The 144,179-nt window shown below is 36.0% G+C and overlaps 2 protein-coding genes across 3 annotated transcripts; both read right to left on the bottom strand.

Annotated features, from left to right (window-relative positions):
• Positions 1–2,961: 2,961 nt before the first annotated feature.
• On the bottom strand, positions 2,962–6,474 carry LOC127126483 (peptidyl-prolyl cis-trans isomerase FKBP65). Its single transcript, XM_051055415.1, has 12 exons — positions 6,281–6,474; positions 6,073–6,159; positions 5,732–5,992; positions 5,518–5,592; positions 5,307–5,387; positions 5,017–5,208; positions 4,857–4,943; positions 4,645–4,766; positions 4,425–4,547; positions 4,136–4,282; positions 3,600–3,727; positions 2,962–3,350 (listed from the first exon to the last, which is right to left on the bottom strand). The coding sequence occupies exons 1-12, from the start codon at positions 6,378–6,380 to the stop codon at positions 3,251–3,253; spliced, it is 1,503 nt and encodes a 500-aa protein (XP_050911372.1). The 5' UTR covers positions 6,381–6,474; the 3' UTR covers positions 2,962–3,250.
• A 35,857-nt stretch (positions 6,475–42,331) lies between these two features.
• On the bottom strand, positions 42,332–113,382 carry LOC127126482 (WAT1-related protein At5g07050). 2 transcript variants are annotated; one of them, XM_051055414.1, is made up of 7 exons: positions 112,991–113,382; positions 112,843–112,905; positions 112,638–112,754; positions 112,114–112,525; positions 111,870–112,021; positions 111,638–111,789; positions 42,332–42,689 (listed from the first exon to the last, which is right to left on the bottom strand). In XM_051055414.1, the coding sequence occupies exons 1-7, from the start codon at positions 113,191–113,193 to the stop codon at positions 42,604–42,606; spliced, it is 1,185 nt and encodes a 394-aa protein (XP_050911371.1). In that variant the 5' UTR covers positions 113,194–113,382; the 3' UTR covers positions 42,332–42,603. The 2 variants fall into 2 exon arrangements, with proteins under 2 accessions (XP_050911371.1, XP_050911370.1); XM_051055413.1 differs by lacking the exons at positions 111,638–111,789; positions 111,870–112,021; positions 112,114–112,525; ... (1 more) ...; positions 112,843–112,905; positions 112,991–113,382 and adding exons at positions 42,927–43,078; positions 43,171–43,582; positions 43,695–43,811; positions 43,900–43,962; positions 44,048–44,379 and having other exon boundaries at positions 42,332–42,841.
• Between the last annotated feature and the right edge of the window lie 30,797 nt (positions 113,383–144,179).

Here is a 144,179-nt window from a genome sequence, read left to right as displayed (position 1 = left end):
ATAAATAAATAAATAAATAAAGCTTCAGAGAGATATGAGAGATTTATAGGATTGGATTTCATCCACCATACGAACATGTAATTTACCAACCAATTATGCATAATATAAACATTCATCAATATCATCACGTATCACTCACAACAGGATTCATGTCTAAACTTCCGTCGAGGGTTCTACCGTTTTTAATCGGCGATCTCTCAATCTATAAAAAAATACAGAGCATTACAATTTGATACTCATGCGAATGTTAATCTAAATCTATGTCTAGAGTTTAGCGTCTAACAGATGATTATCCTAGATCTAGATTTGAAGAGTATTTCTTAATAACGGTTCAAATCAATAGATAAACAAGTAAACAAGGATAACATCGATATAAATTCGTGAATAAATTACACATAAAGCCATGGTTACTAAAAATACATACTATAAAAGTGAATTTACATACAATCCCAACAAGAAAGAGATTACAAGGAGAAGAATAAAGATGAACAAACATCCACCACGATTTCCCAATTATAGAGGCAAATCCAATCCAGATCTTCAAGAATCACCCTAACTTGCTGCTTTCTAAGTATCTGTCTCTTATTAACTAAAAAATGGTGTTGATGGAATTGGGATTAAAATTTCCCAAAATCATAACCTAAAAATATGACCTGGACCTATTTAGACAAAATTGAGAATTTCCTGTCTCGCCCGGCGAACTCGTTCTCGCCCGACGAAAGTCACTTAATTGCCCATATGGCACTCAGAAGGCATCAAACCATCATTGGAAAATATCTACATTCGTCCGACGACCAAGGTCTTTCCTGGCGAACCCAAGTTCTCCAAACCTCACCCGGTGACCATGACACAGTTTTGCCTTTGCCCAAAGTCTGGAAGGTCTCGCTTCTTATTCGCCATAACTCACTGGCCGAGCTCGCTTCTTGCTCGCTACTGCTCTCCCGACGAACATGCTTTACTTTCAACAGATTTCTTTGCTCCTAACTTCTTGGTTTTATGTCTTTATTATTTGGTTTCCTACACACTTAGCGCACACATCAAGGATACAAAATCAGGGAAATTAGTCATTGAAATCACAAATTAGAGCTGAAAAATGTCAAGTTTTTATGTAGAAATATAGTCAAAATTTGCACGTATCATTCTTGTTATTCTTCTTCTTCTTCTTCTCCTCCTCCTCCTCCTCCTCCTCCTCCTCCTCCTCCTCTTATTATTATTATTATTATTATTATTATTATTATTATTGTTGTTGTTGTTGTTATTTTTGTTGTTCTTGTTGTAGTTCTTATTGTTCTTGTTGCTCTTTTTTTTTTGTTCTTGTTGTTCTTTTTTTTTTTGTTCTACTGCTGCATTTTATTTTATTAAAATGCATACAACAACGGTTGTTTATAGTAACATTTGTGATAGGTTGAGACATATAACAACAATTGTTTAAAGTAACTGTTGTGGTAGATAGCGTGCTATTTGACTTATAATTACGGTTGCACGATCATGGTGGAAAGCATCATACATACAATCACACCTTACCTCACAACAGTTGGTCCAACATGGTGGTATCCCTTTTCCAACCGTTATGATAGATGTTTTTAGTAGTAGTGAAGTAAATATGCATGTTCCCAATTACAACTACCACTAGTCAGTGCCTCAATGAAGCAGAAAATAAATTTGGGCAGGTCTCAAAGATTTATACATCAACATTACTCGCTTCATAACTGATTGCAAGTATTTGGGGAAAATCGTTTTGGGCTTGCCAAAGACCCATCGACACCAACAAAATTCATAGGCTCAAAGTCAGCTAAAAAATGTTCCACTCACTAAAATGAACATGTCGACCTTCACTTCGTCACACATTATAGGAGCACGACTTCCTCCCTCATCTCCATCATTAATCACATCCAACAATAATATGTATCTTCATGCTGAATCAACTAGAAACAATTTTAAGTCATTCAAATAATAAGACAAAATTACAATTTCTTCGTAGGCGCAGACGTAGACACTCTCGAATTGTGTAAACAAATATCGTGGCCATTATTTGCGATTTGTATTTTTATTTTCTCTTTTGTTATTAGTCGTTGTTCTATCAATTGGTATCATATGACGATTAACCTTGGTACAAAGTTCAATGTGGCAAGGTTTGATAGAAAAAGTAACTTTGGATTATGACAAATGAAGATTAAGAATTTGTTGGTTCAACAAAGTTTATAGAAGTTGTTGCATGAAGCAAAACTCATAGACTTGAGGAACAAAGATTGATCAGAATCGTAGGAGAAGGTTGCAAGATTGATACGTCTATGTGTATTAGATGAGGTTGTGTATCATATTATTGACCTAACGTCTTCGAAGGAGGTTTCAGATACATTAAAGTGTTTGTATAATTCTAAGACATTGATGAACAAATTATTCGCAGAGTAGCGACAATACAATATGAAGATGCGAGAAAGAACCGATTTGCAACATGTCAATGTATTCAACACCATAATCATCAATTTGGTGATGCTTGGGATTAAGGTCGATCATGGAGACAAGACAATTATATTGTTGTGCTCGTTATAAGTTCTTACGACGACTTAGTGACCAGTCTTATCTTACCTTTAGGAAAGACAATATCAACCTCGATGTAATTACTGCTACGCTCTCGTTTCATTCTCAAAGGAGACAACATGTAGGTGAATGAACTCAATGTGAAGGGGGAAAAATCGAGGTCTAAACTGATGACTCATGCAATGAAAGAGATATACTTTGTGTTTCATCGAGCAAATACACATAAGAGTAGATTCTTGACTTTGGGTGTTCTTATGCCGTATAGAACTAGTTTTGATTTTTATTTAGGTGATTATAAAGGATATGCTATCATTGGAATGAGACATATTAAAACTGCTATGGATGATAGGCAGATTATAAAGCATATGCTATCATTGGAATGAGACACATTAAAATTGCTATGGATGATGGCAAAGTGTGAATGTTGAATGATTTCAGATATATTCCGCAATTGAGGAAGAATTTGATTTCCTTATATATTTCAACAGACAAATGGTTTGTCTTACTTGTTGTTCTAGCACTATCTAATTGTTACAAGTTGTATGAAAAACCAACTCCAGGAGTATCAGATTTTGAGGTTTATTTTATGTCTATGCAGAAGTAACATCAGGGCAATACCCCAAAAATTAAAATAGATAGATGATAAATACAAACTACAAATACATTTATACTTCAAAAGGAAAAGTGGAACAAAAATTCACTTTCTGAACTAATTCATCTTTGAAACCATTGTGCTAAAGATGTCAGCTTCATATTTATTGTATTCCCTTTGCTTCAGTTTGAGCTCTTTGTACTCAAGTTTAATATCTCTGTTAACATGCCATGCAACAAATAATTATCCACAATTGAACATAGAAATTAAACTATGTAGCACGATACATCATGCTAAAGATTTGTCTGATGTCCAACACGTATCAGTGTCAGTAACCGACAGGTATAGTAGATTTCTTAAATTTTACGAATATTTGTGTTCTTGTTAATATTATTGTTAATGATTCATACAAAATAAATTCTGTTGATGAAAACTTGTTAGCTAATGAATGTGAAATTAGTTGTACCTATTATTTGGATCAATAATCAGTGCTCTTTTAATGTCAGCTTCAGCTTTCTCCAAGTCTGATGTTTTAAGGTAGGCTTGGCTTCTTCTGTAAAGAGCCTTAACATTCAAGGTATCTTGTTCTAGCACCTGTATCAAAACAGGATCAACTTAAGATTTCAACTTTTTGCCAATCATTGTTAAGCTAACACTGCTTTTTAGGACTATCTTTCAGGTCATGCAAGACAGACTACTATATGGAGCTTAAAACTTGTCCCGGTTTAAATGTGACTAAATAGAACTTCATAAAAAGTTTGTCACAGTTAAACTATAGTTAAAAAAAGTCTCTATTTGTTTTGTGTTAAACTACAACTAATCTATTTGAGATGTCTCTGCTGCTTCTACGCATAACCTTGAGTGACAGTTAATATGAAAAGAAAAGAGTAACACATAGAATGAAAGATTTTTCCAATAAAAATCTTTGGAAACAAGAAACAGATCAAGAATTTTTACCATTAAAAATGAAAGAATTAAATGCATTAGGATCAAAGAATATACCTTTGTGCATAGCTTGGCAGCTTCTGTGAACTCCTCCAATTTAAGTTTACAAGCAGCATTGTTCAAATTACATGACAACCTCAATGTGTTAGCGTGACGCTTCTCGTCGTCGCTGAATGTGTGATCAAATTCAATGTATTTTACAGCCTAAAACACCAATTCAATTAAGCATTTCATTCTGTTATAGACCTAATTAAATTGGATTGAGATAAATTTTCACATGATTTATCCATGTGCATTATATGCTATAATGTATCTAACGTTTTAAATTGCGATCGCAGTAGCAAACCTTTTCGTATTTCTCGGAAGCGCGCCTGAAATTTTGAGCCTTAAACAGAAGATTTCCATCATGCTTCTTCTGCTCACAAGCTTCTAGTTTCTCTTGAGTATCCATTTTCCAAAATGGCTTCTCCTATAAAAAGTTGTGAAAATCGATTAAAAATAAAAATAAAATAAAAACATTTGAATTGATGGAACTATTAGTATTATTACACATAGAAGAAACTAACCTTAATGAAATCAATCAATTCAACTTCATAATAAAGGGTATTTTCAGCATTGACAGTAACCAAAGCTTGTTCTGCTTTTTTCATTGTCATAATTGCTTTTTCTAGACCCTCATGCATTTGTTCTGAAAATAATTAGAACAAATTAGCACAAATATTAATAATCTAGAAAAAATATACATGACCCTTGTTATTGTATAATATCAATACTACACCTTCTTGAATTGTGAACTCAAAAGGTTCTTCCTTTGATCCTTTCCTATCAATAATTGTACCATCTTCTCCTTTGCATATATATGTAACTGTTGAAAATGAAAAGTTCTAATTATGAAACTATACTATGACTATGATTATTTCCATTTAGATATATGTTACCTTTCACACGAGATCCTTCGTTAGGACGATCAAATCCATCGCCGAGTTTATTAATTTTTTTTAGTATTTTCTTATCTCCTGTGATATCAGTAACAATTTTCCACGATACCAGCTCGAGTTTAATGCTAATTACATTAGAATCTGGTAAACCATTAAGCTCGATTATTCTATTTGAATTTTGAGTCAGGCCATCTGCAAAATTATGGCATGATATTAGTCATATTATTAAATTAGTTTTGATAATCAAGATTATACAGAAACAAAAAGTGATTGATTTCTGATAAACTTACACAAGAATTTCATACTAAGCTCCGCTACCTCGCCTTTTCTCATTGTTTTTACTGCTATGCTCATGGCTGGACATAGATATCCTAATGGATAGTTGGTGATTCACACGGTTAGTGCGAACAATCTAAGCCGTTAGATAAATATCAGACGACTCACATTGTGACTTCATATCAAATATATTTCCAAAAATAAGAAATTTATGCAAGAACTTACTGTCGCTTGCAATAAAATCAACGCCTTTATCAGACTTAATAAGCATCCCATTTTCAAGCTTTGCTTCATATTTCACTGTTGAATTAGTAATATAAGTACAAAATCAGACTTAAGCATTTCATAACTACTTTTAAAATAACACATGTAATGTTAAGCCAACTCAGGTGTAGCTGTGCAGGGACATCAAATACAGATGAAACCATTATTAAGTTACCTAGGACTTCATCAAGCTCTTTTGGAGTAGCCCATCCTTCTCCTTCCAATATCGTCTTTTTCATGAGTCCTCCATCGCCCGTCAAGTCTCTGATGGTACTCCAACACAACATTTCAATCTCAAAAACGAGAGTTGCATTCGGAGGAATCAATGGTGGAGAACCGATTTCTCCGTACGCTAAGGCAGGTGGTATTTTGAAGATAGCTCTCTCCCCTTTTTTCATAGTAGCAACTCCTTCATCCCAACCTTTGATTACTTCACCTGCAACCAAATTCAATAACATTGTCTTAATTCAACTTTTTCTAGCCGTATGCGCGAGCGATAAACGAGAGGTGGTTTACCTTGGCCTAATTTGAAATGAAAAGAAGAGCCTTTATCATAACTGGATTCAAGAGATGGTCCATTTTCTATTTGTCCTCTGAAATGAACTGAAAAGTGAAAACAAATGGTGTTTTATAACTCATTGAATGGTAAGTGAAGTTGAAAAATTTAGCATGACCCTTTTTGTGTAATGGCACAAACATTATGAATGAAGAAAAAGTTTGTAACCTTGAACTTGATCTCCTGAGAATGGAGTTTGCCAAGAGACACCTTTTGTGAGAATCTGTTTGGTGAGACCTTCATTTCCAATTTGGTGAGAGAGTGTCATTTTGGAATGAAAAGAGGTTGAAGTTTGTAAGAAAGGATAAGCCGTTATTGGTTTCCCTCCTTTTGAGCCTTTCAGTTGAGATCAAATGAAACATATTTCCTTACCACACAATCAAGGTTTTAAATAAAGCGACTGCGACAAAACAATGTTAACTGTTATTTACAGTTTTTATGTTAAAAAATAAATTTTGGTTAACTTATACTGCAACAACTGTAATTAATTTTACAACATCTATACCGACCGTGATATTTTTTTAAACCTTACCCACACCAACATTATAATTTTAATAATAATAATAATAATAATAATAATAATAATAATAATAATAATAATAATAATAATAATAATAATAATAATAAGAGATTAATTACTCTACATTGTCATTGTAAAATAATTTACACTATCGATTCATCTTCATCATCCGTTTGTATTACTTTATAGATTTTTAAAATAAAAGTCAAACTTTTTTCAATATCCAAGAGTTATGATTAATTGACGGTGTAAAATCCTTTTACACTGTCAGAGTATTTTAATTAAATCCTAATAATAATAATAATAATTGTTATATTTAATTTTTAGATTTGGAAATGAAAATTTATTATTATTAATCTAAAAATATATACTAATGATTAATGTATAATGTGTTTTAAAGAAAAATATTAATTATCTTTTTGAGATTAATTACTATATACGGTCAGTATAAAAAACTTTACACCGTCGATTCATCACCATCATCCGTTTGTATTATTTTATAGATTTTTAAAATAAAAGTTAAACTATTTTAAATATCCGATGTATATGATACACTGACAGGTGTAAAATTCTTTTATATATATCGTTTATTTTAATTAAACTCTATCTTTTTCTCGACTTGGGTACTTATTGAAGGGATAAATACATCTGAGTTAAAATTTAAACTAAAGAAAAGAGTGCGCGGTTATGATTTAGTAAATGGAGTGCGGCTAAAAGATAGAGTAATACTCTATTTCGTTATTTGTCCCTAATGGGTTGATGTAGCCCATTTTAATAGCCTAATCAGAAAATCCAATCTTAAAAGCCCAAGAACAAGCATCTCTTGAATCCTAATATGTAACCAAAGTGTGTTCTTTTTTTTAAGACTTTTTTTTTTGTATAAACTACTAAATTGAATTTGTTTTTGTTTGTTTGAGGTAATTTTGTGTAATGTTGAAGTTTAAAGGTTAATTCAAATTTTTTAATATAAATTTTAATGTTTGGATCATAAATTTATTATTCTCAAATAAATTTTTTTTTTGTTACATTTAAATAATTTTAACCATCATCTAAAAATAAAGAATTTAAAATTTATTATTTTACTTTGCAAAATAAGAATCTTAAATTAATCTTTCTATTTTTTTTAAATAATGCAAATTACACTACCTACTTATTTTTTAAATTTTTTATTAATTAGTCCTTATGTTATAGTAATTTAACAAATGGGTCCCTATTACTTTTTAAAAATTGCAAATTAGTCCTTATAAAGTTTCAAATATTTTCAAATTGATCCATAAGCTTTTATAAATTTCTCTATTTGGTCTCTCTATTTTTTTTAATTTCATTAATTTATATTTTCTTCTGTTAGGAAAAATTACTTTTAAGATTTATTGAATACTTAATATATTTGGTTAACCAAATACATTAATTTTTAAATAAATTTAAAATATTTTTTTTAATAATAATTGAAAGAAGTATTTAAAAACACAATCATTTATTATTTTAAATTAAAAAATATTTTAAAATAATATTGAAAAAAAAAGTAACTCTGACCCTGCTTTTTTATTATAAAAACCACAATTTTATTTGTGATAGTCAGATTTTGACAAATTGAATAATGAAAGATGTTACAAACACTAAATATAAATTTCTATTATAGAATGTTTGGGAGTTTGGAAGAAAGGGAAGGAAGAATTTTGAAGAGGGGATTTTTAGAAGTAAATTGAGAAACTTTTACTATTTTTTAGTCAGTTATTACACAATATTTTAATTGGATACTACGCAATATTAGAGTAATCCAATCCTTTAATTGGATATTACGCATTCGCAACTCCTTTAATTTATTTTTCCTTTATTCGGATTTAAAGGGAGAACTTTGTTGGGAGGGAGTATGAAGAAAAAATAGATAAATCTTTAACTTTTTTGAAATTATGTAATATTCCATTTAGCAAATTTATATAATTTATTGATTTCTTTATTTTTTAAATTTAATTTAATTTTTTATTTATTAGTTTGGTTTAACCCTCAATTAAAATTTTATAGGTTTTTTTATAACAGATTTTTATCTTATACAAAAGTGTGATAGTCTCTTTCACTTTCTTTTTGAAATTGACCGATGTTGAATATCATATATATATATATATATATATTCAAGGTACAATTCAAATGTATTATTGTGAATTGGGCTTTAGGGTTGGTCCAAAATGTTTTAAGGTTTAAGGAGAAATTTGATTTTAGTTATTTTAAAAATAATTTTTAAAATTAAGTCAATTTTTTAAAATAATTATTTTTAATAATTTTAATATTAATGTTAGTTTTATTGCATAAACAACTATAATTTTTTTTATATTTTTAAATTATAGAATTTGATTAGTTCTTTTAAACTAAAATCAGAATTATACATTTTTTGAAAAGGTCAATATTGTGAAAAATTAATCAAATAACTCAAAATAATAAAGAAGAAAAATTATTCAGAGTTCAAACACTCTAAAAAAAACTTGATGTGAGGTACGCAAATATTGAAACCAAAATAACTTGTTTAAAGTAACACAATAATTTGGCAAAAGTGAAAGTAAAACCACAAAAAGATAGAAGAAGATAAAAGAAAAGAACACAAAAATTTGTTTATCCTGATCGATCAAACGGTCTACTCTAGAGATAAAAGACACACTACTATAAATAACACTTTTTTATGACGAACCTTACACTTCGAACATTAAAAAACCGAGGATATAAGTCCTTGGAGCGCCATGTTTTATTTATTTTTTAAAAAGTAAACAATATGTTCCCTCGATTTTTGAAGAAAACCGAGGTAATATAACTATAAGGGAGTTCGTTTCGAATCACAGTTACTTCAAATTCGCTCTTTTTCTTTGTTAACTTTTTTTTTATTTGTATTTACCCCCGGTTACATGGTCCAACTGAGAGGTAGTATATTTTGCATCAACAATTTCAAATTACTATTTTCAAAAGTCCATTTTAATTTTTTATTTTATATATTCAAATCTCTCGGTTTTCATCAAAAATCGTCGCGATATATATTTTAAATGAGTTCCTAGAATATGACACTATTGTGTTTTTTATATTTTAGATTTTTAATTAATACTTTCACGTCGGATTTTATATAAAACCGACGTGTCACATATTTTGCATAAAATACTTCAGACTGCTATCAAAGATCAAACGTCATTTCGTCACTCTCATTTCGCAAAAAAAAAAAACCTAGACGATTGTCATCGGCACTCTCATTAAAACTCTTCCAACATATATTCTTCAAAACTCGAATATCATCTCTATTCCAACCAAAGCTCGTTTGAGGTACGTCTGTTCATTTTATTTTTCACTGAAACGTTAGTTAGAATGTTTCTACGTGTTGTTTGATTCACTAAAATAGTTTCTCTTGATCATTATTTTACTTTTTTTACAGAAACATTAGTTAGTATGTTTCTAGGTGTTGTTTGATTCATTGAAATAGTTTCTCTTGATCATTTTTAAGATTTATTTAGAGAGTCATGATCGATTTGATAAGCACCTCCCATATAACATCTGCTGCAACCTTTGTTAATACAAAACGTAAAAAGAAAAATTAGAGGTACCACGATGTATAACCCACAAAAGTGGTGTTCGCTACCCGGTTACAGTTGATATAAGAACCAACATGGTTTATGGTAAACATGTTGAGGATTTTATGGGTTACATTGCATTACAAGGTAGAAGTAAAGTGAGTATTTTGATAGATAGTTGACACGAAGTTGACGAGGACTTAAAAGACATCATCTGGGATGATGTTAAGGTATTTTATGATTTGTTTACAAGTATATATGATCATTTATTTTTTGTTTAATACTAATAACATCTCTATTGTGTAAATATAAGATGTGCTTATTGTTAGTCCAGAGGATAGTATTGTGAAAAAGAAAAATTGCTTATGTATTGTGGTGAGAGTTAGAGGGCCTTTAAGACACAGCTTACCTATGATTATATTACTTATCCAAAAGGTGAAAATGACCCTGAATATAAGCCTACATACTTGATGTTTTCACTTATTGATCAAGATGTTTGTGATAAATTTGTAAAGTTCGCACCACTCATGAGTTTTCGAAAAAGACCCAAAAAGGAAAGGAAAACCGAGCTAGAAATATATATCCACAAGATTGTCTCATGAAATATATATCCACTATCATGTTACAAGAAATGGAAGAGGGCACGTCAAACAAAAGACAACGGGTTCACATCAGATGCTACACACGAAGTGACTCAAAAGATTGTAAGTAGATACTTTTTTCAATAATATTTATTTTGGTTAAATCAATTTTGTAAAGATGAAATTTCATATGTGTTATAGGATGGTCTGGTTGAACAAACCAAAGCCGACCTCTTTGCTTCACAAGATCGTCGTGACATGTTTGTAGAAGTGATTGGAACTAAGGAGCATCATGAGCGTGTTTGTGGTCTTGGAAGAGGAGTTGGATTCAAGTTATATTTTGGACCATCTAAATAATCTAGAGAAGAAACCCGTAAGAGAGTGATTGAAGAGATTGTTGTTGTTAAGTTGGTGGAGGAAAGAGAGAAGTGGATGGAGGATCGGAGGATGTCGGAGGAGGAAAGGGAGAGGTGAAGAGAGGAGCGGGAGAGGATCTTGGAGGGGGAGAGGGAAAGTTTGTTACAGAAGATGCATGATAATGTCCAGAAGAAGCAAGATGAACGAGAGAGGAAGGCCGGGGAGGAGCGAAAAAGGATGGTCGAGGAGGATCTTGAGAAGATGCCTGAGAAGTGTACCCACAATGTGCTTGAGGTATAAGTTGTATGTTGTTGTTATTATTGTTTGTGTATTTTAATTTTGTATTATATTTATGTTGTTTTTATGCTGTAGAAATTGAATTCGTTGGGTCTACTCAACCACACAAATTTAAATAAGTTGGAAATTCAAGAGAATGTAGTTGAGAAAGTTACGGGTGGTACAAGCACGAAAGAAAGTTTTTCTGCCAACTAGTGCAGTATTAAAACCACACCACAAAAACTAGATAACATTGAAAGACTATCAATGATATTAGAAATTATTACAGACCCATGCATGAGTATTACATTAAGTCATTATTCAAGTCAGTTATTCGTACTTTCTAAGGATTCTATTTATGAATTTTTGAAGGGAGATAAATACATAGATAATTCCTTATTATAATTTTGGTGCTCGTAAGTATAGTTTTTATGTTGATTTCTATTTATATTCATACGTTCTTGTACTTTTAACATAAAAATTTGACTTTTGCAGGTTCATGCATGAGTTATAAGTATTGTTTCTTAGATCCATCGCTGCTTGGTCTTACTCGTTGTTTGATAGGAAACAATATCTTTGTTTACTTACAAGAAAAGTTGAAAGAGAACAAAGAATGTTATTTGGCTCCGTTTTACTGCAAGTAAGTATATATTAATTTGTGTTTTTATTTATAAATCAATTATATATATATATATTATTAATTATTATGAATGTTTATGCACTGATCATTGACAACTAATTACTATATGTCCGAGGAAAAATGATATAGTTGTGTTTTTCTCGTTGCACTATGTGCTGCCTGAAGTTGTGGTTAACGCTTTGAATGCATTAGTGGTATTATTCTTAATACTCAAATTTTAACTGTAGATTTGAATAGTTTTTATTCATGTGTAGAGCAATTGAGGAACATAATGCAATCAAACAAAACCTACTTGGTAAAAACCCAATTTTTTTATAGCCAAAAGTAAGTATATTATTTGTGATTTTTTACTTATATTATTTGTGTGTATTAGTGATATAAATATATGAAAATTATTTGTAGTGACGAAAACAACAACTATTCTTATGGATACTATGTTATGAGTTATATGTTCCATATTGTCTCCGCATGCATTACAAATGGATGGATGAAGCATCATGTATTAGCTTAATAAATGTATTAGCCCGCCTACATTGCAGGGGGTGTCGTATATTCTTAAGTTAATGTTGATGTTGATAGCTTATCATAATTTAAATTTTGTTATAATTATAGGAGTTCAACGACAGAACACCATACTCAAAAGAAGATATAGATGACATCCGATCATGTTGGACCGATGCCTTCTTATCTTGTTCTGAATCTCAATAATAATAGTTTTCTTGGTTGTTATAATCTTAATTTGTATATGTATAGATGTTTTGTCATTTTTATGTGCAAATATGTAAATGCGTGTATTCTTGATGAGAACAATGTAAATATGTGCATTTGATTTTGAAAATAATGATAATTTATTATTCTGTGTTTACAAGATTTAAAATGATATGATATATTTCAATTCGGCCACATATTTTGTAGTTTGTGTAAAAAATGATACACAATGGAAATAAGATTCAAAACAAAATAAATTTGATATTTTGTGTTTACAAAATTTATAATGATATGATACATATTAGTGAAAATGAGATTTAAAACAAATTATACATGACAATAAATAAGATTTAACCACTCGATTATTACTTAAAACCGAGATAAAGGTATACCCTATTAACTCATTTTTTAAATAAAATCGAGAGGAATATAACGCGTGCAACAAATTTGAAAAACAAAAATATAATGTTGCTAGGAATCGAACCAATGATCATTTACTTTCTAACCTCTATTTTAAAAAAATCGAGGGAAAAATGGTAAATTATCATGTCACTCTTCGTTACCTCGCATGTATAATCGAGGTAAAAGTCATTTTGCTACCGAGATAAGATGTATTATTTGTAGTAGTGACAAAAACACAATAATTTGATTCACTATACGTCTAAAAGTTATCACAACAAATTACAAATGAGCTACAAGAAAAAAACTTTGAGTTTCAACGAACAAAACTTTATTTCTATCCAAGTATTTCTCAATATCTCCAACTCTCAATTTATGAATACACAAATTCAATGTATTTGAAAGTGTTTATCAATCCTCTTAGATATCTCAAAATATTTTCCAAAAATCCATGTCTCTCTAAATTTACTGAGAATATTTAACATGTATCTTTGTCTTCCGCCATAAAATTTAAAAAATTATTAAGACAAAAATGATATAGATACATATTTATACTTGTTGAAATCCAATAGAAATATAACAAAACATAAAACACAATTCATTAATTATTATTCAACGAATAGAACCATAACAAAACATAAAACACAATTCATTAATTATTAGAATAAAAATACTATAAATAGTGTGAATCCCATCTCGCGTCAATCTTTTCTTCCTCTTTGTTTTGCATCCAAGCCGAAAAAAGTTTAATTTCCAATAAACTTTCCACTATATATCTTTCTTTTTCTCTACTTTCTCTATAACCAAACAATACTCGAATGACTAGAATCAATGTTCACACCTCTTTTTTTGGATGAATTCCGAGACTCATACAAAAACATATTATAAAATATTTGTTTATAAAGTGCTTCTAATTAATGGATACGTTTAGGAGTCAATAGTTTGTGAAATTGAAGGACCGTGTCATGCACTATGTGATGGAAATATGGATTTCAAACATGTCCCCCAACTTAGCCAACCAAATCTAGTTGTAAGCATCTAATTATTTGATAGATGATTGCTGAGATCAGCTTAAGCAGGTGTGTAGCTTCTAAATGATTGTTAAAAAAGGATTAATTAAAAGAGAATTTGGCATATGACGTATTCAATATTTAATCTTTTTTTTTTAATTATTATTGAATATATTCGAATTTGGTTATAATTTTCTTACAATTTTATACCAAATAAGCAGTACCTAAAATATTTAAATCATTCAGTGTACTAATTTATGTTTAAAAATACAAATGATTCATCATTATTTTAAATTGAAAAATATCTTAGCAAAAACATTAGAAAACATATCAACTGACTCCATTTTTCTATTATAGAGACTAAAGTGGATATACAATCATGTTGCAGTAGATAGTGGAGCAGGTGTCTAATGATAATTAGTCAAAATATGCCTCTCAAGCATATTCAAGTTTTTAGTTTTTTTTATATGATTTGTATATTTACTTTAGAAAAAAGAAGATTTGGATTAGTCTTTAAGCATATAAATCCAAGTTGTACGTAAATTTATAGCCACATATTATTTTATTATGGATATAGAATGTTTTGGGCCAACTATAATAGCTATTGATTGACCATTGGATTAGAAGTTCCGATCTATTATTGTTTATCGTAACTGCCAATTCATTAATCATTTCTGATTTTATAATAGAATAGTGACATCGTATGTTGAAGTCAATTTTTGATTCCCGCATTTTCCACAATCACACATTCTTTCTTCGATATATCAATTCAAAATCTTTCAAGTTTATTGAATCAGAGTTCTTGACATCGAACGTTAGATCCATCACGTTCGACCTCATCAAACAACATATCAACCTCGATTCCCTGAATTTCTAGATTCTTGACTTTCAAACTTCTTAGTAATGGTTGGATAAAAAGCTACTCGTTCCATAGCCGCTGCCTATCAAGCGACAATCAATCAATCACCTTCACCTCTTATGCAAGGTGTCGCAAATCAAGAATTAGATACTCATCTACATCCAAGTCTCCGCTGGATCTAATCTAATACATCTGATCAAACCTCTGCTTCCACCGCCAACTTCACAACCAGATGCCTTACTTGGTTTCCAACTATTACGAGCCAACCACGAGATACAAGACGCAAATGAATTGTTGAACAACATGTACAACATCGTTTGGTGGCAGAATTCAGAGGCAATAGAGGAGAGGTTTCTTTGTCTCAAACAAAGCATGTACAACGTGCCTCTACGAGGAAACACCACACAAGAGGCCACTCAAATAGAAACCAAGTTGTATTCCTGAGTCGACTGCATCGAGGAGGGACAAAGCTCAAAAATCAAACAATCACCAGAAGACCAAAAAGTAACAGAGTCCTTCTCAGAGCCTCGAGGGAGATCAAGACAACCACATTTCTCCATAAGATCAGGTAGAGAAGCAGCCACCAAAGTGTAAGAACAAAAATTGTTCTACAACAGATTCCATGATTTTGATGATAACAAAGGATGAAACCAAAAATGGCACCCTAACGAAAAGTTTCTAAGTGTGCAGGGTTCTATAGAAAGAAGAAATAAATCTGATGATGTCATCAGATGCAAAACAAGATCAGATGCAAAATCTCAAGTATCAGAAGCATCTAAAGAGGAATCTCATTCAAGAAGCTCTGACTCTGGACAAAACTACAAAGTATCAGAAGCATCTGAACATGAAGTAAAGTCTAGAAGCTCTGACTCTGAACTAATGCCCTCTGTAAACTCTGGAAGTTATCAGCGCCATCTGAACTTTCAAGAAATAACATCAGAAGCAAGATTCTCCAGATACACGAAGACTCTAATCAGAATTGTTAATCATGATGAAGTAACGTTTAAGCCAAGTTAAAGTTCTGCAAATGGATTTCCTCAATTAGAAAGAGACGTTAATCTCCACTTCCAAGAGAGAAGATACTAATTGTGGTAAGTAGTCACTTCTAAGAGAAAAAGTCTACTGCAGAAGCTATTAATGGAATGGCGTAACTACATCTCAATATCCAACAGATTCAACGCTACTTCAACTCTACTTCAACTCCTATAAATAGAGAAGAAATCTCATTCAGTAAAAGCAAGAAATCAACTAGCCAAAACTATACTGAAATTATATCACGCTCAAGAAAAACATCTTTGTTCTTCAAAGAATTTTCACTAAGCTTTTGCTTATCAAGTGAAAAATTTGTTCTTAAGTTTGTAATATTTGCTTTCTTAGAAGCACTCTAGATTACACATCTTGTATCTAATTTTTATTTGATTTCCTCAAGTGACTCTTTGCAGTCTGTAGACTTGAGAGGACTAAGAGATTTTCTTCTCTCTTAGGGGTTGTTTGTAATCTTTCAAGATTAGTGGATTAAGTCCTTGTTGAAGGCGAAATCACCTTGGCCGGGTGGACTGGAGTAGCTTTGTGTTATAAGCGAACCAGTATAAAATCATTGTGTGATTTCATTTTGCAAAAAGCGCTTATTTTTTCAAACAATTCAAACCCCCCCCCTTTCTTGTTTTTCTCACCTTCAATTGGTATCAGAGCTCCGGCTCTGTTATTGATTTTCTAATCAAACACTTAACCGTGTAGAGAGATCCAGTACGAGAAAAACAATGGCCCACTCAAATGAGAAAGATTCTTACAATGCCAAGCCTCCTGTTTTTGATGGAGAAAAGTTTGATTACTGGAAAGATAGAATCGAAAGTTTCTTTCTGGGTTATGATGCTGACCTCTGGGACATTGTCACAGATGGATACAAACCTCCAATCTTAAATGGAGTTGAAGTTCCCAGAAGCAAAATGTCAGAAGATCAGAAACGTGTTTTCAAGAATCACCACAAGGCCAGAACAATACTTCTAAATGCTATATCATACAACGAATACGAAAAGATCACCAACAGAGAGACGGCTAAAGATATACTTGACTCTCTGAGGATGACCCATGAAGGAAACTCCCAAGTCAAGGAGACGAAGGCTCTGGCGCTGATCCAGAAATATGAAGCCTTCAAGATGGAAGACGACGAAGCTATAGAAGCTATGTTTTCCAGATTCCAAACTCTTATTGCAGGTCTTAAAGTGCTAGACAAGGGATACACGACTGCAGATCATGTTAAGAAGATTGTCAGAAGTCTGCCAAAGAAATGGAGACCAATGGTTACTGCTCTGAAGTTATCAAAGGATCTGAACAACATCAGCCTTGAAGAACTTGTTAGTTCTCTCAGAAGCCATGAGATAGAACTGGAGGAGGATGAGCCTCAGAAAAGGAACAAGTCAGTGGCGCTGAAGTCCAGACCTGAAAGACGGAAGTCAGACAGAACCAAGGCTCTTCAAGCAGAAACGGCAGACACTGATGACTCTGAACCTGAAGACTCTGATGATGAAGAAGAGCTGTCCCTACTAACCAGAAGAGTTAAGCAACTCTGGAGAAAGAGGAACAACAACAACTTCAGAAGATCAAGACCCAGAGGGGATCGATCAGAGTCAACTTCAAAAGGTAAACCTAACAAAGATATTACCTGTTTTGAATGTAAAGAAACAGGTCATTACAGAAATGAATGCCCCAAGCTGAAGAAAGACAACTCTAAGAAAGAAAGCTTCAAGAAAAATACCTTCAGAACAAAGAAGGGATTAATGGCCACCTGGGACGATAGTGAATCCGAATCATCAGAATCTGACTCTGATGAACAGGCCAACGTAGCTCTTATGGCTACCACATCCAGCAGCTCAGATGAAGAATCTGAAGAGGTATTTTCTGAACTTTCTAGATCTGACTTAGAATCATGTTTATCAGAAACTCTTACCTCTCTTCAGAAATTAAAACAAAAAGTTAAAAACATCAAAGGCCTTCTTAAAGCAAAATCTGAAGAGTGTAGTAAACTTGAGACAACAATTCTAGCAAGAGATGATACAATCATATCTTTAACGTTAGAAAGAGATGAAGCTAAAACGAAAAGCTTAGAATTAGAAGAAATGTTGTCTCAAGCACCACAAACTTCAAATGAAATTATTTATAAATATGAAGAAGCCTTTCAGAAGTTTCTGAAGAGTGGAATAGATAGGAGTATTATGGCATCCATGATTTATGGAGTAAGTCAGAATAATAAAAGGGGAATTGGGTATGATTCTGATTCTGATAAAACTTCTACCAGTAACCAGCTTAAATCTCCTTTTTCATATCATTACACACACACACAAGAACAAAAATTTAAGAATGCTAGAAGACCCAAAGTTGTGAGAAACTCTGGGAAAACTAATCTAAAAGGACCCAAGAGATTCTGGGTACCGAAAGATAAGATTATCTATGTTGCAGATATCCTATGCAGCAAAGTTCAAACACCAGTCATGGTACCTGGACTCTGGATGCTCGCGACATATGACGGGAAGAAAGTCTATGTTCCAAAGCCTGGAACTTAAAGACGCTGGATTTGTAGGCTTCGGAGGAGATCAGAAAGGAAGGATCAGAGGCTCCGGAACTATTGGTAACGGTACTCTTCCCTCTATATCTGATGTTCTTTATGTAGAAGGATTAATGCATAACTTGTTATCCATAAGTCAATTAAGTGATAATGGTTATGATGTAATCTTTAATCAAAAAACGTGTAAAGCCATTAGTCAGAACGATGGCTCTGTCCTTTTCACAGGCAAGAGGAAAAACAACATTTATAAAATAAATCTTTCTGATTTAAAAGATCAAAATGTTAAATGTTTAATGTCAGTTCACGAGGAGCAATGGGTATGGCATAGACGCTTAGGCCACATTAGCATGAGAAAACTTTCTCAGCTAACTAAACTTGAGTTAGTCAGAGGCTTACCTAAACTGAAGTTTTCTTCAGATGCTCTGTGTGAAGCTTGTCAAAAAGGAAAGTTTTCAAAAACATCTTTTAAAAAGAAAAATGTTGTTTCTACCTCTAAGCCTCTGGAGCTTCTTCACATTGACTTATTTGGTCCTGTGAAAACAGCATCAGTCAATGGAAAGAAGTATGGACTAGTAATCGTTGATGATTACAGCCGCTGGACATGGGTAAAATTCCTAAAGCACAAGAGTGAGTCTCACTCTGTATTCACCAGTTTCTGTTCTAAAGTGCAAAAAGAATTTGACTCTAAAATTGTTAGAGTCAGAAGTGATCATGGTGGAGAATTTGAAAATAAAGATTTTGAAGAATTATTTGATTCTAATGGAATATCCCATGATTTCTCCTGCCCTAGAACTCCACAACAAAATGGAGTTGTAGAGAGGAAGAATAGGACACTCCAAGAAATGGCCAGAACCATGATCAATGAAACAAATGTTGCAAAGCACTTTTGGGCAGAAGCTGTAAATACAGCGTGTTACATTCAGAATAGAATCTCAATTAGACCTATTCTGGATAAGACTCCCTATGAACTGTGTAAGGGAAGAAAACCCAACATTTCCTATTTTCATCCTTTTGGATGCATTTGTTTTATATTAAATACTAAAGAACATCTGAACAAGTTTGATTCCAAAGCACAGAAAGGTATTATGTTAGGATACTCAGAATGCTCTAAAGGCTATAGAGTATACAACACAGAAACCAAAATTGTGGAGGAATCAATTCATGTTAGATTTGATGATAAGCTTGACCCTGAAAAGTCAAAGCTAGTTGAAAAGTTTGCAGATTTGGAAATCACTCTCGTAGAATCTGAGAAAACTCCAGAAGCAACTGTCACTCCAGACTCTGAAGAAATTAAATCTCCAGAAATTCCAAGGAAAGTCAAGAGTCGTAGCAACGTATCTGAAGATTTGATTTTGGGAAACAAAGATGAACCTGTTAGAACCAGATCTACCTTCAGAACTTCTGAAGATATTCCTCTGGGACTAGTGTCTCTGATTGAGCCTACGTCCTGTGATGAAGCTCTTCAAGATAATGATTGGGTGGCAGCTATGCAAGAAGAGTTAGATCAATTCTCCAAGAATGATGTATGGGATCTCGTTCCTAAACCCAGAGGCACTCATGTCATTGGAACCAGATGGGTTTTCAGAAACAAACTGAACGAGAAAGGAGAAGTTGTCAGAAACAAAGCACGACTGGTAGCTCAAGGTTATAGTCAACAAGAAGGTATTGATTATAATGAAACTTTTGCTCCAGTCGCGAGGTTAGAATCTATTCGTCTTCTTGTATCTTTTGCTATTAATCATTCTATCAAATTATACCAAATGGATGTCAAGAGTGCATTTCTAAATGGTTATATTTCAGAAGAAGTGTATGTCAACCAACCTCCAAGCTTTGAAAATTCAAACTTTCCAGAACATGTTTTCAAACTTAAGAAATCTTTATATGGACTTAAACAAGCTCCCAGAGCTTGGTATGAACGTCTGAGCAATTTTCTTCTGGAACAAAATTTTATCAGAGGAAAAGTTGATTCTACACTCTTCTGTAAAAACCTTAATAATGATCTCATGATATGCCAAATTTATGTTGATGATATTATTTTTGGTTCTGCTAATATCTCTGTTTGCCAAGAATTTTCTAAGCTAATGCAGGCAGAATTTGAAATGAGTTTAATGCAAGAACTAAAGTTCTTTCTGGGAATTCAAATCAATCAAACTCCAGAAGTCACGTACATTCATCAAAGCAAGTACATTAAAGACGTTCTGAAGAAGTTTGACATGACTGAATGCAAGTCTGCAAAGACTCCCATGCATCCAACTTGCATTCTGGAGAAGGAAGAGGTAAGCAACAAGGTTTGTCAGAAGCTCTATCGAGGTATGATAGGCTCTCTTCTCTATCTGACTGCTACTCGTCCTGATATTCTCTTTAGTGTCTGTCTTTGTGCCAGATTCCAATCAGATCCTAGAGAATCTCATTTAACAGCTGTTAAGAGAATTCTTAAGTATCTGAAAGGAACTCCTAACCTGGGCCTGATGTATGAGAAAACATCAGAGTATAGGCTTTCTGGTTATTGTGATGCAGATTATGCAGGAGATAGAATAGAACGAAAAAGTACTTCTGGAAATTGCCAGCTTCTGGGAAACAATTTGATCTCCTGGGCTAGCAAAAGACAGTCAACTATCGCTCTATCAACTGCAGAAGCAGAATATATCTCAGCATCACTGTGCACAACTCAGATGCTCTGGATGAAGCATCAGCTAGAAGATCTTCAGATATTTGAGAGTAACATTCCTATCTTTTGTGATAATACTGCTGCTATTTGTTTAAGTAAGAATCCCATTCTACATTCCAGAGCCAAACACATAGAAATAAAACATCATTTTATTAGAGACTATGTTCAGAAAGGGATAGTAACACTGAAGTTCATTGATACAGAACATCAATGGGCAGATATCTTTACTAAGCCTCTAGCTGAAGATAGATTTCTTTTTATCTTAGAAAATCTGAACATTAAAAATTGCCCTGAGTAAAATTTGGCTCTGAACATGTAAAATGAGACTCTGATAAAAACAAATACACTTCTGCCTCTGACTCTGATACTTCTACCAAGTTAAGAAGATATCTGAGTTAGAAATCTTCAGAAATCCTTTAGTATTCCTGAAGATCAGATACATCAACACGTGGGGAACATGCGTCTAACCCTAGAACTTCTAGACAGCTGTCAAAAGAAATCAAAGGTCAGAACGCTTGAAATCTCCTCGAGCAGTGTGCTTACTGTTGGGATTAGACATTCATTAATGAGCTGTAATCATTTTTCCCCCAAACGTGCTATTTTGGTTTTTGTGCTAACGCTGGTATGTGTGTCGTTTTGCATGTGTTTTTACCCTTAGTATATAAACACTTTCTCTCACTTTTCACACTTATCACTCTCACTCACTCTTAAACCCTAAACCCTCTCTCGAAGTTTTCTCTGCAACTCCTTCAGTTCTTCATCTTCTTCATCAATTTTCTTCATGAATCCTCAAGAGCAAGAAGTTTTTAACTTCTCCCAACAAATGGAAGCCAGTTCTAATCCCCAAACCTCAAACACTCAAACACCCACGGTTATAAGCGTCACCACAACCCCAGTTTATAAAGAACCTCACATTCTTGACCGTGAACAACACATTCATCTTTCAACTCCCTTTGAAGGTTTGGATGTACTGTGTGAATCGCTGGTAGATTTTGAGAACTTGAGAAGAAACGGTGTTGATCTTACTGAAGATCTTCGCAAGCAAGGTTGGGAAAACTACTTCGACAGGCTTTATGGTCCAATCTACCCTCTTCTGGTGAAGGAGTTCTGGAGATGTGCAGATGCTGATGACCAGTTCATTGTTTCTTTTGTTCTGGGTGTGAAGATTGTCATCACTGAAGCATCAATTGCTTCCTTGCTAAACATGGAGAAAGCTGGAGGTAAAAGGATTTACAATATTCCTCCAAGGTCAAAACGCATCACTGAAGTCATCAACCCTACAATCTTCAAACCTAATGTTGAAGGAAACCCCTCTAAGAACAAGGAGCTTCATCAGAACCTCCGAGTTTGGCTGAAGATTATTCTGGGAACAATCCATCATCGTCCAGCCTCCAACTCTTCAGATTATATCAATGCTGATCAGAAATGCATCTTATATTGCATTCAGAAGGGTATCAAGATCAACCTCCCTACTCTCCTGTTCAGGTATCTGAGGGATTCAGTCAGAGAAACGAGGAATAATATGAAGCCCAGATCCTACATTCCTCTGGGGAGATTGCTCTCTGATGTCTTCATTGAGCATGGCTTAGTAGATGATCTGGAGAAGACCAGATGTATGGATGATCTGGCAATTGACGTGGGAAAGCCTCTGAATGCCAGAAACCTGAAGAGTATGGGAATCATCAAAGACATTAGAGTCAAGCCCACTATGGATGTGACCTGGGAATCTCTAAAAGATCAGAGGAAGATGCCTCATGGCCTTGCCAGGTTCTTCAAGAATGAACCCAAGAATGCCATTGCTATCTACCTTCAGGATCGTCTGGATGAAGGTGTTGATATTTCTGATTTCCGCCTTGAAGACTGTCTGGACTCTGTAGAAGATCTTGTCAGATACAAGAGAGGTGTCTCTGAGAAACAGATAGCTGCTGAGGCAAGGAGAGCAAAGAAAGCCAGACTTGGAGAAACTTCTGGCAGCAAAGCTTCAGCACCTCTGAATGTCTCCTCTGGTATGTCTATTCCTCTTACTACTTCTGTTCCTATGATGGCCTCTTCTCATCCTCTCACAACACCCCCCTTATACACTACCTCTGAAATACCACCCTCAATCACCAGAACCTCCCAACCAACACCAGTTCTAAACATAGCCAGAACCTTCATTCCTCCCTCTCAACCTATACAAACTCACAAACAAACTTCTTCTTCCTCATCCTCTGAATATGAATCACCTCCTTACCTTTCCCCTTCTTCTGACCAAGAGTTTTCTGAACAAGAGTCCTCTGACCAAGAACACTCTGACCCAAACTCCCCAACAATAGCTGAAATTTATGCTAAAAATTTCGCTCCACAACCCTCAAGACAATCTGAAGTAACCTCACCCCTCCAAACTTCACTTCCACCACAACAAACAACAACCTTACCCTCTGAAACTCAACCATCTGATCCCTTCACCTCTAATATCACTCCACCATTTATTCCCGCTGTACCTGGACCAGACTCTGACCCTTTAGACCTAAATCCACTATATGCTTCATCCCCTAGTCTTCAACCAGACGCAGATTCTGAACTTCAAGCAGAATCTGAACCTCAACAAACTGAACCTCAACCTCTAAATCTCAGCCCTCAAAACTCTCCACCTCATTCACCTGAACCTGAACCTGAACTTACCATACCTACCCTTGAGGAGGCCATTTTACAGGTTGCAGAAGCTTCAGTCCAGAAGATCAAGTCTCTGGCTAAAAACTCTGAAGTTAGTGATGATCCTAAATCTGTTAGGACACACTGGAACAGAGTCATTAGTTGGATGACCTCTGAGTCTTATAGGCTGAAGGGTATCTCTGAACAAGTCAGAAATGGCTACATCAGAGATGCTGAGGAACGGCTCCAAGAGAGATTGGCCAGAGAAGCTGAGGCCAAAAGATTAGAGGAGGAAAGATTGGCTAGGGAAGCTGAAGAAGAAGCTAAGAGGTTAGAAGAAGAAAGAATTGCTAAAGAAGCAGAACTTCTAAGGATTAAGGAAGCTGAAGCCAAGGCTAAGGCAGATGCAGAAGCCCAAGCTGCTGCTGAAGCTGAAGCTCAGCAGGCTCTGATTCAGGGGGAGTCTTCCTCTGCGATCCCTCTGATTCTTAACACTCTGAAAGAGATAAAGCAAGATCAGCAAGAGATCAAGAAAGATCAGAATGAGCTTCGTGCCAGGATGGACAAGCAAGATGCCTTGAATGAAAACATCCAGAACATGTTTGCCATGTTGCTTCAGAGACTTCCTCAACCGCCGAACCCTTAGGCACTTAGGATTTATTTTGTTTGCTTGCCTAGTGTTTTTGCTTCTGTCTTCTTTTTAGCTCTGATATTCGTCCTTGAATCTGATGTTTTTGACTGTTTTTTGTCTTTGTGCTTTTTAATGAAGTGTTTTTCTCTTTATTATTCTTTTTATTTTTATGCCTTTTTGATTATGCCAAAAAGGGGGAGAAATTATTAAATAGCTCTGATGAAAATTATGTCTAAAACCTTAAGCATTCTGCAACAATTATAGAAATAGTTCTGATAAAAATAGCTCTGATTAATTAATAGCTCTGATTAAATAACTCTAACATTAAGTTTAAGAATTTGCAGAAAGTTTCAGAAATCTCATTACTTGAAAAGCTCTGGTAAGAACTTCTGAACTCCCTAGTACTAACTCAGGGGGAGCTTTTGTCTATCTGATCTAATATTTTTCATGTTTCATCTGATAATTTTATTTGTTTTGTCATCATCAAAAAGGGGGAGATTGTAAGAACAAAAATTGTTCTACAACAGATTCCATGATTTTGATGATAACAAAGGATGAAACCAAAAATGGCACCCTAACGAAAAGTTTCTAAGTGTGCAGGGTTCTATAGAAAGAAGAAATAAATCTGATGATGTCATCAGATGCAAAACAAGATCAGATGCAAAATCTCAAGTATCAGAAGCATCTAAAGAGGAATCTCATTCAAGAAGCTCTGACTCTGGACAAAACTACAAAGTATCAGAAGCATCTGAACATGAAGTAAAGTCTAGAAGCTCTGACTCTGAACTAATGCCCTCTGTAAACTCTGGAAGTTATCAGCGTCATCTGAACTTTCAAGAAATAACATCAGAAGCAAGATTCTCCAGATACACGAAGACTCTAATCAGAATTGTTAATCATGATGAAGTAACGTTTAAGCCAAGTTAAAGTTCTGCAAATGGATTTCCTCAATTAGAAAGAGACGTTAATCTCCACTTCCAAGAGAGAAGATACTAATTGTGGTAAGTAGTCACTTCTAAGAGAAAAAGTCTACTGCAGAAGCTATTAATGGAATGGCGTAACTACATCTCAATATCCAACAGATTCAACGCTACTTCAACTCTACTTCAACTCCTATAAATAGAGAAGAAATCTCATTCAGTAAAAGCAAGAAATCAACTAGCCAAAACTATACTGAAATTATATCACGCTCAAGAAAAACATCTTTGTTCTTCAAAGAATTTTCACTAAGCTTTTGCTTATCAAGTGAAAAATTTGTTCTTAAGTTTGTAATATTTGCTTTCTTAGAAGCACTCTAGATTACACATCTTGTATCTAATTTTTATTTGATTTCCTCAAGTGACTCTTTGCAGTCTGTAGACTTGAGAGGACTAAGAGATTTTCTTCTCTCTTAGGGGTTGTTTGTAATCTTTCAAGATTAGTGGATTAAGTCCTTGTTGAAGGCGAAATCACCTTGGCCGGGTGGACTGGAGTAGCTTTGTGTTATAAGCGAACCAGTATAAAATCATTGTGTGATTTCATTTTGCAAAAAGCGCTTATTTTTTCAAACAATTCAAACCCCCCCTTTCTTGTTTTTCTCACCTTCACAAAGAATCTGCAGAAGCATTCCCTATGCACCCGTATTTTAGATAGCAAAATTCTAAAATCATTGGAAAAACCTCATAAGCTTGGTGAATACAATAGGAAGGGAGATCCGAACTAGCACATGCAACTCGTCAATGAACAATTGAATTACTTCCACGTTGATGAGGCCTTCAAGTGTAAAATGTTTGCGCTAACTTTGATTGGACATGGCATACTCTAGTTTAATACTCTTCCAGACGGGAGCATCGAATCCTATATATACTTCTACGAGAGCTTCACTGCCCACTTCATTTTCCGAAAAAGACAGACAGTGACAAAAAATGCCTTAAGCGGGATCACTCAAGTATGGAAGGAAAGCATACGATCTTACCTTGACCGATTCACATATGTGGTCATGGAAGTAGATGGAGCTGTAAAATGTCTAAAGTGATGGATATCCGAGAAAGACCTACTACGGGATAGCCTATTTAGATAGAAGCTAGGTAGAAGGGAAGCACATACCATGTAAGAACTGTTAATCATGGCTTAATATTTCATCAACCTCAAGAAAAATACGAACACCCGGTTCGACAACCTGGTCGCTGTCGACACCAATTCAAGCAGCTCGACAGGGAAGGAGTCTCATTGCAGAAAGATGAGTCTGATGGGGGAATGCATGGCCAATATGATAAGTACACTTTGTTGAATGTGTCATTGAAAAAGATTTATCAAGAGTGTGCCAACATAGATTTCCTAGAAGGGCTCAAATTTGTAGGAGTTCGATGGTACAACGACCCTCCATGGGGGTAGGTTGAGTTAATGGTATCTGTAGGAGAAGGGAATGACGGTAGGTCTGTCAACTTGCAGTTCCTTGTAGCCCCTTGCAGAAATGTTTACAATTTCATTATGGGAAGGCCATCCACATCTGCCTTGGATACTGTACCCTCACTGGTCTATCTCAAGATCAAATACCATAATATTCAAGGAGAGTCGGTCATAATCAATGCCGATCTCGAAGGAGAAAAGAGAATATATCAAGAACTCTAGTGAGACCTAGGAGAAGACAACTCAATGGAAATCAACGTGGCGTCCCTAATCAGCCAGCTCAGAAGCATGAACTTCCAGCCTCCCCAAAATGGATGATCTAACAAGAAATGAAATAGAAAGAATAAGTAGTGGCCAATCCACCTGGTTATATTTTTAGATTCATGTTTGACGTTAGTTATGTATAATCAACTTTCTTGGATGTAAGATTAACTCTCAATTGTAAATCCTAAACCCATCTTTGGGCATTTGATCCGGTCGAACCTGCTCCCTCATAATACACATCGGATGGTAAAAATGATCCACTTGCTGCAAGGCATTCTCAAAAGACTCAGAAACGACCATAAGGCTACAAGCAGAACAACCGATTAAATGTTAAGCCAAAGAGGCATTTTCGAGACGTAGAACTGTTGGTGTAAGCCCTAGAGGCCAATACTTTTGGTACTTGTATCGAATTATTTATTAATAATAAAAGGCTTTTTCTTTATTATGTTTGTTTAATAAAGTCCCTAGGATAGCTGATCTGTTTAATGTATCAGGTGTGACTTGATCATGAGATCACAGTAAACATAAGGACACTATTCTTAAAGTATCCGTAGTCGAGCTTTATTGTGAAGTGGGATAACATTAAAGCATTAAGATTATTATGTATATAGACTGATGATTACATCTCATGGATCATGGATAAGGAGTTATCAAGTCTTAAACATAGGTATGAATATTAAGAGTAATATTTATACTGGATTGACCCGCTATGAGAATACTATATAGAATGTTATGCAAAGTGTCATAAGTTATTCTCATGGTGATAATGGTCTATACCACCCTTCGACCTGAAACCACTATGGACCCTAGATGTATAGTCGAGTGCTTTATTGCTGATCAAACATTGTCCGTAACTGGATAACCATAAAGACAGTTGATGGGTACTCCACGAAGCATGCTGAGGGACATGAGTGACCTAGATGGAATTTGCCCATCCTGCATAACAGGATAAATGTCTATGAGCCCAATATTGAACTGGACAAGGATGACACGGTCTATGCCTTGTGTTCAATATAGACATAAGGGCAAAAGGGTAATTGTGCACATTAGTATTATCACAGAAGGATTTGTCAGATCACATGACATTTTCGTGTCTTGGGTAGCAGTGATGTGTTGCTAGATACCACTCACTGTTTATTATGTTAAATATGTGATTTAATATAATGGCCAATGCCGCGAAAACCTACAGGGTCACACACAAAGGACGGATTGATGAGAGATAGAGTAACTAAGGAACACCGTAAGGTACAGTGCACTTAAGTGAATTGTAGAACATCGTAAGGTACAATGTATTTAAGTAGAATACGAAATATGGTAAGGTACCACGCGCTTAAGTGAATTTGGCATATTATAAGATATGGGCCACATACACTTAAGTGGGCTTTTTAGCTTGAAGCCCACACAAGTGGTTCTATAAATAGAACCCTTGTGTAGAAGCATTTGGTAGTTACAACTTCGTTTCTCTCTCTCTCACTCAAAGCCTTCATTCATAGCAGCTAGAACTGAGATTGAAGGAATCCGTTCGTCTGGACTGAGTAGAGGCGTTGTCATCGTTCAACGTTCGTGATCGCTCCATAGATCTGCATCAAAGGTTACAATCGCCACAAGAGGTAACGATTCTATCACTGATCATGCCCATTCGTAAGGATCATTAAAGGAGAAATTTTAAATTCCGCTGCGTTTTGGATCGCCGTTCTCCTTCAGTGGTATCAGAGCCACTTACGAAACCATGCATCTGATAGCTGTTTATTTTCTATATTTTTTGTATTAATACACTTAAAAGACAGAATGAATCAAAGAATAAAATGAAGGTGAGAAAAACAAGAAAGGGGGGGTTTGAATTGTTTGGAAAATAAGCGCTTTTTCAAAATGAAAATCACACAAGGATTTTTATACTGGTTCGCTTATAACACAAAGCTACTCCAGTCCACCCGGCCAAGGTGATTTCGCCTTCAACAAGGACTTAATCCACTAATCTTGAAAGATTGATTACAAACAACGTCTAAGAGAAGGATCTCTTAGTCCTCTCAAGTATACAGACTACACAGAGTCACTTGAGGAAATACAACAAAGATAAAAGCTTATGTAATCTAGAGTGCTTCTAAGATAAGCAAATATTACAACAGTAAGAACAAAGTGTTTAACGTTTCAAGCAAGAGCTTTATGAAATGTTGAGAGAGATGAAGATTGTTTTTGTATGCTTGCTTTATCTAACCTCTCAAAGTTGATGTTTTAGTAAAATCTTGTGATATTGTACTTATATAGCTCAATGTTGATTTGCAGTCCTTTATATAGAAGAGAAGGATCCGTTGAAAAATCATAGCAGGTAATGACTCTTGAATAATAATTAGTCCCATAACGTATGTTGCTTGTTGCCAAAGCAACTTTCTCTTCTTGAATGACTACTTTCCAAAAGTAGTTCCTTATCATTTGAAATTGGAGTTAACGTCTCTTTCTGTTTTAGGAAATCCATTTCCATAACTTTACTTGTAGTTAACGTTACTCTTCCTTATTTAGCAATTCCATAATCAGAGTCTTCGTGTTTCTGGAGATCTTGGAATCTTGCTATCTAACTTCAGATGTTGATCTCTTTTGAGTTCTGATGGTTACTTCAGATAGCGCTGAGAACTCTGGAGTTTGACATACGTTGTTCAGAGTCAGAACTTCTAGAGCGTACTTCTTGTTCAGATGCTTCTGATACTTTGCTGTTTTGCTCAGAGTTAGACTTTCTTGAACGTGTTTCTACTTCAGATGCTTCTGGTCTTCTGATAATTTGTATCTGATATGATTCTGTATCTGATGAATTCTTCCTTCTTTCCTTAGAACCCTGCACACTTAGAAACTTTTCGTTAGGGTGCCATTTTTGGTTTCATCCTTTGTTATCATCAAAATCATGGAATCTGTTGTAGAACAATTTTTGTTCTTACAATCTCCCCCTTTTTGATGATGACAAAACAAACTTAATTAGCAGATGAAACATAAACAATATCAGATCAGATAGACAAGAGCTCCCCCTGAGATAGGCTAGGGAGTTCAGAAGTTCTTACCAGAGCTTCCAAGCAATGAGGTTCTTGATACCTTTTGCAATTTCTTAAGTCTAGAGTTAGATAAATTTATTTTTAAGAAAAATATGTTGCAGAGTGCTTAAGGTATTTAGACAGTATTTTCATCAGAGCTATTAATGACTTCTCCCCCTTTTTGTCAGAATCAAAAAGACATAGCAAAAAAAAGATAATAATTCAAGAAAAACATTGTATTCAGATAAAAAGCAACAGAGGCAAAAGGAACAAGTAAACATCAGAAACAAAGAAAGCAAAGCAACAAAATCCTAAGTGCCTAAGGGTTGGGAGGCGGAGGCATTCTCTGAAGCAATAGAGCCAGCATGTTCTGAATGTTGTCGTTGACAGAGTCTTGTTTATCCATTCTGGCACGAAGTTCCTTCTGATCTTTCTTCAGTTCTTCCAGCGTCTGGATAACCATAGGAACAACAGATGAGGACTCCCCCTGAGTCAGAGCTTGCTATGCTTCAGCAGCGGCCTTTGCTTCAGCTTCAGCAGCAGCTTGTGCCTCAGCTTTGGCAGCAGCAGCAGCATCAGCCAGAGCTTTAGCTTCAGCTTCCTTTACCCTTAGAATTTCAGCTTCCCTTGCTTTTTCTTCCTCCAGCCTTCTAGCTTCTTCTTCAGCTTCTCTTGCTAGTCTCTCTTCCTCAAGTCTTCTGGCTTCAGCTTCTCTTGCAAGTCTTTCCTGGAGTCTTGCCTCAGCATCTCTGATAAAGTCGTTTCTGACTTGTTCAGAGATGTGCTTCAGTTTAAAAGCCTCAGAGGTCATCCAGCCAATGACTCTGTTCCAGTGTGTCCTTACAGAGTCAGGATCATCACTAACTTCAGAGTTAATGGTCAGAGACTTGACCTTTTGTACTGAAGCCCCTGCGAACAGCATTATGGCTTCCTCAAGGGTAGGTATAGAAAGGTCAGGTTCAGAGGTATGAGGTGAAGAGTTTGGAGGGCTGAGGTTTAATGTTAGAGGTTCAGGTTCAACTTCAGGTTCAGGTTCAGATCTTTGGGGTGAAGCGTAAAGAGGGTTTAAGTCTAATGTTAGAGGTTCAGTTTCAGCTTCAGGTTCAGGTTCAGCGGAGGTGTTTGGAGGGGTGATATCAGAGGTGTGGAGGTCAGAGGGTTGAGTTTCAGAAGGTTGGTTTTCAGAAGTAATGTTGGTTGTTTGTTCTGGGGGAGGTGAAGTTGCTTCAGATTGTGTTGGTTGTTGTGAAGCAAGGTTTTGAGCCTGAATTTGGGCTAAGGTTGGGGAGTCAGGGTCAGAGTATTCTTGGTCAGAGGAGATTTCAAGGTATGGGGGTGATTCTGGGGCTGAAGATGAAGAGGAACTGGTTTGGTTCAATTCTTCAGCTTCAGATAAAGGTAGTGTTGTATGGGCAAGATTAAATTTTGGTGGAGGTAGTGAGGTTCTGGTTGTAGAAGGTGGGGTTTCAGAGGTTATGTATATGGGTGGTGTTGGGAGAGGATTAGAAGAAGCCATAATTTGTTCAGAGGGAATAGAGGGAGCAGACGTACCAGTAGTTTCTTGCAGAGGCGCTGGAGATCTGGTTCCAAAAGTTTCTCCTATTCTTGCTCTCTTTGCCTTTGAAGACTTATGCTTAGAGGGACCTCTTTTGAATCTGACAAAGTCTTCTTTTGACTCTAGACACTCATCCAGTCTGAAGTCAGAGATGTCGACTCCTTCATCCTTCAGACGCTGCATGTAGTGGAGGATTGCATCTACAGGTTCATTCTTGAAGAACCTTGCAAGACCATGGGGTAGCTTCCTCTGATCTTTCAAGGCATCCCAGGAGGTATCCATAGTGGGTCTGACTTGAATCTTCTTCAGAATTCCCATACTCTTGAGATTTCTGGCGTTTAGAGGCTTTCCAGTATCTATCGCCAGATCCTCCATCAGCCTGTTCTTCTCCAGATGATCTACCAACCCATTCTCAATGAAGACATCAGATATAAGCCTACCCAGAGGGATGTAGGATCTGGGTTTCATGTTGTTTCTTGTCTCCCTTACAGAGTCTCTGAGATATCTGAAGAGAAGTGCAGGAAGGCAGAGCTTTACACCCTTGTGAATGCAGTAAAGAATGCACTTCTGATCTGCATTGATGTAGTCAGAGGAGTTGGATGCTGGGCGATGATGAATGGTTCCCAGAATGATCTTGAGCCATACTTTGAGGTTCTGATGAAGCTCTTTGTTCTTTGAAGGATTTCCTTCAGCGTTGAGTTTGAAGATGGTTAGATTGATTACTTCAGCAATGCGCTTTGACCTAGGGTTGATGTTGTAGATCCTTTTTCCTCCAGTTTTCTCCATGTTTAGTAAAGAAGCAATTGACTTTTCAGTAATCACTATCTTTACCCCCAATACGAAGGAGACGATGAAGTGGTCATCAACATCAGCAAATCTCTAGAATTCTTTGATGAGATTTGGGTAAACAGGGCCATAAAGCCTTTGGAAGTAGTTTTCCCAACCTTGTATACGGAGTTCTTCAGTAAGATCTACTCCATTTCTCCTCATGTTGTCGAAGTCCACAAGTGTTTCACATAACACATCCAGTCCCTCAAAGGGAGTTGCTAGGTTAATGTGAGGTTGACGATCAAGAATATGGGGTTCCTTGTACACTAGAGTAATGGAAACGCCTGTAATAGTTGGAGTTGGAATGCTTGAACTTTGGGCAGTGGTGTTGGATTCCATTTGCTGAGAAAAGTTGAAAACTTGTTGTTGTTGAGCATCCATAGTTGATGAAGAAGAAGGTGAAGATGAAGTGTTTGCAAAAATGCTTCAGAGAGGGTTTGGGAGTGAGTGAGAGTGATAGTGTGTGAAATGTGAGAAAAAGTGTTTAAATACCCTAAACGAAAACACATGCAAAACTACACACTATTCAGCGTTAGCACAAAGCACAAGTTAGCACGCTTGGGGGAAAAATGATTAAGGCTCATTAATGAATGTCTAATCCCAACAGTATGCACACTGCTCGAGGAGATCTCAAACGTTTCTCTTCTGGACAGCTGTCTAGAAGTTCTAGGGTTAGACGCTAAGTGCTCCACGTGTTGATGTATCTGATCTTCAGGAATACCAAAGGATTGGTTCCTGGAGATTTCTAACTCAGATATCTTCTTAACTGGTAGAAGTATCAGAGTCAGAGGCAGAGACACATTTGTTTATGTCAGAGTCTCATTATACATCTTCAGAGCCACACTTCATTCAGGGAAATTTCGAATGTTCAGATTTTCTAAGATAAAAAGAAATCTATCTTCAGCTAGAGGCTTAGTAAAGATATCTGCCCATTGATGATCTGTATCAATGAACTTCAATGTTACTATCCCTTTCTGAACATAGTCTCTAATAAAATGATGTTTTATTTCAATGTGTTTAGCTCTGGAATGTAGAATGGGATTCTTACTTAGACAAATGGCAGCAGTATTATCACAGAAGATAGGAATGTTACTCTCAAAGATTTGCAGATCTTCTAACTGGTGCTTCATCCAGAGCATCTGAGTTGTGCACAGTGATGCTGAGATATATTCTGCTTCTGCAGTTGATAGAGCGATAGTTGACTGTCTTTTGCTAGCCCAGGATATCAGATTGTTTCCCAGAAGCTGGCAATTTCCAGATGTGCTTTTTCGTTCTAGTCTATCTCCTGCATAATCTGCATCACAGTAACCCGAAAGTCTATACTCTGATGTTTTCTTATACATCAGGCCCAGGTTAGGAGTTCCTTTCAGATACTTAAGAATTCTCTTAACTGCTGTTAAATGAGATTCTCTAGGATCTGATTGGAATCTGGCACAGAGACAGACACTAAAGAGAATATCAGGACGAGTAGCAGTCAGATAGAGAAAAGAGCCTATCATACCTCGATAGAGCTTCTGACAAACCTTTGTGCTTACTTCTTCCTTTTCAAGAATGCATGTTGGATGCATTGGAGTTTTTGCAGAGTTGCAGTCAGCCATGTCAAATTTCTTCAGAACATCTTTAATATATTTGCTTTGATGAACATATGTAACTTCTGAAGTTTGGTTAATTTGAATTCCCAGAAAGAACTTTAGTTCTTGCATTAAGCTCATTTCAAATTCTGCCTGCATTAACTTAGAGAACTCTTGACAAACAGAGGCGTTAACTGAACCAAAAATAATATCATCAACGTATATCTGGCATATCATGAGATCATTGTTAAGGTTCTTACAGAAGAGTGTGGAGTCAACTTTCCCTCTGATAAAATTGTGTTCCAGAAGAAAATTGCTTAAACGTTCATACCAAGCTCTGGGAGCTTGTTTAAGTCCATATAAAGATTTTTTAAGTTTAAAAACATGTTCTGAAAAATTTGGATTTTCAAAACCTGGAGGTTGGTTGACATACACTTCTTCTGATATATAACCATTAAGGAATGCACTCTTGACATCCATTTGATATAATTTAATAGAATGGTTAATAGCAAAAGATACAAGAAGACGAATAGATTCTAACCTTGCGACTGGAGCAAAAGTTTCATTATAATCAATACCTTCTTGTTGACTATAACCTTGAGCTACCAGTCGAGCTTTGTTTCTGACGACTTCTCCTTTCTCATTCAGCTTGTTTCTGAATACCCATCTGGTTCCAATAACATGAGTGCCTCTGGGCTTTGGAACAAGATCCCAGACATCATTCTTTGTGAATTGATCTAATTCTTCTTGCATGGCTGAAACCCAGTCGTTATCTTGAAGTGCTTCATCACAGGACGTAGGCTCAATCAGAGACACTAGTCCCAGAGGAGTATCTTCAGAGGTCCTGAAGGTAGATCTGGTTCTAACAGGTTCGTCCTTGTTTCCCAGAATCAAATCTTCAGATACGTTGATACGACTTTTAACTTTCTTTGGGATTTCTGGGGATTTAATTTCTTCAGAGTTCTGAGTGACAGTTGCTTCTGGAGCTTTATCAGAACTTGCAAGGGTGATTTCTAGATCTGCAAAATCTTCAACTAGCTTTGACTTTTCAGGGTCAAGCTTATCATCAAATCTGACATGAATTGATTCTTCCACAATTTTGGTTTCTGTGTTGTATACTCTGTAGCCTTTAGAGCGTTCTGAGTATCCTAACATAATACCTTTCTGTGCTTTGGAATCGAACTTGTTCAGATGTTCTTTAGTGTTTAAGATAAAGCAAGAACATCCAAAAGGATGAAAATATGAAATGTTTGGTTTTCTTCCTTTACACAGTTCATAGGGAGTCTTTTCCAGAATAGGTCTTATAAAGATTCTATTCTGAATGTAACATGCTGTATTTACAGCTTCTGCCCAAAAGTGCTTTGCCACATTAGATTCATTGATCATGGTTGTGGCCATCTCTTGGAGTGTCCTATTCTTCCTCTCTACAACTCCATTTTGTTGTGGAGTTCTAGGGCAGGAGAAATCATGGGATATTCCATTAGAGTCAAATAATTCCTCAAAATCTTTGTTTTCAAATTCTCCACCATGATCACTTCTGACTCTAATAATTTTAGAGTCAAATTCTTGTTGCACTTTGGAGCAGAAACTAGTGAATACAGAGTGAGACTCACTCTTGTGCTTTAGGAATTTCACCCATGTCCAGCGACTGTAATCATCAACAATGACTAGTCCATACTTCTTTCCATTGACTGATGCTGTTTTCACAAGACCAAATAAGTCAATGTGGAGAAGTTTCAGAGGCTTAGAGGTAGAAACAACATTTTTCTTTTTAAAGGATGTTTTTGAAAATTTTCCTTTTTGACATGCTTCACACAGAGCATCTGAAGAAAACTTCAGTTTAGGTAAGCCTCTGACTAACTCGAGTTTATTTAGCTGAGAAAGTTTCCTCATGCTAACGTGGCCCAAGCGTCTATGCCATACCCATTGCTCTTCGTGAACAGTCATCAGACATTTAACATTTTGTTCTTTTAAATCAGAAAAATTAATTTTATAAATGTTGTTTTTCCTCTTGCCTGTGAAAAGGACAGAGCCATTGTTCTGATTAATGGCTTTACATGTTTTTTGATTAAAGATTACATCATAACCGTTATCACTTAATTGACTTATGGATAACAAGTTATGCATTAATCCTTCTACGTAAAGAACATCAGATATAGAGGGACGAATACCATTACCAATAGTTCCGGAGCCTCTGATCCTTCCTTTCTGATCTCCTCCAAAGCCTACAAATCCAGCGTCTTTAAGTTCCAGACTTTGGAACATAGACTTTCTTCCCGTCATGTGTCGCGAGCATCCAGAGTCCAGGTACCATGACTGGTGTCTGAACTTTGCTGCATAGGATATCTGCAACATAGACAATCTTATCCTTCGGTACCCAGAATCTCTTGGGTCCTTTTTAATTAGTCTTCCCAGAGTTTCTTATAACTTTGGGTTTTCTAGCATTTTCAAATTTTTGTTCTTGTGTGTGTGTATAGTGATATGAAAATGGAGATTTAAGTTGGTCACTAGAAGAAGTTTTAACTTCCTTAGGATCATACCCAATTCCCTTTTTATTGTTCTGACTGACTCCATAAATCATGGATGCCATAATACTCCTACCTATTCCATTTTTCAGAAATTCTTGAAAGGCTTCTTCGTATTCAAAAATTATTTTATTTGAAGTTTGTGATGCTTGAGACAACGCTTCTTCTAACTCTAAGCTTTTTCTTTTTGCTCCATCTCTTTCTAATGTTAAAGATCTGATTGTATCTTCTCGTGCTAGAATTGTCATCTCAAGCTTGCCACATTCTTCAAATTTTGCTTTAAAACAGCCTTTTATGTTTTTAAGCTTTTGTTTTAATTTCTGATATGAGCTAAGAGTTTCTGACAAGCATGATTCTAGATCAGATCGAGAGAGTTCAGAAAATACCTCTTCAGATTCTTCATCTGAGCTGCTCCTGGATGTGGTAGCCATAAGTGCCACGTTGGCCTTTTCATCAGAGTTAGATTCTGATGACTCAGATTCACTATCATCCCAGGTAGCCATTAATCCTTTCTTTGTCCTGAAGGTATTTTTCTTGAAACTTTCTTTTCTAGAATTGTCTTTCTTTAGCTTGGGGCATTCATTCCTGTAGTGACCTGTTTCTTTACATTCATAGCAAGTAATAACTTTGTTAGTTTTACCTTTTGAGGTTGATTCTGATCGATCCCCTCTGGGTCTTGGTCTTCTGAAGTTGTTGTTCCTCTTTTTCTAGAGTTGTTTAACTCTTCTGGTTAGGAGGGACAATTCTTCTTCATCATCAGAATCTTCTAGTTCAGAGTCATCAGTATCTTCAGTTTCTGCCTGGAGAGCTTTGGTTCTGTCAGGTTTGCGTCTTTCATATCTGGACTTTAATGCTATGGACTTGTTCCTTTTCTGAGGCTCATCTTCCTCTAGTTCTATCTCATGACTTCTGAGGGAGCTAACAAGTTCTTCAAGACTGATATTGTTCAGATCCTTTGACAGCTTCAGAGCAGTAACCATGGGTCTCCATTTCTTTGGCAGACTTCTGACTATCTTTTTGACGTGGTCTGCAGTTGTGTATCCTTTGTCTAGAACTTTGAGACCTGCAATCAGAGTTTGGAATCTAGAGAACATTGCCTCTATGGATTCATCATCTTCCATTTTGAAAGCTTCATATTTCTGGATAAGCGCCAGAGCCTTTGTCTCTTTGACCTGAGAGTTTCCTTCATGAGTCATCCTTAGAGAGTCAAGTATGTCTTTGGCTGTTTCTCTGTTGGTGATCTTTTCATACTCGTTATAAGATATAGCATTGAGGAGTATGGTTCTGTCCTTGTGATGATTCTTGAAAACTCGCTTCTGATCATCTGACATCTTACTTCTGGGAACTTCAGCTCCATCCTCCGTGACAGGAGGTTTGTATCCATCTGTGACAATGTCCCAGAGATCAGCATCATAGCCTAGAAAGAAACTTTCGATTCTATCTTTCCAGTAATCGAATTTCTCTCCATCAAAGACAAGAGGCTTAGCATTGTAACTATCCTTTTCATTTGTGTGGGCCATAGTTTTTCTCATTCTGGATCTCTCTACACTGTTAAGTGTTTGATTAGAAAATCAATAACAGAGCCGGAGCTCGATACCAATTGAAGGTGAGAAAAACAAGAACGGGGGGGTTTGAATTGTTTGGAAAATAAGCGCTTTTTCAAAATGAAAATCACACAAGGATTTTTATACTGGTTCGCTTATAACACAAAGCTACTCCAGTCCACCCGGCCAAGGTGATTTCGCCTTCAACAAGGACTTAATCCACTAATCTTGAAAGATTGATTACAAACAACGTCTAAGAGAAGGATCTCTTAGTCCTCTCAAGTATACAGACTACACAGAGTCACTTGAGGAAATACAACAAAGATAAAAGCTTATGTAATCTAGAGTGCTTCTAAGATAAGCAAATATTACAACAGTAAGAACAAAGTGTTTAACGTTTCAAGCAAGAGCTTTATGAAATGTTGAGAGAGATGAAGATTGTTTTTGTATGCTTGCTTTCTCTAACCTCTCAAAGTTGATGTTTTAGTAAAATCTTGTGATATTGTACTTATATAGCTCAATGTTGATTTGCAGTCCTTTATATAGAAGAGAAGGATCCGTTGAAAAATCATAGCAGGTAATGACTCTTGAATAATAATTAGTCCCATAACGTATGTTGCTTGTTGCCAAAGCAACTTTCTCTTCTTGAATGACTACTTTCCAAAAGTAGTTCCTTATCATTTGAAATTGGAGTTAACGTCTCTTTCTGTTTTAGGAAATCCATTTCCATAACTTTACTTGTAGTTAACGTTACTCTTCCTTATTTAGCAATTCCATAATCAGAGTCTTCGTGTTTCTGGAGATCTTGGAATCTTGCTATCTAACTTCAGATGTTGATCTCTTTTGAGTTCTGATGGTTACTTCAGATAGCGCTGAGAACTCTGGAGTTTGACATACGTTGTTCAGAGTCAGAACTTCTAGAGCGTACTTCTTGTTCAGATGCTTCTGATACTTTGCTGTTTTGCTCAGAGTTAGACTTTCTTGAACGTGTTTCTACTTCAGATGCTTCTGGTCTTCTGATAATTTGTATCTGATATGATTCTGTATCTGATGAATTCTTCCTTCTTTCCTTAGAACCCTGCACACTTAGAAACTTTTCGTTAGGGTGCCATTTTTGGTTTCATCCTTTGTTATCATCAAAATCATGGAATCTGTTGTAGAACAATTTTTGTTCTTACATAAAAGAGTAATTAAATTGAGATCGATCAAGTTATATATATGATATAAGTAATCCTGATGCAAATTACGGTATATATGATATACTGTTTCTGTTTCGTTCATTCAAACACTTAGTGGTTGTTTTCCTTTGAGCGATCAATGGTCGTTTGCTTCTTGATCCGACATTAGTATGGTGAAGCAATGACGTATTGATCAATCATACTGAATCAACAATCGAATACAAGGGTAATTATCAAATGAGGGGTAATTATACACATAAGTATTATCACATAAGGATTTGTCAGATCATATGACATTTTTGTGTCTTGGATAGCAGTGATGTGTTGCTAGATACCGCTCACTATTTATTATGTTAAATACGTGATTTAATATAATTGCCAATGCCGCGAAAACCTACAGGGTCACACACAAAGGACGGATTGATGAGAGATAGAGTAACTAAGGAACACCCTAAGGTACGGTGTACTTAAGTGAATTGTAGAACATCGTAAGGTACAATGTACTTAAGTAGAATACGAAATATGGTAAGGTACCATGGGCTTAAGTGATTTTGGGCATATTATAAGATATGGGCCACATACACTTAAGTGGGCTTTTTAGCTTGAAGCCCACACAAGTGGTTCTATAAATAGAACCCTTGTGCAGAAGCATTAATTGCGGTTGCATTTTCGTTCTCTCTCTCTCTCTCTCTCTCTCTCTCTCTCTCTCTCTCTCTCTCTCTCACTCAAAGCCTTCATTCGTAGCAGCTAGCACTGAGATTGAAGGAATCCGTTCATGTGGACTGAGTAGAGGCGTTGTCATCGTTCAACGTTCGTGATCGCTTCGTAGATCTGCATTAAAGGTTTCAATCGTCACAAGAGGTAACCTTTCTATCACTGATCATGCCCATTCGTAAGGATCACTAAAGGAGAAAATTTTAATTTCCGTTGCATTTTGGATCGCCGTTCTCCTTCAAGAACATCCATATCTCTTTGAACCTCCAAAAGAGATGGATGAGCAGACGTCAAAGTAGCCTGGATATAAGCCAGAGACTTGTCCTTCATCTCTACACCCCTCATTGATAAAGTAACCTGGTTGGATAGGGAACCAAGAAGATTTAGGGGGAGAAGAGCATCACCTACCCCGATAAGAGAAGCGGAAGCTATATGTATTTCTTGCTAGTATGTGTCCATCCGAAGCATCAGGCTACAAACACTTTCGTCCAACCTTCGTTTCTCTTTACGATGTCAGTCAAACTAGAGAGCGTCCTAGTGACCAGCACCTCCAATGGCCAAAGCAGCAAATGTGCGTCGAGTGTAACACGCCAGATTCTCCAATTCTTCCTCCAAGGAAAGCCCATAAATATTGACTAAGTATGAGCAGTTCTCATTTGAAGGTAGAAACTGTCGTTCCTTAGAAAGGTGTGGATCCGACCCTATCAACGGAACAAAGGTCAGAAGACCCGAAACATGTAACAATTATCGGGATGCGTTCAAAGCAACAATATTCCTATAATATTTTATGGGTGGAGAAGCACCAACCTGTTGTGAAGTAGTTGAAGGTCACGCTTCAGTTTGCACGACCAGATTCCCCATCTTAAAATATGGAGAGCTTCCTCATCCTTCATTGAATCTACATGCAGTCATTACTAAAATAATTTCATAATAAGTAAGTCAAAGGAAAAGAAGCCAAAAGAGCATTCAAGACTTACCAAAAATAATCTTCCTAACTTTTTCTGGTACAGACATCCATCAGTAGACGGGTGTCAATAAGGCATTTCAAGTGTTTCTTGAAGTCAGATATCTCATTATTTTCTCATCATTTATTGATTTTTGATAGTATTACCACATTACTTCATTTGATTCACCACTTAAATCAATTTAGAAAAGTAACTATTTATCTTTTGAGCATCTTCTCTTTGCATCAACTAGTGTTTCCTCCTTAAAGATGGAAACTTCACTTGCTTCACTTTTTCTCCACCATCATAGTACTTCTCTAGGATATCTCAGACCTCCTTTGATTTTGAGACCTTTGAAATATTTTCAAAATGATAAACATTCATATTTTTTTAAATATAGAACAAAGCCTTGTGATCTTTCTTGTTCAAATTTTTGAATGTGACCCTTTGTGCAATTGTGGATTCTACTCCCAATTCTTCATAGCCATCTTGCAAAAATCTTCAACACATCTTGAGTTCCAACAATGGTTCATTAAGACTTCCAATGATTTCTATATATAATCAAGATGTTAGAAGAAAAGCCACCATTTGTATTCATATCAGCAGCAAGGGCCCTTGAAAAATTCACAATTTGACTAAGTATTTTCCAATTCAATGATCCCCTCACAATTCTCTCGTGTTTCCCTTCGACACTAACTAATTAATGTTGCAACAATTGTTATATATTTTATTTTTATTCTCAAAACATAATTTACAACATTTTATATAGATTGTTGGTTAAACAACCAATCAACCTAACTAACTATAGTTAATTTAAGCTACTAACTTCCTTAGTTACAAACTAATTAACTGAATAATATACTCACACAGATATAGTATATTTGGAAAATTAACTATTTCACTAATATATCCACACAAATGTTTAGTATAAGATTTGATTGAACTATAGACCCGCACAAATGTATTGTATAAATGAAAATTCAATGTTCAAATTAAAAATTATAAAACAACTGCTACATAATTGACACATGTTTGTGCACTGTATGTAAAGGATTTGTATTTTATAAGAGTTTTAAGAATAAGAATATGTGGTAAACACTTTGTGGCAAATGCAAATCTGCATCTTTGAGTGGTTAAAAATTCTCATATAGTAGCATCACTTGGATTGGATTTTGTGATGTAATTATATACTATACTACATATATAGTATTTGTATCACGTTGGATGCTTATATTATGAAATAGGAGAGAATATGTTTTTGAAAATAAGGTCGACATACTCAAATGATTATCCAACATTACAAATTGTACAAGAGTTTGGCAATATATTTTCCTTTTGAACAAAGTATGCAAAATTTAATTAATCTACATTATCAACAACCGGGCCCACACTAATTAATGGTCCTAATCAACCACCAAAAATGCTTTACCAAAGTTTTCCAAAGAAAGGTAGTGGTGATGATGAAGAAGATAAAGAAGGTACACAAAACAAAACCCTTCCCAATTTCTCAACTCTACGTGACCCTTTTTTTCATTGCACTTTTTTTTGTTATTCCTAAAATATCTACACTACACGTTTAAAGTTTTGGAGCACTAATAATTGTGACCCTTAAAACTTTAGTAGGTTCATCCTTTTGCATCTCAATGTCATTTATTTCAACACCTTCTTCAATCACTGTTTTCAATCCTCCATTTTCTACACAACACTTTGTTCCTTCTGTGATTGTAGTCTCTGCTTCAATCTCTTTGTTTTCTTTGTTTTTTCCCCATAGAACCGAGTAAAGTCCTATTACGATCAAAGTTGCTCCAACAACACTGCAAATAAAACATTAAATAAAATCAATCAATAACGAAACCAAATTACTTACCAAAAAAAGAAAATAAAAAAAACTATACTTACCCTCCAAGATATAATTTTTCTGCCAGGATGAAAGTGCCCATGATAGCTACAATGATCATCATCAAAGGACTGAAAGCAGTGACAAAAACTGGCCCTTTCTTTTGCATCACAATCCCTTGAACATAATATGTAAGACCTGATGATATTATACCCTGTTTGTTCATCAATGTTTACATCCATTAGTTAATTGTATCCACAATAAACATAACAAAAGATCTATCTAGATATTAGGGGAGACACTTACAGCATATGCCGCGGCTAACAAATTCATGTCCCAACCAATGTTCCAAACATTTGGTTTACTCTCCATAACAAATGTAACAGCAATTGATTGAAGTGTGCCCAAGAAACATACTATGGCGGTCAGTGAAAGCTGTGCCGCATATTTCCTTAATGTAACTGCCTGAAGGATGAAGAAAGAAGACCAAGAAAAGGTGGCAATTATGAGGAGAATTGAACCTTTAATCCAATCCTTTTCACCAGAATCAGTATTGTTTTCAGCTACATAATTTCTTGGATGATGCATGTATTGAGATCCCAATATATTAATAACTTGTCCTTTGTATAATGTCATTAACATGGCCCCGGCAACTGTGATTACAGTTCCAATCACTTTTACTTGGCATCTTAATTTTCTCATGTCCAATTTCTCCATCCTAGTTTATCAAAAGTAGAGAAAATAACACATTTAATACCAAAAACATAAAGGAAGATATATCATATAGGAAGAGAATATATCATTAGCTTATTGTTTATGTAAAAATATACCTGAAAATAACAGCCATTACAAATGTCATAGCAGGAAGAATATTGCTAATAGCACATGAGTATGTTGGAGATGTGAATTTCAACCCAGCATAGTATAGATTCTGATCAATCACAGGTCTAAACAAAATAAAAATAACTAAGTTTAGAACATTTTTGGATTTTTTGAAGTCGCAATTCAGATGAACCGAGCGAGAAAAGTACTAACCCGAGGAGTCCCAAGACGAACATTTGCATGAACATAAGAAATGAAATCCTTGGCCTTATCTTCCTGCCAATGTCAAGAAAGAAGAAATGATCAGAAAGTGGTTTTCTCAAACAAAAAATCAGTCAGAATGAATGATGGATATATATACCTCTCAAGAACTATAGCAAATGGAGCAATAGCTGCGGTAGCAAAAGCGTGTCTATAAACAACAAGAACATAGTGACTCATTCCACGGTTGAGTGATACCTTTGTTATTATATTCATACCAGCAAAACCAAATTGCAGACAAATCATAGCTATGTAAGGCTTGCACCTTTGAAATAAACTTGAACAACATTTATCTCCTTCCATTTTTTGAAGAGAAGAACACTTGAATTTGATTGTGTTGTGTTTCCTATCTGTTAAACGTAATGCCTTCTATTGTATTTATAGGCCTCCACTTCACATATAAAGATGTTGTATGAGAATTGTCCTCAAAACTCCAATTAGAGCAACTTTTTTGATAATTTTTGAAGCGTGTGAGAATTGATCTCATCATCAACCTCACACGTGACCTTCTTTTAGTAATATGATTAATGATTAATAATACGCAAGGCATTGGATATTCTTATTTGTTTTGCGTGTGTATGCATGAACAATGTGGATTCCACATGGCAATAGATGCATTGTTCTATTGTGGAAATTCTTTTAGGTGAATGACCTTCACTTTTTTTTTAGAGTTTATATATATATATATATATATATATATATATATATATATATATATATATATATATATATATATATATATATATATATATATATATATATATATATATATATATATATATATATATATATATATATATATCAATCAGTGAGTATTTAATTTATGACATCTATTGTTAGATGAGAAACTTCTCATGATGAAGATGAACGAATTTATGAAAAAAAAGTATGAGAGATGAATCAAGCTTTGCTTGTAATAAATATAGCTCTTAATATTTGAATGAAGCCTACAACTTCTATATTTATACATTGCATGTAAGTATTAGGAGTTAGATATTCATGTAAAACTAATATAACTAACTTTCTAACCACCACATATCATAACTAACTAATAATTCTCTAATACTTCCTCTCAACCTCATGATGGCTTAAGTAAGATTTTTTGAGTGTCTCTAAAATGAATAAAAAGAATTAGTTGATAATGGTTTTGAAAGGATGTTTGCAATATGAGCTTGAGCTGGAACATGTTGGATATGAAGTTTGTTAGTAGCAACTCTTTCTCTAACAAAATGGATATCGAACTCAATGTGTTTGGTTCTAGCATGCAATATCGGGTTTGTGAAAGCATGATAACACTAAGGTTATCAAAAGAAGAGTTGGTAGAAGATGACGGACATAAAGCTCTTGCAGGACTGACTCAATCCACAAGATTTTAGAGGTTGTGTGAGCCAATGCGCGATATTCTGCCTCCGTGCTAGAACGAGCCACTAACAATTGCTTCATGGAAATCCAACCTATAAGATTAGGCCCAAGAAACACACATGAGCCTGAAATTGAGCGCCTGTCATCGAGACCACTTGCCTAGTCTGAGTCGTTATATGCTCTTAGTGAGAGTTCGTGCAAGTATGATGTTAGTGCTAGAAGTAGGTCATGTGAGCTTGTGCCGATGAGGTATCTTAACATGCATTTTACCACACTCCAATGAGAGTCAAGAGGGCCAACCATGTATTGACATGCTTTATTTACACAAAAAGCTATGTCAGGTTAAGTTAAGGTGACATATTGTAATACTTCAACTGTGGATTTGTAAAGGAAGTGATCAATAAGCTTGTCATCTTTATGTTTACTTAGTTTACAAGGTTGAACATAGGAGTGCTCACACATTTGGCTCTAGTCATGTTAACCTTAGCAAGCAAATCCCTGATGTATTTCGATTGAGTAAGAAGAATAGCTTCACTACGCTGATGATGAACCTCAATTCCAAGGAAATATTTAAGAATGCCTAACTTCTTAAGTGAAAATGTCGTGTGGATCCTATCAATGAGTTTATAAAGTATAGATGACGATGATCCTTTGAGCAAGATATCATCTACATACATTAATGCATACATAATGACATTGTGATGATGGTAGAAAAAAGAGAGTGATCACATTGACTTGAGATGAAACCAAACCGCAATAAAGCTTGATGTATCATTTTATACCATGAACGAGGCATTTATTTAAACCCATATATAAATTTATTCAATTGGAAAAATAAGGTGAAGTTGGAACCCCGGTTGTTATTGCATGTAATCCTCCTCTTGGAGATCACCATTCAGAAAGGCGCTGTTGATATCTACTTATAGTACTTCCAACTTACAAGTGATTTCGAGTGTGAGTATGATTATGATAGTGGTAGGTTTCACAACTAGAGAGAATGTCTCATGGAAATTGAATATATGTTGTTGATGAAAGACCTTAGCCATAAGTTGTGCTTTATACTTGTTGATACTCCCATATGCATTATCTTTAACTTTGTAAACCCGCTTACATTCTATTGGCTTCCTATTTGGTGGTAGAATTGTCAAGACCCAAGTACCATTATTTATAAGTGACTCATATTCAGTTTTCATTGCTTGAAAATACTTCTTTTGAGTTAAGGCTTGCTTTGTTGTGGTAGGTTCTGAATGAATTACGAAGGCCTTTGGTCTGGATTTCCCCGTCTGAGATCTAGTGAGCATGGGATTATCATTAACTAGAAGTGGGGCCTCATTAATTTAAGTGTGGAAAGATGGTAAGAGTGACTCAGAAATGTTGGTGCCAAAATAGGTTTGATAATTATGTGATGTTGTGGCAGGGTTGTTGTCTAATAAGTGCAACAAACACAATTGATGACTAAGATGTGACAGGTGGAGTGGAGGGACTAGGTGTAAATTGAAAAGTTCCTGACACATGAGAAGAGATACTGATTGAGTGTCTCTAGAAGTTGTTTGTTGGTTTTGTGCAGCAGATAATGTATAATGGTATATAAATAAGGTAGTTATGTCTGCATCATTATGATGTGTTTGGATAGTTTGAGGCACCTAACTAGGTGTGGCTTGACCTAAGTGAGAAGTGGAGTTAGACTTGGGTAGAAACAACATTAAGTATGAAGCTATGGGTGATTGAACTTGTTGAAAGTCTGAAGACCCATTATAAGACCCCAATTTTGACCCTAAGATCCCTCATGCTATTCTCATCATATGCATTTGAAGGAGAATGGCGATCCAAAATGCAGCGGAATTTAAAAAAATTCTCCTTTAGTGATCCTTACGAATGGGCATGATCAGTGATAGAATCGTTACCTCTTATGGCGATTGAAACCTTTGATGCAGATCTACGGAGCGATCACGAAGGTTGAACAGTGACAACGCCTCTACTCAGTCCACACGAACGGATTCCTTCAATCTCAGTGCTAGCTGCTACGAATGAAGGTTTTAAGTGAGAGAGAGAGAGAGAGAGAAACGAAATTACAACTTCACAAATGCTTCTGCACAAGGGTTCTAATTATAGAACCACTTGTGTGGGCTGCAAGCTAAAAAGTCCACTTAAGTGTATGTGGCCCATATCTTATAATATGCCAAAATCACTTAAGCGCGTGGTACCTTACCATATTTCGTATTCTAGTTAAGTACACCATACCTTACGATGTTCTACAATTCACTTAAGTGCATCGTACCTTATGGTGTTCCTTAGTTACTTTATCTCTCATCAATCCGTCCTTTTGTGTGTGACCCTGTAGGTTTTCGCGGCATTGACAATTATATTAAATCACGTATTTAACATAATAAATAGTGAGCGGTATCTAACAACACATCACTGCTACCCAAGACACAAAAATGTCACGTGATCTGACAAATCCTTTTGTGATAATACTTAGGTGTACAATTACCCTTTTGTCCCTATGTCTATATTGAACACAAGGCATAGACCGTGTCATCCTTGTCCACTTCAATATTGGCCCCGTAGACATTTATCCTGTTACGCAGGATAGGCGAATTCCATCTAGGTCACTCATGTCCCTCAGCATGCTTCGTGGAGTATCCATCAACTGTCTTTATGGTCATCTAGTTACGGACAACGTTTGATCAGCAATAATGCACTCGACTATACATCTAGGGTCCATAGTGGTTTCACGTCAAAGGATGGTATACACCATTATCACCATGATAATAACTTATGACACTTAGCATAACATTCTATATAGTATTCTCATAGCGGGTCAATCCAGTATAAATATTACTCTCAATATTCATACTTATGTTTAAGACTTGATAACTCCTTATCCATGATCCATGAGATGTGATCATCAGTCCATATACATAATAGTCTTAATGTTTTAATGTTATCCCACTTCACAATAAAGCTCGACTACGGATACTTTAAGAATAATGTCCTTATGTTTAATGTGATCTCATGATTAAGTCACACTTGATACATTAAACGGACTAACTATTCTAGAGACTTTATTAAACAAACATAATAAAGAAAAATCCTTTTATTATTAATAAATAATTCGATACAAGTACCAAAAGTATTGGCCTCTAGGGCTTACACCAACAACATTAGCATTGGGATCACACCTAGCATCCTCCTTACCCCTCATTCATTGGGTTTGCATTGTGAGAGATCACAAAGCACATTTGATTGTATCATACTTCATTTGTCTTTCTTTTACTAACCCAAATACCAAAGATATGTCATTGTATAGTTTAACTCTTTTGTAGGTAGTACATATGCTCACCTATGCTCTATCAAGCTCACATCTAGGATTTAAGACCCTCATTGAAAGGAGCTCAATCAAGAAGTGGTTTAATATGGATATAAGTATCATATATGAATCCCCATGATCTTCACATGTTATTTTGATCAAGAAATCATCAAGAGTTTGGAGTTGGTTTGCCTTGGAAATCCTAATTCATCTGGGTATCTTGTGTAACTTCTTCAACAATCTTCTTCACCAATTGATCAAATATTTAAAGGGATACTTCAAATTTCATCATATTATGCATATATGATCCCCAATGAGTTCCAAAATACAAGAGAATAGAAAGCTAGCAAGTTGGTTCATGGTGGTTGACCAAAGGAATTCAACTGATCAAAACTGGGGTTCCCTAGACCCTATCTCCTACAATGTTTGTCATATGAAAATGATTCTAAGAGAAAGGTTACTCTAAATGACATTCCAAACAACTTTCATGTTGAAGTATAGATCTAGTTTTTCTTGGAAATTCATTTTTTATGGTGAAAGATTATAGGTCATTTTGTCTAAACCCTAATTTGGAAGTCAACTTCCCAAGACCATAACTTGCTCAATTTTTATGAGATGAAAGCTATTCAAGTTGCAAAGTCAAATTCAAGATGTCTAATTAAACTTTGATGTTTGGAGGAAGAGCAAATTCAACTTTTAAATGCATGTGATATGAGGAAACATTATAGGTCATTTTGGGCCAATACCATTGAACAAGTGATTTTCCTCAACTTCTAAAATGCATAACTCCTTCATGCTAAATCCAAATGAGGTCAAATTTGTGACCACATTTAAGGACTTTGAGAGAGATACAACTTTTATGAAGGAACTTTTCTCATTTGAAGCCCATAGAAAAAGTTACTCAAGGTGGAAGAAATGAACATATGGCTTGGTACTTAGAATTGTTTTTGATATGTTTGATTTTCCAAATTTCCATCTCAAAATTCATCATGATCCAAGCTTCAAATGGAAAAGTGTCCAACATAAAATTTGTTCCTCTTGATCTAACCTTTCCAAAAACTCCAAATTCATCCCATTTGGACAAAGTATGAGTGACTTGCGTATGGCTTAAAGTTGGATGACCATTTGGAATATTTGAACTTCCACTTTCCACACACGAATGCATGGCTTGTTAACATGACTTCAGCATTGCATGCACATGATTTTAGACCTGAATGCATCATTACATGGGCCTATCACACGCCCATGCATCCATGCAAGGCATTTTTCTATTTTTGAAAGTTTGAATGAAGTGTGCAAATATCAAAGGCTTTGGCTATAAATAGAAGTGTATATGCTCATAATTAAGGACCCTTGCGTGCCAGCTTTGAAGCTACAACCCTAAATCTCCATACTCAAAGGATAACCTTGAGGATTTTCATTGAAAATCGAGTTTGAATCTTCCACTATTTTGAGATTCAAAACTCCAAGAGTCCTGCTTCTTTCTTGATCCATTAACACTCCATCAAGCATCCAGAGCAAGGCCAAGCACAATTGAGAGCAAGATCGTGTCCATCTGAACCTGCAGTGAAGGTGAATTTCTGAATTTTTCATCTCTTCGATTCTCACTCAATTCTCCATTATTCTTGATTATATTTTGTTGTCTTAAGTCTTACCAATGTAGGCAACAAGATTGAGTTGCTTTGAGGTCAAATCGAAGCAACTCAGATCATGATCCTCAAAATTCAACTCTCTGTATCTTTCAATATACTTGGAGTTAGGTGAAATTGAGGCCAGATTCGAGCTCCTGAGCATTTTTACTTTAAATTCATGTCCTCCTTTTTCATTTTGATGATGGTTGAGGCTGGACCAGTCCGGTGAGGTCCACCGGAGAAGAAGACCGGAGCTCTGGCTCCGGCGATGCATTGGCGTGTCTCCAGACCACATGATCCTTCTATTTTGTTTTAATCTTGAGCGTCCAAATTGATTACCACGCATGTGGCACATTGACTAGGGAGCATCATGAAACGCACGCTCTGATCCACTTGATCTGCCACCTTAGTTAATGAGGGAAATCAAGTAGTCCACGTATTTTTGCATTTTCTGATTTTTATTTTAATTGACTTATTTTTATTAATTCATATTAATTTTAATATTGATCCAAAAAATATGGGACTTTCACCAAAAATTCTCAAATATTTTTCTCTTTCATTTTATGAATTAAATTTTTTTTTGGATCAATATTAATATTTTTTATGATTTAATTGTTTTTGTGCATATTTTTAATTGTTTAAAAATACTTTTAAGTTTCTAAAAATAATGAAATTTTTTCTCCAAGGTCCTTTGACCTTGTTTAACCTATGATAAATCTCTTTGCTATTTATTTAGTGTTTTAAAGGGGTTTTAGGATTTTGACCAACCATAATTTAATTTAATGTATTTTTAATTTATTTTTATTTGTTTAATTGTAAATAAATTGTGTTGAGCTACTTTTATTGACTTGTTAAGTTTGACTCTTATTGCTGGGCCTTGGTTAAGGTTGATTTGACTTTGTTGGATTAAAATTATTTAATTTAGGGGATTGATGAAATATATATTTCATCTCCCAAAATGAATGAATAATTTTAATTTGATAAAAGTCATCGTTTGACCAATTTGTGTTGATCTCATTCTCCCTCCCTCTTCATCTTAATCTCATTCTATCCCTATCCCTTTCATTGACCTATGATATCTCTATATCCTAAGGCTAGTCGATTGCAAAATCAACATAAGTATAGATGAGATTAGGTCCACCCTTTTGCCATTTTCTTTTAAGTGTGATATGTTTTAAGAGTATGATTCATAATACCATATCTCTAACATGTATTAACACTAAAATTTCTATTGCCCAGCCTCAAATAGTTGTGACTTCTACATAAGTCCAGTTACGATTGCTTAACATAATGCTAAATTTTGACCCAAAAAGCACAACATTCTAGTAAGTGAGATTGTAAGTCTCCCTCCTTTCATGGTATTATGTGGAAACTTGGCCTTTTTTCCTTCCTTTGGAAAATATCTTGGTTCAAGGATCCATGCTTGTGAATAGAGGGTTGAGTCTTCTCCAAAGAATGACTTAAACAATTGAAAAGCAAAAACAATACTAACTTCTAATCAACTAACATTTGACTATTTTTTAATTTCAAACCATTTACCTTTTTCACTTTAAATTCAAGTCTTTATTCATTTGCCATTATTCATACCATTTAACTTGTTTACTTTAATGTCATTTTCACTTTGCTCACTTGAGCCATATCTTGTGATTATATTGTGATTGTATATACTTGTTTGTGTATTTTGTTTGTGTTTGTGGTCTTTTGACCTTAATGTACATAATAACAACAAAAACTCTAAAAAAAGATTTGTGTGGACTGTTGGATTTGATCTGAGACATTGGACTTAGAATTAGGCAACATTCCCTATGCAAAAGGACTTAGCCAATGCTAACTTTTCTGAAGCCAGTCATTAGGAATTGAACTTTCATCTTATGCAAGTATTGAGACCCCTTTTGAGTTCATATACTACATGGTATTGATGAAGTTGTTACTTTAAACTTGTGTCTAATGCCTATCTCTGAGTCATTCAAGGAGTATGTCATCTGGTACATGCGAGATTATAAAGAGATCATGGAGTTGCTATGCTTGGATGTGGCTATCTTTATTTGATGCATTGCTCTTCACCTTGCTATTGTGTGTATTGATATTTCTTGATTCTAAAGTCTAAGGGAAATTGGGTTGCTATATGACATTCTTGTCTATTGGATTGTATCCCACTGGTAAGATCTTTTCAACTCTTAACTTTTAATTTTTGCTTAGGATTAGTCTCTTCATCTCCTCCCACTTCTTTAATTTCAAATCTCTCCCTCCTTTGAAAAATCTTCTTTGCTTGTGTTTTCTAAACTTAGACTTTATTGCAAATTAGAAACTTTGACCTTATGCCATTGTATTTTCAAACTCTTTTCTTAATCCAATTTGTAAATAAACTTAACTATACTTGACTTAAAATTTTAGAAGACAAAAATAACTAACACTCATTCAAACCTTTTTAGGCCTTTTGTGCCTTTGTTAAACTTAAACTTTTGTTAAAAGCAACCCATTCACTTTGAAATTGTTACCATGAACTACGAGGTTTTGATCCCTCATTTTATGTTGGTACGTAGGCACAAGTCCGAAGGTCTTGTCAAACACAAAAATATAATTAATGAATTCTTTTCTCATCCCCACATTCTATTTATTACAAACATCATTTTATACCAAAACACATGTACACACAAAAAAGGGCTCACTAGGAGTACCTAGGACACTTTGGGTGCTAACACCTTCCCTTTGTGTAACCAACCCCCTTACCTGTAATCTCTAGCATTTTATTAGTTTTAATTTGAAAACTTCTTATCTTTGCGTTTTGTTCGTACTTTTCCCTTTTTCCTTGGAAACAATAAAAGCGCGGTGGCGACTCTGGTTTAATTGACGTTAAGTTTATCCATAGCTTAATGGTCATGAATTTACCGCTACACCCATCTTCCTTGAGGTAACTTGTTTTGCAAGGATGCTCCGTTTCATTGAAAATTACATCTTTTGAGATGAAAATCCTGCCCTCCAAGTTGATACATTTATGAAATTTGTGTGTTGGAGAGACACCCATATATATGCAGTGGTCACTTCTGAACTAAAGTGTGTTCTTGTTGTAAGGCATAAGTAAAGGATACCAGACACAACCAAAGTTTTGATTGTATCATACTTAGGTTGATTGTTAAAGAGAACATGAAAATGTGGGTTGTAGTCATGTAAATTATTAGTAGGTAACATGTTAATCAACTAAACTACAATGGTGAAGTTGTGATCCCAAGAACTTATTAGCATGGATCTATGTGCCAACATGGCAAGCCCTATCTCCATAATTTATCTATGTTTTCTCTCCACCACTCTATTATGATGTAAGGTGTATGGACATGCCAATCTATGGAACATGCCTTGTTCATTAAGTAACTTTATGAATGGTTTAAATTCAGCTCTAAAGTCTGATTGCATTGCCTTGATCTTGCCATTAGATTGAGTAGACACATAACTTTGAAATAACTTTAATGCACTTCATGCACCACTTTTGGGCCAACTCCTCAGGGAGTTCACAATCCTCGTTGGCATGGTAGATTGGATTATCAAAGTCATAATGGACCATAGCAGTATCGTTATCAATGGAATCTGAAGTGGATCTGCTGAATTTTGATGCATGGTTTATTTTAGAATGACAGAGAAGACGAGTGTATGAAAAGAACATTGCCATTTTTTAAAAAGAAAAATGAAAGACAAGGAACATAATTGAATGCAAAAATGTACTTTTTATTAATGATAAACTTTGATCGAAAATAATATGGGTGCCCTACAAGCTTCCATTATGCCTTAGGCATGGCATAGGGATTTGAAACAAAACAAGAAAATTACTTTTCAATTAAAGCGACTCCAGAGATGTCCATGGAAGTCAAATTATTAAGTTCATTGCTTGGAGCTTTCTCGCACACAAGACATGCCATATCAATTTCGTTGTCTTTATCGTCCAGTAAGGGAATCTGGCCTTCTTGAAGGTGTATATCACTAGTAAAAGTTTTTGGCAGTAGGAGAACTCGTCCTTTGACTGCTTCTAGAGTCATCCTTTTATGTGCCATCTAAGATGACTGATACCCTGTTCCTGATCGATTTGTCTTTGCAGGTAGCTCAAGTACTCTTCCCCACCCTTCACGGTGACTGGCTTCTACTACCATTTTTGCTTCTTTCTAGGAGGTCATGGAAAGTTTAAGCTTTTTTTTCTCTTTGGAGAGAGACGTCATTATAACATCTGATATCTCGAAGGCTTGGAAAGGAGTTTCATGAATTTCCCCTTCTACTTCGACATATCTGAATAATGATAAATGACTCATTGTTATGTCTTCTTCACCGTCTATGATGATCAGCTTGCCATTGACTATGAATGATGATCATGTGTCAACCAATATCTGGAAAGGACGGTGTCCACACACTCGATATAAATATGAAATGCCTTATTGTGATCCCTCCCCTCAAGTGTTAATTTATTGTCATTAAACCCCGAGAAATTTCCCACTGTGATGTTAGCTACTACTCCCTCAAATTGATTCACAGTTATTTCTTGAGGAACATGGGTTGCACCTAAGAATTTCATTAGTGTGTCCCGATGTGCCTTTGAACATAAGAGTAAGGAGAAGATGGATATCTTCAAAGGTGTTTGGTTGAGTTGGTCAACCACTTTATAATCGCCTTTCTTTATAATTCAGAAAAGTTCTACAACCTCTTTTGAAGAAGATGTATTATGAGTGGGGTTTTCCCCTGGTTGGCGTTGACAACCTATTTCCCTTTTTCTTTGGTCAAGGCTTCATTATAATTCTCCTTTTGAGGTTGTGCATATGCGAATACCTGGCCACTTTGTGTCATGCCTCATATTCCGACGACGTTGGTAACAACTGGTTCTTTGACCATAAGGGGTTATCCTCCTGATTTCCCCCCTGTATGTAGACTATGGAATCATAATTCTAAGGAACGATCTTTGTGCTTTCATAGGGGAAAGGAGATGGCACACTGATTACCAAGGGGGTTACTGAGTTTGCCTGTACTGGTTTATGGGCTTGGTAATATGGAATCTCTAAGGTAGCGACATCTTCATCAATTGAAACTTGTTCTACTTGGATGGATCCTTGATCCATCAGTCGTTGAATACTAAGTCTCAACTTATCACATGCTTCCGGATTTAAAAGACATTGTTTACAATCGACTTGACACCCTGGGATCACATCATGTTTCAGCAGCTGCTCATTGACTACTGCCATTGAAGTCTTCACCTTTTCTACCTTGGTCACTTTTTTTCGTCTTGCGGATTCTCCCACGACACTTACAAAAGGACCCGCATGTGTAGACATGTGATTCTTGTTCACATTTTGGCCATTGGGTGTGAAAGTGATAACTTTGGAGTCAATCAGCTATTGTACTTTGTACTTGAGGGCTTTGCAATTCTCGACTGCATGTTTGGGTGCCCCGAAATGGAATTAACATCTAGAATTCCCATAATAGAATAGATGAAGAGGTGTTGGAGGAGGCCTCAGATCCCTTAACTGTATTAATGAGCCTTGGAGAAAATGAGGGAGTAATTGACCGTAAGGCATGGGAATTGGGTCAAACTTTTTCTCTGACCTCCTTTGTCTCTATTGGCTCTGCTGATAGTAGTTTTGCTATTGTGGGACATACAGTTGCTGGTACTGCACTGGTTGTTGTCCAACAGAAATTGCACAGGCTTGTTACGAATACTGATTTGGCATTACTGTTGCTACATGGTAGTAAGGCACTTGGTAAGCCTCAGCCTTCCCCTTGGCTACTGTAGCATTGTTAGTTTCCCCTTCCTTCTTCTTTGGAAAGTCGGAATAGGGTTTCTTTGCTCCAATGGAAATAGTGGCAACACCTTGAATTTGCCATTCTTGAGACAGTTCTCAATTCGTTCTTCTGAGACAACCAGATCTGAAAATTCAGAGGAGGCACTTTCAACCATTCTATCCAGATAGGGACCCTGGAGGTACCCATAAACATGTCAACAAGTTCCCTCTCTAGTAGGGGAGGTTGAACTTTGGCAGCTAGTTCCCTTCACCTATATGTGTACTCTTTAAAATACTCATCAGTCTTTTGAGTCAAACTTTGGAGCTAGGTCCTGTTGGGAGCCATGTCATATTGTATTGGTGGTGCTTGAGGAAAGCTTCTGCCAATTCTCTCTAGGTTCAGATATAGGTACACTCGAGTTGGATATACCATTCAAGGGATGCCCCATTGAGGCTATCCTAAAAGAAATGCATCAACAACTTTTTATTGTCTGAATAAACATCCATTTTTATACAGTAGGATCTGATGTGACTCCTTGGACATCTAATTCCCTTGTACTTCTCAAAGTCAGGGATTTTGACGAATGGTACTAGGAACATATCAGCAACATCTAGACTGAAGGCGTTTGAACCCTTCATAGCTTTCATTATTTCCTCTAGGACGCATAAGTTTTTTTCAGCTTCAACAATTGGGAGCCCAAAGGCGTCGAGTTCTGGATCAACTTTTAGGATGAAGTAGGCATCATGATGATCGTCTACTTCAAGCTAATTGACAAGAACCTCGAGTGTGGTCCTGATATTCTGATTCAGGAGGTCTCCTTCAGGAGGTGCATTGGTACCAATTTCATTGATGGTTGTACAAGAGGATTAATAGCAGCGGGCCTCAGGGCGACTTGTCTCAAGACTTTTTGACCTCTAGTTATACCCTGGATAGTCTCCATGAGAGGAACCATTTGAGTCCTCATGGTGATCATGTCCTCCCTTACCACAACTAAATTTTGCTTGAGTCGATCCATTAGCAGTCCCTGGTTATTGCGAGTATCTTAGCAATGTCGGGAAGTCAGCTTTGCAATCGATGATTTTGAGCAAAAGGCCAGATGGTAATGAGCTTTTTTTAATCATGGAATGCATGATGATGCATGAATGTATACAAAAACGTTTTTTCACCTTTCCAGGGAATCCTGAGATTTTATCTATTGTTATGAGTCATCGTAAAACATGAAAATAAAGACATAAGATAATACCAAACGTTGTGCACAAGCAGAAATACTCATTTTATTCGATTGAAGAAGTAATTACAATCATTTGGTTACAATCGATTTACCACTCGGGCTCGCTTAAGTTTGACTCTAAAATCGGTTATCATGACCTTACAAGAGGCAACAAAATTGTAAACTTCCTTAGGGGTGTTTTGGGGAATCATTATAGAAAATGTCATCTTCAATTTCTCAGGAATATCTTTAATTACTCGGTCTGCAAATTCTGCTAGATTGAGATGTTTCTTTCTCCATTCCTGAGCATTTCAAAGAAGATTTTGAATTAGCGTCTGATTTCTACCCTGGATAAGGTCTTGAATGAACATTTTCCCCCTTTAAATAATGTGAATGGTTTAAACTAAAAGCAAAAAGTGTAACGTAAATTGCTATCAGTCATTTGATTGATCTATGCAGCGGACAGTGCCCCTAAAAATGAAATTACCTACTTCAGGAAGAATAGAAGACTATATATACTTCATGTTTGCTATTTTTGCTCTGTCATTTGACCTTTCGTCTTGTGTCTTATGAGTGGTAGATAACATATGTAAGTCATGATTATGAGTTATTTCTAGTAACTTATATGTGGCATGGAGTGTAGCAACATGTCTTTCCACTGTACTGGTTATTGGTTGGAGAAGATCAATTGGAGAATTTTTTTCACAATAACCAACGTTGTCAATTTTATTACCACAATAGCCATCTTTTTCAATAGTATACCAAAATATCCATGTTTCAAAATCAAACAATTTTGAAGCAAAAAGGAGGCGTCAAAGATACTGACACATGCATTCAAATTTACACCTATGCGCAACACACACGGGCGCATAAACCACCAATGTGCAACTCCTATTGGCGCCAATATTGTAGAACAAAGAGGAGGCGTCAATAGGTCTGACGCATGCATCTTTTTTGTACACGTAGGCATCAGACCTATCGGCGCATCCTCTTTATTCTACAAAAATGATACCAATAGAAGTGACACATTATTGGTGTATACCCTAGTGTCTGTGGCGCATATGTGTAAATTTAAAAGTATGAATCAGTACATGTGGCGCCTCCTCTTTACTGCGATTTTTTTTAAAAAAAAATATAAATATTTTGTTGTATTCTTGAAAGAAATACTTACTATGAGAAAGAATAAAAAAAATAACTTGATGAAGTAAATCTATCATAAAATTTAAGAGCTCAGTTCTAATTGTTTACAATACTTTTATATATATATATATATATATATATATATATATATATATATATATATATATATATATATATATATATATATATATATATATATATATATATATATATATATATATATATATATATATATATATATATATATATATATATAATTTGCCTAAAAAAGATAGTTGAATATTTAAAATTCCTTACATGATATGATGCTGCATAATGATTCTTGAAAAGATAATAAATAAATAGATGAATGAACGTGTATACAAATCACCTATTTTAATTAATCTTTAAAGATACCAATACTAGCAATGCGGATTAGGAGGAATTCTCATAATTCATTCCACTGAATATTCGTTAAAAATTTTAATATGTAATAATAATTCAGAAGTTTATACTTCAATTCGAGCTATCTGCCTACCACCTTTTAGGATAAGAGAAAAGCGGAATAATTTCTTCTTATTTACTTTATCCTTTAAAAAATCTTTTGAAATGCTAATTTAATAATCAATAACTACCACAAGGTAACTCTTATATGAGATACCATAGTAATTGTTGTCGGACAATCGAATTAAATAAGCACTCGGGCTACTCAGCCTAAAAAATACAAGAATAAATTTAAATAAAAATACAATAAAGAGCTTTGCTCCATTCTAAAGAATTTGAACATCCTACAAACTTTAAGTCAATGATATGTCATGCTCACGCCAAGAATATTGTTCCTGATGGTTCAAATGCTCCAACATGTTGCACATGTTGCAGATCAAATGATAAAGATATTTTTTTTAGAACACCCTCCCACTTAAAAGGTTATATAACCAATTCAAATGGATCAATCCTATTGAGATACAAGTGTGAGTTGTGTTGAGAAACAAATGTGAGTTCTAAGTCTCACATTGTTTAGAAAAGTGAAGGTTAATCATTTTATAAGTGAGAGAATCCATACATCTATCACCTTAAGGTTTTTGATGAATATGTGGTGTCTACCTCACTTGTTTGAGTGAATCTTTGATCTTTAGGTGAATGTTTGATCCAATGTGTATGTTTTCCCCTCATGGTGACCTATAAGTGGTATTAGAGTCCAACTTGAGTAAGGGACCGACTCCTTGTGTCGAAAGTCTTCCTGACATGGTGGTCAGGCGACGTGTCACGTTGAAGTGCCTGTGACGAGATAAAGATGTCTTTCAACAGCGGTACAAGCATGTGGATGAAAGAGCTTCCATTTGAGGGGTAGCATAGTGGATGAACTCACACTTAAGGGAAAGATTATTGAGAAACAAATGTGGATTGTGTTAAGAAACAAGTGTGAGTTCTAAGTCCCACATTGCTTAGAAAAGTGAAGGTTAAGTACTTTATAAGTGAGAGAATCCATACACTTATCACCTTAAGATTTTGGGTGAATATGTGGTGTCTCTCTCACTTGCTTGGATGAATATTTGAGCTTTGGATGAGCGTTTGACCAAATGTGAAAGTTTTTCCCTCATGATGACCCATCAAATCCTCTAACTGGTAATTGACATCTTTATCAATCCACCACAAAATGTTATCTTAAATGTTGGTAGACACCGGGTACAATGCTAATTGTATTTTACTTTCGCATTTTGTTATAAAAGTGTTATTACAAAAACACACACGAGATTATCAACAAGTTTTTTTTTAAAGAATGTTCATATTTAAATATAAAAAATTATATATCTTTTGAATTGTTTACAACACTATATGGAAAGCGCTACAAACTTATAGAAAACAAATATTTTGCACTGCTGATATTGAGAATGTAATTTCTTGTGTCGAAGTATGTTGTTCGACAAAAGACAGGAGTTGTCGAAACATATAGTTGTCGAAATGTCGACAGAATTTTAGACTTAGCTTTATTTGTGTGTTTTGAGCTGAGTTAGTTAGGTTAGTTGGAGATTGTTTGATGTGCAAGCAATCTCAACCTATAAATAGGGAGGTACCCTATTATTGTAATGTACACAAAAAGTAATGAAACTGCATAAAAAAGTTGAATAAACTTCAGTTTGAAGGCATATAGTTTCTCAACATAATGATTCTTCTTCTTCTGTTTTTCTCTTAAACCCTAATTTCTCTTTTCTTCCTCAATTCATCTTTTCTTTTTCTTCTTCAATAATCATTATGCAGTGGAATCATCTTGCAACCAAGGTGTGGTTGAGTCACTCAAGTCAATAGTGAAGAACAAGAGGAGTAATCAATCAGAAAAATGTATTCTTGTTCATCAAGATTGATTTAGAATTCTTCATAGGTTTGGTGTAATTCCAACATTTGATATCTAGAGCGTTGGTTGTGCGATTCTTGGGAAGCATAGCGCAATGAATCATCTGAATGGAAATTTTCTGGCGAGTCTCCCAATTCTGAAGAATCAGAATTACGAGAATTGGTGCAAGCAGATAAAGATTGTTTTCTGCTATCAAGATCATTGGGATCTTGTGAAGGAGGGAGTGGCGCCGCTTCCAGGAAACGCGGCGGATGAAGAAATGGCTGCACACAAAGAAATGAAGAAGAAAGATTATAAATGTAGCATCTCAAATTTGCACCCCCCACTCATGCATACATTTCAGTTTTTAGGTCATTGACATTACATTAATATTGCATATTGCATTGCATACTGGCAACTAGAAAGGGCATCAAGAGGATTCATCAGTGCAAGAGACCAAGCATTTTATTGAGATGAAGGCCACATGAGTATTCTAGAGAGCTTACCATGAACCAAGGATCATTTTGAAGCAACTTGACCAAGTGTTAGAGGCTCAAGGTCATCAGTACATGTCCAGGTCATCAGAGACCCCATAAAAGTCAACTGCAAGTCCACTGAGGGCTAGGAGGTGGAGAAATAGTTTGAGACACTTCATTCATGTCCAAAAGAGGTTTATTCAACATGTCAAACTCATACCTTGAAGATTTTGAAGCCAGATCAAAAGTTTCCAAAAATGGAAAGTGACCTGTAATTTCAAGTTTCCAAAAATGGCAAGTTTTTGGACCAACTTCAACTTGACTTTCCAACATCGAAGAAGCTTCAAATTAAATTTTGTCCAACATGAAAGTTGAAGATCTTTCTCTCCCATTTCCAAAAAGTCCAAGATCATGAATTTATGATAAATGATTAAGGAGTTATGATCAAATCATTGCAAAGTGTGCATGAAACTTCAACAAGCCATATCTTTTGAACCAAAACTCCAAATTGAGTGCCTCTTTTTGCAACATGCTCCTTATGGCCAATACTTTCCAAACCATTCATTACCTTGCATGGAAGAAGCTTACACCATCATGTGCTCACATATATGCATTTTGGAAGGAATTTGGATATTTTGAATTGTGTGAATCATGTAAGCCTAATTCCAATCCCATGCTGATTATTTTGTGATTTTAAGTGGATTTGGGCTTCAGCATGGCACTGTTCACGTGCCCCTTGGCCATGCTAGGTGTATTTAGCATTTTTGCAATTCACCTCTATTTTAAATAATCTCAATTAACCAATGCTTAGAATTAATTTCAGTGTGATTAACAGGAGGTATATAAGGTTAATTGCAACTGTTCGGCTCAGAACAGAGGATTCTAGATCTAGAATTTGAGTTTTCTCAAAAAATTTCTCTCACAAAAAACTTCAAAGTTCTTCAGATAAACACCAATTTTCTTGATAGATTTGTGATCCTGGTGCAGTTTAGAGCAAAAATCAACCGTTGCTTTGTCCAATTCGTGCCAGAATCATATACATACCAAGCTTGAAGATGAACATGGAACATGGAGTTTGAGCTGGATTCAAGTGGATTTAAGCATCCATACATACACAAAGCTTCATATCAGAGTTGATAGAGTGGATCTGGACGTGACTGAAGACCTGAATACACTGTTTCCTCACATTGTTCTTCAAGAAGGTGAAATTTCGAATCTCACTATTCTCTATTTTATGGCCATAGTCTTGTAGATCCTTCCATGTTGGTTAATCTGAGCTAAATTTCATGTAATTTGGTGAGGTATTGAGAGAGTTATGCTGATTTAAAGTTTGAATGTCAAATATATTTCCCTTCGATTCTATGGATTTAGGAGGAATTAGACCAAATTGATGATGGATTCATGTTCCTTGTGGAAGTAGCTTTCGATCCATATATTTTTTATGAGATTCTGCAAAAAAATTGTTTGAACGTCACTGTTTACCCACCGTCTCAACGAAGGAGACGGTGGTTTCCTCCTTGAACCACCACGGGACCCTGTAGCGCCGCCCTCTGGTTTTTAATGCTAGGGTTTGTCCAGTTGGATGCCACGCATGAGCTCGTTAGCTAAACGACTGGCCAGGATCTGTTTGACCGTGTCCACGCAGCCTTGGACTTCCTGACCAGGCGCCAGCTCATTTAATGAGGGCGACGCCGTTTTGACCTTACCAGGGATCGATTCCCACCTGCAGCATTCTCTCCATTTCCATTTTTTATTTATTTATTCCATTTCCAATTAATTCAACATTATTTCAATTATTTTCTTCCAAATTCAAAAATTCATAACTAATTGAAAATTAATCCAATTCACCTCCAACTTTTTGCTACTTGATCCTTGTGATGTCTAGTTTTTTTTTGTGTGATTTCCTGATTTTTACCATGTCTGGATTTTTGAATGTGATGGATTGATTGAACATGATGCAAAATATGATATGTTAGGCCATTTGATTTGTGAAATGCACATACTTACTCCAAATGCCATGAAATTTTACTTGATGATTCACAACATGATGCATGAATTGTGAGATTTTATTTGGCATTTTTTGCAATTTCCTTCTCTGTTTGGGACACATGGACTTAAGGTGTGACAATGTGTGTCACACATTTGGATATTGATCTTATTCATTTTTATTGCCTTATCAAATGAGCTCCTCTGTTTCCAATTTTTTGCATGATGAATGTGTGTAATATGTTGAGCTTGCACAAAAAGTTTCATGATTATTGGGTGTGTTTCTGATTTAATGTGCATTTTCTCTTCTTGATGACCAATTGTATGCACCTTTTGCTTGCCTTGCCATGTCTTGCTCATAAATTGATTTTGCTTAATGCTTTTGACTTGGTCCTTTTTAGGACATGTTCATGATAGATTAAATGTGATTCATGTTGAGTTTTAGTTTCTGTTTTGACTTGTTGCCCCACCTTTGACCCTAGCCTTTGAGCTAGTGGTTTGTACTCACTGTTTTGGACTTTGTATTTCAGGTTTCAGGCGATTAGCCACATTGGTTGATATGATCTCATCACTTGAGATACAAGTTATTTTGGTTGACTAACCTTGCTGTTTTGTAGGTCTTGTGGATGATGAATTAATTTAGTTTGCTTGCATCTTATGCCTTGCATTGATGTTGTCTGATGATTGGTTGTCTCACTGTTGGACTTTCTGATTGTTTTGTCTGAATACTATACTGATTGTTTGATTGTTTACACAGGTACATTAGTTGCTCTAAGTTCATCACTTGAACTTTGCTTTACTTGTGGTTGGCATACCACCTAGGTAATGACCTCTATTCTCCATGTAGTCTGGAAGACCTGCTTTGGCAGGCACCTGTCTGAAGCCCTCCTTAAGAGGCAATGTTTGTGCTTGTTTATCTTTGTGCCTTGCATTTCAAGTCCTCCTAAGTGAAGAGGAAATTGGCAGATAGAAGGGATGTGCAATCCATCCCCTGCTATTCAGTTGATTCATTCATCTTGCTCGCACTACGTGCTGATGCATTTTGAATAAACACCCAAGATCATTGTCCATAGTCAGTCATGTGGAGTAGGGTCCCTCATTCTGGACTCCCACACTTTCATTGATTTGAAGCTCACCCAGGCCCGGGTTAAGAGCTATGAGGACCAACCCTCATTTCCCATTTCATCTGCTTCACCCTAACTCTCAATGTTAGGGTTAAGAGCTAACAACACCCTTTTCCAGTTGGCTTGTTTGTCGAGGTTGATTTGACCCCTTGACTAAAGCTCAGCCTTGTATGAGCCACTTGTTTGCATATAGTGTGTGTGCTTGCTCTCTTGTGCTTGTGTTTGCTTGATTGATGTTTAGGCTAGCTTGCTTCCTGTGCGAGTTAGGATTAGAGACCTCAACATAGGGATCGTATGCATGACAACTTCTAGGCTCGAGTCGTAGTCTCCCTAGTAGCTTGTTATCTCCCTAGTCTCTAGTTAGGATAGAAGTTTTTCCCTGTTAAGGGGAACTACGTCGCCCTGATCCTCATACCAGATGAGGTACATAGGAAGGAGATGAGCAGATCTCTCCGGGCGCCCTTTTTCTTTTTCAACCCTCTTGTTTGCTTGTTGGAGTCTGACGTAAGTCCAGCGATTGGCAGTCGGTTTCCTGTGTGTGTGTTTGTTTGTTCGGAGTCTGACGTAAGCCCGACAATTGGCAGTCGGTTTCCTGTTTGTGTTTTGTTTGGTGTGCGTTGGCCGAGCTACGAGTTCTCTGATTCTTCCTCTGGTTAGAGAAGATGCGTATGCATAGGATGCAATATCCTAGCGAGCACGTTTCCCATATCCCCGAACTACGTCGACTCTGATGTTTGTGTCTGACAAACTACGTAGGCCCAGGATGCGACATCCTGCCGAGTCCCCTCCTTCCGTCTTTCATCTGTGTTTCAGTCCAGTGTGTGTGCAGTTTTGAGCAGTTGTTTAGCAACCTTTCTTTTATTCTTTCTGAGCGTGGATCCCGTCGAGTACGACGGATGCGTAGGGGTGCTAATACCTTCCCTTCGCATAACCGACTCCCGATCCTATCAATCTCTGGTCGTAAGACCATTTCCTTTCCAGGTTTACTTCGAGCGTTTCCTTTCCCTCTTTTGGGATAAATAACGCACGGTGGCGGCTCTGTGTCTTTTTCCCGCCGGTTTTTCGCGTAATGCGACAATAAAGACCTCTTTATGATTCATCAATGTGTTAATCCATATACTTTTGAAAAGGTCAGTTACGTAGAATCAGCAAAAGAATCATTAAAAATTATGGAGAAATCGTTTGGAAGAGATGAGAAAGAGAAAGAGGTGAGATTACAAACTCACAAAAGAACGTATGAATTACTCAAGATGGGAGAAAGTGAAAGCATAACTGACTTTTCACTAAGGTTACGAAACTGATTTATCATTGGATCTTAGAGGAGTCGCTCTGATATGTATCACTTGGGATGGTATGTTCATTATATATTTGTGTTATGCTTTTCTTATGTTGGAGTTTTTGTTGTTAAGACTTATATGTCGAACTAGATGATCTCCGCTGCTTATTTTCATATGACTATTTTGTGTTGATGTTTTTATGTTATGGCGAAGCAACGTGACAATCTAATTCTAGAATTTTATTTGAATTATCTTATTAAATGTTGATTTGGGGATTATGGTGTTACATCTATGGCCAGTCAAAATAAAATTAAAGCCTCACTCAGAATCCTTGAGACACAAGTCGGCCAATTAGCAAAACAGTTGGCTGACAAACAAAAATACGTATTCAATGCCAATACATAGACAAATCCAAAGGAACGTTATAATTTTGTTATTGATGATAAAATAATTTTTCTTAAAGTCAGGGAGGAAGAAATATTAATTCCATAGGAAGAAAAGTCACGGGATAAAAGTTGCGAGATTATTTTGTTGGAACAAATTTGGTTTGTCCCATATCCCTTGGATTTTGATAATAGCAAAGTGTTTAAAGAACAATAGGATATAATAATGTTTTTTCAAGTGTGTAGGACCATAGACTAAAATACATATTAAATCCAAGTATTGGTTCTGACTCTGAACACTCAAAGAGAAGCGTGAAGATTATATTCAGATATATCTGAAAGCTAAAGAACTGTCTCTGAAGAAGTCATCTCCTAAAGAGGTTAGCATTCAAACATCAGAGTCTAAAGGAATCAGCCTATTAAAAATAGACTTTGGAGAAGTCTACTTCTGGTGATCAGAACCTGAGCTAGTCAAAGCGCAAGGATCAAGATTATATTGATAGGTCATTGTTCATTTCTAAACACACTTTATCACAAGATGACCCAAGCTCTAGTTTCTTCATAGAGTCTGTTGGGATACAACTGCTAATTCTTTTTGTAGCAAAGGCTTTTCAAACTAGGTTTGACCTAACCTTACGGTTTGGTGAAACAACCCAACATCTACCAACGTCTTTTTTGAAGCTTCTCAAAGGACTCTACTATTTCATCTTCAATGACTCTTTTCTTGACTATTTAAGGAGCTAAAAGACTTAAACATAAACACAACAATATAAGACGAGAAACATGCATACACTCTAAACATGATAATAAACAATGATTGGCAACTAAAGAGAAGTTATTCTGTCAAATTTTTAGCACAAGCTAAACTTAGGATTTATTATCCTTGTATATCTTAGAAATTCCTAAGTCTTAAATGAGTTTTATTACGTTGTTTTATTTATACACCTCTGATTGTAAATCAAATGTATTCACCCAACAATCATTTATCTGCTAGGTAGATTGTTAGAAGTCTCTTACTAAGTGTTTGAGCAAGGAAGTCTTGAGCTTGTGTGCTTGAGTAAGGAAGTCTCATACTTGTGTGTGTGTGTGTGTGAGCAAGGAAGTATTAAGCTTGTTTGCTTGAGCAAAGAAGTCTCATACTTGTGTGTGAGCAAATAGTTCTTGAGCTAGTGTGCTTGAGTAAGTAAGTCTCATGCTTGTGTGTGTGAGCAAGGAAGTCTTGAGCTTGTGTGCCTGAGCAAGGAAGTCTCATACTTGTGTGCGTGATCAAGGAAGTCTTTCACTTGTGTGTTTGGGAAAAGGAAGTCTCTTGCTTATGTGCTTGAGAAAATTGTAATCTTGTGTGATTATAGTGAAAATCTCTTGTAAGTACAAGGGGATTGGATTACTCTCGATTTGTTAGAGGAACCAGGATACCTCTGTGTGTTGTTCTTCTTTCTTGTAATTTATATATTTTGCCCATCTCCAACTAACTCATATTCTATAACCTTGTATTTAGAATCTGACTTAAGACTTTTTAAAAGAAAGAAAAAGCTAACACAATTCAACCCCCCTTCTTGGATTTTTCTCACCTTCATTTGGCATCAGAGCACAGTCTGAGCTAACACTTAACAGTGGTGTTGAAAAGATCATGAGAAAACATATTGAATCCTATCTAGTGTTTTTGATACTGGAAGTGGTACTCCTAATCTATATGTTGCTATTAATCATGATTATATCAATTCATAAAAGAACAATTATACAAATAGACATATAACTTTCATTGGAGACTTTACTGGTGAATGGTGGAAAAGCAAGATGTATACTCATAACATAGGCCTTGATGATGAGTTGTGAGATATTCTAGAAGATGGCACTGATATTCAAGTCATTGGAGTTGGAATGGTATCTGATAGAAATGCTCTCACACCAGCTCAAAAAAAGGTCTATAGAAAACATCATAGAGTTAGAGGCATCTTGGTTGATGCTCTACCTCATTCCTAGTACATCAAAATCATTGACACGTTATTATTGATGACTATAACATATGGACTTGGGCTAAATTCCTAATAACAAAGTATGAATCATGTGATGTGTTCAACATCTTCTTCATACAAGTAAAAATTGAAAAAGAATCCAAAATTTTAAAGGTAATAAGTGTTCATGGTAGTGACTTTGAAAATGAGCCATTTGAACTATTTTATGAAAAAACATAGAATTCTACATGAGTTCTCTTCTTTTAGAACTCCATAGGAAAATGGATTTGTATAGGGAAATAACAGATCTTTACAAGAAATGGCCATAACCATGATCCATGAGAACAACTTGCCTAAGTACTTGTGGGAAGAAGCTGTAAACAAAACATGTTATGTTCAGAATAGAATATATATTAGACCTATCCTAAACAAGACATCATATGAGTTATTCAAGTGAAGAAATCCAAGCATTTCTTATTTCCATCAGTTTGGATGCTAAAGCTCATAAGGGTATCTTTTTGGGATACTCAAAATGCTCTAAAGAATACAAAGTGTATAACTCTGAAACCAATATGGTTGAAGAGTAAATACACATTAAGTTTGATGATAAAGAGCCTGACAGTAAAATGTTAGAGTTAGTTCAAAGAATCTCAGAAATTTGTGTATCCAAAGATGCATCAGGAGCTAGAGGTCACGAATTTGGAAGTTCAGAAGTAATTAATCCATCTGAAGTCGAATGCTTAGAAATTACCAGAACTTCATAAGCTAATGATTTAGAAATTAATCCTACCTCAGAAGCTCATCATGACAATAAAGAATCTGAAGAAGCACAAGATGACCCTTCAGGTGCATCATAATTCAAGAAGACCTTTAAGTACAAGTCTTATCATTCAGAAGAGTTAATTCATGTAAACAAAGATATCCCTAGAAAGACAAGTTTTGCCTTCAGAAAAGAGCATTCAATGCTAGGAATACTCTCCATGACTGAACATACTTATATTGATGGAGCACTTTCTGGTGATGGTTGGATTATGACTATGCAAGAAGAGTTAAACCAGTTTCAAAGGAATGATGTATAGAATCTGCTACCCAAATAGAATAACATTATTGGAACAAAATGGGTATTCGTAAACAAGTTCAATGATAAATGAGAAGTGGTAAGAAATAAGGCTAGACTAGTAGCTCAAGGCTGCAGTCTGCAAGAAGGTATATATTTCTCAAAAACCTTTGCACCAGTTACAAGGTTAGAGGCAATCAAATTACTTCTCTCTTATGCTATAAATCATGACATTATTTTATACCAAATGGATGTTAAAAGTGAATTATTAAATGTTGTAATTTATGAATAATTGTATGTCAAACAACCACTTGAGTTTGAGGACTCAGTCCATCCAAATTATGTTTTCAAATTAAAGAAATCACTTTATGGACTCAAACAAGCTCCTAGAGCTTGGTATATGAGGCTGAATAATTTTCTGTTAGAAAATGGATTTTTCATAAAGGGAAAGTAGACATTATACTCTTTAGAAAGACCATTAAGAATGATATCTTAATTGTACAAGTGTATATTGATGCTATCATTTTTGGTTCAAATAATGCTTTTCTTTACCAAGAAATTTCTAAGACAATGCAGGTTGAATTCGAAATGAGTATGATGGGAGAGCTAAAGTTCTTCCTTGGAATTTAAATCAATCAATGCAAAGAGGGATTCTATATTCATCATACTAAATATACAAATGAGATTTTGAAGAAGTTCAAGCTTGTTGATTGCAAAATCATGTGCACTCTTATGCATCCAACCTATAACATGAGCAAAGAGGAAAGAATCACCAAGGTCTAGAGGTATGATTGACTCTCTTCTTTATTTAACATCTTCCAGAACATATATTTTATTTAATGTTTATCTATGTGCACAATTTCAATCAGATCCTAGAGAGACTCACTTAACAGCTATTAAAATGATCTGTAAATATCTGAAGGGAACAACAAATCTATGACTGCTTTATAAGAAATCCATAGATTATAAGCTAATTGGATTTTATGATGTTGACTATGTTGGGGATAAAATTGAAAGAAAATCCACAAGTGGAAGCTGTCAATTCATAGGTGAAAACCTAATACCCCTGGCTAGTAAAATACAAGAAACAATTGCTTTGTCTATAGCAGAAGCATAATACATCTCAGATGCAAGTTGTTGCACACAACTACTCTGGATGAAATATCAGTTGTAAGACTATCAGATAAGTGGGAGTAGTATTCCAATCTTTTGTGATAATACTGTTGCTATCTGTTTGACAAAGAATCCTATTCAACATTCTAGAACCAAGCTCATATAAATAAAACATCATTTTATAAGATACTATGTTCAGAAGGGTGTGATAGATATACAGTTCATTGATACATGACATCAATAGGATGATATATTTACCAATCCTCTTATCATTGAAATATTTGATTTTATCAAAAAGAATCTGAACATGCATTTTGTTAAGGATTAATGCTTGCTTCTAAAATGGAGAATCATAGTCTGATGATGATCAGAAGCTACTGTTGTCAGAAGCTATGAATGAGCTTCTGATGAACAATAGTATCTGAGTAACTCCGCCTCTGATACTCAGAATTTGATTTGATGTCTCTGATAGCATATAAGTGGGTATTTTGATGTTTGACATTTGTTCACTTATGTGTCAAGTATCTGGAAGGTATTCTGACACTTGGTTTATCCGTTGCTGGACAATAACTTATGGTTAATGATATACATGTTATGAGTATTGTGTATCTATCCCAATTTTCATTAACTTGTTTTTTTTTTATCTAAGTGTATCTTTTCCTTCAACTCTATTTATGGCTCTCCAAAATCTGACTCTGAACCAGTCAGTTCACTATGTGACATAATCCACTGGTTTAGAAGATTCTAAGTCAGAATTCTTCTAAGAAATTTATGTCTTATGATCCTTAAGTTATATTAATATATCTAACCAATCATGTTTAGTTAAGCTGATAAATATGAATTAGTTCATAAATATTCTCATGTTAACAAAATCGATTGTGTTATCTTTGGGAATCAAATGTTTCTGGATAAAATTAAATCCTATTTTGTTTTCCCTTTTTACTTATGAATATTTTGCAATGGTTGGGAAGACTTCCTTAAAGTTATTCTTCTTTGGGTTAAGTGATATGGATGCAAGAGATTAAAAGTGTTAAAAGCAAGAATAAAATGAAAAGGCATATTATTATTTAAAAAAAGGGGTACAAAGACTAAATTCCTCTTATAGATAAAAATAATCTACATTGCCTAATATTTTCCAAATTCCTCTGGAAAATAAATATGAAGATTGAGTAAGTTTGACCAATCAAAGTCAAACTCATCAGCATATGAACCATAGTCAGAAGGTGGATTCAGGCTTCTCTGAAGCCTCATCTTCTTCTTTGCCATAAATGATTTGCTCACCTTCAATGTTTTTGCTGATGCATATGTCTTTGTTCTTGAACTTTCAGCCTTTTTAGACTGAAACTTAAGCTTTCTCTCAATATCTTCATTAACTGCATTGTTAACTTTGCTTAGAGTAATCTCTTTGGAGTTTTCTAGAGAATCACTCATTGTTTCTACTTTGGAGAAGTGTGTTTTGTTTAAATGAAATATGATCTTGCTTGTATCAAAACTCTGCTTTTATATGGATTTTTGGTTAAAGTGAAATCAATTTTGGATATTATGCACCAATGGTCTTCAGAGAGAAATAAATCAATATCCTCAAACACGTCTTCCAAGACTTGACTTCCCCATTTCTCTCAAAATCTAAGCTGAAAGAGCCTATTTTGACCATCTTGAGAAGTGAAGAAGTTGTTTACCAACTATTCCAATAATTTCTCAAATATTTTATCAAAAAGGGAAATCAAATATGCTTTAAAACTATTTTTATCATGTTTTCATTACATCTCAAACATGGTTCTTTTGAATATTCTTCTGACATCTAGTTTTTTTTCGCTTATATGAAAATATTTTTCTTCAGTATCTTTTATATTTCCTTTTTTTATGATAAAAGGGGAAGTAGATATAGAAGTATTTAACCATCTTAAATATGACAATTATTATCTTTCTTAAATTCTGAAGAATTATATATGTGCTTTAAATATTAAATTTAATCAACCTGGATAGGACTTAGGGGAGCTTACAAACCTAACTCTATGAACTATTAGACTCAGGGGGAGCTTACAAACCTAACTCTATGAACTATTAGACTCAGGGGGAGCTTACAAACCTCATAACATGCAGTTAACTACTTAATTAAATTATCAAACATTATTCTTAAAAACATATCTTTGTCATCATGTAAAAGGGGGAGACTGTGGGAATAAAATTGATTTTTCCATATCTATTGGGTTTTGATGATAATGAAGTATTTAAAGAATAATAGGATATACTAATGTTTGTTTAAGTGGGCAGGATCATAGACTAAAATTCATATCAAATCCAAGTATTGGTTCTGACTCTAAACACTAAAAGAGAAGCGTGAAGATCATATTCAGATATATCTGAAAGCTGGAGAACTAACTCTAAAGAAGTCATCTCCTAAAGAGGTCAGCATTCAAACATCAGAGTCTGAAGGAACCAACCTCTGAAAAACAGACTTTCGAGAAGTCTACTTCAAGTGATCAAAACCTAAGATAGTGAAAGCGCAAGGAGCAAGATGACATTGATAGGTCACTGTTCATTTCTGAACACACTTTATCATGTAATGACCTAGGCCTCTAGTTTCTTCATAGATTTTGTTGGATACAACTCCTAATTTCTTTTGTAGCAAAGATTTTTCAAACTAGGTTTCACCTAACTTGACGGTTTGATGAAACTTCCCAACATATCCCAACATCTCTTTTGAAGCTTCTTTAAGGACTCTAATGTTTCATCATTAATGACTCTTTTCTTCACTATTTAATGAGTTAAAAAACTTGAAATAAACACAAAAATACAAGATGAGATACATGCAGAACATGCTAATAAACAATGATTGACAACAAAAGAGAAGCTACTATGTCAAAGTTTTAGCAAAAGCTAAACTTAGGATTTCTTATCCTTATATATCCTAGAAATCCCCAAGTCTTAAATGAGTCTTATTGCATTTTATTATTTATACACCTCTGATTGTATATCAAGTGTATTCACCCAACAATCATTTATCTGCTAGGTAGATTGTTATAAGTCTCTTACTAAGTATTTGAGCAAGAAAGTCTTGAGCTTGTGTGCTTGAGAAATGAAGTCTCATACTTGTGTGTGTGAGTATTGAAGTCGTGAACTTATGTGTTTGAGCAAATAAGTCTCATACTTGTGTGTGTGAACAAGGAAGTCTTGAGCTATTGTTCTTGAGTAAGGAAGTCTCATACTTGTGTGTGTGAGCAAGGAAGCCTCTTACTTGTGTGCTTGAGGCAAATGAAGTATATTTATTATGTGCTTGAGCAAATTGTAATCTTGTGTGATTATAATAAAAATTTGTGTGTTTTTATTTTTTCCTGTACTTTATATCCGCTGCCTATCTCTAACTAACTCAGATTCTATAACCTTGTATTTAGAATCTGACTTAAGAGTTTTCAAAAGAAAGAAAAAGTCAACACAATCCACCCCCCCCCCCCCCCCATTCTTGTGTTTTTCTCACCTTCATATTCAACATAAACTAACCCACAAAAGAAAATCCTGGTGTATCCATATTTGGAAATGCGCTCATTGACATTGTTGTAAGTGTGAATATAATAACATTGTCAATGGTAAAGAAAATTGGTGACCTCCAAATAGTGTCAATTATAACAACCATGTGGATGACATACAAAATATGCAAGAAACCAGTGGAAACAATCAATGATGTTCTGATCAAGATTGACAAGTTTTCATTTCCTATAGATTTTATGGTAATAGATATCGAGGCTGACCAAAAAAACATCTCATTCTAGAAAGACCATTCATGAAAACCATAAGAACGTTGGTGGATGTTGACAAAGATAAAGTAAATGTCAGAACCAAAAACCATGAAGTGTGTTTTAAGATAATAGGTATTATGTAATACTGACAACCGCCAAACTACTAACGTTAAATAAACGCTTGTTGGTATGCAACACAACTTAATTTTACAGTTTTTCTAGTTAGTTTCTTAAAATTATTAAAAATTACAAAGGAGAAAGACTATAGACTTACAACTATCCTAAATAATGCTCTAGGTCTTCTAAACCCTATACTATAAAATCTAACAAACAATTCATGATCAAGTACAAATTATTCAAAACCCTAAATTTTGTACGCATTAACCTTACTGATTTTATCATTAGAATGTTTAAATATGCCCCTACTCTCACAAACAACACATCAACCATTTTTTTATAATAATCACCATGATCAAAACCTTTTAGATCCAACTGGGTCAACCTTAAACACTAATATCGATCATACAGATAATAATCCAATAAGAAAACAATAAATGGTTGTTATATATTCAATAGATTTTAGGCTAGTTTGTTTTGGCATTAAAAATGGATTCTTTCTTTTAATTTTGGAAAATGGATTAAAAAAATATTTTTCAAAATATTACATGTTTTTTTTAATTTGTTTTTTATAAATTAAAAGATTAAATTTGTCATTCTATAACATAATCATACATTATTGAAGATCAAAACATAGTCAAAATCATAATTTTTTCAAAGAATTGTATCTCAAAAATAACTTTTATGAAAAACTATTTGAACAGGCTCCAAAATTAAGTGATTTTTTGAAATTTTGATATCCGAAAAAAAGTTTTGATAATGATAAAGTAGTTAAAATAACATTTTAAGAATAACTATTCAAATCAAATTTTCATTTGAAATTTTTATGAAAAATTTATTTCTAAATTTATTTTACACCTAAATATGTAACACCATAAAAATCATTTAAAAAAAACAAAACAAACGGGCCCTTTATTTATCTTTGTTGCTCCCAAAATCATGGATTCAGATCCTCTCGTGTTACTTCTCTCATGCCTATCTGTTGTACCCCAAAATTTCCCTTCCCCTTTTCTTAATTATTCATCCAACTACTTGATCAGGAGATCACTTGCATACATTCATCCACATGCATCATTCATCATAGATTCAAAAGCTTGGGCTTATGTAGCTAGGGTTTGTGTGGATGTCAAAACTCAAAGACATGGTATAACCATATCATTAGCATGGGGGATGTGAAAGCCTAATGGTGGTGGTGAAGGATTGAATTCAACAAAGATGTGACCAGACAATCCTCTGGGGTCTTCAAAACCCTAATTTCTCAAGGCATGATCTCATGGAGCTTCCCTAGGCCTTCTCTTGACCCTCAAAACCCTAATCAGGAGATGGTGAATCAAATGAACTTGGTGGCCTGACTGTGCATCCATGACCCCTCAATCTTCACCTATTATCAATATGCTTGGCATAACCTTAATTTGGGTTTATATGAGCATTGGTCTTGGTCCAAAGTCATGGTGTTATTCATGTGATTATGGATACACATATGGTCTTGGTCATCTAAACAACCAAACTTCTTGTGTCTCAAGCCATTTTCTATTCATGCCATTGATTCATGAATATTATATCAAAACCCTAATCTTATGACCTCTGTTCATGGCCTTGTTAACATACATTATCAGTCAAGTTATTTTCCTTTCAAAAGTCAAACATTCAAGTCATGAATAAACCAATTGTGAAACAAATTTCAAATCATGTTTCAAACCATTTCAATCCATTTCATGTAATTTTAAAACCATTACATGTGATTCTACACAAGAAAATACAAGTCTTGACATTTTTTTACCAAATGTTGACTTTGGTCAACATTTACTTTTTGGTCAACTTTGACCAAAGTCAACCCAAAATCCAAAAACCCTAAATTTCACCCTAACCAATAATCCATTGTCCATTTACAAAGAAAATACAAAGAAAATGCATTTTTGACCATTTGTTGACTTTGGTCAACAATTGACGTTTTGGTTAACTTTGACCAAAGTCAACCTTCACTTGCTCATGACTATCAAAACTTGGTCTGGCCCTTTGCTTCAATGTACATCCAATCTTCATGCTTGATGGTGTTTTTCCCTTGGTTGCTTCCATTGCAAGTAATGCATTTTTATGCACCATGTTGTCTTAGCACTTTTGAACGATTGACCATTGGCTTTGGTCTGCCCCTAACCAATGTCCAAGGAGTCCTCTAACATTCCAACCATGTCCTTTTCTCATCACTCTTGGATGGAACCTAAAACAACACAACAAAACCATGGAGATACATGATCTAGCCAATGGAAGTGCACTATGCTGGCCCTACTGCTGCAGCAACCCATGTTACATCCTGCAGCACCACATTGCCTTGCCTAATACTCTACAACAGTACCACAACCATTGGAACATGCCCATGTATATTGGGCCAAGGACTGGTGGTGATGGATCATGGGAGTTGCAACCTGGAAACTCCCTACTTACAGTACAACACAACAGTCACCACGAGCCATCAATCCAAACATGTAAACCAACCATACATCACATTCCACAAACATGGCCTAACATATCTGACAAAGAAATACATCTAGCCACTTGAAACTCACCATAATAGGGGTGATTCATACAGCAACTGGCCCTACAACATGCTATAGCCCTACTACATTAGATGCCTGCATCAAATCCAAAAAACCATATCAACAACAAACCATTGTAACGTCCTGCAATATGGCAAGGTTAACTGATACATCAGGAAATCAAATGACATGCATACCAAAGGCAGTACATACAACCAATGGCAGCATACAATGTATTGTGACCAACCTGTCACAGTTACAGCAATGACCACAAGACCAACATATCCTACAACTCAAAACACCCTAAGGTTAAATCCATAAAAAATACAAAATAAACTCTATCAGGACAAAACCTAAAACTAACCAAGTGAACTTGCATCTGAATTGTTACCTACATGTTTGTTACCCTTAACTCAACCATAACACAAGCCTTGCAACCAACTGCAACATATCCAATAGTCTGGTGCATACAGTGGAAAACCTAGATCTGTAATGGCTTAAATGAACACCCTACAATACATAGCTGATGAATAATATTGCATTCTCCTATCAAATCAATGAAGCTTTGAACCAGAGTGGAGGCATAGCAGTACCTATCCATTGGAAGTGCAAACCTGATGCAACCATCAGGTCTTGCATCTAACCAACTTGCAACATGAGTAGATTGCCATGAACCATAAAACCTGAACCTGCAAAAGACAACCAACAATACAACAAGCACCAACAAAGTCACCATAATGAGACATGCCTCAAGGTCTGCAACAAGCCAAATGGAGCTACCAACACACTGAGTTTACTTGTATCATGAAGCAAACTGAATTGGCCCTGTATCCTGTAGTAGCCAAAGTCAGCATGAGCTTTGCACACAAAAACCATGATAAGTCACTCACCTGTTGAACTGAAAAGAGATCTAACATGGCACTGCAAGACCATAGCCAAAATTGTTGCAGCAAAAGAAACAAGCAAACATTGAACCAAAGCATTGAACCAAAACATCACATTCATCTTTCAAAATACAAACCAAAACACACTTGCACTTAACAATGACCAGTTCAGTAGGTTACCTCTATCCAATGACCTTATCTCCTAATTTCAATGCTACCTGCTACATCCAGTTTGTGCATCAAAGCCACTAACATTCATTCTTCATCATTCCAAGCCAAACCAAGGTCACTTAAGGCTAACCTGCAACTTGGATAGCAAGTCACCAAAATCATTTCAACATGAATGTAACCTAAGCCTAACCTACAACAATCAGTCAAAGTTCATTTCACTCACTCATTAATCAACTCAAGCTAACCTAACTAACTGAGTTCATCACTCATTAACCAACTGAGTTTGCAGTTAACTCAATGAGTCACACGTAACTAACTTCTAACCACACTTAACTAACTCCTAACCTCATTCCAAAGATAAGATTTTAGAAACCTAAACTCTATTTAAACAATTCATCTCTCTCATTTTCATCACCCTTAGAAATCTGCGTGAATTTATGCACATTCTCTCTACACTCTCTTCCCTCACCCTGCTAAGAGCTTTACTCTCTCATAGAAGCCATTGAAGCTTCAACTTTGCTTGAGCTAAGCCACAAAACTCTTACTTCGCATTGGTCCAGTTTAGAAGAAGAAGAAAGAGACGAAAAGAGAAGAAGAAGAAAGAATCAAGTTCAGGAAGCTTACCGGCGAGTCTTCCGATCATCTTCTCCGGTATGTCATTTTCATTTCAGTGGCATTTTCTTGCTTTGAGCTCACCAAGTTGTAGTATCTGAAGTAGGGATTCGAAGCCCCATAGTTGTAGGGATTGATTTGCGCCATACACCATTTAATTTAACTTATAGATGTTAGGGTTCCTCCATTTAGAGGTGTGATTCGACTAACACAAAGATTGTTTCCACATTTCATCTCCATATTCATGATCAGCTTGGCTTTGTGCTTAGATTAATATGGAGATTTTGACCATAAGCCAACACCGGCGTCGGCGACGGACGCCGACACGGTGAGCCAAGATGGACGGCGATGAGGTTGAATGCACGTTAGGAATTTCGTTTAAACTCTATTGACTTGGACAAGCCAACAAAAGTGTGTGTTTTGGGCTCAATCAGTTAGGCACATGCCATTTTACTTACCATACACCACGCCTTACTAATGCACCTCCCTGATGATTAGGGAAACAAGTGAGTGATAGGCTTCATCAGGCCCATTGGGATTTTTTCTAATTCACCACGTATTTGCAATGCACACACCCCTGGAAATGCTTGAGATGTAGTGTTGGGCTCTCACAGCTCATTTTCGTTTTCGCCTCACCCCCCCTAGTTTCTGGAATTGATGGTTGTACAAAAATCAGCAATGGGCTCACCTTGCAGCCCATTAGCCAGAATTTAGTTTACACCACCCATTTACCCTTCACACCTCCTTTTCCATTTTAATTGTTTTCTATTATTATTATTTTTGTTTTTTTATATTTTAATTAGGTTAATTAGCATATTATTAGTAATTAGGTTAATCATTGAAATTAGTTTAAATTCTTGATTGTCATACCCCAAAATTTGCCCATTAATATTTCAAGACATTTTTCAGGGCACTCCGACTCATTTTTATGACACTGATCTTAAAGGAACAAAGGCCCAGCTCACGAATGGCCCAATCCAGAAAATGGCCCAAACTGGCCTGTTCGCTACACGCTCGCCTAGCGAACGTTCGCTACACGTTCGCTACACGCTCGCCTAGCGAACGTTCGCTACACGTTCGCTACACGCTCGCCTAGCGAAGCTGACAGACAACAGAAAATTTCGGGCTTCATTCTGAGCCCATTAGGTCATGAAAAAGAGCATTATAAATACCAGCACTTCAGTAATGAAAACGAAGGAGAACGAAAAAGGACGAAAGGAGAACCCTAGCAAGCAAACCCTCGCGCTCACAGACGGAAAACCCTGGAGGCTAACCCTGAGAATTCCGAGAAACCCTGAAGGAAAAGCCGGCGGCAGCAAGGTCACTTCCGCTCAATTCGATCCGGTCGGCCAATTCAAGGTTACAATTCGATTACAAACAGGTTGGCATTGCTATTACTACCTTATGTTCTTAATTTGCATATGGCATTATGATTAAATTTATGAAAATATCTTAAGTTTGTCATGTGAATTGTAGTGTGCACTTGAATACCTTAAATGATTAACCATATAATTGCTGTAATGAAAGCCATAAGGCATAAAATTGCTTGAAATTGTACTGATATCAAAACCAGAATTCGCAGTCGCTCGCTAGCACGTCGCTAAGCGAGCATGAAGCGAGTATTCGCTAAGCCTTCGCTAGGCGAGGCAGGCGCGAACCTGACAGTAGCCGACTTTTCTATTCTGATTTTTCATTCATGTTTTGTCATAGCCAGGCATTGTTTATCTGATCATATTACTGTTGTGATTTCTTTTGCGGTGTAATCCTCGATTGCACCCTGATTTGGTATTCTAACCCGTTTGCTGAATGTTGCAAAGGTTCACACACCCCAGGAAAAGATTGTTGTTTAGGTCTTCCACTTTATTTGTGGGATACCCTTGTGAAGAGCTGCCCTAAATTGCTTAATTAATTTTAATGTAATTAATTTTAATGTATTATTTTAATGTATTGATTTTAATGTGGAGATTCACCCTAATTACCTAATTAACTTTAAAACATGGCCTCTAAATATGTGATCTTGGACCTCTCTTTTGCCCTACGGTATTACGGTATAACGGTCATGTCCCGCGAATGTAGGGATACACTTAGCAACGACCCTTCGGTTAAATCATCATCAAATAAATCATGGTCCCTCGGATGTTGCCTTCGAAAATACGATTTTGTCCCTCGATGACCCTTCGGTGTAGCCTACGGTTAAATGATGATCGTCCCTTCGAATGCTAAGGTATCCTTACAACTGTTGCCTTCAATGACCTATCGATGACCCTACGATGACCCTTAAACATCCAAAGGGTAAAATTACTTACTTCTCAATAGTAAGGACAGTTTTACCCTCATAAGGATAGGAAACGTTCATAACGACCTTAGGAAGGTATAACTCTCAATTGCTGGATCATAACCTAAAACATTTTCCATCCCTCACACTTTGCAAATCCTAGAAAATCACCACTTGGTATACATTCATACTAGAATCATTACCAAGTTATATTTTTCTAAATCGTTTTCAAAATCAAATGAGATAAATACTTTGTATACATTCATACGAGAATCATTACAAAGTTAAACTCTCTTTTCAAAACATTTTTAAGCAATTCACGAACACTTTTTCAGACAAAATATAAGTGATCCAGCAATTAAGAGCCCATGGATAACCATGGATACAAAGGGTGCTAATACCTTCCCTTTGTATAATGTACCTCCCGAACCCAAAATCTATTGAGGTCTTTCCTGTTCTTTTCCACCTTTCCTTATTGGATAAAAGAAAAGTCGGTGGCGACTCTTGCTATCCGCGACATTGCGATAAAAAGCAAAACACCCCAAGTCAGTTCACCGTATGACAGAACTGGCGACTCTGCTGGGGAAACTTTAAATAGAGAGGTTACCTTGAAAACAAGATCACTTATTCCAAATTGTCTGATTTACTTTTAAGGGATTGCTTGGGTATTTTTGAGTGAAAGATCCTACACCCGGATCTAGTGTACCTTAGGTAAGTAGCAATAGATCATCGCGACTATCCGGCGTATACTGGAATGGTTAAAATGATGGCTACGGTTAATGTGACACTTTGGTTGTCCTGATGTTCCTCATGTTACTTGAGGAAAAATTTGGCTTCCGCGTGGTGTCATTAAAGCATTAACCAGACCTTTAGAACCCTAATTGACTCATCCTGGCCATTAGAAAGTAGTGAGATAACTGACTTCGGTTCCGACTGGGGTTGGTTGAGACTCGATACTACACTCTTTGAGATTGGACTTTAGGGAAGCTTCGGTCAACCACTTGGTGTTGCACTGAAGTGGACTTAAAGGAAGGTCGATGATTTGAGATCCTTCTAGAACCCGGTTACTATTCTAGGACAGGTTGAACCAACTAAACTTCAGTGGGGAGGGTACTTACCTATGGAACTCATGCAAGCCTTAAAACCTAGGAATGATGGTTGTGTGACTTGCTTGTGCTTGTTATTTATTTAACCTCATAACATCATAACATCATAACATCATAACATCATAACATCATAACATCATGACATCATAACATTGTACTAACCATTTCAAGGACTTAGGGATTTAACTTTGCTCTGTTTTGTAAAGCTATGGCTCCCAGGAAGACCATCCGGATTAATCTTGTAGCGATCTCTCCTCAACTCAAGAACTTAGTGTCAGAACTTTCCGATCATGCGCAGTTCATCAAGAAACACGGTTCTCTCCTCAATTTGGTTACCACTGGTTTCAAAGAAGATATGATGAGAGTTTTATTCCAGTTCTTCGACCCTAAACATCATTGCTTCACATTCCCAGATTATCAGTTGGTACCCACATTAGAAGAATTCTCCAGACTGCTTGGGATACCTATCCTTGATCAACTACCGTTCAGTGGTTTAGAAAAGATTCCGAAGTCTGAAGAAGTTGCCGCGACTTTACACATGACAAAGTCCGATATTGAAACCAATTGGGTAACAAGGAGTGGAGTTAAGGGTTTACTTGCCAAATTCCTGACAAATAAGGCCCGAGAATTCTTAAAAGTTATGAATGTCCGTGCTTTCGAAGGCATCCTGGCATTGCTAATCTATGGCTTGGTGTTATTCCCTAATCCAGACCAATTCATAGACATGAATGCTATTAAGATATTTCTCACTCATAACCCTGTACCTACCTTGCTGGGAGACATTTTGCATTCCCTCCACACTCGTACCATGAAGAAGCAAGGGACTCTCATGTGCTGCATACCTTTGTTGTCTAGGTGGTTTATTTCGCACCTTCCTCAATCGGTCTTGAAGAACGAGCAGAATTTGAAATGGTCTCAAAGGATAATGTCGCTCTCCCATTCAGACATCCGTTGGTGTCCTCATCTCAAAGAAAATGTTATCATCATTGACCGTTGTGGAGAATTCCCTAACGTACCACTCCTGGGGATAAGAGGAGGTATTACTTATAACCCAGCTCTAGCCCTACGCCAGTTTGGTTATGCTCGAAGAGATGGTCCACATGAAGTAATCATTCAAGGCACTGTGTTTGACTATGACAACGATTCCCAAGGCCTCCGTCAAAGATTTGTACGAGCTTGGGGCATGGTGAAGAGAGGTACGTTAGGACAGAAGAATTCTATTCCTATGGAACCTTATCTCAGATGGGTACGCGCCAGAGCTCGTGAACTTGTCATGCCATATCTTGCAATCGGACCTCAGATTGTCAAACCTGAAATTGAAGGAGGTACTCCTCAGATCATTCCTTATCCAGATATGCCTACTGATGTTGAAGAATTGAAGAGATCCTGGATCCAGTTGAGAGAGGAAAGGGATACTTTTGAAGCCCAGTTCTGCGCTGAAAGGAAGAAAGTGTTAGAACTCACCAGTCAGCTTAATGAGGAACGAAGACTCAATGCATATCTTCGCCCCAAAAGAAGTCGCCCCTGGGAGACTTGAGCTTTCATTGTATTTTTATTATTACTCTTTTTGTAATGAACATTGATTAAAGAAATTATTAATAAAAGTTCCTCTCTTTTTGGGTGGTTTACGCAAAGTTAAATTCCAAAAGTCCTTGAAAACATTTCATGCATTGCATAACATAACATAACACTGCATAACAGGTATTCTACAAGTTCAATGTTCTCACGGTCTTCATTGCAAATAGAAAAATGGATCTCGAACAAACTGTCAAAGATCTCCAGACTCAGAATGCTCAATTCAAGGAGATGATGCTAAGCTTATCCAAGGGGCAGGAGGAACTGAAGGCCCTTTTGCTCGAAAAGAAGAAAGACAAGAAAGCTGTGAGTTTCATTAACCCGGGAAGAAGGCGTAAAGGACAGGCCGCAGGAGTCAAGTTTGGAATCCCGAATGGTCCAGAAGAGGGGGCGGAGAATGATTCAGAAGAAGAGAATGCTGATTTCTCCAACCCTGAGGATGACGATGAAGATTATGAAAATGAACAGTACTCTCCAAGAGATGATAAGTACAAGTTGCTGGAAGAACGTATGCTAGCTATGGAGGGTCAGAAGGCGCCCGGTCTGGATTTCGAAAGTTTGGGTCTGGTCTCCGATGTGACCATTCCTCGCAAATTCAAAATCCCCACTTTCACTAAGTACGATGGTGTGTCTTGTCCTCAGATGCATCTGAGAGCTTATGTGAGAAAGATTCAGCCGCATACCACTGACAGGAAGCTATGGATCCATTTCTTCCAAGAGAGCCTGTCTGGCACACAGTTGGAATGGTATTATCAGCTCGAGAGCTCTGACATCCGCACCTGGACTGATTTAGCAACAGCTTTCTATAAACAGTACCAGTATAACTCTGAACTAGCACCTACCCGGCTACAGTTGCAGAATATGACTATGGGATCTAAAGAAAGCTTTAAAGAATATGCTCAAAAGTGGAGAGATTTGGCTGGCAGAGTCAAACCCCCTATGACTGACAGAGAATTGGTGGACATGTTCATGGGCACACTGACCGGCCCATTCTACAGCCATCTACTGGGAAGTTCTTCATCAGGTTTCACTGAACTTATATTAACAGGTGAACGTGTTGAAAGCGGCATCCGAAGTGGAAAGATACAGGCGGCTGCCTCTACAAGCACCAAAAGGTCCTATCAGGGGAGGAATGAATCAAATGCTGTGTACGGTCAAAAGGGTCGTAACAAGAAAAACCGTGACCATGACATTGGAGCAGTTACGATTGCAGCACCACCATCTCAAAACTTCCAGCCCAAACAAGACAGACCAAGAAGGCAGTTCACCAGGATCAATATGACCTTGGCACAGGCACTGCAGGGAATGCTAAAGGCAAATTTGATCACCCTTAGAGATCCTCCTACAAATCCCAACACTACCTCTTCTCGTTATAATCCCAATGCCAGGTGTGCATATCACTCTGATAGCCCCGGGCATGATACAAACGATTGCTGGTCATTGAAGAATAAGATTCAGGATATGATCGAAGCTGGAGAAATTGAGTTTGAGCCTCCGGAGACTCCTAATGTCATCACTGCTCCTATGCCTAACCATGACAAGACTGTTAATGCTATGGATGACGATTCTCACATTTCCAATGTGGCGGACTTAACATCTCCTCTCCCGATCATAAAGAGGAATTTATTGCAAGCTGGTTTATTTCCAGGTTGTGCTGAAGATTGCAATCTCTGCATACTCCGGCCCGAGGACTGTTTGAAATTGAAGAATGGTATTCAACGGCTGATGGACGATCGTACAGTTCTCTTCGAAAGGATTCCTAAGGCGGAAAACCCTATTGAAGAAATATCTGTGATTGCTAGGTCCAAAGTTCCAGTGAAGATTACCACTACCAGGGCGCCTGTGAAGATTACTGCTGAGCCCAGGGTTGCTCCCCTAATCATCACTGCACCTGGCCCGATCCCGTATTCCTCAAGCAAAGCTATTCCGTGGAATTATGGCGGTGATGTTTACGTCCATGGCGTGAAGCAAGTGGATAATGCTGCTAATACTAGTGGCATTGTTGGGACTAGTAAAGTTACTCGAAGTGGAAGGATCTTCTCTCCAGAAATCTCACCTCCAGTCCTTGAAACTCGAGGAAAGGAACCAGTCAATCCTTCTCAGTCAGAGACACCGGTCGAAGTTACTCCCGAAGATGTTGCCAAACAGGAAATGGAAGAAGTGTTGAAAATCATCCGCAAGAGTGATTTCGATGTGGTAGAACAGTTGGGGCATACCCCGTCTAAGATCTCGATGTTATCCTTGCTGTTATCTTCTGAATCTCATGCCAATGCATTGATAAAATTCTTGAAGACTGCTCATGTGCCTCAGGAAACATCTGTCGATCAGTTCGAAAATTATGTTGCTCACTTGGCTGTTGACAATGGCCTAGGCTTTTCCGATGCTGACCTGACACCAGCGGGAAAGAATCACAATAAAGCCCTGCATATCTCCATTGAGTGTAGGGGAATCACTTTGTCTCATGTGTTGATCGATAATGGCTCTTCCTTGAATGTGCTGCCGACAACTATGCTGGATAAGCTGGATTGTAAAAGCATTGAACTGAAACCTAGTGACATTGTGGTACGTGCTTACGATGGTGCGAAGAGTGTTGTCCATGGCGAAGTAGTCCTTCCTATCAAGATAGGACCTCAAGTCTTCAACACTACCTTCCATGTAATGAACATTCGTCCTGCCTATTCCTGCTTACTGGGACGCCCTTGGATTCATGGGGCAGGCGTTGTAGCCTCGTCTCTCCATCAAAAGTTGAGGTATCCCACAAAGGGCAAAATTGTCACCGTGTGTGGAGAAGAAGAAGAATACATTGTCAGTAGTGTGCATACCTTCAGATACGTTGAGATGGATGGTGAATTCATTGAGACTCCTTGTCGGTCATTTGAAGTAGTTCCTCCGATCAATCCTGTCCTTAAGCCAACTTCCTGTGTACCCAAGGTTATTCGTGCTCCTCCTGCTATGATTTCTCTGAAGGACGCTCAAGCCGTGGTTGAAGATGGTGGTCGTACTGGCTGGGGTCAATTGATCGACGTACCGTACAAGTCTGACAAATTTGGCCTGGGGTTCAGCTCTGACAAGAGTCAAATTAATGCTGTAGAGGATGCTGACAGCGATTGCGACTTGGATAGCTGGATTTACCCAACGATGGGTGACGGACTCAATAATTGGAAGGCTGAAGACACTATCCCGATTTCCTTTAGTCAGGAGTAATTGTTATTGTCTATCTTAGTGTTGCAAATTTTTGTTTTTTTTACAATTGAACTTCTCCAAGCGTTGTGTCTATGCCCGGGGCACAATAGCTAATTTGTTAAGGGTTTTGTCATCTTCATAAGCATATTCATATTCAATAAATCAATGGACTGTTTGCATTCAAATATTGCGCTCTTTGTCTTTTCTGTCATCTTCCAAACAAGCTATGTTTTCTTACACACACTCACGTAATGAATTGCAGATCCATACCCACTCTGGATCCTGTTGACAATAGTTCTACTACTGTTCATTATGACTTTGAAAATCCGATCTACCAAGCCGAGGATGGAAGTGAGGAAGATTGTGAAGTACCTGGAGAACTTGCCAGACTGGTACTGCAGGAAGAAAGGACTATACAGCCACACGAGGAGTCAGTTGAGACTGTAAATCTGGGTACTGAAGTAAACAAGAAAGAAGTCAAAATAGGAGCAGGCTTGGAAAACAGTGTCAAGAGAAGGTTGATTCAGATGTTGCATGACTATGTAGAGTTTTTTGCTTGGTCTTATGAAGACATGCCAGGACTGGATACCGATATAGTAGTGCATCGACTGCCAACGAAGGAAGAATGTCGTCCTGTTAAGCAAAAGGTTCGTCGCATGCGTCTTGAAATGTCTGAGAAAATCAAAGCCGAGGTGATGAAACAATTTAATGCAGGTTTTCTGGCTGTTACTTCTTATCCTCAATGGGTTGCTAATGTGGTACCAGTGCCAAAGAAGGATGGTAAGGTGCGAATGTGTGTAGATTACCGAGACCTGAATAAAGCGAGTCCCAAGGATGACTTTCCACTCCCGCACATTGATGTTCTGGTAGATAACACCTCTCAACACAAGGTGTTCTTATTCATGGATGGATTCTCAGGTTACAACCAGATTAAGATGGCGCCTGAGGACATGGAGAAAACTACGTTTGTGACGCAATGGGGCACGTTCTGTTATAAAGTAATTCCATTTGGTTTAAAGAATGCAGGGGCAACGTACCAGCGTGCTATGGTGGTTTTGTTCCATGATATGATCCATCATGAAATAGAAGTATATGTGGATGACATGATAGCCAGATCTCATACTGAGGAGGAACATCTCGATCATTTATACAAACTGTTTGAGAGGTTGAAGAAATACAAGCTGAGATTGAACCCGAACAAATGCACCTTTGGAGTAAGATCCGGTAAACTCTTGGGATTTATTGTCAGTGGTAAAGGAATTGAGGTCGACCCGGCTAAGGTGAGGGCTATTCAAGAAATGCCAATTCCCCGTACAGATAAAGAGGTCAGAGGTTTCTTGGGACGTTTGAATTATATTGCCCGATTTATCTCCCACTTGACTGCTACCTGCAAACCCCTCTTCAAACTACTGAGGAAGAATCAAGAGATGATATGGAATGATGAATGCCAAGAAGCTTTTGACAAAATCAAGAAATATCTCCAGGAACCTCCAATTTTGCTACCACCAGTTGAAGGAAGACCTCTAATCATGTATTTGACCGTGTTAGAAAATTCAATGGGGTGTGTATTGGGGCAACATGACGAGTCTGGTCGAAAAGAGCATGCCATATACTACCTTAGCAAAAAGTTTACCGACTGTGAAACAAGATACTCACTGCTCGAGAAAACTTGCTGTGCTTTGGCCTGGGCTGCTCGCCGACTAAGACAGTATATGTTGAATCATACCACTTTGTTGATTTCTAAGATGGATCCTATCAAATACATATTTGAGAAACCCGCTCTCTCCGGAAGAATAGCAAGATGGCAGATGATTCTAACAGAGTACGACATCCAGTATACTACCCAAAAAGCAATCAAAGGAAGCGTGCTAGCCGATCATTTGGCTCATCAAGCAGTGGATGATTACCAATCTATGAATTTTGAGTTCCCAGATGAGGATGTCATGCTTGTTACTGATTATGAAGAACCTGGACCGGATGAAGGACCCGAACTAGGATCCCGATGGACTATGGTTTTCGATGGGTCTTCTAATGCATTGGGCAATGGTGTTGGTGTGGTAATCATTTCTCCCGAGGGTTACCATACGCCTTTCACTGCTAGACTATGTTTTCATTGTACCAATAATATGGCTGAGTATGAAGCATGTATTTTGGGACTCAAGGCTGCTATAGACCGGAGGGTCAAGTTTTTGAGTGTGTACGGAGACTCAGCATTAGTAATCAGTCAGATCAAAGGAGAATGGGACACTAAGCATCCAAATCTCATCCCTTACCGAGAACGGGTGATGACATTAATCCCACACTTTGAAGAGATTACATTCGAACATATCCCACGAGAAGAGAATCAGTTGGCAGACGCATTAGCTACCATGTCATCTATGTTCAGAGTCAAATGGGACGATGAAGCTCCCAGGATCGCTATTGAACGATTAGATGAACCGGCATACTGTCATGAACTTAACACTGAGGGAGTACGGGAAGAACCTTGGTTCCACGAAGTAAAAAGATATTTAGAAGCTCAGGAATACCCTGAAGGGACATCCATCAATGACAGAAAATTCCTGAGGAGGTTCTCCGCTAAATTCTTTCTGAGTAATGGAGTATTATACAAACGTAACCACGATTCGACTTTGCTTCGCTATGTGGATAAAAAGGAAGCAGAAAAGATTATGGAAGACATGCATGACGGTATTTTCGGGACTCATTCTAGTGGACATACGATGGCCAAGAAGATTCTGAGATCAGGGTATTATTGGTCTACCATGGAAGCTGATTGCCACCATCACTCCAGAACCTGTCACAAGTGCCAGATATATGCGGATAAAGTACATGCACCTCCTGCTCCATTGAACGTGTTGACCGCACCTTGGCCCTTTGCAATGTGGGGCATTGATATGATTGGGGAGATTAAACCTACTGCTTCTAACGAGCATCGTTTCATCCTTGTCGCTATTGATTACTTTACAAAGTGGGTAGAGGCCGCCTCATTTGCTTTTGTCACCAAGAATGTGGTGGCACGATTCGTCAAGAATAATCTCATTTGTCGGTATGGCATCCCTGAAAGAATTATCACTGACAATGGTACCAATTTGAACAACAAGATGATTACTGAACTCTGCACGCAGTTCAAAATAAAACACCATAACTCTTCTCCGTACCGGCCAAAGATGAACGGCGCCGTGGAGGCTGCTAATAAGAATATTAAGAAGATTATACAAAAGATGACAGTAACGTACAAAGACTGGCATGAGATGTTACCATTTTCTCTTCATGGTTATCGCACTTCAGTACGCACTTCGACAGGAGCAACTCCTTTCTCTTTAGTCTACGGAATGGAAGCCGTTTTACCAGTGGAAGTTCAGATTCCCTCTCTAAGAATCATGAAAGAGGCGGGCTTAGATGAAGAGGAATGGATTCAGACTCGACTCGATCAGATAAACTTTATTTATGAGAAGAGACTTGCGGCTGTTTGTCATGGACAGATATATCAGAAGCGCATGACCCAGGCATTTAACAAAAGAGTCAAGAGACAGGTGTATCAAATTGGCGACTTGGTAATAAAGCGTATCGTTCTACCACAAGGTGATCCCAGAGGCAAGTGGACTCCCACATACGAAGGGCCATTTGTGGTTAAGAAAGTATTCTCTGGTGGAGCCATGATACTTGCTACGATGGATGGCGAAGACTTCCCTCATCCCGTGAACGCAGACATAGTTAAAAAATACTACGCATAAAAGAGACCCGCTAGGTCGACGTACCTAGGCAAAAGTAAGGGCATCCCGGAGAACCAAAAAGGTTCGGGCAAAAATTAGGGATAAACATAAAAAATATGCACCCGGCAAGTCGAAAACCTGAAAAGGCGGCTTGGGCAAAAAGGGGTATCCTGGTGGATTGAAAACCTGAAAAGGCGGTCCAGGCAAAAATTAGGGATTAAAGCGTATGACTATGTCCCGTTCTCAGACAGCTTCATCCAAGTTCAAAGGACTGAACGAGCTAATCACTTCTATCCGACAGCAGGAAATGAGAGGCTTGAAGACATAATGGCAGTAGTGGAATTAAAGTCAATAGGACGTTTTCGGCATAGCTTTCTCTTTGTTTTCTTGACAATTTCCTCTTACTAGGATTTTTGTCTCCTTGTACACAAATTGCCTGTTTATAGGCCCTCTTTCGAAATCAATATAATTTTAGTTTCAAAAAAATAAATGCTCTTGTTTTACTTTCTCTGTTTTGTTTGCATAAACGTCCATTGATTTAATTCGAATTAATATATGCATTTGGATATGATCGATGTTTACCAAAAATGCGTGCATAAAATAGAAATAGCGATTACTACTAGGCTTCAGGATCGAGGAGAAGGTCTAATCATGCTTTCCAATGAATCCGTTGCTAATCCTATTCCCCAGCAAAGCCAGTTATTCCCCAAAAGCAATTGGCATTACTAGACAAATTGGTCATCTCTTCCACCCCCAGTCGGGCTTCTGTTGAACATTTCTACCATCAGACAGAAATCAAGCATCCCCGGCTAAGAAAGGATCACCGACACCAGTATCTCCAACCAGAAGACTGAGATTTGTTTTCCCCAGTAGAGTCCTCTGGAAGAACTTTTCAGATGCATAATTCATTCATTACATCATTTCACAGCATACGCATGCATACATCGTTCGCAGTTATTTTCGAAAGCATAAAACGTCTCATGCATCATGACATGGCATGAAGCTAACTTTATTTTTCAGGTTAATTATTCCCCTGATACGGTCAAAATGAAGATCCATTCAGACGAACATCTTTATCGATTACATTCAAGATTCAAATACATTCATTCTGATAAGCACTCTGATATCCTCCTAATGGTGGCATCTTTAAGCCCACCCCAGATATTCATTGCAAATACAGCATCTACAAATACGATCAGATACAGTCTAACGTACGGTTCATTCTGATTCAGCCCAACATATAACTCCTTCCACTCAGATACGATCTAACGGACGATCCATTCTGATCTTCAACTACTCCAACACGGTCTAATGTACGACCCAGTTGGACCTTCATTTCTCAGGTACTGCCTAGCATACGGTCCATCCTGATTCATCTCAACATATGACTCCTTCAACTCAGATGTGATCTAACGTACGATCCATTCCGACCTTCAACAACTCCAATACAGTCTAATGTACGACCCAGTTAGACCTTCATCTCCTCAGATGCTACCTAGTGTACGGTACATTTCTGAAGTGTAGTCTAGCATACGACTACCCCCTTCATCATCAGGTACAGCCTAACGGATGGCTCAGTCTACAACTCAGATACGATCTAGCATACGATCCATTCTGATCCTTCACCCCCAGTAACGATACAGCCTAACAGACGGCTCGGTCCGCAACTCAGATACGATCTAGCGTACGATCCATTCTGATCCTTTATCCCCAGCAGTGTATGACTCATTCGGATTCTTATCTCATTTTGATTCGGCACAACATATTACTCCTCCAACAATACGGTCTAGCGTACGACCCATTCGGATCTTCATTCCTCAGATACTACCTAGCGTACGGTATATCCCGAGGTGTAGTCTAGCGTACGACTACTTTTCGTCAGATACAGCCTAACAGACGGCCCATCCTGCAACTCAGATACGATCTAGCGTATGATCCATTCTGATCTGTTATCCCCAGCGGCGTATGACCCATTCTAAATCCCCAGTGAAGTCGACGGCTTAATGAATGACTCACTATACGGTCTGGCGTATGACCCAGTGACACCCATGACTTCAGATATCTTCTAACGTACGACGCACTCTGAAGCTCTCATCATCAAACTTCCTAGATGGCATCTTTAAGCCCATCTCCATCCAGACTAACTAATTGACAAGTGCAAATTTTTGGGGCGTTCTAAGTGTTCAATAATCTTCCACCTCCAGACCACGAATGGCGTACATACCATTCTGACTCTCTCGGTTCAAGAATATTGAACAGGGGCAACTGTCATACCCCAAAATTTGCCCATTAATATTTCAAGACATTTTTCAGGGCACTCCGACTCATTTTTATGACACTGATCTTAAAGGAACAAAGGCCCAGCTCATGAATGGCCCAATCCAGAAAATGGCCCAAACTGGCCTGTTCGCTACGCGTTCGCTACACGCTCGCCTAGCGAACGTTCGCTACACGCTCGCCTAGCGAACGTTCGCTACACGTTCGCTACACGCTCGCCTAGCGAAGCTGACAGACAACAGAAAATTTCGGGCTTCATTCTGAGCCCATTAGGTCATGAAAAAGAGCATTATAAATACCAGCACTTCAGTAATGAAAACGAAGGAGAACGAAAAAGGACGAAAGGAGAACCCTAGCAAGCAAACCCTCGCGCTCACAGACGGAAAACCCTGGAGGCTAACCCTGAGAATTCCGAGAAACCCTGAAGGAAAAGCCGGCGGCAGCAAGGTCACTTCCGCTCAATTCGATCCGGTCGGCCAATTCAAGGTTACAATTCGATTACAAACAGGTTGGCATTGCTATTACTACCTTATGTTCTTAATTTGCATATGGCATTATGATTAAATTTATGAAAATATCTTAAGTTTGTCATGTGAATTGTAGTGTGCACTTGAATACCTTAAATGATTAACCATATAATTGCTGTAATGAAAGCCATAAGGCATAAAATTGCTTGAAATTGTACTGATATCAAAACCAGAATTCGCAGTCGCTCGCTAGCACGTCGCTAAGCGAGCATGAAGCGAGTATTCGCTAAGCCTTCGCTAGGCGAGGCAGGCGCGAACCTGACAGTAGCCGACTTTTCTATTCTGATTTTTCATTCATGTTTTGTCATAGCCAGGCATTGTTTATCTGATCATATTACTGTTGTGATTTCTTTTGCGGTGTAATCCTCGATTGCACCCTGATTTGGTATTCTAACCCGTTTGCTGAATGTTGCAAAGGTTCACACACCCCAGGAAAAGATTGTTGTTTAGGTCTTCCACTTTATTTGTGGGATACCCTTGTGAAGAGCTGCCCTAAATTGCTTAATTAATTTTAATGTAATTAATTTTAATGTATTATTTTAATGTATTGATTTTAATGTGGAGATTCACCCTAATTACCTAATTAACTTTAAAACATGGCCTCTAAATATGTGATCTTGGACCTCTCTTTTGCCCTACGGTATTACGGTATAACGGTCATGTCCCGCGAATGTAGGGATACACTTAGCAACGACCCTTCGGTTAAATCATCATCAAATAAATCATGGTCCCTCGGATGTTGCCTTCGAAAATACGATTTTGTCCCTCGATGACCCTTCGGTGTAGCCTACGGTTAAATGATGATCGTCCCTTCGAATGCTAAGGTATCCTTACAACTGTTGCCTTCAATGACCTATCGATGACCCTACGATGACCCTTAAACATCCAAAGGGTAAAATTACTTACTTCTCAATAGTAAGGACAGTTTTACCCTCATAAGGATAGGAAACGTTCATAACGACCTTAGGAAGGTATAACTCTCAATTGCTGGATCATAACCTAAAACATTTTCCATCCCTCACACTTTGCAAATCCTAGAAAATCACCACTTGGTATACATTCATACTAGAATCATTACCAAGTTATATTTTTCTAAATCGTTTTCAAAATCAAATGAGATAAATACTTTGTATACATTCATACGAGAATCATTACAAAGTTAAACTCTCTTTTCAAAACATTTTTAAGCAATTCACGAACACTTTTTCAGACAAAATATAAGTGATCCAGCAATTAAGAGCCCATGGATAACCATGGATACAAAGGGTGCTAATACCTTCCCTTTGTATAATGTACCTCCCGAACCCAAAATCTATTGAGGTCTTTCCTGTTCTTTTCCACCTTTCCTTATTGGATAAAAGAAAAGTCGGTGGCGACTCTTGCTATCCGCGACATTGCGATAAAAAGCAAAACACCCCAAGTCAGTTCACCGTATGACATTGATCATTAGGATTTTGGCAATTTAATTAGAATTGTGATTAGGACTTCTAATTAGATTGAAATTAGGAACTGTAAGACCCCAATTTTGTCCCTAAGATCCCTCATGGCATCATATCATAGCATTGCATAGCCTCAAGGATCTTTGAGCATATTGGCTTCCTTTCCCTGTGGGTGGGGTCTCCTTGTGAGTGGTTCTAGATCACCAGACATTATTTGCATTGAATATCATTGCTTTTCTTGTTTTAATCATTAACCAAAAGTACCAAAAATATGTCATCTAACATTTGTTTTGCAGTTTAAGCAAGCACATGTTAAGGCAATTCAAGGCATTCCTTTGTGCAAGAGATGAGGTTTTCATTAAGATATGGATAATTTGATCATTATATTGAGCTTATATGAGCTAAGGTTCATTTTGAAGCAAATTCCCCAAGAGGTTGAATCCCAAATTCATCAGGCATTGTCCAGGTCATCTAGGGACCATATGATCAACTATGCAGTCAATTGAAGGCTTTGAAGTGTGGGAATTGATCTTAACATCCTCATTCATGTTCAAACAAGGCCTATTCATCATGTCAAACATCCATATTGAAGATTTTGAGGTCAAGTCAAAAGTTTCCCAAAATGGAAAGTGACCTATAATTTCAAGTTTCCAAAAATAGCAAGTTTTTGGTTCACATTCAACTCAACTTTCCAACATCAAGGAAGCTTCATATAAAATTTTGTTGAACATGAAAGTTGAAGATCTCTCTCTCCCATTTCCAAAAAGTCCAAGATCATGAGCATCTGATGAATGGTTGCGGAGTTATGATCAAATGATTGCCAAGTGTGCATGGAACTTCAACAAGCCATAACTTTTGATCCAAAGCTCCAAATTGAGTCCCTCTTTTTGCATAATGCTTGTCATGACCTATAATTTCCAAATTCATCATTACATTGCATGAAATTTATTCATATGATCATTTGCCCATGCATGTTCATTTTGGAGGGAAAATGGAGAATTTGAATTTTATTCATCATACATGAAAAATTCCAATTCCATTTTGTTCATGAACTGATTTTAAGTGATTCTACACCTCCACATGACATTGTTCACGTGTGCCTTGCCATGCATAGGTGTTTTCACTAATTTTGGTCATGCACCTCATTCTCATTAACTTTTCATTAACCATTGCCTAATTACATTTTCAGCATGATTAACACATAGTATAAAGCCTTAATCATAACAGAAATTTCATAACAATCACATTCTAGATCTAGATTTTTCACTTCCCTCTCAAATTTCTCTCTCTTCAAATTTCAAAATTCTGCATCTAATTCATCAAAATTCTTGTAGAATCGTGTTCATCATGTGTCCTTGAGTAGGATTTGGCTATTGATTTGAAGAATTCGAGCCAAGATCAAGTTGCACAAGCTCAAGAACACGAAGATGGAAGTTTTAAATTAATCAAGATCCAGGCCGTGGCAAGCATCCATTTCTACATCAAGCTTCATAGCAAGAGTTCAGGAGAAGATCTACACACTTTTGAGGCCTTGAACACGCTATTTCCATTGACTGCTCTTCAAGAGGTTAGAATTCGAACCTCGTGATTCTCCATTTTATGCACATGATATTGTAGATCTTTTCATGCTGATTATCCTGATGCTTTTAGAATTTGAAATGGTTGAGTATTGATTGAGTTATGCTGAGTAGAAGTTTTGAATGCAATTATGTTTCTCTTCGATTTGCAGAATTATTGTGAATTGAGCCTGGATTTGGAATGTACAAGGAATAAGCTTTCGATTGATATGAATTTTACGCATTTCTGGAAAAAAAATTGGTGCATGTTACTGTAGCTCCACCGTCTCCACGAAGAAGACGGTAGAAACCACCGTTCCAGCCGCCGTCTGCAAAAGTGCTAGGGTTTTGCCCTGTCAGCGCTGGCGTGGCTCTTGCATGGCGAAATGATAGGCTGTAGTTCCTTTGACCGATCCCACACGTACCTTGACTGTGACTAGGCGCCACTTCATTAGTGAAGCGCAACGTTTTGTACAAAACGCATCTCCCTTCGATTCCTGGCTGTGCCACTTTGTGGATTTATTTGTTTCCAACGCATTTCCAATTTGCTACATGGTTCGATTCTCCGCTCCAGCATATTTTCAAATTAACCAATCCAATTTCATTTCCCTCCAATTATCATGTGCTTTCTTCATTTTTATTTCAATATTTTCATCCAACTTTGAAAAATCATAACAATTAGAAAATTAATCCAAATCACTTCCAATTTTTTGCTACATGTTCATCTGGATGTCTATTATTTTGTGATGCTGATTTCATGATTTTATCATTTTTGGAATTTTAAATGTGTGTGTTTATTTGAACATGTATGCAAATGTGACATGTTGTACCAATTCTATTGTGAAATGCTCATACATTGGCCAATTGATTTGAAATTTGGTATACTGATTCCCAACATGTTGCATGATTTTTGAGGCTTGGTTGTGCATTTTTATCATATTTCATCTCTGTTTTAGACACATGAATGCATGGTGTGACAATGTGTGTCGCACAATTTGATGTTGATCTTGTTCATTTTCTTATACATGTCAATTGAGCTTTTCCGATTACAATTTTTTGCATGAGGCTTGTGTTTAACATGTTGATATCACATAAAAAATTTCATGATTGTTTGATTCATTTCTGTTTTAATATGGAAATTCTCTTCTTGATGTCCAATTGTGTGCTTTGTAATTACCTTTGCCATATCTTGCTCATGTGATCACTTTGCTTGATGCTTTAGACTTGGTCCTTTTTAGGACATGTTCTTACTTGATTAAATGTGCTTTATGTTGAATATTGGTTGCTGTTTTGACTTTTTGCTTTGCCTTTGACCCTAGTCTGTGCACTAGTGGTTGGTACTCACCTTTTGAGCTTTGCATTTCAGGTTCAAGCAATTAGTTCAAATGGATGATGTGATCTCCTTGATTGAGATGCAATTTACTTGGTTTAACTAACCTTTATTGTGTTATAGGTCCTTTGGTGGTGAACTCACTTGAGTGATTTCCTTTTAGGACTTGCTTTGTGTACATATTGGGAATGTCTTACTGTTATTTGTTGGTTGTTTGTCTGAACATAGTACTGATTGTTTAGCTTTTCATACATGTACATTAGCCGCTTTAGCTCATTATTTGAGCTTTGCTTTGCTTGTGGTTGACATACCACTTAGGTAACCTCTCTAACTCCATGTAGTCTGGAAGCCCTGTCGTTTCTGTTTGGCAGGCATTTGGCTGAAGTCCTCCTTAAGAGGCAATGTCTTTGTTTGTTTAATTTTGTGCTAAAGACCTCATTGTCGAGGCATGTGACTTAAGTCCTCCTAAGTGAAGAGGTAATTGGCAGATAAAAGGGATTTGCAATCAATCCCCTGCTATTCAGTTGAGTCTTTCAATATGCTCGCACTACGTGCAGATGCATTTAAATAAACACCCAAGATCTTGTATATAGAGTCAGTCACGTGGAGTAGAGTCCCCCTTTCTGGACTCCCACACCTTCTTTGATTCAAGCTCACCCAGGCCAGGGTTAAGAGCTATGAGGTCTAACCCTCATTACCTTTCATCTGCTCACCCTGACGGTCAATGTCAGTGGTTAAGAGCCTCAGTACCCATACATTTGGCTTGTTTGTCGAGGTTGATATGACCCCTTGACTAAAGCCCGGCTTGTTTGTCGAGGTTGATATGACCCCTTGACTAAAGCCCGACGTTGTCTGAGCCTCTTGATTGTGTATAGAGTGTGATAATTGATCGATGTGATTGCTTTTGCATATTATTTTGCACATTGTTTTGCATATTATTTGTGCATTTGTTATTTGCTTTGTTTGAGGAGTCAGATGTAAGACCATTGATTGGCTATCTGTTTCCTGTTCCTTTTGGGGAGCTGGATATAAGACCATTGATTGGAACTCCATTTCCTTTCTTGTTTTGTTTTGTGGAGTCAGATGTAAGACCATTGATTGGCTATCTGTTTCCTGTGTTTGTTTCTTTGTGGAGTTAGATGTAAGACCATTGATTGTCTATATGTTTCCTGTATTTGTTTTGTGGAGTCAGATGTAAGACCATTGATTGGCTATCTGTTTCCTGTGTTTGTTTCTTTATGGAGTTAGATGTAAGACCATTGATTGGCTATCTGTTTCCCATGTTGCTTTGTGGAGTTGGACGTAAGACCATTTATTGGCACTCCGTTTCCCATCTCTTTTCGGAGTTGGATGTAAGACCATTTATTGGCAATCCATTTCCAGTTTTGTTGCTCCTTTGAGCTTGCTTATTTGCTTATTACTTTGTGTTGCCTAATTTCAAAGGAACTTCCTTGGATCATTTCTATGATCTTGAGAAAGCGACTTCTGTTTGTGGCTTTGTCCCTTAACCCTTTTGTGCTTAACCTTGAACTTTGTTTTCATCCTTAACCCAAACCAGAAAACTTTTGTGCAAACATTTTCACTTGTTTTCAAAACTAGAAACCTAGGCCTTAAGCCTCTAATTTTCAAACTTCATTTTCACTAATACTCATTGTAATTGAATTCTAATTCATACTTTGACTTCATTTTTGTGAATAATGCTAATTGGTTAATTCAACCCACTCAATTGCTTTTGTGGCCCTTGTCCACTTCTTAATCAAGTTTTCATGCATTAGCCATAGATCTGAATTATCTTAGTGGTTGATGTGAATCTCACCTTTGTCCTTAGTGATTGAATTGTAAGACTTCCATGCTTATTATAGGGCATAATCTCTCACTAGCATGTTGAAGCTGTTCTCACATGGTGGACTTGTGGTTGTTCGGGTTGAGTTTTCTCTCGTTGATAATGAAAGACCTTAAGGCTTTTGTTTAAAATCAATCCACTCACTTTTTGGAAATATTTTACCCGAACTACGGGGTTTTGATCCTTATCTTTCATGAAAAGGTACGTAGGTAATGGGTTCATCCATCCAAACACAAAAATAATAAACTTGTACATTCCTTCTCTCATCCTTTCAATCATGTTTGCACAAAATAATTTCATAAACAAATAATTCTTTGCAACAAGTTGTGAAAAGAGGTTCCCTAGGAGTACCTAGGATGTTGTGGGTGCCTAACACCTTCCCACAACATAATTACCCCCTTACCCAGATCTCTGACCTTTTATTAGTTTTCTTTGCAAAACTTCTTAGGCTTTTGTTCGCTTTCTAGCCATTCCTTTGGATAAATAGAAGTGTGGTGGCGACTCTATCCTTGTATGATTTACCTTGGATCTAATCAATATTTCCAATGAAATGGTGACGAATACACCGCTACAGGAACCATTAGGTTTGATTAAATTGAGAACCATTAAAATTTACACCATTAGGTTAGGACCAACTTTAGACCATAAAATTTGACATATTTTTGCAATTGACAATTTTGCCCTTATGGGCTAATTTTGGTATTATTGTGATAGAATGACATGATCCCTTTATGATTAGAATGTGACATAGAATTTAATCACTTCCTTATAATTTTAGGATTTATACCTAGGACTTTTAACCATGATATTTACCAATATGTACATGCTCCCTTAGGACCTCTAACGTAGAATTTTCAATCAACACTTAATAAATCAATGCATGATCCCTTAGCATAGTTTCTAACGATTACTAACTTTGATTAGATCAAAACCTAGTTCCCAAAAAACAAAACAAAACCCATGGTTAAATTGATCAAAAGAAATTTTGATTGATTAAATCCTTTGAACTTGTATAATCCCACAGTCTAAATTGAGTGACCAAAAGACTCTTGGTCACTTAATAAGACTTTTCTTCCAAGCTGTGGAGCTCAAGGACTCAAGACAAGATCTTCATTCAAAGCATCCTTAGTCATACAAAGCAACAGATTATTCAAGCACATCAAAACTGGCATCTTCAACCTTTGTTAAATCAAAGTTAGAAGTGTGTGACACGAGCCTTAAGCAATAGAGAAGGAGTGGGACTGGAGTATTCATACCCCCATTCTGAGTATCTTTGGGTATGGGACGTATGACACAACGCTCATCGTATTCACCTCTATTCATAGACTTTAGCACAATATTGATCATACAATTGACAAGTCTCTCTCTTCACAAAGCAAAAACAACAAAAGCAAGGATTACAATCAGCAACTTATCAATCATGAATCAAATTGCATGATACGAGCCTTAAGTAATGGAGAAGGAGTGAGACTGGAGTATTCTTACCCCCATTCTGAGTATCTTTGGGTATGAGACGTATGACCCAGCGCTCATCGTATTCACCTCTATTCATATACTTTAGTGCAATTTGAATCGAACGATTGATAAGGTTTTCATCATCCATGCAAGAAACAACTACAACTACTCTTCTCCTCCCACTTGAAAGTTAGTGTGATTCTCATCCAGTAGCTATCAAGTCTCTCCATTCCATGCAAATCATTTCATTCTCAATCATTTCACTTCTATTCCAATTTCAATCATTCTTTTGCCTCCATCATCTTGTTTTCAGCCCTAGTGGGCTGAACTACGAAAGCTCTGATTTCCTTATTGTACTATAAGGATACGTAGGCAGGAGAATCCAGTTTCTTCGCGAGCTATCCTATTTATCAATCTACTTTCTCTATCCCATGGATCATTATTCATTCTGCAATCTATACCATCTTTTTGAGATCAATCATACTTTTCCTTGGACTCCTTGTCTATCCTTTTAGAACGCCCTAATGACAGTCCACCTCTTCAATCAAGAGTTGTTTGGCCCTTAACCCAAACAATTACTTCAGTCTTCCTTCTTGGCTTTACCTTATAGTGGCGGCCTGCTAGTCCATATATTGGTAAATGCCTAATTTGCTCTTCGATTAAGAGTCTATCCTTCTCTTGGATCCAATATACTATCCTTATTTGATCTCGAATTGTTGATTCCCCAACAAGTGATACACTACTCCTTGCACTCTAGTAATGCAATCCTTCTTGGAAGATGTATTTGTCTTGTGAGTCCCCGTTGCTTAGACAAACGTCTCTCTCTCTTTATTCTCGTAGTTCCGAACTACGATTGCTCTGACTTTCTCATTGCACAATGAGAATACGTAGGCACGAGGATGCGAATCCTCGGCGAGCATACTTCTAATTATTCCTCCTTCACCTTAGGGCATGATCCATATATTTCATTATTCATTATCTACCTTTGATCATAAATCGTTCACCCAGTGACATACTGTCTCTTTGACGTCGAAATACACTTTCTTTGGAATTCCATATACACCCTTTTAGGATGCCTAACGAATGGTCCGCATTTCTACCTAGAGTTGTTTGGTCCTTAACCCAAACAATTAATTCCTTATTTTGGCTAACACCCTATCACGGTTAAAGTTGTTTCCCTCTATGGTAGAAACCTCATTTCTCTTATGGATTCCAATACACTTTCACCTTTCGATTTCAAACGATACTTATTCGGTCACTTGTTACCAAATCCCCCTATTTTGTGACTTCGGTCACTTCACTCCATTCATTTTCATGATACATTCATATGCTACCTTCATTCACTCCATGTGATACACCTATTTTTGAGCCAAATACATTATACCTTTGTGCTCCATCTTGTACCTCCTTGTGAATCAAGAGTTGTTTGACCCTTAACCCAAACACCTAATTCCTTTTTTTTTGTTCCAATACAATGATATTGTGTTATAGGTCCTCACTTGTTGGTTCATACCAGTTTACTCTTGGGTTCACGTTTTCACCCCTTTTGGAGCTCAACACACTATTCTTTGGTTCAAACCATACTTTGATCACACTTCTTTCCATCTCCTGCCTCTAATTCCTTGAACTACGAAGCTCTGAATTCCTCATTGCATTATGAGGATACGTAGGCATGAGGGCCCTAATCCTCACCGAACACTTTATCTATTTCTTCTTTTTCCCATTCTTTTACGAGTAATCTTAGATCTAACACTCATTCAAGCGAGAAAAATCAAAACGCTTCACATGGAGTACCATGGATGTTTGGGGTGTTAATATATTCCCCTTACATAACCGACTTCCTTACCCATCATATCTCTTTTCCACGCGTTTTATCGATGTTTACCCTTCCCTTTGAGGATAAATAAAGTTCGATGGCGACTCTATTGTATGTTCGAGCATGCGATACGTTCAGATATATTTTCGCTAGCTTCACTATCTATCATGCCCTTATGTCAGCCATTAAATTATCATGCTCTTATTTTTTTATTATTCTTAACTTGTCAACGGTTGGATGAGACAGGAGAGAAGGGCATAATGTAATAAGCAGCCGGTGATCCATTTCCCAAAATCATACATAACGCATCATTTATGCATTTGCTTGTCTTACTTTTTAATCAATCATTAACCACAAAATGTTTTACGAATACATAGTTAATATCGAATGATGAAAACAAAGACCACAATATACTCAAATTATGGACTCAATGTACCCATATATAGCCACCAATACGTTTACTTTACTTCATCATTGCCACAATGCACGGTGTATATTTTGTTTCTTGTATTCTCCTTCACATAACACAACTTGTGTAGGCACAATAATATAGAAGCCCATCCTGTCGTAAGCACAACAACAAACAGTTCCCAAGTGGATGGAACAACTGTTTGAACAGAAATGGAACATCCTATAGAAGCAAAATGGAGATCTAATCAGTAAACACATGCCAATCACAATCACAATTGGTGGTAGATTGTTTTAAAACCCTACTCTAATCAATAGATTTTCAATTTAGAATAAAATCATATACCATAAAAAAAAAAAGAGATAGAAGAAGAGACAAGAGAGGTGGCCTTTATTACTACAATTTGAAGGGAAAGAACAAGTGAAAGTGGGAAGCATGGAATTGTAAGGGGTCATCTCTCAACTATACCATGAAAATTCATTTTATGATTTTAAAATGATACTTAAAACAAAAAAAATTAAAATTTTCTCAGAATTTTTAATCAAATTTTACAAATTGACCCTATTAAATTTTTAAAATTGTAAATTAGTCTTCATTTTTAAAATTAAAATTTTGACTCTAAAATTTTAAATTTTATAAAAATATTGCAAAAATCTAACAATAATTTATTTTAATATTTTATCTAAACAAAAGAATTTAAATTTTTATAAATTTTAAATAAATTATTTAAATTATCTAAAAATTTCAATTATCTTGTCCAAACGTACTCTCAAAAGTTACCTTAAGTTTTTTTAAGCATGGTTTTTTTTATGTTGCTATTCAGTTTTGTCTGTTTCTCAGGTGAAGTTGGATTAGGTTGGAAATTTCTTTAGCATGGCTGGTATGGAGAGCACTTGCAAACAACACAACAGACAAAGCTTGACCATATGATCTATATTTCCGATCACAAAAATATTGGCATTTCTTATTTTATATTCTTTTAATATATTTTAACTTTCTTAATTTGTTTGCCTTTATACACTCCATTTTAAAATTAATTACTAACTACTTGGCATGCAACTTTTTACCACGGATGAAATATTGTCATACTTCATAATACACAAACTACAAATTGTACCTTCAACCAAACCGCGGCAAAAAAGCATTCGAACAAGAGAAATTTGAAGCTAATGTAATTTCAAATAATTTTAGATTTGACATTTGGTTAACATAAACTCAATATCTAGTGGCTTTGCTAGAAAACTTTTATTGAGGGGGCCATATATTTAATGTTATATAAATTTCACATCACCTATTACATACTATTTTGATATTAAATTTCACACTGAGATAAAATTAATTTAGATATGGAAGTTTTTGCATGTACATTTCTTTATCGGGTTCGACGATAAAGATTTTGATCAATCGTCAATATCAAAATATCATCTACAAGTATGTTGTCACTCTTATGCACGTGAGTTATATATGGTAACATTGACGTTGTTTGTGGGAATTGATTAACGGTTCTCATTTCCCTATTTAAGATCGTTGTTAATGATATGTAGCAGCTCAAATTTATTTTAGTCAGGTCCTAAACTATCGGCAACCCCGATTACAAGTATCTCTGAAAATCATAGCAAGGACAAAGGCATTTCTATTTTCACAGAGCTGGGGTGATGGAGGTGATGTCGGAGGATGAAGATAAGTGCTTTGTAGCGCATTTTAGATCTCTAGAGACGATTCTAAACTATGAACGCCTCATCTTCATTATCTTGTGTCAATCACAAATAACTCGTGGATAGACGATAGAGAGACACAAACAAACAAAAATATTTATTTCAGAGCCCATGTTCCCACTTCATCATTCTCAAACCACGTCACACCTCACTCCTACCTAGCATTCACAACTCTGGTACATGAGTTCAGGATGTTAGGGTTCCTGTGTGAATATGTGAGAAAACTCTAATGTTATAAAATTGAAGGTGGAAACTCAATTAGAGTTTTTGAGTCGGGTTCCATTGTTTGTTCATTGTAACTCACTAAATTTCCTTATTGAGGTTCAGTGGAGAACAACGATGAGAACGATGACCAATCGTGAAAACACAAACAAGGAGCAAAGAAAGGAGTGATGAATGACTTAAATAATGGAATATAAAACTACCCAAGATCTTGTTGAGTCATGCATTCTTGAAGATGATTTAACGAAACTATTAAAGGAATTAACAATTACATGAATATTGGAGGAAGGAAGTAAAAGAAAAGAAATCAAGGATTCATACAATCTATTTAAATGTTGGTTGACCAAAGATTTTTCATAAAGGAATTTGATTACTATGAAACATATTTTCTCGCCCCTAGCAAATGATTCTTATTGTTTGAAGATGCTTCAAGAAAGAAGAAGAATCTTATGTCGACTAAATGAACATATCTAAAGAAAAGATGAACGAAATCTCGTAAAGTCAGACACAATATTTTCTAAACAAACCCAATAGTAAAACAACCTCTAACTCTTATGAAGATGATATTGACCTTTCAACAAATACAATCATCATTCAGCCCTTCAGTTAGGATGAGAAGACCTTAAACAATTATGGAGATAGTTGTGACCTTCAACAAAGTTAGACCTGATCTAACCCTTTAGTTAGGATGTGAGGACCTCAACCTTTCATTGATTATAGGCCTACCCGACCCTTGACCTAAGTTGAAACGACCTCGGCCCTTTATAAAAACTGATTTCAGACCATCAACAAAATCAATACCTAATGGATAAAATAAATGACAACTACTTTAACTTTAAATAATTAGTACATAACATTTCAACTATTTTTTGCAAAGTTAATTTTACACCTTATGGTCTCCATGATCATGTGGATGAGACCAGTAGAAAAATAAAAGGTGATATTTTTTTAACAATATCCACATGGATGTGTCGTATCTAAAAGAATACGATCTTTTGCAAAGCGCGTCGCATGCTCGTGGAAAATGTGTTTGAATAGAGTCAACATCGAACTTTTCTATTCCAATGAAGAAAATAGAAAATATAGATAAAACCTTTTAAAAGAAAATGGTCGTCGCAACCAAATTCGGGTTTGGGAGTTGATTACGCAAGGGGAAGGTAGTATCACTCTTCACGTCCGTTGTACTCAACGGGAACCTTTTAGTTATACTTAAGATTGAATGTTAGCTTATGTTATTTGTTTTCTTCGAGTTATTAAAAGAGAAAAGAGAAAAAGAAAAGAGTCGCAATTTTATTTTATTAATGTGTCTCACAAGATTGCGGGTCTTACTTCAGGTGCGATGGAGAACTCAAGGCTACGTAGTTCTAGGTAGACAATGTTTCTTTGTTGGTCGATTTTAGCAATAGTTATTTTGTCTCAATCGAAGGAATAAGATTGCTACCCAAAACAAGTGGAGAAAGGAACGTTTACATCACAAGAGAATGGATTTACAAATCAACATTAACGGGAAACATCACTAGCTTACTCACACATTCAAGTGGACGAAGCATTCTCTTGCATCATCTCGAGACGAAATACCTTTCGTTTGAAAAAGAGTTTGAACGATCCCACGACGGCGAGAATTTTTTTTGATGTGTTTGAGTATGTTTTAGACTTAAAAGACAGAGTATTTATGACTTATAAGAGATTACCACTTGGGCCTAATACTCGGGACTAGGACTGGATCTTTCGCCCAGGTAGTCTTTTTCTTTCAAATAGTTTGCAAAAAAGTGTTTGAATATTTACAAGTGGTTTGAATGAAAGACTAACACTTAGATTGCAAACAATTACTACTTGGGCTTAGTGTTCGGGACTATGACCATACCTTTCACACAGGTAGTCTTTTTCTTTCCATTTATTGTAAAACGGAGACGTGTTTGTATTTTATTGAAAGCCGAGATATTTATAGCTTGTAAGAGATTACCGCTTGGGCCTAATACCCGAGACTATGATTGGACCTGTCACCCAGGTAGCCTTTTTCTTTCATTATTAAAAAGTGTCAAAGTATTAATTAATCATTTTGAGTTTGACTATAAAAAGATCTTAATGTTGGGTCAAGCTTTTAATTTGCATTGAGGGATGAATTGAGTTATGAAAATGGTTTTGAAATGATTTAAGGTGCTTATTAAAGAAAATGGTTAGATGTTGACCAAGTTGATATTTTTTAAAAGGATTGATTTTATTTGTGAAGGTTAATGGATGTTAAGCGATTGATTTTGGTTTGGAAATGTTTTGGTGTGATTTTGAAAAATGTACTTGATGTTGATCAAACACCTTGATTTTAGTATTTTTGAAAGATTAATTTTAAGGGTCAATTTATTATTTTGTACTAACAATTATGCATCAACTAAAAATAAAATAAAATAAAATAAAAAATAAAGCAATAAATAAAATAAAATAAAATTTAGAATCTTCAATACTTGGACTTAGTGTTGTTGCTACTTTGTTGTACTATTGGTTTATGTGAGACTTTTATGTTCACATGCTGGAGCATTTGTCCTTTGAGCATGTGTGAACTAATCTACTGACTATGTGTGAACTCTGATGTTTTGATGATTGTTGTGTTGTAGTAGTGGTATATGCTGACTAACTACTGACTCTATATGTGTGCATGCATGTCTGATTGTGTGCCTGACTATATGGGAGCATTGTTTGTGTGCATACATGTCTAATTTTGTGGCTGCCTGTATGGGACCATTTTGTTTGATATATTTTATGCATCAAATATTTTACCTATGTGTTACTTCTATTGCTCCCGTTGTTTACTTTGTGGGGTTGTTTGTGGTGTGCTTATGATTCTTAATTTGTATTGCATATCTTGTATGTTTTGAAAGAGTTGTTTTGCCAAAATTTTCTAAAAGGGGAAATTGTTGTTCCTTTTGAATTAACTGAATTATGAAAATCAACATGGAGTGTACAAGATCTCTTGGTGAAGAAAGGATATGTGTGGGACCTGATGTTTCAGCATGTGTGCAAGATGTTTTGGTGAAGAAATGACACATGTGGGACCTGATGTTCCAGCATGTGTTCAACATTTTCCCCTTGCCAACAGGACAATGTTGTTTTTGTTTTAAGCATAATTTTTGGATGTGTGCAATGAAGATTTGTTGATATCTTTTAGTAATGCATTAATTAGATTTGTTTAGCCGTTTAAAAGGATCAAATCAAATCTAATTAATTGGAGATTTAAAATTTAAATTCAACTCAACCTTTTTGGTGGAGGTTTTTGAAAAACAAATCTTAACTAAAGCCTCTAAATATTTGGACGTGATCATATCTTTTTCCCATTGGAAAAAAGCTCAGAAAATTGCATTTCTATTTAAGGAGGCTCAAACCTAACATTTTAAGTGTACAAGTATTGAAGATTTGTGTGTTAGGATTTATACTTTGAATCTTTGTTTTTGTTGTTGTTTGTTCATCACTCTAGCATATCCATTCATATCTAAAAGCATGAAGTTTGGCTTTTTAGTTGAGTTGTAATTCAATATTCAATATTCTGATTATTGTAGTGATCACTTGTGATTAGTTATTGAGATGAAGTGTGAGGAACTCTCATATTTAAGTGGGATACTAAATACTAATACACAGGTAAAATTAGAAGATGGGCATTGAACATGGGGTTTCTCATGTAAGATACTATGTACTAATTCTATTAAAGAGTGGATTTCATTTCTTGGGTTGGAAGGCCCCAGACTTTGCACTGAATTTGGTTAATAATTCTTTATGTTCTTTTATTGCATTATCATTTATCGTCTTGTTTATCAATAATCTGTCAATTCTTCATTAAGATGTTGAACACCTTAAATTAAGCTTATGGTCCAACATTTGTCCCCTTAAGAACAGAATTTCAGTTGTAAATCGAAAGTGTTTCCCCTAAGGACTTTTCTCATCGGTTGCTAGCCTGAGTGAGGGAATCATTAGTCTTTCTTTTAATAAATAAATGTAGTTTTTGGGAATCAAAGGCATGTTCCTTATGGACTTTTCCCATATGTTGCTAGCCCAATCAAAGGAGTATGTAGTCTTTTTTTTAAAATAAAAAGTAGCGCTTCAATGGATTACACATCAGTTGGTTATTGCCGAGGTGAAAATTTTGTTATAAAATATATTATTTTTTGTAATGACACATCACAATGAAATGCATATATTGTTTTTCATTTTGCAAATTCATCAGTAGAATTTGAGCACGCACAACATCAGTAGAATTTGATTTTTGGTAACAAATTCATCAGTAGAATTTGAGCACGCACAACATCTAAGTGTTCATTCAGGCCAGTTGAGAAATGAATAGAACATGTAATTTTGTGATGATGCTTGGAATTACTAACTTCAATTGTCAAACACAATGTTGAGGACATGAAAAAACATATGTATGCAAGTAAAATTTGAGTTCCTCCAACAAAATTTTAAGAGTAATAAAAAATTTAGAAACAGATCTAAATTATTGATTTAATTTAAAGATCTCACATTGGAGTTCAGAAATTCGAATGTACCTTGAAAAATTTGTTCTTTGATTCATTCCATTCATCAATTGAATTTTCAAGAAATACAATACTTAGAGCAATTAATTTATCTACTGAATTCATGATCCACGAATGAACTAACATATTACAATGACTTCATGCTTTAAAATTTGGATCGAACTTAGTAGGAAAGAAAATAGATCCATCAACAAAATCAAACTTGTTATTGCCTCCAATTGCTTACTACATTGATCGATCCTAAGCATAATAGTTAAATACCAGAGAATTGATTTAATTGCAATAGAAGAAGGTCCATCGGATGTGTGCATATAATAAACATTTCTAAGAATTTATGAAGGACCTATAATCGAAGGATTGTCCGTATCTGTGGCATTAGTGGCACCACGAATCATGATGAACAAGGAAGAACGATGCGCCACAGAGTTTAGAAAAAGTCTGACAACCATCATGAAGTTCTTCATGATGATGAAAAAATGAAGGAAAATAAATAATAAAATGGATAGAAATGGATTTGATTCAACTGAATTTAATAGTTTGAAGAATTAGATGCAACATTAACCACCTATTATAGTGAGTGAAAACTAATTATACATGATATTTTGGTAACATGTGTAGCAAGCTACAAGTTTAACACAAACAATACATGAAACTGTAATAGCTCGTGTATCAAATTGTTAATTCAACACAAAGAAATGACAAAGTTGGACTTTAAGGCAAGCAAATAAAATGCAGCATCTATCCCAAGCTAAATATTATAAAAATTTATTGACTCATAAATTTCAATAGATCTCATAGTCCTATGAAGCTCATTTTGAAAGACAATGAAATTGTCGATCTTCTCTGTAAACTCACCTAAGAAGACAACCTCATTTTCTTTGAAAATTATACCACATGATAAAAATGTGGAGGTTGAAGATGAAGAATCATAACAGTTTGAACTTAATGGTAATAAAAGGGTGCCTCGTGACCTCTTTAATTCGAGGAGCATTTGGAGGATATATGTGCACTCTGTCATTCAACATAAATAACTTGACATTCCTCCTTTATTACTCTATAAAATATTAATCTCAAGTTAGTTAATGCATAGTTAGTTTAATTTTTCCTATTTTGTCACATGGGTTTGACTTCTTTGATAATGATATGATTTTTTTCTTTAATTAAAGGTAAAATACCTAACAACCAAGAAAGATTGAGACATGGTAGAAGGACTCGACATGCTTTCTTTCAGAGGGAAAAAGCTAGACCACTGCGTCCAACCGTTGGTGCCACTTCATTAGAAGTAGAAGCATCATCTTCCTAAAGTCACGTGTCTCATGCTTCATCTTCCGGGAGGCATGTATCCCATGATGCTGCCCCGGATATCCCAGAAGCCCAATCTACCTAGGAGTACTGTCAAATTCATAACAAACTTATGCTTCATCTTCCGGGAGGCATGTATCCCATGATGCTGCCCTGTATATCCCAGAATCCCAATCTACCTAGGAGTATTGTCAAATTCATAACAAACTTACTGTCCAAGAGGAAAACTTATTGAACTAAAGGTTAGTACAAAAGTTAATTTTCTGATTATTCATTGAGTTGTGAAATAAACACACTATCATGAATTCAAAAAGTATCCAGAAGTTAGTCCAGAACTTAACTTACGAAGTCACCCTTCAATTAATTCAGAGATTAATTTCCAAACTATTTTTTTGGACAAATAAAAATGACTCACTTACAAAGTATTTTAGTATGTTTTAGAGACGAAGTTAACTTTCAAACGGTGCCAAAAGCATTTTCAAATTTCATAAAGATGACTATTCACCTCTAAAGGTGCGAAGAAAAATCTCTAATTTTCATAGAAAAATAGACAAAAGAATGTTAACTCACTTTGCTTGTATTGAATCAATAGAGTGTTACAAGTATTTATTAGTGTATTTAGAGCATATCCAATTCAAAGATTAATTTCCAAACTATTTGTATTTTTCCCACCTTTAATTAATTAATTAATTAATTAGTTTTAAAGTTCAGTTGTTTATGAAACCATTCTCTATAAAAATATTTTCTTCGAATAGTAATAATTATTCACGGGCTTAGAATATGTGTGAACAAGACTTTCACCATTGAAAAGTAATGCAAACATGTAGAATTGATTTTTGTTGTACTAAATCAAGAGAGTAATACAAGTATTTATAATTATGTAACTAACTTGCAACTAAAATGTGAAGTGGATTGAGAACTAGTAACTAATTAGCAAAAAAAACAAATGTTAACTAACTCTACATTAACCTAAAAACTCAGATTATTATCTGCACCTGCACCTGCTGTCCACACTAAATGGTCTTAATCAGCCACCAAAAATGCTTTAGCAAAGTTTTCTCAAAAAAGATAGTAAAGTGATGATGATGATGAGGATGCACATCACAAAAACCCTTCCCAATTTCTCAACTCTACGTGACCCTTTTTTCATATTGCACTTTTTTGTTGTTATTTTTCTCATAATAATATATATCTACACGTTTAAAGTTTTGGAGCACTAATAATTGTGACCCTTAAAACTTTAGTAGGTTCATCCTTCTGCATCTCAATGTCATTCATTTCAACACCTTCTTCAATCACTGTTTTCAATCCTCCATTTTCTACACAACACTTTGTTCCTTCTGTTATTGTAATCTCTGCTTCAATCTCTTTGTTTTCTTTGTTTTTTCCCCATAGAACCGAGTAAAGTCCTATTACGATCAAAATTGCTCCAATAACACTGCAACCACAAAATAAACAAATTAATCAATAATGCAACCAAATTACTTACCAAAAAAAAACTTTATATTATGGACCTACCCTCCAAGATATAATTTTTCTGCCAGGATGAAAGTGCCCATGATAGCTACAATGATCATCATCAAAGGACTGAAAGCAGTGACAAAAACTGGCCCTTTCTTTTGCATCACAATCCCTTGAACATAATATGTAAGACCTGATGATATTATACCCTGTTTGTTCATCAATGTTTAACTCCATTAATTAATTGTATCCACAATAAACAAAACAAAAGATCTATCTAGATATTAGGGGAGACACTTACAGCATATGCCGCGGCTAACAAATTCATGTCCCAACCAATGTTCCAAACATTTGGCTTACTCTCCATAACAAATGTTACTGCAATTGATTGAAGTGTTCCCAAGAAACATACTATGGCTGTCAGTGAAAGCTGTGCTGAATATTTCCTTAATGTTACTGCTTGAAGGATGAAGAAAGAAGACCAAGCAAAGGTAGCAATTATGAGGAGAATAGAACCCTTAACCCAATCTTTTTCACCAGAATCAGTATTGTTTTCAGCTACATAATTTCTAGGATGATGCATGTATTGAGAACTTAAAATTTGAATAACTTGTCCTTTGTATAGTGTCATCACCATAGCCCCACCAACTGTGATTACAGTTCCAATCACTTTTACTTGGCATCTTAGTTTTTTCATGTCCAATTTCTCCATCCTAGTTTATCACAAGTAGAGAAAATAACACATTTATTACCAAAACCATAAACGAAATTATATCATATAGGATGAGAATATATCATTAGCTTATTGTTTATGTAAAAAGTTACCTGAAAATAACAGCCATTACAAATGTCATAGCAGGAAGAATATTGCTAATAGCACATGAGTATGTTGGAGATGTGAATTTCAACCCAGCATAGTATAGATTCTGATCAATCACAGGTCTAAACAAAATAAAAATAACTAAGTTTAGAACATTTTTGGATTTTTTGAAGTCGCAATTCAGATGAACCGAGCGAGAAAAGTACTAACCCAAGGAGTCCCAAGACGAACATTTGCATGAACATAAGAAATGTAATTCTCGGCCTTATCTTCCTGCCAATGTCAAGAAAGAAGAAATGATCAGAAAGTGGTTTTCTCAAACAAAAAATCAGTCAAAATGAATGATGGATATATATACCTCTCAAGAACTACAGCGAATGGAGCAATAGCTGCGGTAGCAAAAGCGTGTCTATAAACAACAAGAACATAATGACTCATTCCACGGTTGAGTGAGACTTTTGTTATTATATTCATACCAGCAAAACCAAATTGCAGACAAATCATAGCTATGTAAGGCTTGCACCTTTGAAATAAACTTGAACAACATTTATCTCCTTCCATTACTAGTACTATGTTATGGTACACAGAAACTAGAAACAGAGTTGTGTACAAAGGAAGAGGAAGAGAAGAACACTTGAATGTGTTTGTGTTGTGTCTCTTCTTAAGTGTAAAACGTCATGCCTTCAATTCTATTTATAGGCCTCCACTTCACATAGAGATGTTATGTGAGAAGTGTCATGAAAACTTCAATTAGAGCAACTTTTTTGATTGAATTTGAAGCGTGTAAGAATTGATATCATCATCAAACTCACACGTGAGCTCCTTTTAGTAATAGGATTAATAATAGGTACGACATTGGATATTCTTATTTGTTGTGTGTGTATATGCATGAACAATATGGATTCCACGTGGCAATAATTGTATTGTTTTATTGAGAAAATGAATTAGGTGAATGGCCATCCATTTTTATGAGTCAGTTAGATCACACTATGTGTTAAGTCATGTGGGGCAACACTCATAACCTAAGAAAATTGTTAGAACATCAACTCGGCTCAAACAAATAAAACAATAAATACAAATAATGAACACACCATGTTTAGTTAAAAAGTTTGGTAACAATGTACTATCTATGAAACATTACCATTTATTTACATTGTAAAAATTTGATTTTACACCAATTTAAATTATAATGTTAATTATTGTTTCGGGCCAATCAGAGACCCAAAAAAGAAGGCCTAATTATAAGGTTTATTATGGAATATCCACACAGTAGACAGGAAAACAATTGGGATTTTGTCAAAAGTCGAACACTTGATCTCATCTTCGTTGAATATGATTGAACGACTACCTGTATCTCACGTTGGATTAAATGAAACCGTTTTAATCAACTAGCATATATATAAGTCCAATGACACGTCATTGCAAGTATTATCTCACTCTCACATTCAAACGACATTTCTACGGTTTAACTGAGTTAGATGTTGGAGTGTTAACCTTGCAGATCTTCCCCACTCCACTGCACCGGAAGAGCTCTTTCCTTTGGAATTATGTATTTCTTGTCCACCTCAAAACAATGGCGTCGTCATAGGAAATCGACATCTAATTCGCTTGAATTCTCGTGAAGATAATCGTTGCTCCATTGATCTTTGTTCTATTATAGCTCTCAGTTGATTCTATTCAAAATATGGCAAAGTCAAAATCCACTCGACTAGCTGCTCAATGGAAAGTTGACACCAATGGTGTGACGGTTAACACTATTGATCTCGTCAGAGAGGCTCCACCTCCTCCAACGTATGAAGTTGATCGAGTCTTAGTATATTTTTCTTTTATTCCGACTCCTCTTATTCCAAATTCTCTGATCATCAAACATAGTACTTTTTAAGTTTTATCGATCTTTCAACCTCATCAATAGCTACTTCAAGGACATACTTTCAAATAGCCTCCACTACAACCCCACATCCTTGGTCAAGATATGCTTCAAAGCCTCCAATAACTCCAAGTTGACTTAGGCATGCAAGGAGTGAGTGAACTACATAACAACATTTACAACTTGGTTCAACAACAGAAATGACACTTCTATACAAAGTTTCCTTAACATTGAGGAAAATTTGTAGTACATTCCTCACATAGACCACTCCATGCGTAAGGTGATGTTGCGCAAAAACTAGAGATGATAGTTGTACCCTTCCAAAAGCACATCATCCCAAATAATCTCCCTCACACTACTCCATATGGGAGAAAACCCAAATGAAAAAACACAAATTCTTGGCCGAAGAAAAAACCATGCATTCCAGACGCATCCTCGATAGTTGTATCTTGGAATATCTTGACACCCCCCCCCCTCCAAGTTGGACAACTGTTGATTGTAATCTTAAGTGTCGAGTTTTTGTTATCGTCTCCACAGGGATTGTAAGATATCACCGCCTTTCGATAGTTGTTTTAATCTTAACTTAAGTAACACAGGGGTTTTTGGTTTTAGTCACGTTATCTTGCATAAAAATGTAATAAAATGCGGTAAGAGATTTGGTTTGAATATTTGAGAAATATTTCCAAAGTTAGGGTTCGACGATCACTTTGCATGTATATGTTCGATCAACAAAACTTATAAACTCCTTTAGATGATAAACTATTTCACAAAGTCCTCCCAATGTGTTTATCTCTAACACACATTGTGAGTTTTCCCATTTTGATCGATTGTTTATCTCTAACACAATCTATCAAAATGACAACATTTTGGTTCAACCTTATGGTGAACAAAATCATTCATTACTATCTCTAGCTAACAAACAAGATTGGATGGAAACCTAGGTTAAGAGTTGGTAAACATCTCTCGATCATAAACCAACACAAAGAGTTTTACATAAGAACAAAGTTTTCATCATATATTCACCATTAAAGAGTTTACAAATGAAGATCGTTACATTTACACACAAAGCTAATGATCATCTACATCTAACCTTGACAAAATGGAGGACTTAGCTACTCATTTTCATGGTAGCTTGGTCGGCAAGTTTCGGAAGAAGGTTGATCAACATCCAAGTCGATTAATCAAGATTGGATGGGAATCCACCTTCTTTTTGTAAAAGATGGTTAAGAGATGAAGAGAAATGAAATCTAGGTCAAAAAGATCTCTAGAGCAAAAGCTGGAAAATATCTAAAAAAAAGTACAAAAGTATGGAAAGGTGAAGTATGGCTCCAAAAAGTGGCACTTGCTACTTATAGTGCTGCTTCTGGGCTGTCATGCTCGCTAGGCGAGCAGAATGGCTCGCCTAGCGAGCCCCTAATTGAGGCACCTGAGGCACCTGCGCCCAGAGAAACAGCCTTTCCCAGACTGTCATGTTCGCTTAGCGAACAAACCCTTCGCCTAGCGAAGGACACGCTTCAACCTTCGCCCCAGCGAGGTTGAGAGGTTTTGCTACTGGAATGCTCGATGGGAACTCGCTAAAGCCTCGCCTAGCGAGTGAGTGCTGGCTGCGCTTTTCACCAAGTCTGGACGTGTTCGCCACACACCTCGCTGGAAGCTCGCCTAGCGAGTGTGGTCATGTTTGCCACTGTAAAATACTGGAGCATTTCGCTGGACTCTCGCTGGTCGCTCGCCTAGCGAGTGCTTCGCCACAGCCCTCGCCTAGCGAGCAAGCTGATGAATGCTTGTTTGATTTGATCCCTTTGCCAAATTTCTTGTGTCTTCACTTTCTATCATCTCATGCCTACTTCCTGCACAATAACACACAAATCAAAGGTACCAAGATCGTTTATCATTGAATTGCATTTCATCTAAAACAAGGGTGGTTTTGAACACTTAGCAAGGAAATGGAGTGAAAGATACCCATATTTGATAGCTCAAATTAGCACTTTTGAGTATCTAACAACTCTCCCCAACTAGATTCTTGCTTGTCCTCAAGCAAAGTATGCCTCTTGAAGGACAAGAGGATTTGCTTTAAGAAAAAGGTTTCTCCGAAGTCGGATAAAACGGCTCAAACACAAGCGAATCAGCAGGTACAAATTTCCAACGGTTCAAATAAAATAATACACAAGAACTAAAACTTAATAGTAATGCGAAATATGTATCTATCTACAACAATATTATTTTGAATGAATCACTCTATCTCTCCTCTTCGAATAAGGATTGAAGAATTTACGCGTTTGCAACCGCGGGAATAATCTCACTCTCTAACAAATAATGAAGAAATCAATTCGATTCATACAATGTCTAACAATTATAAATGGTAATGTGGAAGCACGAAGATCACTAAGGGCTTTTCGGTTGAAGCTTGGTTAGGTTAACAAACAAGGGTCATTTCTTAGGCCATTGAAAACGAGATTGTCGATGCAAAAGAGACATTCACTGTACATTATTTACACATCTCAACTTCGTTCCATTTATTTCTCATTTGAAACCTTCACAACTCTTATTTCACAACTCAATTTTTGTTTTTCACTATTTTTCTTCCAAGCAAGCATTAATTTTCATTCTTTCTATTTTTGTTCTTTTCTTTCACATCATATTTACAAAACAGATGTTTCTTTTCTATATTTTCTATATATATATATATATATATATATATATATATATATATATATATATATATATATATATATATATATATATATATATATATATATATATATATATATATATATATATATATATATATATATATATATATATATATATATATATATATATATATATTTTATTTTTATGCTTGCTCGGTTTTTCAAGAGTTGTGGTACTTACCAATTCTCATTTTCGTTCTCCCCAACTGATTTCTTACTCACCCTAAGTGAATACTCTTAACTTTTTACGGCAAAAGAACAATAATCAAGATTTTCCGGGTTGTAAAAAAAAAGATTTTTGAAATCTCGCTTTATTTCAAGCTGAGATTCAACTGTTTAAGCTCAAAGGGGTTAACGAATACTCTCTCTGCTCACATGTAAGTTATATTTGGAACTGGTTGTGCTCGATAGTAAACAAGTGCCTTGATCATTTCTAATTGCTTCCACATATTCACAATAATAAAAGATAAAGCATGAATCAAATGAATCAACAAAACTTATTAGAATCCAGCATTTAAGTGTACAATGGAGGTTTCCTCACAATTTGTGGTTTTAAGTCCTAGATGAAACATTCATTCAATTATGTTGCAAAAAGACAATACTCAATTACAAAAAAGAGTAAAGTTCTAAGTGCATTCTAAAATTCTAGCCGGAGGTAACCATGTACCTTAGCCTTATTCACTTGTTTATTCTTATCATTGTCATCCAAGCTCGGATGCACCTTCATTGGATACTTCTTTGAGGAGCAACCAATCTAGAAGGTTTGCCACTCAACCAACCAAAAATTTATTAAAACAAACAGAATTTAAAACAGAAATAATAATATAAACTTCAAAATATAAATTTGTTCATGGGGGACAAAACACCCCAACAGTACAAAGCCAAAATCAAAATACAGAATTCTGGAAATACAATAGAAATAAACATAACAATAAATAAATAAAAAACTTAGCCCTCCAAAGGCTCAGAACCCTCCTCACTACCGGCCTCAGAACCGGTAGCCTCATCATCATCATCATCATCAGCAACACCACCAGAAGACGCACCAGCAGCCGCTCCCTCACCATACACAGGCCTGTCCACAGGCCAGTTAGCGTTAAGCAGAAACTGCTCACGCGTAATCAATGAGTTGTTAGTGAGAGAGATGAAAATGAGAGAGTGAGGTGAGTGTTCGGTTAAATTGCCTCAGCAGAGTTGCAAAAACAGAAAATTTGTGTTTGGGCCAAAATGAGTGGCCTGCTGAGATTTTAAATAAGTGCTGTCACGCAGCGCTCGCTGCTGCTTCGCCTAGCGAGCAGCTTAGCGAATCAGCTCGCTACTGCCTCGCCTAGCGAGCATCAAGCGAGCATGACAGCAATTTCCTTTTCAAAGGCAGCATTACAGATGCTTTCAGCATGGTTCTAACACTTGGAAACCCACTACAACACAACAGAAAAACAGTAAATACTTACAATGTTGGGGTGCCTCCCAACAAGCGCTTGTTTAACGTCGGCTAAGCTCGATGGTGCGATGCTCACAGAGGAGCATCCAAAGGAATTGCACAGCTCTCGCGATCCACTTGACCGCCGAGATAAACTTTCAAACGTTGGCCATTCACGGTCCAACTATCCTTCTTTTCTAGGTCCTCAATGACAATAGCTCCGTACTCCTTAACGTCTTTGACCCGAAATGGCCCGGACCATTTTGATTTCAATTTTCCGGGGAATAACTTCAACCTGGAATTGAACAAGAGGACCAACTGTCCCGGCACAAATTCTTTCTTTCAGAGCTTTTTGTCATGGTACTTTTTTACCTTGTCTTTGTACAACCAACTTGAGTGATATGCGGCATTGCGCATCTCTTCCAACTCAAGTAGTTGCACCTTCCTTTTCTCACCGGCCAAATCATTTTCAAAATTTAAAAATTTCAGGGCCCACAAGGCTTTGTGCTCCAATTCAACCGGCAAATGGCAAGTTTTACCAAACACCAATTGAAAGGGAGTTAGGCCAATTGGAGCTTTAAAGGCGGTACGGTATGCCCATAACGCTTCATCCAATTTTTGGGACCACTCTTTTTTCGAATTTGACACAGTTTTTTCGAGAATTCTCTTAATCTCTCGATTAGAGACCTCGGCTTGCCCATTAGCCTGTGGGTGATACGGAGTTGTCACCCTATGTGATACACCGTAATGTTTTAAAATGCTTTCCAACGGTGCATTACAAAAGTGTGACCCTCTGTCACTTATCAACACTCGGGGGGTTCCGAAACGGGAAAATATGTTTTTCTTCAAAAAAGTTATCACCGTTTTCGCGTCCGCCCGAGGTGAGGCAATCGCCTCAACCCACTTAGAAACGTAATCAACTGCGACAAGCATATACTCGTTCCCATAAGAGGGTGGGAATGGTCCTACAAAATCGATGCCCCAACAATCAAATACTTCCACTTCTTGGATGTTTTGGAGAGGCATCTCGTCTCTCTTACCAATCCCTCCGCTTCTCTGGCAACTATCACAACTTTGCGCATGGGTATGTGCGTCTTTGAAAATAGTGGGCCAATAAAATCCCGATTGAAGGATTTTAGTGGCCGTTCTCACCCCATTATAGTGTCCGCCGTAAGGCGAGTTGTGACAATGCCAAAGGATGCTCTGCGCTTCATCGCCAGTAACGCATCTCCTTAATAGGTTATCACTACCCAACTTAAACAAGTACGGGTCATCCCAAACATGATACTTGGCATCCGAAAGAAACTTCCTTTTTTGGTTCGAAGTTAGGTCGGGAGGCACAAAACCACTAGCCTTGTGGTTCGCAAAGTCTGCAAACCACGGCCTAACTTGAACTTTAAACAGTTTTTCATCCGGAAATTCTTCCCGGATTTCCTTTTCTGACGCGGTAACCTCCACATTCACTAAGCGGGATAAATGATCCGCCACCAAATTTTCCGATCCTTTCTTGTCCTTAATTTCCACATCAAATTCTTGTAACAAGAGGATCCAACGGATGAGCCTTTGCTTCGAATCCGGTTTGGTGAGCAGATATTTAATCGCCACGTGGTCGGTATACACTACGACTTTAGACCCTATAAGATAAGACCTAAACTTTTCAAGCGCGTACACTATTGCAAGTAGTTCTTTCTCCGTGGTGGCGTAGTTTATTTGAGCCTTGTTAAGAACTTTACTCGCATAATGTATCGCATGAAAATTTTTATCTTTTCTTTGGCCAAGGACCGCTCCAATTGCATAGTCGCTTGCATCACACATTAGCTCAAAATTTGAATTCCAATTTGGAGCGACTATAATTGGAGCGGTCATCAATTTTTCTTTCAAAGTTTCGAAAGCTTGCAAACATTCATCGGTTAAGAGAAATACCTAGTCCTTAGCTAGCAAATTGCTCAAAGGCTTAGCCACCTTTGAGAAGTCCTTGATAAAGCGCCGATAGAACCCGGCGTGCCCAAAAAAGCTTCGGATGCCCTTCACATTCACCGGAGGAGGTAACTTTTCTATCACTTCAACCTTAGCTCTATCCACTTCAAGCCCCCTTGAAGAGACTTTGTGGCCAAGCACGATCCCCTCGGTCACCATGAAGTGACACTTCTCCCAATTAAGCACCAGATTGGTCTTCACACATCTTTCCAGCACCGTTTTCAAGTTTGCCAAGCATAGACTAAAGGATCCACCAAATACCGAGAAGTCATCCATGAAGACTTCCATTGTTTTCTCTATCAGGTCGGCAAAAATGGCTTGCACACATCGTTGGAAAGTCGTCGGTGCATTGCACAACCCAAAGGGCATCTTCCGGTATGCGAACACTCCAAACGGACACGTGAAAGCCGTCTTCTCATGATCGACCGGGTCAACCGCAATTTGGTTATACCCGGAATAGTCGTCCAAGAAACAATAGTATTGTTGGCCCGAGAGTCTTTCGAGCATTTGATCCATGAACGGGAGTGGAAAATGATCCTTTCGAGTTGCGGTATTCAACCGCCGATAATCAATACACATTCGCCACCCCGTTGCAACTTTAGTAGGGATCAATTCATCCTTGTCATTTTGGATTACGGTAATTCCACCCTTCTTCGGAACCACATGCACAGGACTAACCCATGGACTATCCGAGATCGGGTAAATCATCCCCGCATCCAACAGCTTCACAACTTCCTTTCGAACAACCTCCTTCATGGTAGGATTTAAGCGGAGTTGTGGTTGAGCTACCAGCTTGAAATCCTCTTCCATCAAAATCTTGTGCATGCAATAGGAGGGACTAATTCCTTTTAGATCGGAAAGAGTCCAACCCATGGCTTCTTGATTTGTTTTTAGCACAGTGATCAAACGGGCTTCTTCTTCATTTGTCAAAAGGTTGCTTATGATGACCGGCTTTGCCTCGGTCTCATCGAGGAATACATACTTCAAAGTAGAAGGTAGTATTTTCAATTCAATAGGCGCTTTTTCGTCAATAACCTCCTTCTTCAAGTCTTCTTCCTTAACTTCCCACGGTTGTAGTTCGTCTAAACTATCAAGTTCCTTTAAGCATTCCTCAAGAGCTTGCTCTTCTTCAACGGTGAAAACCTCCAATGAGGAGTCAAGAGCTAACTCCATAGGAGATATCTCGTGAATATGCTTAGAAACCTCCAAAACTGCTTCTTCGATCACATCGATGCGAAAGCTATCATTTCTATCTTTTGAATGCTTCATTGCTTCGAATAGATCAAATGTTACTTCCTCATTTTGGACTCTCACCTTCATTAAACCGTCATCAACGTCTATCATCATTCGCGCGGTTTTCATGAACGGTCGGCCCAAGATGAGCGGAGCATCATCATCTTCTTCCATATCAATAACAATAAAATCGACCGGGAAAAAGAATTTGTCGACTTTAACCAAAACATCTTGGGCTACGCCATGAGGATGGGTTGTCGACTTATCCGCCAATTGCAACGTCATTCGGATGGACTTAATTTCAATGTTGCCAAGCCTCTTTATAATAGACAAAGGTATGAGATTAATGCTTGACCCCAAGTCAATTAGTCCTTTCCCGACATAGATATCTCCAATTTTAACTGGCAAAGTAACTCTTCCCGGATCAACCTCTTTTTTAGGAAGCGTCCTTTGAATAATTGCACTACAGCTCGCATCTAGGACGATGGTCTCCGGTTCCGTATACCTTCGTTTTTTTGTAAGTATGTCCTTCATGAATTTGGCATACTTGGGCACTTGCCCCAAGGCTTCGGCAAACGGAATGTTTATTTGTAGTTGTTTAAAAATATCCATGAACCGGGCGTAATGCCGTTCATTCTCCCTTTTGGACGGGGCATGAGGATAAGGGAGGTTTTGGATTGGAGTAGTGCTCACTACCTCCTTTCCCTTTGCAACTCTAGAACTCTTCCATCTAGGCTTTTTCACTTTCTCCCCCATTACTTCATCACTCGTATTTTTCTCAATCTCCACACTTTTTTCTTTTCAACTTCACCATTCTTTTCGTTATTTTCAACTTCTTCCTCCTCACTCCACTTCCCCACTTTACCATCAATATTTTTCTCCAACATTTCCTCCTCATTTTCTTTCTTTTTCTCTCTTTGTTCACTCTCAACTCTTTTTTTATTCTCACTCATCAACTCCTTCCCACTTCTCGTTGTGATCGCCTTACAATGCTCCTTAGGATTTGTTTGCGTGTTTGCCGAAAAGGAAGGACCGGTTTGTTGTTCCGCGAGTTGCTTAGCAAGTTGCCCAACTTGAGTCTCGAGATTTTTTATGGCCGCGTCATTACTCTTTTGGTTAGCCATTGACATTTGCATGAATTGCGTCAATGTCTCTTCCAACTTAGAAGTTACGACCGGCGGTTGTTGAGATTGATAAGGATTTTGGGGAGGGTTTTGACGGCTAGAAGAACCACCTCCATAACCTTGGTTATGGTAATAGTTACTCCTAGGTTGGAACCCTTGGTTCCCTTGGTAATGTTGTTGTTGATTTTGAGGGTGCGGTTGATAAGGTTGTTGTTGTTGTTGTTGTCTCGGTTGGTAGTCCCTTTGGTTTGCCATGTAGTTTACTTCTTCAAACCCGGGAGGTGGACAGAATCCGGTGTCATGCTCGCCTTTGCAAAGCTTACAACAAGCTATTTGTTTAGCTTTAGAAGGTTCCCTCAACTCTTTTATTTGCTGCGTTAAGAGTTCCACTTGTTGTGAGATGAGCTTGTTTTGGGCAAGGATGGCATCGTTCGTCCCTAGCTCAAGCACTCCCGGCTTTTTCAAAGAGTTGCCTCGACTTTGACTCTGAAGATCATTTAGAGCCATTCGATTTATGATGTTTGTAGCTTCTTCGGCACTTTTCGACAATAAAGAGCCACCCGAGGTAGCATCCAACAACGTCTTGCAATTTGGTTGAAGTCCATTTTTGAAAATATGGATTTGAGTCAATTCATCAAATCCATGCCCTTTACATTTCCGAAGCATGGACTTGAATCTTTCCCACGCCTCATTTAATGATTCATTGGTTCCTTGTGCAAACACCGAGATGGCCGTCTTGGATTCCATGAACCGGTTATGGGAGAAGAATCTCTCGATGAACTTCTCTTCTAGCACGTTCCAGTCGGTCATGACGGCTGGTGTTTGATCTAAGTACCAATCTTTTGCTTTGCCGAGCAAAGCGTGGGGAAATAACCTTCTGAATAACGGTAGCTCCTGAGCCTGATCCACTCCGGCCGCCAATGCTATCTCATAAAATTTTGTGAGAAAAGCAAAGGGATCTTCGTGGTCCATTCCGGTGAATGGACTTCCATATAATAAATTGAGAGTTCCCGTTTTCATCTCAGCTTGCCTTCCCGTGTGGTTGGCAAACTGAGCAGTGTTTCTTGGACTGTTTATGCATGGAGTAGAAATAGGCGGTGGTGGTGGTGGCTCCATGTTAGGTATGAATGGTGGTGGATTTGTGGTAGAAGAACTATCTCCTTGCTCTTGACGTTGTCTAGCCTGTTGCCTCCTACGTCTCGTTTTTCTATTGAGCCTCCTTACGGTTCTCTCGATCTCAGGATCAAAAAGAAGTTCGTCCACAGGGATTTGCCCTCGCATAAAACGTAAGCTGCACACCAAACCAAACAAATTACAAGCATAAGTCAAAAATTCGAAAGCTAAAACTTAAACAATTATTGCGATGCTCGCAATATCAATTTACAATCCCCGACAACGGCGCCATTTTGTTGATTGTAATCTTAAGTGTCGGGTTTTTGTTATCGTCTCCACAGGGATTGTAAGATATCATCGCCTTTCGATAGTTGTTTTAATCTTAACTTAAGTAACACAGGGGTTTTTGGTTTTAGTCACGTTATCTTGCATAAAAATGTAATAAAATGCGGTAAGAGATTTGGTTTGAATATTTGAGAAATATTGCCAAAGTTAGGGTTCGACGATCACTTTGCATGTATATGTTCGATCAACAAAACTTATAAACTCCTTTAGATGATAAACTATTTCACAAAGTCCTCCCAATGTGTTTATCTCTAACACACATTGTGAGTTTTTCCATTTTGATCGATTGTTTATCTCTAACACAATCTATCAAAATGACAACATTTGGTTCAACCTTATGGTGAACAAAATCATTCATTACTATCTCTAGCTAACAAACAAGATTGGATGAAAACCTAGGTTAAGAGTTGGTAAACATCTCTCGATCATAAACCAACACAAAGAGTTTTACATAAGAACAAAGTTTTCATCATATATTCACCATTAAAGAGTTTACAAATGAAGATCGTTACATTTACACACAAAGCTAATGATCATCTACATCTAACCTTGACAAAATGGAGGACTTAGCTACTCATTTTCATGGTAGCTTGGTCGGCAAGTTTCGGAAGAAGGTTGATCAACATCCAAGTCGAATAATCAAGATTGGATGGGAATCCACCTTCTTTTTGTAAAAGATGGTTAAGAGATGAAGAGAAATGAAATCTAGGTCAAAAAGATCTCTAGAGCAAAAGCTGGAAAATATCTAAAAAAATTACAAAAGTATGGAAAGGTGAAGTATGGCTCCAAAAAGTGGCACTTGCTACTTATAGTGCTGCTTCTGGGCTGTCATGCTCGCTAGGCGAGCAGAATGGCTCGCCTAGCGAGCCCCTAATTGAGGCACCTGAGGCACCTGCGCCCAGAGAAACAGCCTTTCCCAGACTGTCATGTTCGCTTAGCGAACAAAACCTTCGCCTAGCGAAGGACACGCTTCAACCTTCGCCCCAGCGAGGTTGAGAGGTTTTGCTACTAGAATGCTCGCTGGGAACTCGCTAAAGCCTCGCCTAGTGAGTGAGTGCTGGCTGCGCTTTTCACCAAGTCTGGACGTGTTCGCCACACACCTCGCTGGAAGCTCGCCTAGCGAGTGTGGTCATGTTTGCCACTGTAAAATAATGGAGCATTTCGCTGGACTCTCGCTGGCCACTCGCCTAGTGAGTGCTTCGCCACAGCCCTCGCCTAGCGAGCAAGCTGATGAATGCTTGTTTGATTTGATCCCTTTGCCAAATTTCTTGTGTCTTCACTTTCTATCATCTCATGCCTACTTCCTGCACAATAACACACAAATCAAAGGTACCAAGATCGTTTATCATTGAATTGCATTTCATCTAAAACAAGGGTGGTTTTGAACACTTAGCAAGGAAATGAAGTGAAAGATACCCATATTTGATAGCTCAAATTAGCACTTTTGGGTATCTAACAACAACTACGATGGGAGATAGGATCCAAACGAGCACATCCATTCTCGATTATCACCACACGTGGGGTCAAATAAAAAAAATTGTTTGTCTTAGCCTTCAAAGGAGCCCCTATGACATGGTTTAAGACCCTTACAAACTGGTACATCAACTTTTCGAAGGAACTTTGTAATTATTTTACCTCCCAATTTAACGTACGCAAACGGTAACCCGCAACTAATGTCATCCTCGGCAGAATTCAACAAAATAAATAGGAAACCTTGTGACAATAGATAGATTGGTTCACCAAAGTAGCCATAGAGGTAGGAGAATAAATCATGGGGTGAAGTATTGGATATTCAAGAAATGACTAAGGATAAATTGAATGTTTTGTAAATAGATAGGGTTAGAAGGGGCTAGAAGCTTAACTGATTTCTGGCTAGAGCGCAACCTTACATTAACTATGAAGAAAAACCCTTGGTTGAAGAAGTGGAAAGGGGTCGAGGTTCAGGAAACCCGATGAATAGTAGACTAGGAGAGAGAGACTTGAACTGAAGTTGGGATGAAAGAGAATGAGGATCCCAGGAAAAATTCTCTTCATACACTTCAATGAACAAGTCAAGAGAAAATATTTCGGACGAGTGCATTAACATTGAGTTCAAAGAAGTCGGGATAAGAAACTTGTATTCAGATAAGGAATCAACTATAACTGATAAGAGAAGATTTGTCATTTCCATAAAAGTCATGGGCATAATACAGACGAATGTTTACACTTGAAAGACACGCTTGAAGAATTGATTAAGAATGGAAGTCTAACTCGATATACCCAAGAGGATGGTCAAAAGGATGATCATGGCAGAAAGAAAGAATATAAAAAGAGAGACGATTCCCTATGAAAGAAGTGATTCGCTCATTGGTAAAAGACATCCCTAAAAAAGATGATTGAACCTATAATTGGGACCAAAGTGGGAAGGATATTAGTGATGAAGGAGAAAACGACTAGAGAGGGAAATATCAATTCATAGCGTCAATCACAAGAGGTATTCACCGACCAAAGAATCATTCTAAAGGGACATACATACGAAGGATTGAGGAATTGATGGTGATTAGTAACAATGGAAGGATAACTTTGAAGGAAAATCAGAGAAATCCATTTTTGGGTTCAAGGATAGTGATAAAGTGAGTGGTATCCCAAATGAATTTTGTGTGCATTATTTACATTAATCTTTTTTTATTTTCATGATTCTGATCAAAGGCAGTATGACTCAAAATAAGAATTTTTTTCACAAAAATTAATTCTGGTTTTGTGATCCAAATCGCAAAACCTTTTAATTTGAATCAAATGTTAAAATCAATTTTCAATTTCAATTTGGGATATGAGATTAAAATCACATATATCCCTTGATTTGAATCAGAAGTGACTATGATGAAATATTTTAACTATTAATGATTCAAATCATAACTCATCTTGATCTGAATCATATGCCTTGTGAAATCTCATCCACTCATTTCATTTCATCTTCTCATCTCATCCATTCATTGTTTTAATACATAAATTTTATTTTACTATTTATATTTATTTTCATTCTTTTTTCATTTCATCTAAAATCCTAAACCTCAACAATCCTCATCTTCCTAATCTCCAACTATCCCCCTTCTTATTTCATCTTAGGAAGTGTTTCTATATTGATCAAGAATTTCAGAAGAGTTGTAATATATTTTCAGATTTTGTGTGGCATGTATATGTAACTATGAAGTTTATCTATTCATCTTGTCATTCAAAATTTTCTTCCAAAATATTTTGTATGTTCAGTTCCAAAGATCAAAGCAAAGAGGTCAGATAGATTATCCAAAAGATCTAGAGGTGAACCATCAAATCCTCCAACTTTTTCAAATCAGTCTCAAGACCTTAACATTATTTTTACACAAGATGAACCATCTAATGTTCCCTTATGACTATCTCAAGTTCATGGAAAAATCTACTAGAAAGAAACATATTCTGATTATTTCATCACCAAGGAAGTTGTTACTGCAGTTCGCATGGACTTATTTGACATTATTGAAAAGCATAAACTTGACAAACTTATAAGGTATATATCAAGTATAGTCTTAATAGTGTGAAGGACTTGTATTGTAATTTTTGTTGATATATAAGATATAATCCAAGTTGTGTGTGGCCCAAGCCCAAAGCCAATTAGGGTTTAGGGTTTGTTACTTAGTTTGTTACTTAGTAGTCAAGTAACTTTGTATATAAATACATGCATATGTAAATCAATTTGTAACACAATCATTCTTCAATAATAGAATCCTTATTTTCATATTCTCTCTCTTTTCTCTCCATACAAAAGTGATCTACGCACTAACAATTTTCACAAGGAAGGATCTAGTTATGACCTCACATGTTAGTTCATAGGCAAAATAGTTAAGTTTACTTATGTTGACTTCCTTAAAGGTCTAAGGAAGAAAAACAAGGGATTATAAATCGACCCTCAAAATCATTTGTATGATTTTCTTCAGATTCCTTTGTTAAACACATTTCAAAGTCTATGTTTTGTGGAAGGATGGATTATTGTTACTTCCAAATAAGTCAGATGAAATACGAAATGTGAATGATTCATTAGGTAGTGGTCAAGATTTTAAACAAAAAGAAAACAATTTTACAAGGGAAGATGATACTTAATTGTTCATGACGTGGTTCTATAGGAAAAGGAAAATATCAATTGGGTGAAGTACATCATCAATCTAATTATATTTTGCAACAAAAACCATGGGCGTCCCCTCTTTTACACCTCCCTCATTCAGACCATCTTAGATAGGAATTGAATTCTCTCTAATATTTCAGATCTTTGTGATGCTCTGAAGAAATTTTATAATCATGTTGTCAAACAAATGAAGTACTATAAAGAAGGAAAGAAAGCTTGGAATTTTAGAGATCCTTTGTGCTGGTTTTATGAGGATCGATTCAAGACTACTTATTAGCCCATCTTGGGTATGTTACATGGAAGTGTCCCCTTTTGATTGTCATTGTTGAAGAAAAAGATAAAGTTTCTTCTACTACTGATGCTAAAGAAAGATTGACCTATACGATCAAAGATTATATGGATTTTGGTTTAGTCAAGTTGGTAGTTGATGCTCAACTTCGAGATGATCATATTAAGGTGGTTGTCCAAATGAGAGAAGATTGTATTGAAGTTATTCCTAAGTTGTAGGAAAATCATATGGTAGCCTTAATGATGTCTTGGTTTAACTTCTTCACTTCCTCAGTCAACCAGTTAGTCGATCATTGTTTCTCTATGGAAGAGCTTCCTATTAAAGGTCTTTAGGATCTCGATTTGTCTAAGGTTTACCTCCATTTTCCGTCCAACCACCTCATTAACATATATCTCATATCATGCATGTTTTGCTTAGCTTATTTAACTATTTTTAATTGTCAGTATTTCAAACTAGTACTCTAACTTCCACCAGTTTTATTTTTTGTTTTTTGGTATATATTATGTTATTTAAATTGATTTAGAAAATCTGATATATGTACTTTCTTTTGTGTGATTTCTTCTCATGTTGATATTTTCTATTTATGTAATTGTGTGTTGCATGGTTAAGTACTTATCTGATAAGTGCATAATATTTGTGTGTATGTGTACATATTGGTTTTTACCGTTATATGATACACTTTTCAGTCTTGCTGGTTATTTCTTGCTTTATTTTTTACCTATCTCTTTTTTATTTTGTCAAAGAGGGAGAAGCTTGTGAGATAATAAAATAAGGTTTACTCATGTGAGTGTTGAACACACGGGGAGCCAAAGCTATATGAGGAACCAAATATCTCAAATTTTTCCAGGCATAAAAATGGGAGATTGAAATTGCTCTGTTGGTAACACGATCAATCTACTTGTTTTGATGTTTTGTCGTGTTAGAATTTTATCATATTTGAGTACCTCACATAAATCCCTTACTAACTCCTAGGTTGAATATCACTTTCCTTGCATAAAATTGACATTTGACTAAAGTTAACACAGTTGACTCGACTCAAAGATTTGGATGAGTTTAATCAAGTAGTGTTATGCAACATATTTCCAATCATGAGTATTTTTTATTCGAATCATGAGCTTTTATTATTTACCAATATTGAATTCGGGAAATATGATTTGAATTGTGATCTCATCTGATTCGAATCATGAGTACTTCTTTTGCAAATGAGTTAAATGTTGGAAACAATATTCAAATGAGGTGTTTGTGTGATATAAATTACATGACTCGAATCATGATTTGAATCACATCTATATTATTTTCATTTTTTGTTACTTGATTCAATTTTTATCATATCTAAACTTGAATCATTTTTTATGCAATTGACTCGAATCAAATAGGAATTTTTACATTATTTTTTGTTCCTCGTCTTTAGCACATATATAAAAAAAAAAATTCTCTCTCAAACTTTCAATAAACCTTTGATAACTTGTGTTATTCATCATCAGGTTTTTGGATTTCTGGCGAGTGATTCCCATTGAATAAAAAAAAAGTATTCTCCATGGGGGATTTAGAGTTTCTAACATCAACCATCACTTCAAAGACTCGGACAAGGTAATCCTGGTGGAATAGAGTTAAGATTGTTGCTGAAAAGGAGCTTGGAGTGCTTGTCATCTGCGAAGGTGATTCAACTCAAGATCTTGGATGTTAAAGATTTTAGAAGCCTTGTGAGACGTTTTCAGTTGAAGAAGAGTAAAGAATTAGAGTTATATAACTTAGTAATTAAGTCTATGTATTTTATCATTTTGTCTTTGTTTATCATATAATACTTAAGATCTATTAAAACTTAATAATGGAAGTCTTCAACCAAATTTCTGATGGTTTACATTCAGAGACTAGATAGGGGCCATGTGAGGACAAAGTCATTGAACTTGTACAAATCCAACGTATTATCTATCTAAATCTTTCTATTTATTTTTTGTTTAGATCTTGCATGACATATTTATTATTTTTACTAGTTTGTATGTTTTGGGTTCTTTTCTTATTCATAGAGATTTATTTTCAAAGTGTATGTCTATTTAGATTAAATCTTCTGAATTCATCTTTCTACTAATTATATTATTATAATGTTTAATCAGTTAATCCAAATACATTCAAATTTCTATTTGAATATAAATATATTAAATCTTCTTTTGTTACTAGTTTATTCATCAACGTTTTGCATTCCTTTGAACTTCACTATACATTAATCCAAATGCGTGATTTCTTAAAATGTTTTTCAAATTTTTGCTTTCGCTCTCAACTCTGTTTTGAAAAATATTTTTAAAAAGAAAGGTTTATTTAATTCCCTATTCTAGATCATTCTTTCTACGCCCATATTCACCAACAACAACGTTGATTTCCTTTTTATGTGTGTCTTTTCCCGGTGGAGGGATCACTTCTTTCTTTGGGACTTGTCTCGCTTCCTATATTATTTCCTTCTCACACGATCATCATTTTGACCATCCTCTTAGGTGTATCGATTTAGCCTTCACTTCTTAATCAATTCTTCAATCGTGTCTTTGAAGTGTAAACACTCATTTGTATTATGAATATGGATTTTATGGAAATGAAAAAATATTGTCTTTTCAGTTCTATTTGATTCTTTTGTCGGGTACAAGTTTCTTATCTCGACTTCTTTTAACTCGGCATTAGAACACTCCTACAAAATGATTTCTCTTGACATGTTCAAAGGAGTGTACAATGAGAACCTTGATCGATGTCCATGACCATGGTCCCCTTCATCTCAATGTCACTTGAAGTTTCTCTCTTTTTGTATACTATTCGTCGGGTTTCCTAAACCTTGACCCTTTTCCACATCTTCAACAAAAATATTTTCTTTATAGTTAATGTAACATTGATCTTTAACCAGGATATCACTTAAGCTATTGGGTCCTTTGAATATCCAACACTTCGTCCCATCAATTTTTTCCTTACTTCAATGGCTACCTTTGTGAAGTGGTTGATGTACTGCCGCAAGGATACCTTTTTCTTTTGTGGGATTCTGTTGAGGACGACAATAGTTGTGGTTGTATGTTATTGTGTGGTGAATTGGACGATAAAAGAATTAGAAATTTCTTTCGAAGAGTTGATGTACCTGTATGGTAGGCTCTTTAACCATGTCATAATGGCTCCTTTGAGGGTTAAGACGAATCGTTTACATTTTATTGCACCCCGTGTGTGGTGATTATTGAGAATATTGTACAATTATTTGATGTGCTCCTCGTAGTTTCCCAACTTTGGAGGATTTTTTTAGATATTTATGGATCCAACTGTTGAGGATCCTCCTGGAAAGAGATTTCCTTCTTTGACTAGGAATTTGTGTTTCGTCGTCGGGTATGTTTCCATCTAGGAGTATCGTGTGAGTGATTGTTGTTGATTACGTGATTTTAGAGGAGTATTACTACCACATCTACCCTCTTAATCATTCAGGGAAGATCCGCGTCCTCGACGTCAGAAGCAACCTGGTGATCTAAGAGTTGTTCGGCATTGAGTGATTGTATCAACGAGGATCCATTTGGGTGTGATTTTTTGGTTGCTATATGAATTGCCTCGCACTTTGACTCGTCTCTATGAGAAGCATACTACAAATTTTCCTCAATCATAAGGAGTATTTCAGACAAGAAATGTGAGTTTTGTTGTTGCACCAAGTAGTAGATGTCGTTAAGTAGCTAACTCATTCCTAGCATGCCTAGGTCGACTTGGAGTTGTTGTAGAATTTAAAGCATCTCTTGTCCAATGATTTATGGTTGTGGTGGAGGTTGTTTGAAAATTTGGCCTTGAAGCAATTATTTAAGAGGTTGAAAGATCGGTAAAAATCTGAAAGTACTTTGGTCGATGGTCTGAGAAACTGGAATTGACGAGTCTGATTAAAATGAGAAGCTACTAGGACTGGACCAACTTCTTCTGTTGTAGGAGGTGGAGCCTATTCGAGGATGTCCCGAGCTTAATGGTGGTGGTGTTCTATTGATTAGCTAGTCAAATGAATTTTTACATTGCCATAGTTTGAACATACTCATTTGAGAGTTGTTATAGAACGAAGATCGGCGGAGTATCGGTGAAGAGAAGGTGGTCTTCGTGGGAAGTCGAGTGAATAAAATGTTGTTTTCCACATACGACACCACTATTCCGAGGTGGAAATACGTAATTTTGAGGGAGTTAGCTTTTCCAGTGCACCAACTAAAGCTTCTGGTGAGATGGAATAGGGAAGGGAGGACCTACCAGACTAGCACTCAAATATCCAAGTTAGTAAAATCCTAGAGGAGTAGTTTGAGAGTGGGAGTGAAATCATATATGAAATGGCGAGTCGTTTGGCTTATATAAGGTAGACAATTAAATTTTTTTCTGTCTAACTCGACGGAGATTCTGGGGTCATCTAATTAGATCCAACGAAAAACGATGCACTAACAACTAGGATCAATTAGATGGATTTTAATGAGATCTCACATGTTCTTTTCACTGGTATATGAATATTCTGGATTAGATCTTACAATTAGGCTCTCCTGGTTGGGCCTCGAACAATGAAGCATTTTCTAATTAAAAGTGAGATATTTTAACACCATATATATATATATATATATATATATATATATATATATATATATATATATATATATATATATATATATATATATATATATATATATATATATATATATATATATATATATATATATATATATATATATATATATATATATATATATATATAAAGAATAAACATGACTAGTGGTACATAATTATATTGACAAAGTTTCGTAATTTTAGTATCTTTTATTATAAGAGTAAAAAAAAGTCTTGTTCTAGTTCTTGTCAAATATGAGCATATCTTTCACAAGTTTTTTTAATTAGTTTTTACAGCATTACATAATTTTATTAAACAAATTAAAAGAGAATTTAAAAAAAAAATCAAAAGAGAAATTTGTTTGAACCACTTATAAAAAAAACTTTTTATCTATTTCACTTTTTTGCTTGTTAAAATTTTTAAAAAAAATTACTTAAAATGAAAAATTATTTTAAATAGTTTTTCATTAAAAAAATCATTTTACATAAATAGTTATTTTGAATAACTTTTTATACTGGCCCTCCTCTGCCTCCTTTTTGTCCATAATTATGAGTTATACTATTTGACAAAAATAAAACAAAATGCTTTTTCAATATACCATTCTTTACATCTTTTAATAGTAATTCAATTATTGTATTATTATTAAGCAATAATGTAACAATGGTATGATTAAATCTGATGTTGAAATAATGAGTAGCTAGTGGATAGCACTTTGTTTTATGATGTGAAATGAAGTGCTTGCTGATGCCAATAACTGAAATCAAAGTGGCCAAATTGGCCATAAAATAAGTCACTCTCATTCCAATTAATTTTGAGTTTTAGTATGCGGCGAGTGTCTCTGCCACATCTTATCCATCACAACAGTGCTCAAGATTGAAACTAAACATTCTTCAAATTTTGATCGTCAAATTTTGGAAAAATTGATGAGTTCAACTACAATTACAAAAGTGATCTTAATTCAATAATTGAATATAAATGTAGTAGTACTCAATTATTAGAAATTGGAAAATCTAAAGGTGTATTAGTAGTCAATTGTTAGTGACATTATGTGATACTGTTCCAGCTTTTTTTTTTAAATTATGTGGTTGTCATTATTTATACACTTTTTATTACTTAATGTGAATGTAAGCCAACACAAATATATGAGAAAAGATATAAGGATTATATTAAAATTACGGTGATTTTTCGTCACAAAGTCATCGAATTTATTTCCGAAAAGATAAATATTTAAAATGTAAGGCAAATCGAAGAACATAGGAGTGTTTAAATATGTATATTGAAAGATATATTGTTTTTGTGTTTGTAGCATTTTTGGCACTATTAAGATGTTATTTTCTAATGACATCACTAAACTTAGCATATGGAAAAGGATTTTTTTTTATGAATATGGAAAAGGGTATATAGTTGAAGATTTAAAATTCCTTACTTGATATGTTGCTGCATTGATTCTTGACAAGACAATTTTGTTACTCTTTAAATGCTTATCAGGAGGAATTTTTCTTAATCCATAGAATATTTGTTTAATTTCCAATATGCAATGCATTTTCGGATGAGGATTCTCTCCGGTGGCATATTCACATGAGAGAATCTCTCCAATCAAGATCATAAGCATTTAATTATTATTTTTTATTGATTTGATTGCATTTAATTAAAGGGATGAATGGTTGAGATTGTAACGGAGAAAATTGTATCAGAGACAATTCATTCTCTTCGTTTTGAGATAAGAAAAAGTTCAAACTTAAAATTTTATTAGTGCATAATGCTCTGCCTACCACGTTGGTGTTGATTAAAAGTATATATTTTTAAATAGTGTCATATGACTTAGTTTATTAAAGAAATATAAAGTTCAAAACTATACAGGGTCAAAAGTATTTTATATCTGTATTTGATAATTTTATATTCATTCAAACTCTGATGTTAGAGTGTTAGAGATAGTTTTAAGTGTGTGCATTCAACAACAATCATGGTTATTTCTCAAGTTTTAAAATTTTAACATTATTATTGTACTGCTATCGTGTTTATGTATTTTATTTATGTTGATCATCCTAACAAATGTATCAACAATCTTGATTTGGTGGAATATAAATTTTTTATTTTTTTTTTACGTGGTTACAACTTTGTTTAATCTTCCGTATAAAAAAAAATTATATTCTAAAAGGTTAATTAAAAAAGTTTAATTTTATATTCCAAAGTGTTAGTTGAGAAAGTTTTTGGTTGCATAAAAGGTTTTGTCTCCAATGTTAAGTTTCAAGTGGAGTTAGCCTTGACTTAAAGAAATTTGAAGAAAAAATAAACTTTGATTTGTAGAAAATGCAAATTAAAGATGTGTTGATACAATTATGATTATACAATGAGGTGAAAGAAAATATTTCAAACATGGACAACGAGAAATGAGAGGAACTAGATTTGAGAGTTTTGAGTACAGTCTGAATGTCTTTGGCTAAGAATATTCTTGTGAGTGTCTTTGGTATGTTGCTAGCCAAAGAGTTTTGGGAGAAATTTGAGAGGTTATATTGGAAAATGGTATTTCAAATCGATTGTGATTGAAGGATCATTTACATAGCTTGTGTATGGATATGAAAATAGGAAACTATTCAATCATCTAAGTTTCTTAAATGGTATTGTTTTTTAATTAGAAACTTTTTGAGTCAATATTGATAACGAATTTAACTAGAAACTACTATGTAGTATTGAATCAAACTTTAGTCTTGACATGTGTAACTTTAGGATTCGATGGGGTCGAATGTGCATGTTGTAGTTGAAGTTTGTTCAAGCATGCAGTAGTCAAAGATAGCTTATGTATTATGATATGTAGTAACTATGTATATCATTTATAAGTGTTATCTTCACACATAACATACATATGTTAGTAGTCTATAAATAGGTTTCTCTCTCACTTGGTAGAAGAGAGGTTGGTTGTTATTTTGTTTCACTTGTAATCATTTAACGCTTAATGAGAAAGTGAATGCAAAACCCGTAACCAAATTTGTTTTCTTAAGTGCTCCATCTCAACATGAACTTCTTCCTTTTTTTCCTCTCCTTCAGAGATATTTCGACTAGCCACACCATCATAAGTTTTCTTAAAAGTCATCTCAGTTTCTTTAAAAAATACACCATAACTAATAGTGAACCTCTTCACCAGGTTATAAGCACCACAACTTATAAGCTTTGACACACTCAGAATACCCAAGAAACATGCATCTCACAACTCTAGGTTCGAGTTTTTCTTCCCTAATTGAGCATAGGCTACACAGTCAAATACTCTAAATCTGTCGAGATTTGATGGATAACCTGACCAGAATTATTGAGATATCTTCATCCCCAATGTAGTTGAGGAACACATATTTATCAGGTGGGTTGTAGTCACAGCAGCCTCAACCTAAAACACTTTCTTCAATCCAACACTAGCCAACATGCACCTCACCCTTTCCAGGATATTTAAATTGAACCTTTTAGGTAAGCTATTTTGTTGGGGTGTACCTGCGGCGGTTTTGTGCCTTGCATTCCTAGACATAGAACAATAAATGTTAAATGAATCTTTGTAAAACTCAAGTCCATTATTTGTCCTTAACCTCTTGACCTTCCTTCCAGTCGGATTCTCCACCAGAGTTTTACAACTTTTGAAGTTCTCAAAAGTCTCATCCTTAGTTTTTTTGAATGATTATCCATAGCTTTCTAGAATAATCATCAACTATGGATAAAAATTATCTTTCACCTGAGTGTGATGGATTTCTTTCAGGTCCCCGAAGACCATCATGGATGTAATCAAGAGATCCATTTGTTCTTTGTTGGCCTTTGTTGAACTTTACTTTGCAAGATTTACCAAATACACATGGTTCACAAAACTCCAGTTATTCGACCTTATCACCACCTAATAGATTTTGCTTTCCTAATTCAACCAGGCCTTTTTCACTGATATTGTCAAGTCTCATGTGTGATAACTCAGCCTTTGTTTGGTGTTTCGATGATGCAATATCATCTAAGCCACTTATGACCTCAACTTCAAGGGAATACAAGTCTTTCTTCTTGATGCCTCTCAAGACTTCCTTCGACCCCTTCATGATTCTCAAGATACCATGCTCTCCTTTGAAAACATATAATTTCTTATCGAGTTCACCAAGAGAAATCAAAATTTTATTCAGATCAGGTACATACCTGACACCTGTTAGTAGCCTTATGGTTTCATCATGAATCTTGAACCTCACACATCCAATCCCTGCAATCTTGCAGGCTTTATTGTTCCCCAGCAGCACTGATCCACCTTCTTGATCACATAATTCTTTGAGCACATCTTTATTTGAATTCATGTGCCAAGTACAACCTGAATCCATAATCCACTCCTTGCTAGAGTTGCTGTTGAAAATCACCAGGACATCAACAAGAGCATCAATATAACTCTTCAGCCTATCAGGACACATCTTTCTTGTATGACCTTCCTTTTTACGGTGGTAATACTTAATCACAAGAGCATCGCCACCATAAGACTTTTGTCGAACTTTACCTTTCTTCTTCTCAAACTTACCATCTTTCTTTGAGAAATTTTCTCTTTATTGACAAGCCTTATCCAATGGAAGATGACTTATTCTCCTTCCTTTCATTCAAGTCCTTAGAATACAAGGTCGATTTAACTTGTTCAAAGTCCATGGACTTTCTTCCATATAAGAGAGTTTCTTTGAAATGAGCATGGGATCTTGGTAGAGTACATAATAATAACAACGATTGATCTTCAACATCGATGCTAACATGAATCTTTTCCAGAACAATAATCAGTTTGTTGAACATATTCAAGTGCTCAGTTAAGACTTTGTCTTCACTCATCTTGAATGAATAGAAAGCCTATTTCAGATAAAGACGATTGACCAAAGACTTGGTCATGTATAAATCTTCAAGTTGTATCCACACAGTTGCTGCGGTTTTCTCCTTTGAGACCTCCCTGAGAATCTTATCACCAAGGCTTAGTATGATACTGTGGGCTTTATCAATCATCGTCGTCTTCTCCCTCTCCGTTAGGGAAGCATCCATGTTTTCAGATCCCTTCAGTTCTTCTAGCAGACCTTGTTGAACAAAAAGGGCTCGCATCTTCAAGCGCTATAATTCAAAATTATTCTCTCCCGTGATTTTCTCAATCTCATACTTTGTTGATGGCATCTTGATCCACGCTCATCCCACCAGTTTTTTGAGAAATTCAATGTCAAGAACAAAATAATATTATGATAAAGAGAGAGTTTCTTGAACAAGCAAGAAAATTTGTTCAATTCAAGAAGAGAGAGAAAAGAGGATAAGAGAGAGAAAACAAAGTTAGTTATGATGTTATTGCATTCTCTTTCTCATTGAGTGTTAAATGATTACAAGTGAAACAAAATAACAACCAGCCTATATCCTAACAAGCGAGAGAGCGATATATTTATAGATTACTAACATATGTATGTTATGCATGAAGATAACACTTATACATGACATACATCGCTACTACGTAATATAATACATAAGCTATCTTTGACTATTGCATGCTTGAATAAACTTCAACTATAGACCGGAGTTCAATCCAATACTACAGAGTAGTTGCCAGTTAAATTATTTTTTTAAAATAATATTGAAAAGCAATAGTAATATTTCATCAAACTCAGTGTAGATAGACAGGGAAAGAACTTATGTGAAGAAAAATAATGAAATGAGTTTGAGTTGTTGGAAATGTGAAAATATATTGCATGTAAGAAGGGAGTGTCTTGGTGGAGCATCATCAAAAATGGATATGAGTGAAATGCTAGCATTATCTCCCTAGCTTTGGGAAATGATGTTTTTTCTTAAATTGAGAAATGTGTCCTCATGTGATTTATGATGTCATGGAAAAGGATGAACTATTACGAGCGGATCAACACATGGACATTGATTGACATTGATTCTCTGTGTGTTGTGAGATTATGTCAGTATTTTAAAAGCTTCTCACATGGAAGTTGCACCATAAATTTTAGGTATGATTTTCGACATGATAGAAATTCTTGGAGTGTGATTTACCTTTAAGTAAAGTATATTTTTTTCGGTGGAGTATGATAGTTTTGAACTATGATTGTAATGAAAACAATGTGAAATTTTTTGAAATGATGTAGCTTTAAGGGATTGTACTATTTATGGAGGAATATGATAGTTCTTTTTAAGTATGATTGTATGTATAGACAATTCAAGTTGATGTATTATTTTCAATTAAGATGGAGATTGTTTGTGTTGATTGAGAATATAAATGTTGAAATAGTCTCACATTGCTTAGACTATGAAAGGAAAAGGGGGGTCCAAGTTTATATAATGGGTTCAAGTTTCTCATTTCAAAATACATCGGTTACAAGTACTTTAAAATTATATTTGACTATTTTATTTTATTTTATTTTATATTCTTGTGTAATAGTGTACACGGGTTAGGTTGGATTGAGTTTATCTTAACCCATTATCCAACTTGTTCATATTTCAATTGTTTGATTTCATTGTCAAATCCTTAATTTAATTATCAAAACTGAATCGAACAAACTTGCTCATTTACGAGTTTGGTAGAGTTGATTTGCGGATTGTATATAAAATTAAAAACATTTTTTAATAAACTTTTTTTAATTAAAAAAAATGTAACACTATTCAATGTATATTTTTAAAACTTAATTGTGATAAAACATGTTATATAATGTATACTAAAATTTATACCAAAAGATGTCGTTACTATCAAATCTATAAATTGAAAGTGATACAAAAATAAAATACACTTAATCTTAAAATTACATAAGGCACTTGTACCAACAAAAAATTACATAAAGAAGTCATTGATTCAATATTGATCTAATAAAATAGTGATTTATAATCCTATATTAATTTTATTTTTTAATTTAAAATAAAATAGTAAATCATCAATTCCACGTCAACAAAAACTCAAACTAAATATCTGAATTAAAGTTACGTGAATTGTCACCGGTTGGATATGATATACCTTTAAACGAATGAATTCAGATAATCAATAAATTGAATCAGTTTATCAACTCGTATATCTACTCATACTCATGAACATCACTACTCTTATGATAGAGTATTGTGATGAATAGTTAAATATCTATTTTGAAGAATATAAACATATTAAAATTTTATAATAATTAAGAATAGACTACATATTCTTCAATTTTATAATAGGATGATTTCTTTAGTTGTCATTCAATAATATCCATAATTTTTTATCAAGTTATATATATATATATATATATATATATATATATATATATATATATATATATATATATATATATATATATATATATGATTTTGATTCCTCTGCAACCGCTTACACAATAAGTGTGATTTTGGGATGCTAATATAAGAATTGATGGCTAGCACAAAGTAAATGTTTAAAAAAACAGATAGTATAGTAATTGTTGTTGGGTAGAATATGCTATATATTTTTATTCAGAATAGTATTTTATTTATGCTTTATTTCAAGATATTGATCGATGAATGAATCGTATGAGGAGGTAGGACCACATTCAAAAACAAACACGTTAGTTGACATTGGATTATATTAGCAGAATTTCTACATGATCGCATGAAAGTGCAGTGATTTGAGTGGTCACTACCATTTGTCTGAATCTAGTGTCTCTAACAAACCAAAACAAAAAACATAGCACGCATTTCTAAAGTGATCTGCCTTCAAAGGCATGGAGTTGATTGGACATGGCCGGCCATGGAATTTCTACTTTGCTGCAAAGACTATCGTTTCATGGAGAATCTCTACTTTCTAGAATTACATTTTAGAGTTAAGTAATTATTTCACATGATTTATTCAATGTATGTAGCCATGAATACAACTTTCCTTTTTTTTTAAATTAAATAGATCTCAAGTTGAATGAGATATTCCTCTTAGTTTAATTTAGATTTACAATCTTTTTTAGACTAGTTTGTAGTTTGTAGACAACGTACTCTCCTCTTTTTCGGGCGATTAGTGAATGAGTCTCTTGAGAATCTGATTTTAAATAATATTTTAAAATTTAAATCGGTCATTGACTCGATCAAACTATTGAGTTATGGGTTAATGATAGGACTAATAAATCACTAGTCGGATAGTATGAATTCTAATAATGTGAAAATATAATTTAATTTAATTTTTGTAACATGTTTTTTTTTCAAAAGTTTTGTTAATTTATAATATTATTATATTTATAATTAAGTTTTTAATATTTTAAATTTGTTATATTATTATATTGTATGATTAATATTAAATAAGTTTAAGCAGAATTATAATGTTGTAATTATAAATATATACTCTCTTCTCTTTAACCAAATTAAGATCAAAGAAATTTATGGTGCAATTGATAAAACTACAATCCTTGTAATTTGAAAAAATTATCGGTCTCATTCTTAAAATTTGACAAAATTTGATTTTTATAATTTTAAAATTATTTAGTTATTATGAGTAATTAAAATAATTATAAATATTAACAAATTTGGTTTTTAAAACTAGGACACCAAAACTTAAGAAAAATGAAAATAATGGATCAAAATTATAATTAATCTAAAAAAAATAAACATGAAAAGATCAACACGTCAGATCAAGAAACTCACTGATTCAATGGTTTGACCAGTGAACCGGCTGGATCACATCGATTTTCATCGGATCAACTGCAACTATGGTTCGATGATCTTATCAGACCGATCTATCCTTCGACTCACGGTATAACCGATCTGACCGATTGTAACGATTCGAGATTTAAAATACTTATTCCAAGACGTTTTCATATCTCAGTTGAGTGAGATCAATTTTTCGAGAGTACTATTGAGAAGATGAGTCTAATATATTAGATAAATAAAGACACTGTTAAGAAATGTGGTTTAGGCCTAACTTATACCTATAAAATTGGTTTGTAAGGTGAAAATTTTCCCCACTGATAAACACATGTTCAAGTCATATACTAACTAGTGTGGAACTGTTAACACACCCCTCACACTCAAGATTGGAGATCTGAAGCATTGAATTGAATGACGGATGGATCGATAGAGGAAATTTGATAGCAGATGGCCAATTAGATCTTAAACCTGGCTCATATACCATTTTAAATATGTTTGGATATCATCTCCAAAGTTAGCTCAAAGGGTGAGGTTGCTCTCACGCATATATACATTCGACAACCTGGAAACCTAAGTAGTATGGGACTTCAAACAAACTCCAACAAGACAAATACATATTCAACATCCCACCTTCAAGTCTAGTGTGGATCTGAGATAAATGCCCACATTACATTCCTTAATTCAGCTCTGATATCATGTTATGATTTGTAGGGTGAGGATTACCCCCCTCCCCCCTCCCCCATTTATAAGCACATGTTCAAGCCATTTATTGGTTGGTGTAGGACTCTTAACACACCCCTCACGCTCAAGACTGTATATCTGAAGCGTGGAAATAAATGATGGATGGATCAATAGCGGAAATTCGATAGCAGATGGACTATCAGATCTTAAACTTGACTCTAGTACCATTTTAAATATGTTTGGATATCATCCCTAAATTTTTCTCAAAGGGTGAGGTCTCCCTCACATATTTATACATTCAACAACCCAGGAACCTAAGAAATATGAGACTTTAAACAAACTCCAACAACACAAATACATATTAAACACCCCAACTTCACGCCTAGTGTGGGTATGGGATAAATGCCCACATTGCATTCATTAATCCGACTCTGATACCATGTTATGAAATGTTATTTAGGCCTAACTCATCGCTACAAAAACGACTTATAGGGTGAAGATTTTCCCCACATATAAGCACATGTTCAAGTCATATATTGCCCGATGTTAAACTCTTAACATATACTTTTATATGGGAATTATAGCTAGTAACTAACTTTGTCTTGATAATCCATGGTGCTACCATATTTGAGGATGACAATTCTTGGTGGGAGTGTCACAATAAGGATGCAGTGTTTTCAGTCCAGGCAACCTTTCTTTCCCTTTGTGACAATAATCTTTAGACAAAAGACTTAACTCGTGGTGCTAGTTTTATCATTCATCTAGTGTGGGAGAGTTGGGATCGTCTAATGTTATAGTATTCTATTTGCAATTACAGTAAAATATGATTCTCGCGTGGAAGAACCTTTTTAGGCATTAAGTGTTACTATAGTAATATAGGATCTCATGTCCCTTGTGTCAGGGGTCAATAGAGTTCACTTTTAATCTTTTTGTTACATGTGAGGTGGCAATTGGTATGCGGTATAACATTTTTAGATGGTTAGGTTAGAATTTAGTTCAACCCGATGAATTAAGTTCTTAGTATGTGATTTATAGCTCTTGTAAGACTGGATATAGTATGAGACTATCGAAGAAACATTGATTATGATTATTTTCTCTTCTTCAAAATGGTATCTTAATAAGATGTTTTACTAGGAATGCTCCTTGTATGAGCGGGTGGAGAAATCTATCCAATATTTAACATGATAAAAGCTTGAAGGTTGAACTTTAGAGGATCGTGGAGTTGCTTAAGTTAGTGAAGAATCTACCTTTGTTATTTTTTAGGTGACTTCTATTTTTCAATCACTTTTTTCAGTTAAGATGAATTGGGATTGCCTTTTTTTTATTTTTTCTTGAAACGCTGCAAAAATGAATGGTACTAATGGCATTATGAATTCTATTTCAATTATTGATGGCAAAAATTGGAACTGATGGAGCAAGCATATGAAGTCCTTGTTCGGCTTTCATGAAATCCTAGAAGTGGTTACTAATAGTGTCCATGAGCTTGTTGATAATGCAACCTATGC

This window comes from Lathyrus oleraceus, chromosome 3, assembly GCF_024323335.1.
Source record: "Lathyrus oleraceus cultivar Zhongwan6 chromosome 3, CAAS_Psat_ZW6_1.0, whole genome shotgun sequence".
In the NCBI taxonomy this organism is placed as follows: Eukaryota; Viridiplantae; Streptophyta; class Magnoliopsida; order Fabales; family Fabaceae; genus Lathyrus; species Lathyrus oleraceus.
The sequence above is the reverse complement of the archived record's forward strand: the minus strand, read 5'-3'. Positions and strand labels throughout refer to the sequence as shown.

What these genes read in the sequence shown, in the direction of transcription:
- LOC127126482 (XM_051055414.1), bottom strand. Translation starts at nt 113,193, where the DNA reads ATGGAAGGAGATAAATGTTGTTCAAGTTTATTTCAAAGGTGCAAGCCT. An exon ending in TGTTAGCCGCGGCATATGCT is followed by an intron (nt 112,022 to 112,113) that starts GTAAGTGTCTCC and finishes ATGAACAAACAG; the next exon opens with GGTATAATATCATCAGGTCT. An exon ending in GAAAACAGTGATTGAAGAAG is followed by an intron (nt 42,690 to 111,637) that starts GTGTTGAAATGA and finishes TGATTGAAGAAG; the next exon opens with GTGTTGAAATAAATGACATT.
- LOC127126483 (XM_051055415.1), bottom strand. Translation starts at nt 6,380, where the DNA reads ATGACACTCTCTCACCAAATTGGAAATGAAGGTCTCACCAAACAGATT. An exon ending in AGAGCTTGATGAAGTCCTAG is followed by an intron (nt 5,593 to 5,731) that starts GTAACTTAATAA and finishes CTAATTCAACAG; the next exon opens with TGAAATATGAAGCAAAGCTT. An exon ending in ATTATTGATCCAAATAATAG is followed by an intron (nt 3,351 to 3,599) that starts GTACAACTAATT and finishes GCATGTTAACAG; the next exon opens with AGATATTAAACTTGAGTACA.